The sequence below is a fragment of the Magnolia sinica genome, chromosome 13, assembly GCF_029962835.1.
Source record: "Magnolia sinica isolate HGM2019 chromosome 13, MsV1, whole genome shotgun sequence".
Classification (NCBI taxonomy): domain Eukaryota; kingdom Viridiplantae; phylum Streptophyta; class Magnoliopsida; order Magnoliales; family Magnoliaceae; genus Magnolia; species Magnolia sinica.
This window is the reverse complement of record NC_080585.1, coordinates 82,101,184-82,245,362: the sequence shown is the minus strand read 5'-3', so window position 1 is coordinate 82,245,362 and position 144,179 is coordinate 82,101,184. Positions and strand designations below refer to the sequence as shown.

At 41.3% G+C, this 144,179-nt stretch overlaps 1 protein-coding gene across 3 annotated transcripts; it reads left to right on the top strand.

Moving 5' to 3' along the window:
* Positions 1-23,705: 23,705 nt before the first annotated feature.
* On the top strand, positions 23,706-114,447 carry LOC131223920 (shewanella-like protein phosphatase 1). Of its 3 annotated transcripts, none has more exons than XM_058219500.1 (10): positions 23,706-23,864; positions 26,294-26,394; positions 33,383-33,496; positions 58,912-59,124; positions 60,629-60,764; positions 69,924-70,096; positions 70,918-71,006; positions 71,536-71,605; positions 113,204-113,313; positions 114,131-114,447. In XM_058219500.1, exons 1-9 carry the CDS (start codon positions 23,717-23,719, stop codon positions 113,288-113,290), a joined length of 1,131 nt encoding a protein of 376 aa, XP_058075483.1. In that variant the 5' UTR covers positions 23,706-23,716; the 3' UTR covers positions 113,291-113,313; positions 114,131-114,447. The 3 variants fall into 3 exon arrangements, with proteins under 3 accessions (XP_058075483.1, XP_058075484.1, XP_058075482.1); XM_058219501.1 differs by having other exon boundaries at positions 114,101-114,447; XM_058219499.1 differs by lacking the exon at positions 114,131-114,447 and having other exon boundaries at positions 113,204-113,481.
* The last annotated feature ends 29,732 nt before the right edge of the window (positions 114,448-144,179 follow it).

The window sequence follows — 144,179 nt, the reverse complement described above, 5'->3', positions numbered from 1 at the left end:
TCATATATATAACAATCACATATTCTAGATTAATAGTCATAGCAAACACAAGTCATGATTTTACTTTCATTCAAACATTTCAACAAACACATGGAATGCATTATATTTCAACATAGTTCATATATGTGTAATACATGGAAAACATCGTATCTAAGTACATAGGGCAGCAATCAAGTCAGTCATAAATCATTAACTGACATTGAAAGCCTTGAAAACCATAACCTAAACGTTTATAGTCTGCACCTTTCGTCGGTACGCCTGTTACGAACTCGGTTCGTACACAACGTCCCTATGTACAACATAAAGGCTACTTAAACATTTAAATAGGTTAACTATTTCACCGATTTCTTTATTTAGATTCCTAACATAGATTAGGGTTAGGATTTCTTATCCAAAATGAAGTTGGAATCAACGGTGTAGCGATACAAGAGAGACGATTCGGTACGTGGAGTGGTGGGAGTGAATCCCAGCAACGATCTCCTGATCTCTCACTCTTTTCTCCTCTTTTCTCTCTTCTCTCTCCTAAGGTTAGAGAAATTTGTATGGAATAAGAGAGGGGTGGGTTAAGGGCATTATATAGGCCTAGAAGTGATGTCAATGGCACAGGGCCATGGTATACTTAGGGTATAGCCAAAGGGTAGTTGTTTCGGGCCAACGGAGCTCATCTGGAGGTCCATTGCTTGGATACGATCTGGAGAAAGTTCTTTGACAATGGATCTACGCCAGGTTAAGATTTTGGTCTGATCGGATTAGTGGATCGATTGTGGAGGGCCCGTTTCACTTCAACGATCATCGTTACTCGACCAGGGCCACAAGTATATTGACATGTGCAGGAAAATTTCCCTAATCTACGGGTAAAGTTTGGTAAGAAACTGACGGTCTGAAACCTTAAATTTTGCCCGCAAGCGAACAGCCCAATTCACTTAAGTTTGGGTTCATTTTTTGAAGATATTCGCGTTTCTCACACACTTTGCTCCAGGCTCAAGTTGTGCGTTTTTGGATACTATCTGGACTTGATTCCCGTGATGGTTGTCAAGCCCGGTAAGGTGGTCTTAACCTTATAGTTTTGCAGTCATCGGACTTTTGATGCACGGTCCAGGTCTGATACGGAGTTTCAATGTGTTCCTAGGATCAACTGGGTTTAGAGACTGATCCTAGGTTTTTAGGAAATGTTAAGTTAGTGATTCTAATAGTTTTGGGTCTTACAGTTCGTATAGAAAGTGGTTCGAGTTAATTCACCAATTAATTCAGTTTAATACTTAATTAATTTTTTCTAATTTCTATAGAATTCGATCCTTAGTGATTTCTGCCTGAGGTGGTACTCAAGTCTTTATACGGATTTTTTCGAGACATTACAACAATCCCCAATGAGCATTTTGCTAGTCCTGAGCAAGGTATACAAAAAATAAGTTGAGAACTACAGGATAATTTCTATAAACTCGAGTGATTTTTATCATTGGGGCTTCCCTGATAGACCCTTGGCCCATTTGATTCATGGAACATGTGCCCCAGGCCCGATGAAGGGTTAGGCAAAGTTTGATCGCAAATGGATGCGGAGTTTTGCCGAAATGGGCCAATTTACGATCAATAGTCACCAATCCTCGATCAATGGTCAGATTTTGCGAGCGAGTGCAGGAAAATATTTCTAGCCTATGGTGCAAATTTGGGTGAAATTCGACGGCTGAAATGTTCTAATTTATTGTCCTAAGTAGTAAGGCCATTTGTTTTAAAATTCAGATTTTTGGCCAATACTAGGGAGAGTTGCATTTTAAAACTTCCGACAGGACGACACAAATCATCTATTTTCAGGCGTCGTTTGAGTCCATCGTCCGCAATGGACCACAAGCCCAGTGAGACGGGCATTACTTTATAATTTTTGGAACTAGTGGCCCACTAACGAGCGGTCTAGAGTTTGTTCGGGTAATCGGGCACTTCTGGAATAAATTGGGTAGAGAGACTTCTTAGGCACAGTGGTTGAGGCATGGATAAATTAAGTGCACGATATGGCCTATTCGAAATTAGAGAAAATGGTGATTCAGTCATAATCACTCTAAACCATCAGTTTTAGGCTAAAAGAGCAACTGGGTTGATTCGGTCCATTAATTAAGGTTCAACCCATAGCTGGCTCGGGTTTATGTAGATCTCTAATTAAGTTATGGTAGTTTGATTAGTCAGTGGCAGGTCGGTTAGATATTGGCCCTATGTGAACAGATCATGGGGCTGAACTCGATATTTAAGTGAACGGTTGGATTCATTGGTCTTCTATGGTCGATCAATCCTATTTATATGGTTCTTATTAGTACCAGCCGTGAATGAGACCATCTCGAGTGTCAAGGGTCAGTAAGTGATGACATGGCTAGTTATAAAAAAAACTTTTTTAAGGATTTTTGGTAATTCAAAATAGCAAAAATTCTGGGTGTTACAACACGTGATAGCGTTGAACTGTTCGGTGGGCCCCACAGTGATGTTTTTAAAAAGATCCACCCCGTTCATTGGATACCTGGCAAAAAACAAGTTGAAAAGGAGTGGTTTTGGTCGAGTTTTGGTGCAGTCCACTGTATCAAATTAACTTGACGTTCATCCTACGTTTTCTAACATCCACGTGTGTATGTGTGCATGGGACCAAAAGGAGCGCTTGGCTAGGATCGTGGCCACCCCCTGGACACGTTGGACGGTTCAGATTGACCATCAGAGTTGTGATGGTGGGCCACAATGCAGGGCAGTGGGACACCTATCCCCTGTTGTGCGAAGGACGTTGGGTCAGCCCAACTTTGACCGGGCTTTAGGTCCTGTGAGGCTCGACCGTACACCTACTATGCACACGCATCACAAGTGTAGGTCCCACGGTAATGTTTATGAGAAATCTGTTCCGTCCATTTGTTTTGCCACCTCATTTAAGGTGTTGAGACTAAAATTGAAGCATATTCAGATATCAGGTGGGCCCCAGATCGATGATTTATGGGCTGATTTGACAGTTAGGCCACTTCCACAGGGATCTAAGGGCTGAAATTCGACGTGTACGGTTAATTTAGGGTCCTTAGGTCAGATATAAAGTTTTGAACCAAACGGATGGTGGGAACCCTGTGATCTTGCATTCTGGATGACTTTCAAGCCCTTTTAACTTCAGTCATGTGATTTTCTTGGATTTCTGGCATACAAATTCTTCGATCTCGGTCCTCTAAGCTCCATCCCCTGCCTTGGTGATTTTTGAGCATTAAATCCATGCTTTTAATACCTTTTTTAGTCCAAGCTCCTAAATTCACCTTGCAACAAAAACACAATTAAAATAGGACGTTAAACAGTATCATGTTCGTAAAATCAAGTAATAACTGAGGTCTAATATGTAATATTTCACCCTTAATACAATCCCCAACGAGCATTTTGCTAGTCCTGAGCAAGGTATGCAAAAAATAAGTTGAAAACTATAGGATAATTTCTATAAAGTCGAGTGATTTTTGAAAAGTAGTAAAATTCCAAGATACATCAATGTTGAGCATTACCTTCTCCTAAACTCAAATGCATGATAAACTTCATAATCAAGTTCAAAGTATTAATCCATCGATTAGAACAATTCTAAACATTGAGTTCTATGGGTGTATAGTGAAACCTAAACTTATCACAATCAAGGGCTCAATTCTTTATTTTCATGATAACATTGATAATCAAAAAAGCATTCAGGATAACTATCCTAAACCGAAACTTGCCTTACAGTTTAGCTTTTTTACTCTTCCAGCTTTTAATTTTTTCCATTGATGACTTTCACACTATGTCAATCTTTTTTAAAGATCTTTAATAGGTAGTCATTTTCGACGACAACTGTTTTTTTAGCTGGGCATTTATTTATTTTTCTTTCTTTTCAATTTTTCTTATTGAATATGATGGGCAAATTCCCTAGGTTGGTTCCTTCCATGCTTAGTGATTACCATGTTAACCTTTCAATATTAAACTAAAACATTACTGTGTAAGCTAGATGTGACATGTGTAGTCCTGACTCAATCATTGTTTAAAACTTCTAATCATGGAGTAATAGTTTGAACTTAACTGTGAAATCTAACAGTCAACTGAATCCAGGAGTTGTAAATCACCAACATTACGTATCTTATACTTCTTAAATCAAGACTATCCTTCAAAATCACTCGAATTCACTAGAATTTTCAGAAAAAATTTCAAAAAAATTTCACAATTTATGCTCAAGACCAGAAAATACTAATTAGGTAACGTAATCTCCCATCCCCAACCTAAAATCTACATTGTCCTTAATGTGAAAGATATAAGCATGTAATACACATGAGACAATGAAATTGAAGGAGAAGTGATGGAAAGATAGTACCTGATGAAGGAGTTAAGAGGCTTCTTCTAAAGAGATCTCATCATGATGGTGGTTCAGCACATGACTCAATCCGATAAAAGAAAACTATCCTAACGGCATAAAGCCGACTATCCTAGAATGACATCAAGAAACTATCCTAGTCCTATGAAAGCACAGGAAAAGCTACTCAGTCATGCCACGAGGTTCCTTTTCTGGCCAATATCTTGATAAATTTCTTGTAGGTTTCTCAACAAGATCATCCAAAAGCCTTTTTTGCAATAGGCTTGGAAGCCCTGGAGTACGAATTTCCAGAGAAATTTATGGACCTTAACATAAAATTGTCGTTGAATCGCTTGAGATATCCAAAGTATATATGATTCACCTGTGACCAAAAAAGTTTCAACATTAGTACTCAATGGTGAATCTGAGACTACAGGTAGATAAAATTCAAAAAAATTATCAGGAAGTGATGTAGTTTTAACATATTCCGAAGTTCCAGACTTTGGTTCCAGTGTCAGCTCCTCCTTTTTTAATAGTAGACATTTAGGATCTGGGAAAGGAGGGGCTTCAGAATAAGGGTTCTCTCGGTCAGTGATAACTACCGAGATGTTGTCTTGCAAGGCATTCACTATGTCTCTTATCATGGCATCATTTGAATCTACAAAGTGTGCCAATCAATTATCCAAAGAGTTGTGAAATTCAGCTGAGAGTGACTCATTCTCCACATTGAAGTTTGTGATGATCTGCCCAAGGAATTCATCGTCTTTGAAAGTGGATGGATGCATACTCTCTTGCTCTTGCCCTGCACAGACAGATTGAAAATTAATAGGGGAAGCATTGATGTGAACACTTTGTTCATTGAAGCTACTCAGTAGAGGCATTGAAGCGTCAAAAGTGTACAGCTCAGATGGTGGCCTCAACTGGGTGGTTTCAACTTCCACAGTCACATTGAGCAACTCGTCTCTCTCCCGAATCATATTATCATTTAATTCAGGGGAGTGGTCCAAACATGTTTCACGAGAGTTAGATGGGTCGGTTATAAGAGGCTCATCCTCCACATTTAAATCAAGCATGTTAAATGAGTGGAGTAGATCCTTATGACCGATCACTTCGTGTATTTCTTGATCATTGACTTGGACCATACTTGAGATTGATTCCAGAGGAATTTGGGTCACACATTCATGATCGTCATCCTAATACTCATCATCGTCTAATTCAGTGTAGTACACACTTGGGATGGTATCGCTTTCCTCATATTCTATTCCTAAATTAGGTTGAGGTTCGAATAAACTAACTTCTCCCTCATTATTGAAATCATGTGTGTCATGTGAGTGAAATGTGTCATTATTATTACATTTGAAAGATACCCACGTCTCTTGATCATTCTTTTGAACTGTCATCGAGATTGACTCTTCGAAAAATTGAACCATATGCTCATTGTCATAATCCAACTCTTCACTCTCAATTTCATTATTCTCCATACTCGCATCACGTGAATTCCACTGTTGCATAAAATCTATAAGTTCTCGTAATGCTTAAGTGAGTTCCTGATTTTGTGTAGAAATTTGAAGTGAATTCTCTTGGATTGTTCCTTATTGGATCTCAGAGGTATAAGACCTAAGAGAATTATCACGATGGTGCATCATTGATTCAACTTCCCAATTTTGATATTTTCACTGATCATAAGTAGGGAGTTAGGAATGAAAAATTGGATTAGGTTGAGGCTGGGGTGAATTAGCCTCTATTAACCTATCAAGGTGTGAATCAAGCGCTTCTAGTGTTTTTCTAATTTCTGCAAAATAGCCGTGTAACTCTGATGTGAATCCTCTTTGATCGTTTTTGGTTGGATTCAAAGGTAGGAGATCCAAGAGAATAATCATTACAACATGTCATTGGTTTATCTTCCCAATTTTGATGTTTCCACTGGTTATAGTCATACGGATCATAGGTGGGAGAATGTGATGGTTGATAATAGTCCTTTTTCCCATAATTATCATCACGTAAGGACTTGTTAACCGATGGAGCATAATATTCTAGTCAGTTCTCGATGATGGTTTTAGAAAAATCTTGAGATATAGGTTGAATTCCATCATAATCATTATACATTCCTCCTTAATATCTCTTACCCATCTCAGCATATTAACGCATCCACTCTTCCATGGTGAAATCTTAACTCTGAATCTAATCCTAAAAGAAAATAAAGGAAAAATCTTATAGTAATATGGAGAGTAGGTAAAGGAGAAGTTAGAAAGAAGTTACTAGATTAGAGTTCCTATGTTAACATCCTGCAAAAGAAAATAAAAGAAATTAGTTTCTAAAAATAAAAATCCTAAAGTTAGAAAGTTCTAAAAAAAAAATTAGAAAGATGAGTTAGTTTCTAAAAAGAAGACCTAAAATTAGAAAATTACTAAAAATAAACTAGTTCTAAAAAAGGAAAGTTTCTAAACCCTAAAATTAGAAAGTAATGTTAGTTTTTAAAATTAAACGAAATCCTAGAATTAAAATTAGAAAAATAAAATCCAATCCTAAAGTTAGAAAACCCTAATCTTAATCTAATTCTAAAACCAGTTACTCAGAAAAACCTAACCGTAAGTCCCTGGTAACAGCGCTAAAAACTTGTTCACCACCCCAAGTATAGGGTCGCGATGTAGTAATAATCTTGGTAAGACCGAGGTCGAATCCATAGGGACTGAACCTTGTACGTATTCTGAAAGTAACTAGAATTAGAACTAGAATAAGATGTAATCTAAATCAGAAGGAATTAAGAGAAGAATTGTGATGTATTTAAACTAAAAGTTGTAAAATTCAAAGGTGGAAAACTAGGGTTCTAAGGATCCACTTGTAGAGATCAGGGAGATCTATACTCGATTCATAAACACAACTGGAATCAGAGTCCCATCTTCATCCAATTGGAAGATAATTTATTAAAATCCAAATCTGAACTTCCTTTGATCTAGTTTTCAATAAAAGATAGGTATGAGAATTAGAATTGATTCCATCACAAAACCATGCCCATGAGATAAAGTAAACAACAGAATTTAACTAATCCACAACCAATCTAAGGGAGTTATAAATGTTAGGAAGGATTCCATCATCCAACCATGCCCAGGAGACGATGGTGAACAACAGGGTTCCCAAATTCACAAACCCCATAATGAAAAGAACATACTTAAAGCTATCGCAGATCTACTGTAATTTAAGTCACAATAAACATTAAAAACTATGAATATTCCTTATAATCAAACTTAATTCAAAGAGAGTTCAACAACCATGAATCAAAGCAATAGAAAAGCAACCATCTTGCTACAAGCTTCACCTCTTAGGGCTAAGAGGTTTAGCTTATTATAAACATGATTCAACTAGTCTCTTAACAAGTATTAAAAGAAAAAAAAAAGACTAGGAAGAAGGAAGAAGAGGAAAAAAAAAACTCATTGGCGGCCATCCAACTCTCTCTCTCTCTCTCTCTCTCCACGTTCTCCACGTCCTCCAGATGCCTCCACGGCTGCTTGGATTGAATGCCTCCCTCTCTCTTCTCCTTACTCTTTTATAGGCAGCAGGGCAGCAAGCTGGGAGTCGGTTTAGAGTTAGACCGACTCTATTTCATAGCAGAGTTCGCATGCGCAGCAAAAACACAAATCGAGTTACGTTTGGAGCAGATTTGTGGTGCGAAATCCACCCATTCGTCGATTCTAACTCCTTGGTGGGGTCAAGACCCCCTCTTGCATCTTATGGATGGTCTAGATCATAGATCCGACCGTGATCAAGATCACACAACGGCCCACAGAGGGCCGATGAGCGGACGCACCTCCCTTACGCACGTGACTGCACTGGACCGTTTGGTGGGCCCCACTGATGTTTTTGGAAAGATCCAGCCCGTTCATTGGATTTCTAACAAAAACCAATCAGAAAGGAGTGATTTTGGTTGAGTTTTGGTGCGGTCCACTATATCAAATCAACTCATCGTTCATCTTGCATTTTTTGGCGATCCAGGTGTGTACGTGTGCATGGGACCAAAAGGAGAGCTTGGCTGGGATCGTGGCCACCCCCTGGACACGTTGGACGGTTCAAATCGACCATCAGAGTTGTGATGGAGGGCCTCAATGCATGGTAGGGGGACACCTGTCTGTGCGAAGGACGTCGGGTCAGCCCGACTTTGACTGGGCTTTGGGTCCGGTGTGGCTTAGTTGTACACCTGTTGTACACATGCACACGCATGTAGGTCCCACGGTGATGTTTATGAGAAATTCATTCCGTCCATTCATTTTGCCACCTCATTTAAGCTGTTGAGACTAAAATTGAAGCATATCTAGATATCAGGTAGGCCCTAGATCGATGATTCATGGGCCGATCTGACCGTTGAGCTACTTTCACAGGGATCCAAGGGCTGAAATTCGATGTATACAGTTAATTTAGGGTCCTCAGGCTAGATATAAAGTTTTGAGCTAAACGGACGGTGGGAACCCTGTGATCTTGCATTTTGGATGACTGTCAAGCCCTTTTAACTTCAATCACATGATTTTCTCGGATCTCTGTCGTGTAAATTCTTCGATCTCGGTCCTCTAAGCTCTGTCCCTTACCTTGGTATTTTTTAGCGTTAAATACATGCTTTTAATACCCTTTTTCAGTCCAAGCTCCTAAATTCACCTTGCAACAGAAACAAGATTAAAATAAGACGTTCAACAGTATCACGTTCGTAAAATTAGGTAATAACTGGGGTCTAATATGCAATATTTAACCCTTAACATGTGGGGGCAACCCAAGGAGGCTTCCGCCCTTACATCACCGGGTAATAACACCTGGTGACACTTTTTTTTTTCTTTCTTCCTTTATTATTATTATTATTATTTGTTTTCTACTATGTGGGGTTAGAGGTGTACACGAACCGAGCTAGCTCAGTTAGCTCGCTTGACTCGACTTGAAAAAGCTCGATTCAACTCAGTTCGAAGCTGAGTTCGAGCCGAGTCAAGCTGATTTTTTTAGCTCGAAAATGAGTTCGAGTTGAGTTCGAGCTGGCCCTAGCTCGACTCAACTCGAATCGAACCCAGCTCGAATCGAACTCAGATCGAACCAGTTCAGTGACTTGGTTACTTTGATATTGATGTTGCTCACCATGTGTTTGATGAAATGACTCAACGAAGTGTGACTGGTGGCAAGGAAGGTATGTATATGAAACCAATACCTATTTTTTCTTGATTTTTATATTGCTTAGAAGGTGTTTGATAAAATACCTATAAAACCATTGCTATTGTCTCAAATACAGTGAGATTTTGAAGGTGCAGTCCAGGTGTTTGTGAAAATGCTGCAATGGTGAACTCAGCTCGATCTTAGCTCGAACTTGGCTCGATCTAGCCCAAGCTACTGACTGAACCAAGCCGAGCTACCAGTCAGGCTCAAGGACCGAGCCGAGCCAAGTTCAAGCTGAGGTCAGCTAGTGGCCACGCTGAGTTGAGCAGAGGCCAACTCGACTCAGTTCGACTCGATGTACACCCCTGTGTGGAGTCCACTAGTGGATAATCCATTCTATCCATTATATTGGCCAGCTCTCTACGGAACAAAGGAGTCCAATGTTGGGTAGTGCCATCACCTAAACACACAACAATCGGCTTTAGAAAGTTCTAATAGTGGGACTTTGTTTACCTTATTGCGATCTACTTGAGGCTCGGATTTGCCTCATTTTTTGGCTCATGGCCTAAAATAATATGTAGAAACTGGTGGAAGGTGTGGATTAAACATATACATCAAGGTGGGGTCCACGGCTGGGACGCCCCCACCCCACATCCGCATGGCTGACGTGAGGGGTGCTCCCAGCCTCACCGTCAGTTGTGGTGTGGTCCACCTAATGGTTGGATCGGCTAGATCTTTAGGCCCACGGCTAAAATAAGCTAGTAAATGAATGGATGATGTGGATGATATAGAGATACATCATGATGGGGCCCATGAGGGAAGCCTACACGATAGCTTTGGAAGGTAAATGGTGTCAGAGACATGTCTCTGGACATTGTTGCGTCTAGGGATGACGGTGCCACTACCCCTCTCCCTCTCTTATTTTTTAAGGGTGAGGTAGGGCCCACCTAGGAAATCCACTCCATCCATTTGAATGTCCAACTCATGGTGGGGCCAAGAAGCTTTGGATCACATTCATTTTTGGTGTATTTTCACCATCCAAGTGTGCTTACACAATCAACTGGTTTAAATAAAAATTAAATATCATGGTGAGCCACACAAGGTGGTCCATGCTATGATATCGTGTGGGACATGCTCTCCAATAGTGTGGCACACTTATGGGTCCCACAACACCATGAGAATAAGAAAAGGAAGGGAAATGGATCCGGCCATCAGGGTGGCCCTTGCCACAATGGGGTCCACCACATACTTAGTACATGACCAAGGTGAGTCCCACCTTTATGGGCCCATCAAAATAGAGAAATCATAAAGAAGGGGAGGGTTTTGATCCTCCCATGCACTCACTTAGAAGGATGGACGGTTGGATCGTCTCGGATTGGCAATCAGATGACCCACCAAGCTCCCCTTCACCCCTAATCTTCTTTAATCTCACTTTTCTCTTTCACTTACTTTCTTAATCCCTCATAACCCTCTCTCAAGCTCTCTTTATAATCTCTCCTAAGCACTCTCTTTTCTCTTAATCTCTTGACTCTTTCTTTCTTTTCTTTCTTTCTCTCTTTATCTCTCCCTAATATTTCTAATATTTTTCTTTCTCTTATTCTCTCTCTACTCTTGCTAGGAAATGGTAAAAATGTGAGGGAGTTAGGGAGTTTTTGTGGTAGAGATTTTAGGATATGGAGGGAATAATGGAAAGATGGAGGGGTAAAATGGGAAGAAAAATAAGGAATGATGTCTAACTTAGGTAGGGGTATGGGTTGCATGAGAAAGGCATGTGCTTGTTTGACTAATGGAGAGAGAGTGACATGAGTGATGGATGACTTAAGTGATGGATTGATTGATTTGACAACATTAAGATTTGTGCAAGTGGGGCCCGCATGCATTGCGCGGCCTACCTCAGATTGTGCCAAAATTGTAACTTCTAATCTAAGGGTCGAAATGGGGCATGCAGCATGGTGTTGGACTCGTAACGCCTATGCGGTCGCTAAGGTATAAGTCTCGGGGTATCGCGGTACAAAAGTAGGGTAACGATCAAAACTCTTCGATCTAGTCTGTCTGGAATACACCGTTGTTTAACTAGAAGTATACGGAAGGTCTCATGAGGTTATGGGTCTTACAATGGGCGTGTGAGTAGAGAAGGGGATGCATACCCCTTTTATAAAGGAGTGGGCGTGTGAGAGGGGATGTGTTTCACATCCCACTTGGATTAAGTTTCTCCAATTTGACATTTTTTTGCGATCTTTTTTTAAATCTTAATCATCCATTGTGTCGGGGTCATTGAATAGAGCCGATATATGATTTTCTTGTTGATCCGAAATTTAGATTAGCCTATCTTAGAAATTCTCCTAGCAGGTGCTAAAACGATCTTGATCTCAATTAATGGTCCATGCCTAATGATAAGGCCCAATTTTAAAAAAATGTATAGTCAGGATAGGTAAATGATTGGGCAAAATTTGGTGGTTGATCGATGGTGGAAAAAGCCTAAATATGAGAGTTCACCTTTTGCACCAAAAGGAAGGAATTGGAGTCAAAACGGCCATCATTCTACGGTGTAGGATCGTATATCAGGGTGTAAATTTTATATGATAGCATAGTCATATGAGGCTAAAGTGTGGTCCAAATTTGAGTTGCGATTAACGGTATAAAGTGGGTCAATCGGAAGCTCCAGATTTAGAAAGAGTTGGTAAGCCTAAAATGGATAACTTCGTACCTAAGGAAAAGCCTACCAAGGTGGGATTCTCATATTTTACACTTGGTCTATATGATGAAAAATCCAAGTCATTCATATGAAGGGAAAATCCTACTATGACTACCCAAGAGCTTTCTTCACTCGATGGACATCAAAATCAATGGTTAAGGGGTTGATTTGTCAATTAGGTCACTTTTACAATGATGTAAGGGCTGAAATTTGACATGTATGGTTAATTTATGATACATAATCATGACATAAAATTTTACATCAAATGGTCATGAGAACCATGTGATCTAAAATTTAAGGGTCTAGGTTAATGACATTTTCGTAATTATTCTTGATCAGAGAGTTTTTGTGAGACCCGTATCCTAGCCCGTATCATTTTGTAGGCTTCTACGGTCCTCCCGGTCAAATTTCGGTGACCCGCGATCTGTTATTGGTGTTTGCGTATGATCCTGAGACGTGTCCCGTATATCATAGTTGGCTCGACTCGAAACTTGTACCCTAGCGACCGCGCCGTCTTCGCGGTTCTAACGCCGCGTCTCGCGCGTCGAGGAGATACTTGGGCCAGGACATGTGAGCCCGCGTTCTGTTTGAGAATTGAGAAAAAAATACCACCCGTTGCGAATCCCAAGAGAATGTCACATCAATCACTTCACTTGTCAAAATACACCGATTACTCTATCCTATCCCTAAGTACAAAAGCAAACCTTAAAAGTCAACTTTCTCCCTTACACAAGTACACTCATCCATCCCTCTCTCCCATCACTCCTCTCCCATCATCTCTTTCTCTCTCTCTCTCTCTCATTCTCTCTCTCATTTTTCCTCCCAAGCAACCCATGTCCAAGCTCCCCATGAGAGAGCTAGTGTGGCCCACCTTCCTACCTCTCATCTCCATCATTCAAAGTTCATCTCAACTGTCGGAATCGTTTCCTTGGAGCTCTAGAAACTATAGGCGGAAGAAGGAAGAGAAGATCAAAGGTGGGTGTTTTATAGGCCTAGATTTAATGCTTTGATGATGAGCCAAGTGTGGCCTACCGATTGATGGTACGAATCTCACTTTGGACCCTAGGTGTGGTCGATGGCCCACCTTGATTCTCATGATCATTCCATGATGAGGCCATTCTCCATGGACCCCATCATGATGTTTATCTCCCTTGCATAAATAGGGTCATCTAGACCTTCCATCTTGGTGGAGAAATGATCTCCACCGTTGATTTTGATCGGTGGGCCCACATGTAATGGGACCCACTTAATGTATGTTGTAAATCATGATAGGGAGAGCCCATAGTGTCGGGGTCTCTCCATCACTCAGTCTCTCTCTCTTTCTCTCTCTCGCTTTCACTTTTGTTGTGTGTGACGATGTGGTCGTGTGGCCCACCCAGATGTACCCCACTTGATGTATGTCTTTTCCAAACCATCTAAGCCATGTGGGCCCTACCCTCTGGATGATGTGAAAACACACATATTAAATTAATCCAATCAAGTGAGCCACATCCACGTGGGACCCACCTTGATGACATATCCACGTCGTCTGTTCAGCGTCCAAGGACACTGGACGTGGTTGCTGGAGCGTGAACAGTGAATGGGTGTACTCACGTGAAAAGCAAAACATAAATATCAGTTTGATTCCAAGCCCTTTGGGTGGGCCACTCATGTAGGTCCCATTTTGATGTATGAATTCAATCCACGCCGTCCATACTATTTTCTAACTCATTTTAGGCGTTGAGTCGAAAAATGAGGCTAATCCGACTATCTGGCGGGCCATAGCATAGGAAACATTATCCTTTTACCGTTGAAATCCACCTGATGTTTCTACACACCGAAACATGCCAAATATTGGGCTTGTTTGGCCTGTCTTGGGCCATAGAATCCAATGGGCAGGATGGATTCTCCTGATGTGGGCCCCACCTACGAAAAACCCCACAAAAATGAAAATAACAAAATATATATATATATATATATATATATATATATATATATATATATATATATATATATATAAATAAGAGTAGCAGCAGGCGCTGCTGCTGTTGACCGTTAGAGGACAAGTAGCATCCTGTGCTGGGCATGAAAGGAGCCAGGGACGTGGATCCTAGCCATGGGCCCCACCGTGAGGTGTGTTGGACATCAACACCTTGCATTTGGTAGGCCCCCTTATGGCAGTGGGCCACCCCAAAAATCAGCCGTATGTGGAACTCAGGTGGCCCACACAGCAGGAAACAGTTGGATTGAGCGTCTGCCATTGAAACCCTTTTTGGGTTGTCACAAAAGTTTTGGATCATTATGAAATTTGTTTTTCCTCTTCTTCTGGGTCTGCGTGACCTTATTAATAAATTAGATGGCAGATAAACGTTATGGTGGGCCCATGTGGGACCCACTGATGTAAGTGTTTTACCCACACCATCCCCACATTTGGGAGTGGGACGGCTGGTGTACCTTACTCCAGCTACATAGCTGTTGTAGTGGCGTCACCAAGTTCCATGTGTCCCACCTGTTTCATCCACGCCATCCATCTATGGGACCCACCATGATGCATGTGTTGCATCCAAGCCGTCTAACCATTTTGAAAGCTCATTTTAAGGCTTGAGACTAAAAATAAGACAAATCTAGGATCAGGTGGACCACATTACAGAAAACAGTGAGTTTGAACGTCCACCATTAAAACCCTTGGGCTATAGGGTTTGGACCAATACGATATTTGTCTTTCCTTTAGATCCAGGCCTTTGTGACCTTATGAATAGGCTGGATGGGAAATAAACCCTATGATGGGGCCCACTGGAATTTAACCGTGGAAATCATTACCCACGGTTAGATATGGTATGGTCTAGATGATCTCTTGATATGGCTCATGTTTTTGCATAATACTCTATATTGATGTCTACAAATAGATGAATTGTGCTCGGCCCATTCAACTTGGCCCATCTAATTCGGCCCACTGATTCGGCCCATGTGATTAAGCCCATCTTGATGTATTTGTGGTCATCTGTTGAGGCCCACCTTGATATATACATGAGGCCCATGTGATTAGGCCCATCTTGATGTATTTGTGGCCGTCCGTTGAGGCCCACCTTGATATATACATGAGGCCCATGTGATTAGGCCCATCTTGATGTATTTGTGGTCGTCCGTTGAGGCCCGCATTGATATATACATGAGGCCCATGTGATTAGGCCCATCTTGATGTATTTGTGGCTGTCCATTGAGGCCCACCTTGATATATATGAGGCCCATGGGTTGAGGCCCATTGAGATGTATTTGGGGCCCATGGGTTGAGGCCCATTGAAATGTATTTGGAGTCCATGGGTAGAGGCCCATTATGACATGTGAGAGGCCCACTTGATATATTTGAGGCCCATTGGTGCGGCCCGTTGATGCGGCCCACTTGATGTATATGAGACCTGATGTGATGTATTTATGGCCCATGTGCCAAGGCCCACTTTGATTCGTTTGAGACCCACTGTTGTGGTCCATTGCAATGTATATGTGGCCCATGAGTGAGGCCCATAGTGATGTGTACTAGGCCCTTGTGTGAGGCCATGGGTCCTCTTCGTGTTTGGCTCTATGTGGGCCACTCCTTGGGAGTAATGTTGGTTAAATGTCCACGTTGATGGGCAATGATGGTTTAATGTCCACATTGTGACATTCTCTTAGACCGATTTGTCGAGGCCAATTGTATAAGCCGATTCCGATTGTTGAGGCCGATTTCGATTACCAAGGCCGATTGTCGAGACTTATATGATGTATATGCGACCCGTAGTTGAGGCCCATTGTGATGTATTTGAGGCCCATGGGCAAGGCCCATTGTGATGTATTCATGGCCTATGGGCAAGGCCCATTGTGATATTATTAGGCCCATGATGCATGACCCATTTGATGTATTCGAGAACCATGTGTAGGGCCCACATGTCATGTATTTGAGGCCCATGAGTAGGGCCCACCTGTTGTGTAGATGTGGCCCTTGAGTAAGGCCAATTGTATTGTATATTAGGCCTTTGTGTAAGGTCGTGGGCCCATTATATGTTTGGCTCTATGTGGGCCATTCCTTGGGGGCAATGTTGGTTAAATGTCCACATTGTCGAGGCCGATTGTTGATACCGATTATGAGTATGTGACAGCATAGCATCATGATATATGCCCATACGCATCATCTTCATGTTTATTGTGAGATGTGATTGATCCTTGCATATGCTATAGTACAGATGGTTTATGAGACTCCCTGATAGGTGGAGTTATCCCACATGAGCACATGGTATGCGCAGGATTGATGCATGATTGGACTACATGACTCATGTATCTTGCATTATGTGATTGTGATTACTGTACGCCTTAGCGATATCAGGGTTGTGACCTCTACAGGCATGTCATGGATGGCCAGATGGGACACCAGAAATGTTTGGTTCGAGCATCTGGGCACTTTGGATGTCCGTGGGTGAAAGTCCCTAAACCTCTGAGGCCAGGAGACGCCTAGCGTCTAAATCGAGTGGATACATGAGGGGCCGAGTGACGAATACCAGTAGGCCGCGTCTCCCACTGTGTCATGGTCGATTGGGAGGGGGTGTGGCCTTATCCGCCTAAGTGAGGAGGCTATAAGCTAGGCTAAGTTTGACCAGCTCCTAAATGGGTCCGCTATCGACGAGCCGGGTAGGCATTGGTATACTACTGGCAGGCGGGTAGTAAGGTCTTTTCCACTCGCTGGGCTGCGCAGTCAGCTGGGACGGTAGATAACTTGGAGTGTACTAGACCCCGGTGATGATCCCAGAGATGTACAGTATTGATTTATGGAGTAGGAGTTGCATATTTATTTATTTATTCATTCACTATCCACTCGGGTTGGTAGTGCACAACTATTTGTTACGTGTGCCTTTGTAATGGCCAGGATTTCGGTTGGGGCGCATGACTAACCTGAGATCAGGAGTTTATCACATTGAGTTTATTTATCCAAATTTAGGTATGAGACTGGTTTGGATAGAAGTCCTTTGTAATATGCCTCATAGCCTGCGACACCACGTACTATCAACCCGACTTCACACTGCAGCTTGGTCATTTCATTCGCACCATATATTGCATATTGCATTACATCCTTGGCATATGGCATTTTTGGATTGCTATGTTCCTGCATTCATATGACCTAGATGAGGCTGATGGTAATTGTAGTTCTTTAGAATTGTATATAGTATTGTATCATCGGTATCTTATATTTGACTCATTATGTCTCCACATTGCATAACTGACGTACATTACTTTCTCAGTATATGTCATTGGTTTGTTATGTTCTTTCATCGCATATCTTGGATTAGGTTGATGCTATTTCTATAGGACTTGTCAGTACTTCTGCTTAATCTGATATTGTATGGTTCGTGGACTTACCAATATTTTTGTTTATTCTGATATTACATTCTGAGCACGCATATACTGCACACACACTTACACCACCCTCTAAGCTTTCTATAAGCTTATGCGTAATAGATGCATGCAGGTGATGTTAGGTTGCAGCAACATGGAGCTTGGGGCATGTAGCTGACTTCTGGAGCTTTGATTTTGACATATGTATTTCCTTTTCAGCATTTTATTCAAATGTTTATATTAGTGGATATGTGATGATGATGTTGCCTTTGTGATTTGGGTAAACTTGTGGTTATGCTTATTACGAGACAAATGTATATTGAAAAATCCTCCTTGTAGGATCCCAGGATCGGAATCTGGCGTATGCGCGCTGGGAGCCAAGAATGGGGTATTACGGAGGCTGTTGGCACCGGATTCGGTGATTGAGAATTTTGTGAGCCCGGTTCTTGGGTTTGGGGCGTGACAGTTTTGGAAAATCTAATAGTTCCGCATGGTTATAGACACATTTCTAAGCAATTCTTATAAAAGAACTCAAATCTAACTCATTATTAATAAAGAGTTATTCTCCAAATTAATTAAAAAAATGTACATATATCAAACAACATAATGGATGGTCAGATGAAATATTAAAAATAGTAAAACTTGATGGCTAATACTCTGATCATGTATGTAGGTGGGTGAACAGTCAATTTTATAAATGGATGAACATGGGTGGGTTTTTAAAGTGATCAAGAGGTAGAACATTTATACTGTTAGATTCAAGTAACTTATTCACACGTGTAAGTTCCTCAGACTATAGTTCTGATGGTGAGTTAAGCATATTCATAGGTAGTGAACAAGTTAAATGGATCATAGTCTCAATTTGATATATGTACGAGCGGTTGCAGATATCAAGTAGTTAGTTTACTATGATCGGGTGGTTCAAACTTAAAGTGGATGATCAAATATCTTTACCTAGCAGTGAATAGTTGACTGAACAGTTGGTTATGATTGATAAGTGGGAATACTTAGATATAAGATAATCTTGTCTTAAAAATCAACAGTCGGATGATTTGATTTATGGATGAAGATTATTCCCACAGTCAAATTCAAGTTAGAGAATAGATGTAAGGTTAGAATCAGCTAAATTGGTGGCATACGCATGTATATACTAAATTAAATTTTATGGTAACACTTGAGAACTTTCAATACTCGAGTATTAAAAAGTTCAGGGTGTTACAATCTATCCCTTTAAACAAAATTTTGTCCCCGAAATTTAATTTCTTCTACTATTTATATTGATTTATTATGTTTAAGTTTTCACTGTATTCTTCATGATGTAGATATATATGTCTAAGTGTGTGTATAATTGTCTACATGAATTCGGGACGCTACAATTTCAGGGCGTGTTTCCAGTCTGAGATCTTCTACCTGATCAACGCTTTCATCGGTCATAAGGTTGGCCGAGGCGTTTACTGGTGAAATAATTTTTAGCACTTCAGTGGTCGATGTTAGTTCATTAGCCAACCATTCATCCGCTGGGAAGCACTCATCACTGAGGTAATCTAATAAGTTAGTGCACTGTCTTCCTCCCTAGGACTTACCATCTGACTAGGTCTGCCGAGAACACTGGAACCCTGGTTTTGCAACACAGGAGACAACACTGCCCCCTAATGTGTTTCAGTCACCTGACCTTCGGACACGGGAATCCTCCAAAATGGTCTAGTTGAGTTACCTTTAGTCGAGACGGTCTCGCGGCTTCTTCTGATTTTCTTCTTATTGCGGCCCCGATGCCTTTGTTATCAACGCTTTTGAGTTCAGGTTGGCACCTCTAGTGCCGCTGGAAACTTTAGATGTGTAACCCGCTTCCATATTACTTCTCAAGTCGCTGGAGGTTTAACCATCCTTTGGCTCGATAGTTCAGCTCGTTGGTTGCAGTCTGGAGCCATCCATTGTGGTTGATGCTGGTCGTTCCCTCTGATTGGCCTAGGGGCCCTGTAATGACCTCTCCACCTCAATTCAGGAGGATGCCCGCATCTAGGAACAATTCTTTGAGCACATCAATCACATAGTTGAGAGCATTGATCGCTTCGTTGAACAGTGTTTGGCCAATTGTCATTCGAATGAAAGGGCCAACATTGCCCTCATACTAGTCGTCCTGATACCTCTCCTTGATTGTCTCGGCTGAGATCGACCCTTAACCTGAGTGATTCCTCATATTATCCATGACTATGTTGACCTCAAGGTTGGATGGGAATGGGTTCGTTTCGATCAGCATGGCTTCCCTACCTTTTTAACGAAACTTCAGCAATCTGCGGTCGATGTGATCTTGGACGATGTTCCTGAATACAATGCATTTATTAGCCAAATGAGACCGATTCCCATGCCATTTGTAACATTTAGTCTTTTGTAATTCGTCAGCTAAGGGTATCTTATGATTTATAGAAATTTTAATAAACTTCTCGGCCAATAGAATGTCAAATATTTTCTCAGCTCTCGTGATGTCAAAGTATAAATCTTTTGAGCTTTTTACGTGGTCAATGCGCATGATTCTGCTTTGACTAATGCCAAACACACCAGTGGCTTCTTAGCCACTACTTCGGCAATTGCAACCTCATAATTCAGGTCGTGGTAATATGTCCCTAATGATGAGTTCTTTTGCCTGGTTCCTTCTTGTACGAGTTCTTCATATTGAGAGACCTTCTTGGTTAGGTCATATAAATCTATGAAATATGTGCCTATGAACTTCTTATGAAGTTTATACTCAAGCCCATCTTCTGTAAATTACACAAATTCGACTTCAGTCATGACGACTTTACAATGACTCCTTGCCCGTTTGAACTGTGTGATGTAACTCTCGCATGTTTCTCTGGGCAATTGCCGAAAGCGGGCAAGATTAGCCATAATTATCTCTTTGTTTTTAAAAGAAGAACTGAGCGTGAAACTTCTCCTCCATGTCTTGCCAAGTGTGTATTGATTCTGACAATAAGTTTGAATATCATGTGAAGGCCGCTGTTGTTAGCAAATGCCCAAATAATTGCAATTTATAATAGTCATTATTCATTAATTCTCCACACTGTATAGTAAATCGGCCGATGTGTTCGATAATCGACTGACTAGGCTCGCTTGAAAATAAGGGAAAATCCCGTCGATAGTTTCTTGGCAATGGGTATTGCCGATCTATCCATTCGGGCTATGGTGTATGATATACCGGGATAATGTTGTGGCTGAGTACTTGACCAGCAACTTCTTAGACAATTTGGACAATCTGGTCGTGATCCATCTGCCGAGGTGCAAAGACCGACGGTGGGTTAAGGTCGAATCGGTTCAAATTATCATGGAATATAAGATTCTCGGGGAATTACCGAGGGTTAAATCCTCCATGTAACCCTTGATTCTGATTTTCGGGTATAAAGTTTCTGGCCTCTCCCTCCAATCACCTAGGTTCCACATGAGGCGGAATGTTTCTCATCTCCTGAACTGGGACCGGTGGTGGATTTTGTTGCGGAGGCGGCACGGATGGAAACGAAGTTGCATTGTCGATAGAACTTCCCTCGACACTGTATTACATTATTGATGACATTCGCTTGGCCATCATGGTCATCAATTGATGCATGGCCTCAGTCTAGCTGGCCATATATTGATTAATATTTTCATCTTGAATACGGAATTGCTCTTCTTGGGCCATTCCATATTCTTGTACAAGTTGAACACTCAGTTGTACACATCGAAGTACGACCGCTATCTTATCTAGAAGAATAGTTCGAGAGGTCGATGCTCCTCCCTGCTCCCCAGTACCGGGCGTTAGACAATTGTTTAGATTCTACGCCTCAGGAGCAACTGGAATCGGCGTGTCCTCGATTGGAGGTGATGCGATTGGCTTAAATAGATCGATCCTAGTAATGTAAGTACTTCTTCTATTTATAATTGGCAGTACATCGATAAATTAGAGACAAGGTTCCACCATGCGTGCCAAAAATTGCTAGTGGTCGGTTTTCAGCTGTACGTGTGCGGATGTGCTAAAATTGGAATTGCGACTCAATTCAAACCGAACAACTATGACCCCAAACGCCAAGATAGACAGACACGTAGTGTATAATTGGATCTGATTATATCAGTCGCCTATTTAGCCACTTGCTTAATGTGTAAACAAGATCAGGTGATATTCAGAGGATAGGGTTCGTCCTTTGATAATAGGTTATACCTTTGCCTTCCGTACGAAAGGACTTTTCAATATAGATAAAATGGAATAAGAAATGAATTCTTATAATCGATCACAGAAAACAATTGCAAAATAACTTTCAAGTGAAGATTTGAATTCAGCGTGTGAGTGTAGACTTAAATTATAGCTAAATTTAGTAGTTACTTGATTAACGCTACAGATTACACTACGGAATGTAAACAACAAGCTGAAAGTAAAGAATTGCATTAAGAAATGTAATTTACTTAACAATGAAAGTAAAAGATTACACCATAGAATGTAAATTGACTGATAATTGAAAGTATAATTGAAAAGTAATGTTTAGTTTAATTTGGTTAGTATGAGACGAATTCTTTTTATTGAATTAATTTGCTTTTTATAGTCTTAATCCAATTATCCGGAACCTTCCTATGTTCTTATTGTTCACTACTACATAGGTTTCCTCTACTTCTTCTTCTACCATCTATCCATAACTACTTTTTGACGGTTGCTCCTCCTTAGGTTGCTCTAGACAGTGACATGTCACTGTTTGACGTCCTTAACATTGTTACTAAGAAGTTTTTTCTAAAATTTTAAATACACTACGTGGATTTATACATAATCCACTCTAATAGGCTATTACGTGGCCCTCATGAGGAAGGATGATTATGGAATGAACAAGTGTACCACACGCAACCAACATAGCTGGCATGGGTATCGTGTGGGGAAGACGAGCGCTTACACTTCTCAATCTCCAAGTTGTACCAACGGTTCGAATGAGATCAAAGTTACATGACCCCTCTATAATGTATTTATTATATCTATATTTTTCATCTATCTAACAAGATCATTTTAGTGCATAAAAATGTATCATATCCAAAGCTCAACAGGACCACACCACAAATAGCAAATAGCAGCGGAGACAATGATTCTCACCGTTAAGAACGTTTATTTTCCATCCATTCTGTTCACGAGGTCACGAGTAAAAACAAATATCGACCTCGTAAAAATAAATATCATATTGATCCAAAACTTCCGTGACCCCAAAAAGGGTTTCAATGGTAGACGTTCAATCTCCCATTTCTTTTTTCATCGTGGTCCACCTGATCTTTGGATCAGTCTTATTTTTAGAATCAACACTTACAACGAGATCTCAAAATGGATGGACGGTTTGGATATAACACATGACCACAGAACTTGCGACGTCAACACACTAGCCAGGTCGGTGGTATGTGTTACACCAGCCAATCCGCTGCTTAACGGGCATATCTGTGGGCCTCACGTCGTTTCCAACTCCATGAACTTTCGTGCTCGGGGCCACCGGCAATCTCATCTGGTAAAGACATAAAAACGTGATGCTTGGATTACATACGGTGCTCTGTGGACCCACCATGATTAATCCACGCCGTCTATCCATTTTACCAGATAGTATTAACCATGAACTCCAAAAATGAGTAGATCCAAATCTTAGGTGCGCCACACAGCATGAAACAATGTTGATGAATGCCCACCATTAAAAACTTCTTGTGGGCTGCAACAGTTTTGGATCAAGCTGATATTTATTTTTTCCCTTCATGGAATTCCCTGTGACCTAATCCACAGGTTGGATGGAAAGTAAACATTACGGTGGGCATTAAGGTGGGGCTAAGGAAGTTTTTAACGGTGGCCACTCAATCACCACTGTTTCCTACGAGTTCACCTGAGGTTTAGATCCGTCTCATTTTTGGGCTCAAACACTGAAATGATCTAAAAAAAAATGGAGGGACAACGTTGATGCATCATGTGGGTCTCACGTAGCACCAACCAGGATAACCACGTCATTACTACTATGCCATTGTTGAGATTTTTTTATTTTTTTTGAAAGATTTTCTTTCTTATAATAACACATCAGTAATGGCATTTATGTCTAGGTACCTGTTTAATTCTTATTTAACAGCCTGCATTTTCGATTTCCAATTGAGAATAACTTTTAATGAAAGCTTAATTAAAAAGGTACCGGAATGTAAATATCAAATTAATGTGATACTATTTTGTAAAATTTCCTAAAGATATAAAAGCTGAAAGATAACTTCATGTTAATTTTTTTTCTATGGCTGTTTCAGCGTGGGTGAGTTGTGTGGCACCTCTCCCTTCTCGTAAACTCTCAAATTCATCTCTAAATTCTGTCCTTAAACCCATAACTATCATCGGAAATCCTTCCACTTTCGTATCTGCGCCTGACCGTCGTATCATTGCAGGTCAGCTCACTTCAATGCCCAATTCTTAGATTTTTTTTTTTTTTTTTTCCCTTCACCTTTTGTTACTTATGTTGTCAAAATTCCAACTGCATTTTTTCAATTTTCATGTGTTTGAATTTATGGTTTTTTGTTCTTTTCGGTTCTTGGGATGTTTCCATTCCTATTTTCAGCTTGAATTATTTCATTCTCCACTTAGGATTGCCATCAATAACGCTTATATGTTTTTTGATTTTTGATTTTTTGATTTTACTTTTTAGGCTTGAATTCCATCTGGTGCTCTTCCTTTTGTCATTTATGATTGTAATGCTCTTCTTTTTGCCATTTGTGATTTTAATGTAAAATGCTCACTCTTCTTCTTCTACTTCTTCTTCTTTCCCGATTATCTATTTCTATTTTTGCTTATTTTAGAATTAATATTTCATGAAAGTTATTGTCATAGTTCAAAAACTTGAAAACTTGACCCGACTCGATATCTATCCGGGTCGAGTCAACTCAAAGTCTCGACCAAGTCTTTACTTGATTGAAGATCGTTGAAATAGTTAAATTTTAAGTTAATACTAGTTTGATGAGAAGTCTTTAAGGGGTCGTTTGGATGGTGGTAAATCACTTACAAGGCTTATAAGGCTGTAAATGATTGACAGCCTGTCTGTTTGGCTTTAAGTTGTAAACAGTGTTTGAATAGCCTATAAATGGTTTATATCCAGTTATTGTGTATTCACACCTGAGAGAGAGAGAGCCGTTGGAGTTCTCAGATGCAATGGAGAGAGAGCGGTGCGTATCTCCCAGCCTTAAAAAAAGAGCCTTTGGAGGCTTCTTGCTGGTAAATCATTTGCTAGCAAATGAAATCCCAGCATTTGCTAGCAAATGAAAAGGGGAAAGGGTGGTAAATCATTTACTGATTTACAAGCATTTTAGGGCATCCAAACACAAGCTGTTAATGATTTACCAATAAATCATTTACAACTTGCCTCATTTACCACCATCCAAATGATCGCTAAAACTTGTTACATAGTAACATGATAAAACCAACCAGAATGCAATGCGGCTATGATGTTTGGCATGCTGGTTGCAGTCACATCTGGTCACAGAGGAGGTTGTGTGGTTGATTCCTCGTCTGCTCAATGAAACAAAAATCCCGACTAGGCTAGTGACTTAGTCAAGTCATGCTGAGTCATATGGAGTCAAGGAGTTTTCAGGCTGACTCAATGAGTCTTGTCGAGTTCCTACTGAGTCACAGTTGTCAGCGAGTTTCCAAGAGACTCAGCTTGAAATCTCATCAGTTTGAGTTGACTTGGCTGTGTTTTGAGTCGATCCACCGAGTTTTAGAATTACGGTTATTATTTTAGGAGTATTAGGATTTTGTTGGATAATATTTTGGAACATTTGCTTCCCTGCTGCCGCAGCTGAATACCTTGCCACTTCGCTTCATGCTTCACAACTGTACTTGGTGACAAACAGAGGCCGTTCGAAAGCTTGAACTGGTTTAGCAACTTTCAGCAATGCTCTTGACTTTTCTACTACCGTTCCAGAATAGCTGTACTGGTGATGTAGATAGTTATTTTCTCTAAGACCAAAGCATGCTTTAGCAAAACTTCCATGAGTTTTTATTTTCTCATTTCTCGAGGATATAACTTGATACTTGTTGCATTCGCTGTTAATGAAGCTACATATGCTACCAATCACCACAAGTAGTGAAAAACTTGACCTTTTGTTCTTCTTTGTAGTTGAATTAGATTGATTAATGAGTGGTTTGACATCCTTGCCAAATGTTAAAATATGGTCCGGTGATTAGAACTCTAGTTGCTGTGTAGAATTTCTATTGTTCCTTTCTCATGGTACATGTGGCAAACATGTCTGCTGAGTGGGACTGTTGTTTTGACAGGCCAGCATGTGAATAGGCCATAATCCCATGAAGGGAGAAGGTTAGATTTGGCTAGCCATCCAATAAGCGGCTTGCAGCAACTCATGACAACTTGATGTTCAGAATTGTCACTGTTATTTCTGGCCTATAGCGCATCCACATGGTGCTTGCTAGATTAACACTCTTGACAACCAGCTATTTTTCTGATGTGCATTGTGAGGATGGAACTGCCAACATATTAGCATTCTTATTTTACACCAACTAAAAATGATGTCTAAAAATATCATTTGATACTAATTGGATTAAAAATTGGCAATTGACAAATCTGTTGTTAAGCATACAAATTTGCTTGTGTGCAGACTAGAGATCACATGTAGTGGTCTAACCCATATTCTGATGATAATAGCCTTTTTGATGCTAATGCTTTTTAATTGGAGCTTCACCTTCTCATATCCAACTTCAATTTAGTTTTTGTTTAATGTCTAGTACATTTATTTATATTGGTTTTGAGAATTTTATGCACAAATATATTCAAATTGTGCTCATCTAATATCTTGGGAATGTTTAGTTGGTGATTTGCATGGTGATCTTGCTCAAGCAAGGTGTGCACTAGAAATGGCTGGTGTATTGAGTTCGGATGGCCAAGACTTGTGGACTGGCAAAGAAACGGTATGCCCAATTACATAATTTCAATTTGATGTGCAACCTTTCTAATATTTGTTGAAATTCAGTTGAGGGAATCAATTAGTGGGTGGGAAGGATTAGTTGCTAAACACTATTGTCTAAATTACTTATGAAACACTTAATCTCCATTCTCCGCACAGACAAAACTCATGTAGGAGATCTAGACTGTTTGTTTATTGGTTTACTATTGGATGGAACAAGGAAAAAATAAACCTGTTAGATGATCCCAACAAACAAGACTTTTGGCCATTGCAATTTTTATTTTTATTGTTTTTTTTATTTTTTAATATTTTATTTAATGACCATCCATTTGTTATCCTCAAGAATCCTTGAATCAGTAGGATCAGTTGACAGGTGTGAGTTCTACGGTGCACCAGATCCTTGATCGGCCTAGCCGATGTATACTTGCATCTTGTACGTGTCTTATGTGCATGAGGATAAGGTGCTTTATAACTAACCGGGATATAAGTGGAATTACTGGTTACCTACTCTTCCTTAGATAATTAGACTTTTTAACTTTTCTTATTCAAACTGCAAGGACATTTCTTCCATATAAATTTTATTTCTACTATCATGATTCAGCAAGATTAGCTTTTTTGATCATTAATTACAAGATTTCTAAGAAACCATGTGATCTAGTTTGCCGTAGAATTCTTGAGTGAAGGTAGCCTTAACAAGGACGAAGAAAGGGAAATTTGTGGAGACAAGAGATGTACATATTAAAGCATGCAAGATGCTGGGTGAAATCAGATTAGTTTGGCTTGTAGTTGCACGAAGCATAAAGCAAAGCGGCAACATATTTGAGTGCGACAGCGTGGAAGCGTCTATTTCAAAATGTTTTGAAGTATACATAAGGAGGTAGCAGGAATAGGAATGCCAGTCCAAACTGCTATTAAAAGTGGGAGTGACGCCTAGTTACAAGGACCGTGCAACGAAGCTTTGGTTAGCTAGTCTTTCTATAAAAAATTTACATCCAAAGAAAATGCAGATAAGTGGAGGAGAAGCATTGTGGTGCCTATTCTCATGAATGTAGGCATTAGACAAAGTTTCATCAACTATGAAGAGAGATCAAACTTATAAGTTAGTATGGAGCTTTTCAAGAGATGGTGGAGCAAATCAGAGAATTAATTTTATTTTATGAAAGGCAGAACCAATTTCTCTTCATGCCATTGAGATCAATAATCAAAGCTATTTTTCTACATAGGCAATTGATGGAGAAGTATACAGAGAAGAGGTAGAATTTACACATGGTTTTATTGACATGGAGGATGCATTCATTAGAATGCATAGGGAGGGTTATGTGGTGGGTGTTGAAAGATGTCCTATGAAGATATATATTATGGACATCAATAAAGGCAGTGTTATTACAAGAGCAAGAAAGGTTTGTGGCGAGACAGATTTATTTATGGTAGGGGGTACTCTACACAGGGTTTTAAATATTGTCCGATATGACTTGGTATCACCCAAGTCATACTGGTTTTGGTTGAAACTAGTACGATTTGGACCCCGACTATGCATAGTAAATGCGACTTGGTCCAATGTGTTTGAAATTGGAATGAGTCTTACCGAATTGGGGCGAGTTGTGTCTGAGTCGGTTTCTTGTCCAACCTTCCAATGCTGTCGTTGAGAGAAAAAAAAAGGAAGAGAACCCAAGTCATACTGGTTTCAGTTGAAACCCGTTCGATTTGGACCCCCATTATGGCATAATACATGCGACTTGGTCATGTGTGTGTGTGTGTGTGCGTGTGTGTGTGTGAGAGAGAGAGAGAGAGAGAGAGAGAGAGAGAGAGAGAGAGAGAGCATATTTTCTTTTTTTTTTTTTTTTCCATCTTTTATACTAGTTTTACCTTTTTTCTGTTTTTCCATTTTTTATACTAGTTTAAGTTGTTTTGGGCGACTTGTTCTGGTTTGGACGAGTCGTAACTGTATCTGTGACATGACTCATTTTGATACTCAGACGAGTCATATTGTTTTTGTGCCTGGCTGTTACTTTTATTATTATTGTTTTTCCAAACCTTGGTTAGAACATTTGCTTTAGTTGTGGGCAGTGTTCGAAATGTCGATATTATCGGCCGATATTATTGGTATTGCAGTCCAGCGATACAAAACCCTTCTAAAGAGACTAAAAAATTGGAAAATTTTATAGAATACTTTGTATCGATCGATATATCGATAAATATCACATAATATTGCTAAATATCGTGCGATATCAATGATACTATCACTTTTATCGGGATTTTTTTTTGTTTTTTAAAGAAATTTACTGTCCAACACATGCCGGGGCTACTATAGCCAACTCTGGGATGTTGGGACAACATCATTATCTGGAAAAAAAAATGAAAAAAAAAAAAAAGAGAAACTTTCAACAGGTAGATTTCGGTACCTGATCGGAAGTTGTGTTTGATGGGCCATTCGAATTGAAGCGTCATTTGTTGGTTAGCACAAACAAAATCTCTAAATGGGAGAGATTAGGGCGAAATCCGTCGAAATTCAGAGAAATCGTGAAATCTGGAGAAATCCTCCGCGAAATCCGGAGAAATCCTCGGCGAAATCCATAGAAATCCTCGGCCAAATGATAGTTTTGGGAGAGAGTTTAGGGTTCCGGAATCCGGAACCCTCTCTGATTCGAAAAAAAAGGGCTTGGAGCCCCTTTTACGGGAAGTGGATGGGCTAGTGTACCGTACACCACCAACTTGGATGGTGTGTTGACGACATGAAGTTCTGTGGGTCCTATCATGAGGTATATGTTATATCTAAACCGTTAGTCCATTTGGAGATCTTGTCGTAAGGCTTGAGCCGAAAAATAAGACAAATCCAAAGATCAAGTGGACCACACTGAAAAAGGTAGCGGGAGATTGAACGTCTACCATTGAAACCCTTTTGGGGGTCACATAAGTTTTGGATCAATATGCTATTTGTTTTTCCTCTTCATCCAGGTCTGTGTGACCTCATGAACAGATTGGATGGAAAATAAACGTTATGGTGGGCCCTACAAATGTTTTAACAGTGAGAATCATTGTCCTCACTGCTCTTTGTGGTGTGGTCCAATTGAGCTTTGGATATGACTCATTTTTGGGCTCATGATCTAAAATGATATCTCCAAATGGATGAACGGTGTGGATATAATAAATACAGTATTCTAGGGCACATGTAATTTTGATCTCCTTTGAATGGTTTGTACAACTTGAGCGCGAGGAGCGTCAACGCTCATCTTAGGTCGCTAGTGTGTGGTACACTAGCCAATCCACACCGTCCATCCATTTTCACAAGTCATTTTAGGTCATGAGCCCAAAAAGGAGACAAATGTAAGGCTTAAGTGTACCACACCACAGGAAACCATGGTGGCAATGATGTCCACCATTGAAGCTTATTAGGGCTCACCGTGATATTTATTTGCCATCCAATCCGTTGATGGGGACATCACGCGCACACACGCACGCACGCCGCCCCCTACGAACGTACGCAAGGAGAGGGAGGACCCCATCGTCGATCTGGATCGATGATGACGTCCAGGGAGGGCCCCTTAGCTAGAAGACGGAGTTTTGGTTCCTTGGAGTGGACCCAATAATCAAGTAAAGCCCATCATGGGATCTCGTGATCGAGGTCCACTAGTCGGATTAAGTTCATATTTTAGGTTTTATTTATTTATGTTATTTAGAATATCATGAACGCTTTAGATTTCTTTGGTTAATTTTTGTTTTGGTTTATTTCATCGGCAAGTAATAGGTTACGCATATGGCGCGAGTTTTGGGGTATAGGGTATTCCCTATAAATAGGCACCTCTTGTAGTTCTTTTGACTCATTGAAGTTTAATAAAAATTCTTAGAAGTTTTGTTTTTCTACTTCCTGAGTTTCTGAGTTGTGGAAAAATTCAAGTGGGTGCGAAGCCCTCCCTTTTCGAATGGTTAACTACTGTGGTGCGAAGCCACATCTATCCCCATCCGCACCTACCCTCTTCCATCCATATATCTCACTTTCTACAGCCATTCTCGCCTCGAATCCATCAGTTTTGTAGTGGATCTTCTCCCTACAGCCAATTTTCAGAATCTGGCGCTGCAGGAGAGCTGAAACTTTGGCAGAGCACCGCGCACAGCCCGTAGCTCGGATCGCCCTGAAACTTTGGGGGTTTGGAGCCCACCCCTGGCCGATTAGGGCCAAGGAATCGATTTCCAGGTGTGAGACCCACTCGCACGTGCGGCCAGGCTAGTGCACACGTGCGTCAGGCCTTGGCCCGCTGTCCGTTCGCGGGATTTGTCTCCCGGTTTATGTTTTCTCTTATTTCCCCCTTTTCATACCTATTTTCATAAACCCTAACCCTAAATTGCATTACCCTTAATTTATTTGCCCTGTTTTTCACCTGGGGTTCCTTGAGTTGAAATTAGTGAATCCCTTGGATTAGGGACTGATTACTGTGCATGTGTGGATGATTATTTCTTATCTTTGAGTATCATTTGGTTCATAATTTTTATTGATCTAACTCTAACATGTGTAGGCCTGGACTCGCATAGATTCCTCGTAATTGAATGTTTGGACTTTCATGTGGGATATGGAATTTGTGTAATTGTTTATGAATTAAGGTGATCTTAAGCCTAAAATCTCGCACATCATATTTGAATTTCATGTCCTGCATCATCCGTTCAGAAGGTTTGACAAACCTGGATGGGAAAACATAAATATTAGCTCGATCCAAAAATTTTGTAGCTCCAAAAAAGTTTAATGGTGGTCATTCAATGACCACTATTTTGTGTGGTGTGGTCCACCTCAGATTTGGATCTGCCTTCTTTTTTGGCCCATGCCCTAAAATGATTTGTTAAAATGAATTGATGGTGTTGGTACACCATCTTATGTCGAAGTAACCCCATGGTGAGGGTCCCATCCAAATCGTTGGTTGCTTTAATTTGACCAAACAAATTGCGTACGGGAGTAAATTTTTGGGGCCCACCTTGATGAATGTACTGCATAACAACACCGTCCATCTGTTTGGACTGCTTATTTTATGACATGGTCCCAAAAATGAAACAGATACAAGTTTCAAGTGAACCACACTATAAGAAACAGTGGTCATTGATCCCCCACCATTGAGAACTTCCTAGGGTCCACTGTGACCATCCAACCTGTTGATAAGTTCACATAGACTTGGATGAAAGGAAAAAACAAATATCAACATTAATCTAAAAAATTTTGTGGCCCACAAAATTTTTAATGGTCAATAACCATTATTTCACGTGGAGGGGTCCACATCTACCAGAAATTTGTATTTGCCTCATTTTTTAGGCCAACCCCTAAAATCAGGTTGCAAAACAAATGGATGATGTAGATATATTGTGCATGCATCGAGGTGGGCTCCTATTGTTTTCGACAGTAGCATTAATTGATTAGAGTTTGGTTCCAAGAAGTTTTCGATGGTAGCATCAATTCCATCCATTTTCACTTGCGTAGTCCACATAAGTTTGAATGAAGGGAAAAAACAATTGTCAGCTTGATCCAAAACTTTTGTGGCCACTAATGGTCATTCACCATTGTTTCTTATGGTATGGTCCCCCTGATTATTGGATTTGCTTCATTTTTTGGATAATGTCCTAAAATGACATGGAAAAACGGATGGACGGGGTGGATATTGAATACACACATCATTGATAGGTATGTTTTCTAATTTCTACTATATCTTTTGCTTTTTATTGCATTGGTTATGTTTTCATACATATCTTTATACATTTATAAATGTTATGCATCATATTTGAATATAGTTACCTTAGTTTAATCAAATAATGCATAACTTAGAACCCCATATAAAGGAAATTTATTATGTGCACTTCTTTTTTTGAGATTTTATGATTTAAAAGTGTGTATTAAGGTCTTTTTAAATAATCGCTGAAGTTACATAAAAAAAAAATTCAATCATTTTGTCAATGTTTCCCCATGTTTCCCAAAGAGTGCGATAAATTACGCGATACAAACGATATATCCCGTGTGATAACCGATACGTATTTGTATCCCAAGGTTGCGATATATTGCACGATACTAATATTTCGAACATTGGTTGTGGGTTCATACTTTGATTGCTTTTTAATTTTTAGAAGATAATAGTTGAACACCTAATTAACTTGAGTTTTAAGTGACCCAACTAGTTTTGGTGGCTGGTTTTGGTCTAAATTAGTCCAACTATTTGGTATGGTCAGGTTTTAAAACATCTGTTAAAAATGATGCCCAGGAGATAGCTCAAAGTGATTTATTCCCATACCTTGGCTCTGCAACTGTGATTCAAAATTATGGAAAGATTGAGAAGGATTTCTCCAAAAGGAATAATGCGGGGTGGATTAAGTGATATGGCCTCTAGAGTGCTATGTGATTGTCGCATGCCAGTGGAAATGGGAAAATTTTATAAGAGTTACTTATTAGACTGGTTATGCTATATAAGGCAGAGTGTTGGGTGATAAAGAGTCAACATGGGCAGAGCATGAACATTATAGAGAAGAGGATGTCGAGATGAATGTGTCGGAAGAATAGGAATGATATGATTAAGAATGAGTTCATCTGAAGCATCGAGCATCCTATGAGTACCAATAAGAGACAAAATGATGATGATCATATTTAGATGGTTTAGTCACATATATGATGTAACACAGACTAGAGATGGTGCGGATGGGAACGCTGATTAGGGTGGTAGGGCCTGAAAAGAGAATGAGAGGAAGGCCTAATAGGAAGTGGATTAAGGTGTTGGAAGTATATGGAGTCTTGTTCACTTACTCATTATAGGCCTTAGGAATAATCAGCAAAATACAATTCATAAAGCTAAAGCCAATCAGCTCAGACAAGGTTACAATTATGATGCTGATGATGGTGACAACCTTGTATGGTTTTAGTAAAGCTTGCAATTCTTTTCTTGAAATTTTCACCTGCATAATCTATCTGTTTTGTTTGTACTGATTCTAGTTGAAACAGGCTGATAGTAATATGTTTCTTGTTTGTCAAGGTATTGATTCAACTCGGAGATATTCTTGATCGAGGAGAAGATGAAATAGCTATCCTGTCTCTATTAAAGTCATTGAGTATTCAGGCAGAAGCTAATGGCGGAGCTGTCTTTCAGGTATGCTCTTACCAAAATTGGAAGCTGGATTACTGATTGTTGCTTTAAATTAGACTATGGTGGTCTATAATTAGATGCATGCACTTCTCACACACACACACACACACACACACTCTCTCTCTCTCTCTCTCTCTCTCTCCAATGTGTCTCTATTTACACACGTGCGTATATGCTCATGCACGTGTATCAATGTGTATACATGTATCTTTTATGCATGCACATGCTAAAGTTTTAAACATCTTAATATGGGGATATGGCAAAGGTTGTCAATATAAGGCCACATATTAGAGTGAAAACTTGGTTGAGGATCAAGTAAGTATGATAAATTTTAAGGAATCAATACATTTAGACTATTGAGTATTCGGATCTACTATGAACTAGTTGCATAATAATCCTTTAATCCTTTTGCTTTTCTTATGATTGTTTGTGCTTTCTTGTGGATAATGTAAAAAGTTATAGAAAATCAAAATTTGTGGGCATGAAAATTTCATAAAACAATTGGGAATGCAAAAAAAGAAAAAGAAAAAAAGAAGCATATTCCTTTGCTAAATAATTCTTTTCCCAAAATCCTTGAACTTCCGCAATTTTTTTTCTTTCTCAAAGTGTGGTTACTTACCTCACTGTTTCACATGTATCAACTTTGTAATTATTGTTATGGGAAAAACAGACCAACCTATGAGAAAAGGTTAGGTCGGAACCTTACACGCTCAACCAAGCAAATAATAAGCCCTTCCCTCTATCCAAAGAGATATAGAGGGAAGGAGAGGAAGAAGAAGCTTAGTTGCCATGGGAGTCCGCTTCCTACTCGGAGTCCATGGTCGAGGAACATGCCTGCAAGAGCACCACCTTCGTCGATTCCAAGATCTCCAGTTCGTTAGGAACGCTCCGTTCCTTTGCTCGACAATGATGACGACAACGATGAGGTCGAGCTGCGGTGCATCTCAACTGGACAAGCGACTCTGAAGCCGAGAAGGAGATGAGGTCGAGCTCGACATCTCGCCAGCAGGCCGAAAGGACCATAGACGTCAGTGGAACTTAACTGCTCGACTAAGGAGATAGGTCGGCATGACTCAGATTGGCACGGCCCAGGTCGAGATGTCCTAGGTCGGCACACTCCAGGTTGGCATACTTCAGGTCAGTGCAGTCCGCCTCCTATCAAGGTCTGTTCGCATCCACCCGAAGTCCTAGTTGAAGATCTAGGAAACCTATCGCGATAAAGATTTGCTCGAGATCTTTGGAGGAATCCGCGACACACTTGGGATCTCGAGATCTTCGCCGAGGATCTCGGGAGATTCTCCACACGTTCGGAATTCGAATCCCTCTATAATACGCACCTACTAAATATGGAAATCTCATCTACGTTACCGCCTCTCCTAAGCTATAAATAGAGACACCTCTAATGGTGAATGATACGCACAATCTTTAGCCCTAAACCGTCAATACTTAACTAAGACCCAGATTCCTTTTCTGACTTAGGCATCGGAGGGTCCCCTGCTCTAGCCAGAGTCTTCCTTGCTTGTTCCTTGTGCAGGTATGTGAGTCCAAAAAGGGCTGACCAGATTTCTGCATCAATAGTTTGGCGCTGTCTGTGGGAACGACATCGAAAACCGTTCTCATCTCATCAAAATCCAACAATGGTGAAAGGGAAGAAGAAAGCTCTGACCTCGGTTGCACCTGACCTCGCACCACCGGAACAGTCCGCTAGCCACCGAGATTCCTCTTCCCAGCTACAAGTTGAGTCCGCGCCTGTGGGGCCGATGCAACGATCCCGTAGTTGGGGAGGACAACTTGTCTCCCTCGAGCAACAAGTTGAAGTGTTGAATAATAATATGAACTCCGTGAAGCAGCTGTTGGAACAGCTACAGCCCCGTCCCACACAAGGGGCCGAACAAGTAGCAGGATCGACAGTTCAAGAGTTCCCCGAACCATCCAACATGCTTGTTGTCTCTCGCAGGAGCCGGCAACTCGGGACATCGAGGCTGACACCTTCTCACGTCTCTGGCACTACCGCGCTGGCAGCTTCCGACCTGCGTCATGAGTTGGACAGAAAGAAGCGCGACAAAGCACCTGAAGTAGTCGTTGAGGCTATGGTTGAGAGCGGTGATCCCTAGGAAGCCGAGCTCAATGACCTACGAGGTCAGATTGGCGACATATGACAGGCCTACCGCATGAACGCCCCAACCTCAGTAGAGGCAATACTGGAAGAAATCGAGCCTCCGTTCACTGCCAACATCATGCATGTGCAACTCCCACTAAGGTTCTGTATGCCTCAGATCACCCCCTACTCCAAAACCATTGACCTGGCCGAGCACTTGGAGTCCTTCAGGGCTTGGATGGAGTTGCACGGTGCATCAACCGCAGTCATGTGCTGTGCATTTTCACTAACCCTGGCAGGAGCAACTCGGAAGTGGTTTGGGGAATTGAAACCGCAATCAATCAGCTCTTTCATGTAGCTCAGCAAAGCCTTCATCACCAATTTCATTGGGGGAAGGAAAGCCTCAAACTAGCTTCCCACCTCTTCAACATAGTTCAGAAAGAAGGTGAGCTGTTGAAGGATTATATCAAGCATTTCAACCTGGAAACAATGCAGGTGCAAGCACATTCAGAAGAGATTGCTCTCACTGCCATGATGGGGGGCCTAAGAGAAGGAAGATTCTTCTTCTCACTCGACAAAAACCCCCCAACGACGATGGCCGACTTTCTCAATAGAGCACAAAAATACTCTAATGCCGAAGAGCTCTTCAACCTGCGGAAAGCTGCTCGGAACAAAGGAAGCTCGGCCAGAGATAGACGACCTAAAGAAGAATCCACCTCGGCCAACGACAGCAAGAGAAGGAAAGACAATGAATCGCCAAGGAGCCAACGCTCGAACAGACGACCTGACAGTAGGTTCAATTCATACACCCCTCTCAACACGACGCTCGAGCAGGTCCTCGTGGAGGTTCGAGACAAACGGATCCTCAAATGGCCGAACAAGATGAAATCCGATGCAGATAGGCGAGATAAGCGAAAATACTATCACTTCCACCGAGACCGAGACCACTCAACTGGTGATTGTTTCGACCTGAAGGAGGAAATTGAAGCCCTCATCTACAACAGGCACCTGTGTGAATATGTCAATAGAAGAGAAGAGCGAGCTGACCCGAAGAATGAGCAACCCATCAACAATGAACCAACCGGGGAAATTCACACAATCTTCGGCGGGCTTGTCGGGGGAGATGACTCGAACCGAGCTCGGAAAGCTCATGCCAGAAGCATCAGTCGCTCCAGCTCGAAGCATCAAGTCCTTGTCGCCAGCAGGCCCCCGAAAGAGCAGAAGGTGACACCTTACGATCTAACCTTCACCGAAGAGGACGCCCGAGGAGTTCACCATCCCCATGACGATGCGCTTGTGGTTACTATGACCATAGCTAATCGCAAAGTATTTCGGATTTTGGTGGACACTGGAAGCTCGGCCGACATCCTCTTTGCTGAAGCATTTGACAAAATAGGAGTTGGATGGCCTCAATTTCGAGCCGTCAAAACTCCCCTTCTAGGATTTGTGGGAGATAAGGTCACATCAGAGGGGTCGATCTAGCTCCCAGTCACTGCTGGAGACGGGCAGAACCGGACGATGACCATGATCGAATTCCTTTTGGTGGATTGCCCCTTCGTCTATAACGTTATTCTTGGGCGACCTTCACTCAATGCTCTTCGGGCCGTCGTGTCGACGTAGCATCTTGCAATGAAGTTTCCCACTGAGCATGGTACCGGACTGGTCAGGGGAGACCAACACGAAGCTCGGTAGTGCTATTCTATGGCACTAAGGACCCAACACTAGGCACTAGCCATCACTTCTGTCGATCCCCGAGAAGACTCAACAGAGAGAGGGTGCCCTATGGAAGACCTCATACTGGTCTCACTCGCTGACTTCGACCCGACCTAAACAGTGCAAATCGGGTTGTCCTTGACGCCACCACTGCGAGATGAAGTCATGAGCCTCCTTCGACGATATGCCGATGTATTCGCATGGTATCATCAAGACATGCTCGACATCAGCCCGAAGGTCATGGTTCATAGGTTGAATGTCAACCCTGACTATCGACCAATCCAACAGAAGCGAAGAGCGTTCGAGCCCGAGTGGTATGCCATAATCGGAGATGAAGTCGAAAAACTCCTCAAGACCGACTTCATCAAGGAAATCTACTATCCGGATTGGATAGCCAATGTCGTCTTGGTTAAAAAGTCCAATGGGAAGTGGCGAGTCCGTGTTGATTACACTGACCTGAACAAAGCCTGCCCCAAGGACAACTTTCCTTTCCTTAGGATCAACCAACTCGTCGACAACATGGCTGGACATGAACTCCTGAGCTTCATGGACGCCTACTTCGGCTACAATTAAATCACTATGCATCCTCATGACAAGTAGAAGACGACTTTCGTCACCAACAAAGAACTCTATTGCTATAAGGTCATGCCTTTTGGTTTGAAGAACGTCGGGGTACATACGAAAGGCTTGTCAACAGAATGTTTGCCCGCCAAATCGGATGCTCCATGGAAGTTTACGTTGATGACATGCTTGTTAAAATCATTAAGGTTGTGGACCACATCTCCGACCCCGAAGAAATGTTCATAATCCTGCGAGAATACCAGATGAAATTAAACCTGAGCATATGCGCCTTCGGCGTGAGCTCGGGGAAATTCCTCGGATTCTTGGTCAGTCAGAATAAACAAGGAGAACTAACGGACTGGAGCTATGATCAAAATAAAGAGTATTCAAATCAAAATTGCCCAACTGAAATTGATGCGGACACAAGTGCATTCAAGGTGTACCAATGAAGAAAGCGCCAACCACAAGTGCCGTCCTTGTGGATAGGCGAATATTGAGGAGCTGAAGACCTTTCACATGTGATTGGACATATAGAAGACCCCACTTAGGGAAGACACATGTGAAGGAAGATTGGAGAAAGAGGACCGAGCGCCCAAACTTTCCCATACTTATGTTATTTGCACGTTTTTTGACTTAGTTAGCGGTCTTTTAGTAATCTTATATCTTTATTTGCTTATCCTAGGGGTATTTTAGTAATTTTATGTCTTTATGTGCTTATTTAAGTGGGGTAAAGCCCTAAACACGAATTTCAACTATTGATGAATGAAAAGCAAACCCTTTGGTTGCCTCCTTCCTCTCTTCTCTCTAATGGTGCTTCTTCTCTCCCCTTGATCTTCTTCTTCTAATTTCTTCTTGTGCCCCTCCAACTTCCTCAAGGTAATAACTTTCTTTCTTCTATTTTTTTGTTTTGGCTAATTCCTCTTCGATCAAAATCTTGAGAACCGATCTAAACCCTAAATCCCCAAATTCTCAAATCCCTAATCTAAGAAACTTCTTGGTTCTTCGGACTAGTGATCTTCATTGATCGATTGGGTGTGACCATGCAAGATCGGGAGGTCTCATCCCTCGCCGGATCCAACCTAAGTAGTAATTGAATTCCATACTCCATGGTTGTAGTGATGGCCCGCTCCATTGCATGTTTCCTTTATGATTTTCTCAGTTATGATGATTATTGTTAGACTTTTAGATCATTTATTCCTTTTATTTCCGCTGTTTAATTATCTCCATGAGCATGCATCATAATTAGGGCTGTCCTGCGTCAAATTTGGTATCAAAGCCTAGGCTTGCATGGTTTTTGTCTAGATCGAGTTATCAAATTAGGGTTTTGATTTTTAGGTTTAACTTGGGAAAGTTTCAAGTTTAGAAAGTTTTCAATTTTCGAAACTTTCCAATTTTAGAAAGTTTCTAATCTGGAAAATTTTCAGATTTGAGTTGTTTCCTGTTTCAACTTAATTGTGTCAGTTCATGGTAGTTTTGCATTCATCGCATTCATCTTGAAAGTCATAACACCTAGTAGTCTAGTTAGGTAGAGTTTGGTTCAAGTCTTCATTGTATGCCCACGAGAAGAGGTAGAGGTTTCGGACTTCAACCTACCATGAATAATGAGCAGTTATCTGAGCAACTTGCTCAATTGATACAAAAGATAACCGCCCTAGAAGCGAGTCAAAGGCGTGAGTTTGCCCGCCTTGAGAACCAAATTACCACCACCATGACTAAGGTGGAGCAACTAGAGGCGTCCCAAAAGGAAAACCCCGCTGTAGGGGAAGATGCGCACTCCCAAGTGGAAGGAATCATTGAAGAACGTGCTGCCACACGTGGTGGTAGTGAGGATAGAGATCGTGGTAACAGTCGTGGTGTGGTGCGAGAGGCACGAACCACATGTGGTCATCAAGACCGTTATGATCCAGATGAGCGTGCGATGAAGAGTGTGAGAGTTGAGGCCCCGAGTTTTGATGGACGCTTGGATCCCAAGGCATTCCTTGACTGGGTGGGTTGACATGGACCACTACTTTGAGTGGTATGGCATGTCGAAAAACCGTCAAATGCGGTTTGCTAAGATGAAGCTTGTGGGTCAAGTCAAGCTCTTCTGGACCAACATCGAGCGTAGGATAGAGAGAGTTGGTAGAGCCCCTATCACACATTGGTATGAGATGAAAGAGAAGTTGAAGGAGAAGTACCTTCCTCTCTCATACCGTCAGAAGCTCCTTGACCAATGGCAATCCTTACGCCAAGGGTCAATGTCTGCCGCTGACTACATCGCTAAATTTGAAGAGTATGTGATGCGATGTGATATCTGAGAAGACCCTCTAGTAACGCTCTCGCGTTTTAAGACGGGCCTTTGTGCGGATCTTCAGCGCGAGCTTATCACTCGGCCCTTAACGGACTTCGATGAAGCATATCAAGTCGTGCAGGAGTTAGAGCAGTATCTGAAGGCTCCTGCCGTTCGTCGTTTTGAGTCCCGAGACTCCAATACTAGATCTAGTTCCCAAGGAACTAGACCTAATATTGGTAATCAACCTAGGGCACAGGCGACCATTCCGCCTAGGCCTAGGGAGGACAAGGGCAAAGGGGTTCTTGGTGCCGGTCCTAGTAACATGAGCCAAGTGAGGTGCTATGAGTGTGGCAACCTTGGCCACATGTCTAATCAGTGTCCTACGAAGAGCCGTGGGAGAGCCTTAGTTATAGGCGAATCCCACGAGGGTGGAGATGACCAGGGTGATTATGAAGTTGAAGAGTATCACCCTGAAGGAGGACTTACTGATGAAGAAGTGGATGGAGAAGCAACGCTTGTAGTAGTCAGGCGTGTGTTAGCTCAGTCTAGAAGTAGTGCTGACTGGCGTCGAAGCACTATCTTCTACACTATTGCCAAGTGTGGTGAAAAGAATTGTAAGGTGATAGTGGACAGTGGAAGTTGTCAGAATGTGATTTCCACTAGTACCTTAGATCGCTTAAAACTGAAATCCACACCTCATCCAGACCCGTATAAAGTTTCTTGGGTTGACAAGACATCCCTACCTGTCACCCAGCAATGTCTAGTCCCCATCGAGTTTGGGTCATACAAAGAGTCCCTGTGGTGTGATGTTTTACCTATGGATGTGAGGCATGTTATCCTCGGTAGACCGTGGCTATTCGATAATGATGTCACGATCTTTGGCCGTTCGAATGCGTGTACTTTTATGTATAATGGTAAAAAGATCAAACTTAATCCCATGCCACCTGAGAATACACTAGGAAAGAAGAAGGATGAGAAGGCAAGTGAGCCTAGAGAAATGGGGAAATCCAAACCTAAGTCTTTACATATAATCAACGCAAGAGAGTTTGAAAAAGAGGCTAAGGAGGATTCTATGGTGTATGCCCTTGTGGCTAGAGAAATTACACCTGAGGTTCCATCAGAGTTGCCCTGTGAGGTGACCTCGGTCCTGAAGGAATACAGTGATGTATTTCTGAAGACTTACCGAATGAGTTGCCACCTATGAGGGACATACGACATGCCATTGATCTTGTCCCGGGTCTACTCTACCGAACCTTCCTCACCACAGGATGAACCCTGCAGCGCATGCGAGTTGAAGAAGCAAGTTGATGAGCTTATGCAAAAGGGTTTCATCCAAGAGAGTATGAGCCCGTGTGCCGTACTGCATTGTTGACGCCAAAGAAAGACGGCACGTGGCGCATGTGTGTGGATAGCCGTGCCATAAACAAAATTACTGTCAAGTATAGGTTCCCTATACCTAGACTTGATGATATGCTTGACATGATGGCCAGGTCCACTATATTCTCTAAGATAGACCTCAAGAGTGGTTATCACCAAATTCGTATACGCCCAGGAGATGAGTGGAAGACGGCGTTTAAGACGAAAGATGGGTTGTATGAGTGGTTGGTCATGCCCTTCGGCTTGACTAACGCACCCAGTACTTTCATGCGGGTGATGACCCAAGCTTTGAGGCCGTTCATGGAAAAATTCCTAGTGGTGTACTTTGACGATATTCTTATTTATAGTACCACTAAGGAATCACACCTTGAACATTTAAAGAAGGTCTGTAGTGTCCTTAGGAAGGAAAAGTTGTACGCTAATCTTAAGAAATGTGCATTCATGTCTACCCAAGTTGTGTTCTTAGGATTTATAGTGTCATCTGAAGGGATGCAAGCAGACCCTGAAAAAGTCAGGGCCATAGTTGAGTAGCCAGAACAAAGGAACATTCATGAGGTGCGAAGTTTTCACGGCCTAGCAACTTTTTATCGTCGGTTCATTAGGGGTTTTAGCACGATCATGGCTCCCATTATCGAGTGCATGAAAAAGGGAGAGTTCGTGTGGTCTAAAGCAGGCGTCAAGTATTTTAAAGAATTTAAGGGCAAGATTGTGGAAGCTCTGTCATGCGTCTACCTGACTTTTCTACAATCTTTGTAGTAGCGTGCGATGCGTCTGGTGTCGGTATAGGAGTGTTGAGTCAAGAAGGACACCCAATGGCCTATTTCAGTGAGAAGCTGAATGAGGCAAAACAAAAATACTCCACTTACGACAAAGAATTTTATGCGGTAGTGCAATCCCTGAGACATTGGCGACACTACCTCCTACCGCAAGAATTCGTTTTGTTTTCTGACCATGAGGCTTTGAGATATTTGCATTCTCAGAAGAAACTCAACCCAAGGCATGCCAAGTGGGTAGCGTTTCTTCAGGAATATTCGTTTGTTTTGAAACACAAGGTCGGGGTTGAAAACAAACCAGCGGATGCCCTTAGTAGGAGAGTGGCGTTGCTCAACTCTTTGAGTGTAGAGGTAGTCGGATTTGAGCAACTGAAAGATAAATACCCTATATGTCCTGATTTTGGGGGTACTTACACGTCGCTCTCTAGTGACCAGCATATTATGGGTGGATATGTTCTTAAAGATGGCTTTCTTTTCAAGGGAGACAGACTTTGTATTCCCCGTATGTCCCTTCGTGAATTCCTCATCTGGGAGCTTCATTCAGGAGGGATAGCTGGCCATTTTGGTCGTGATAAGACCATTGCCCTCGTGGAAGATCGTTTCTATTGGCCAAGCCTCAAGCGAGACGTAGCCAAAGTTTTAGGGCAGTGTCGAACATGTCAACTGGCAAAGCAAAGAAAGCAAAATACTGGGTTGTACACGCCATTGCCAGTGCCACATACTCCGTGGCAGGACATTAGTATGGACTTCGTGCTCGGGCTTCCCAAGACTATAAAAAAGCACGATTTCGTTTTTGTCGTTGTGGACCGTTTTTCTAAAATGGCGCATTTCCTCCCATGTTCGAAGGCTTCAGATGCGTCTCATGTTGCTCGTCTTTTTTTGATGGTGTGGTGCGTCTCCATGGGTTACCTAAAACCATAGTGTCGATCGTGATGTTCGATTTACTAGCTATTTTTGGAAGACACCGTGGCACATTATGGGAACTCGTTTGCAATTTTCTTGCTTACCACCCACAAACAGATGGTCAAACTGAAGTGGTAAACCGTAGCCTTGGAAATCTTTTACGTTGACTAGTGGGTGAACATGTTAAGACTTGGGACCTAATTTTACCAACTGTTGAACTTGCTTATAATGGGTCAGTTAATAGATCTACAGGGTTGAGTCCTTTTGAAATTGTAAGTGGTTATAAACCTAGAATGCCCATAGATCTCTTACATATGTCTGTTACCCAAAGGTTTTTTGAGTCAGCCGATGCATTCGCACGCCATATTCATGATTTGCATACACATATTAGACAGCGGTTAAATAAGAGCAATGATGATTATAAAGTTTCAGCTGATTCTCATCGTAGAGTGCAAGAATTTCAAGAAGGAGACTATGTAATGGTGCGAATAAGGCCAGAGCGATTCTCTCAAGGATCTGCAAAGAAATTACAAGCGCGTAGTGCTGGACCATTCAAGATATTACAAAAGGTTGGGTCCAACGCGTATCGGGTTGACCTTCCATCTGAAATGAGCATTAATCCAACTTTTAATGTGGAAGATCTAGTCCGTGCCCATACTCCCATTGTTGATACATCATCCCTTTTATGGCCTTTTTCTGAGTTTGCTACCCAACCCCTTCCACCCCCTCCTCCACCCATTACCCATAAAGAAGCAATTGAGGAAATCTTGGATGACGAGATAGTATCCACGAGAGATGGGGGTTTCCAACGGTATCTTGTCAAGTGGAAGAACAAACCATCGTCTAAATCTACGTGGCTGTCGGGCGACGCATTGCAGGGTATTGATCCAGATCTACTTGAGCGTTACAAAAGTTTCAACTCGTCGGGGTCGAGTTTTCTCACCCGAGGGGAATTGATTGCGGACACAGGTGCATTCAAGGTGTACCCACGAAGAAAGCGCCAACCACAAGTGCCGTCCTTGTGGATAGGCGAATATTGAGGAGTTGAAGACCTTTCACATGTGATTGGACATATAGAAGACCCCACTTAGGAAGACACATGTGAAGGAAGATTGGAGAAAGAGGACCGAGCGCCCAAACTTTCCCATACTTATGTTATTTGCACGTTTTTGACTTAGTTAGCGGTCTTTTAGTGATCTTATATCTTTATTTGCTTATCCTAGGGTATTTTAGTAATTTTATGTCTTTATGTGCTTATTTAAGTGGGGTAAAGCCCTAAACACGAATTTCAACTATTGATGAATGAAAAGCAAACCCTTTGGTTGCCTCCTTCCTCTCTTCTCTCTAATGGTGCTTCTTCTCTCCCCTTGATCTTCTTCTTCTAATTTCTTCTTGTGCCCCTCCAACTTCCTCAAGGTAATAACTTTCTTTCTTCTATTTTTTTTGTTTTGGCTAATTCCTCTTCGATCAAAATCTTGAGAACCGATCTAAACCCTAAATCCCCAAATTCTCAAATCCCTAATCCGAGAAACTTCTTGGTTCTTCGGACTAGTGATCTTCATTGATCGATTGGGTGTGACCATGCAAGATCGGGAGGTCTCATCCCTCGCCGGATCCAACCTAAGTAGTAATTGAATTCCATACTCCATGGTTGTAGTGATGGCCCGCTCCATTGCATGTTTCCTTTATGATTTTCTCAGTTATGATGATTATTGTTAGACTTTTAGATCATTTATTCCTTTTATTTCCGCTGTTTAATTATCTCCATGAGCATGCATCATAATTAGGGCTGTCCTGCGTCAAAGAATAGCCGCCCTGAACCGTTTCATATCTCGAGCTACAGACAAATGTCTCCCATTTTTTAAGCAATTAAAGGGAAGCAAAAGACGGAGTGGACGGAAGAGTGCGAGCTCGCCTTTCAACAACTCAAGCAGTACCTAGGATCGCCACCATTGCTCTTTAAACTCGAGCAAGGAGAACCATTACTGCTGTACCTGACAGTTTCAAAAGTGACAGTTAGCTCGATCCTCATCAGAGAGTAAGAAGGGAAACGGCTACCAGTATATTACGTCAGCAAGGCCCTGGTCCCTGCTGAGACCAGATATCCAGACATAAAAAAGCTGGCGCTAGTGCTTGTCATCTCGTCAAAACGCTTACGGCCGTACTTCCAAGCCCATACCATCATCGTCCCGACCAACCAACCTCTCCGCCAAGTACTCCAGAAACCTGAAGTGTTAGGGAGACTTACAAAATGGGCAATCGAGCTCAGCGAGTTCGACATCAAGTATCAACCCCAGACAATGATCAAAGGCCAAGCAGTGGCCGACTTCATTGCCGAGCTCATACCCAAGCACGACCTGGATCCAGTCAAGCTAGGATCTAGCCCTAACATCCAGCCCAAGCAGGCTGAACATCAAACGACCGACCCGGATCAGCTGACATGGACGCTTTACGTTGATGGTTCATCCAATTCCAAAGGCAGCGGGGCCGGTATAGTCCTGGAGGCTCCTAATCAAACATGCACACAATATGCCTTAAGATTTGGATTTCAAGCATCAAACAATGTAGCGAAATATGAAGCGGTATTGGTCGGGCTCAGGTCGGCAGCAGGCGATGTTGTTAAATAGCATATGCGATTGTGTGCGATTGCATATGCCTGTGCGCATATGCGATCGCACAATCGCATATGCGGTCAGACACTTTTTTAAATACATTTTTCATTAAAAAAAAAAACAGAAAAATAGGGATAAATTAAGAAAAAAATGAATAAATTATTATATGTCATTGGCCCTTGAAATACATTTAATTTAAGTAAAATAAAACCAATTACATAATGAATTAAATATTAAGTCATCATTAATCAACAATTCTACATTCTACAATATAGTTAACTAACATTTAACAAATATAAAATATCAATATTCAACATTTAACACTACATATACATCAACAATCAACATTAATACAATCTTTCAAAAAAAAAAAAACAATCAACATCAACACACTTAGTAAGCAAAATGAAGAAGTTATTTATTATTCATCTAATCATATAGTATATACATTGATCTATTTGCCATTGTGGCATATCACCACCAGGTCCACCGCCACCATCATCATTACCATCATTTGAGTCACCTTCTTCCACATACACTTCTTCTTCTTCCGTTTCTTTATCATCTGTATGTATTAATACTTCATTAACATCCAATGGTGGATGATCTTCAGCTTGATCATCATTATCACCATCTCCTTCTTCCATCTCCTCAATCTCTTCAATGGGTTGACGGCTATTACTCACCCCCCGGCTCCCCCCCATCCTTCGCCTTTGAGTGGTACTACCTTCACCAGGTGTCGATTCGTATGCGGCATCTTGTACCCATGTTAGGTCCTCTCCAGTAAATACCGGGTCCTTCGTCTCTATGAGTCACTCATTATCTGCATCCAACTCATCTAAGCAGATAGGGTCAAAGAAACTGGGCTTTCACTTCCTAGTTTGGAATCGTTCTCGCAATTTTTGATTGTATTGAACGAAAACCAAGTTGTTGAGCTTTTTTTGCTCAAGACGATTCCTTTTCTTGGTATGAATCTGCAAGAAAGAAAGTGCATTTGGCATTAGCTATTTAGGTAATTAATTTAGCTTAGGCCTTACACTAAAAAATTGAAGTTTACAATTACTAAACAGTCTAAACTTACTGCCTCAAACGTGCTCCAATTGCGCTCGCAACCACTGGCAGAACACATGAGTCCAAGAATCCTCATAGCCAGCTTCTTTAGAGCTGGATCCTTTTTGTTTAGGTCCACTCCATAGGCAGCCCACCAGTCAGCTGAGAAAAACAGTTTAAGTAGGTTAGACTTTGGAGACTGTAGAAAAACTATTTGTAAGACACTAAGACTGACAGTTTAGTAGTACTTACTAGGTAATTTCATTGTTCGATGCCTTATTATGATATCCCTTGAGAATATCCTCTCACTTTTTGTGTAGAAGTCCAGCAAAGTTGAGATCTTGTCCTGTTCTCCTCTATCTGGAATCATTCTTTCCAAGACATAAATAAATCCAACCATATGCATAGTTAGTGCTTCTGCTAGATCAGCAGAAATGAATAAACATGCTAGGTTAAGGATGTAAGCAACCGAATACAATGGAGATGACATTTGGCTGCCCCATCTTCTATCTATAATATCTAAAATTGGCTTGTAATCATCGTCTCTATAGTTAAAATGGTCCATGATCTTATTTTTCGCCCTCTCCATCGCATCATATATATAGCCCATTGCAGGCTTCTCATCCTCGTCTACCAATCGCAACATAGTGACTAAGGGCTCGGATGCTTTTAGCACCTTTATCACTTGTGTTCAAAAACTTTAAGAAAGGATTGTTTGTTGAACCTGTTTCCCGTTAGCATTCTTTGACCAAGGTCCACTTGTAAAATCGGCTGACACTACAAAGCTTCTAAGTTCTGATTTCTTTGCATGTAATCTTTGTAGTGTTAAAAAGGCTGTAGTGAAACAGGTGACTGCTGGACGTAGCAAGTTACCCACAATGTGTTTTCTCATTCGACTAAGAAGAAGGGCATGTTTGAACATAAAGACCGTGATTCTTTTAGCCCTTGCAATCACATTTATAAATAATCTACCTATATCTTATATCTTCTAACATAAGATCAACACAATAGGCCGCACAGGGGGTCCAAAATAAACATCGCCTCTTCTCCATAAGAAGACGACCGGCCATTACATACGAGGCTGTGATGTCTGTAATTACTTGTATAACATATTCTTTACCTATTTCTTCAACTACATTATCTAGTAAGCTAAACAAATATTCTCCTGTGTGTGAATGGCCCAATGCATCCACGGACTTCAAGAACATTGTCCTAACTGGATAATTTACCAAAAAGTCAATGAGAGACCAACCGGATCTATCGGTCCATCCATCGGCCATTAGTGAACACCCATATATTTTTTACGATTCCTTATATTCAGTTATGAAGGATTGTGTATATTCAACTTCAGTTTTTAGGCATTGTCTCCCTCATTTCATGATATGAAGGAGGTTTAAGCCCAGGTCCAAATTGACCTATAGCCTCAACCATTACTTTGAAGCTTCTCGATTTAACGGTGTTGAAAGCAATGCCGGTTTGGTAAAACCACTTAGCAATATATTGAATAGTGGTTTTCCTGTCTTTTTGTTTATACTGGTTCTCTAAAGTTGTTTGAGCCGGCCCTTTCCCTCTACCCTTTTGGTCGATCACATTCTCGGGGTGTGGTCTACACCATCTATCCATGGGCCCATGCCGTCGGGCTTTTTTCAAGACCGTTGGTTGTATTAGTGGTCTAGACCGGCCTGTCGAAGTAGGGGGAGTGGGACTAGCTTCATCTACATTAATTACATTTATATCTTCATATGCATCTTGTTCCAAATATTCCTCCTGACGTAGGGCACTATCTCATCTCTTTCTTGACTGTTTTTCCATATACTCCATGATCTCCCTTCGGATTTCTGGAGTAATTTTGTCGCATACTTTTGCATTTGACCCCGGTAAATGTGCAAGGTGTTGCTTGTGCCTTGCAATGCCACCGGAACTCACATACCCATAAACTCACATACTATGTGAGTCTTTTCTGTAACACCGGTAGTGCCCATACTTCCAACCCGGGTCATTCGACTTGGCTTTCAAAGAGGAAGATTGGGAAGAAGACATTATGTCGGTGGTGTGTGTATTATTGATTGCTAGTAGCCTTAATGTAGAGGCATTTTCACACTGGGCTTGAGTGGGGTCACCTATGGGATGGAGGGGCACACTCGGGGTGGGTGACCCATGCGAGGATTTGGGGCCCACGGGGGAGGTCTCGTGTTCGAGATTCCTTACCAGGGGTGATTAATGCGCATTTCACACCGGGCTCGAGTGTGTTAGCCCGTGGGATGCGGGGACACTCGGGGTGGGCAGCTCATGTGATTTGGGGCCCACGAAGGGGGTTCGGCCGAGGTCCTAACCCATGAGATGTAGGGCCTGGGCTATGAGATAAAAGGATTAATTCACCATACTCTAATAGTTCGAGCTTTTAGAGCAAGTGGTTAATTGTCCTGCATCGAAGTGGTTAATTCACCATACTCTGATACCATTTCGATGCAAGACAATTAACCACTTGCTCTAAAAGCTCGAACTGCTAGAGTATGGCGAATTAATCCCTTTATCTTATAGCTCAGGCCCCACATCTCTTGGGTTTAGGATCTCGGCCGAACCCCCTTTGTGATCCCCAAATCACATGGGCCACCCACCTCGAGTGTGTCCCTGCATCCCACGGGCTACCCCACTCGAGCCTGGTGTGAAATACGCATTAATCACCCCTGGTGAGGAGTGTTGAACACGAGACCTCCCCCGTGGGCCCCAAATCACATCGGTCACCCACCCCGAGTGTGCCCCTGCATCCCACAGGCAACCTCACTCGAGCCCAGTGTGAAAATGCCCCTGCATTAATCACCCCCGGTGAGGAGTCTCGAATACGAGACCTCACGCTCTGTTATCAATTTGATGCAGGACAATTAACCACTTGCTCTAAAAGCTCGAACTGTTAGAGTATGGCGAATTAATCCCTTTATCCCATAGCCCAGGCCCCACATCTCATGGGTTTAGGACCTCGGCCGAACCCCCTTCGTGATCCCCAAATCACATGGGCCGCCCACCCTGAGTGTATCCCCGCATCCCACGGGCTACCCCACTCGAGCCCGATGTGAAATACGCATTAATCACCCCTGGTGAGGAGTCTTGAACATGAGACTTCCCCCGTGGGCCCCAAATCACATGAGTCACCCACCCCGAGTGTGCCCCTGCATCCCGCATGCAACCCCACTCGAGCCCAGTGTGAAAATGCCCTTGCATTAATACAGTTTGAGCTTTTAGAGCAAGTGGTTAATTGTCCTGCATCAAATTGATATCAGAGCGGGAGGTCTCGTGTTCGAGATTCCTCACTGGGGGTGATTAATACAGGGGCATTTTCACACTGGGCTTGAGTGGGGTTGCCTGTGGGATGCAGGGGCACACTCGGGGTGGGTGACCCATGCAAGGATTTGGGGCCCACGGGGGAGGTCTCGTGTTCGAGACTCCTTACCAGGGGTGATTAATGCGCATTTCACATCGGGCTCAAGTTGGGTAGCCTGTGGGATGCGGGGACACACTCGAGGTAGGCGGCTCATGTGATTTGGGGCTCACAAAGGGGGTTCGGCCGAGGTCCTAACCCATGAGATGTGGGGCCTGAGCTATGAGATAAAAGGATTAATTCACCATACTCTAATAGTTCGAGCTTTTAGAGCAAGTGGTTAATTGTCCTGCATCAGCCTAGTACTAAAAAGTAACTAGAAACTAGAAAGTAAACTAAAAAGTAAATACTAAAGTAAAGTAAGAGACTAAGGTCTATGAGTAAAGAGACTAAAGAGATGGGACTTGGGAGAGAGAGAGAGAGAGAGAGAGAGAGAGAGAGAGAGAGAGAGAGAGAGAGAGAGAGAGAGAGAGAGAGAGAGAGATTTACACACAAACAAAATTACAAATTTACAATTACAAATTTAAAAGAGGTTCTAAATTCTTCAATCTTCACTTCTTGTCTAAGTTGTCTTCTCTTCACCTTTGCCTTGAGTCCTTGACCCTTGACTTGAGTCTTGATCTTGATTCTACTTCTAGAATTATGTAGAATGTAATCTTCTAAGTTGTGTTGTTGTAAGTTGTAACTTCAAACTTGTAAGTTGTAAGTTGTAACTTATAAGTTGTAACAAAGTAACAAACAAACTAAAAAAAATAAAAATAATAAAAGTTGTTAGAAACCTAGAAATTGGATATAATGAAACTCTAAGAGAAAATGAGATAGAAAGAGAGATAGAAAGAGATAGTGGTGGGTGTGTTGTGTGAATATTTAGAAACTAGAAAGAGAGTTCAATTCAATGGATGGAGAGCTTGGTTGTCTTGTGGATGTAGTAATGTCTCTTGAATCTTGATTCTTGAATGTGGATGTATGTTCCCTTGATTGAAACTTCAATCTCAATCTTGATTCTTGAAAGAAATATGAATGGAGGAGTGGAGCTTAAGGCTTGGAATTGTGTAAGAGAGAGTGTAAGAGAGCAAAATAGAGATAAAGAGAGTTTGAACTTTGTGCATGTAGGAGTGCTTAGAATCCCTTTTTATAGAGAAAAAATCAGGATGAAAAAAATAAAATAAAATTCCAACGGTCAGAAAATGGTCAGATTTCTGACCATTGGCTAATATGCGATCACATATTATGGCACATTTGGCATATGCTCGCATATGTGCAGTGATCGCATATGCCACTGTCGCATATGGCATATGCGATTAATGCACATATGTGCGCACATATGCGATCGCACATGACAACACTGGCAGCAGCCATGGGAGCCTAGCACTTGGAAATTTGCAGTGACTCATAGCTCGTTGTCAACCAGATAGCTAGTGAATACCAAGCCATAAAACAACGAATGAAAGCCCATTTGCAAAGAGCTCGAGAGCTGATTAGCAAATTCCCGAGGTGCAATATTAGCCTGATCCCCAGAGCAGAAAACTCTAAAGCAGACATGTTGGCAAAGCTAGCCTCGGCAGCCGAGGATGATATTCCAATACCAATCCCGATCGAGTTTTTAACCAAATCGAGCATCGGCGAACCTGACCCAGGTATGTTTCTCCCGATAGATTTAGAGCCGACTTGGATGGACCCGATAATCGACTACCTCAAGGAGAGAAAACAGCCCGAAAGCCGTCTAGAGGCGCACAGGCTTCAAGTGAGAGCAACTTGCTATACCATGATCGGGGACATTCTGTACAAAACAGGATTCTCCCTCCCCTACCTCAGATGTCTCTGACCTCGGGAAGCAGAATACGTCTTAAAAGAAATTCATGAAGGCATTTGTGAAAACCATTCCAGCGACTGGGCCCTCACCCACAAAGTCATCTGACAAGGGTACTTTTGGCCAACCATCCAAGCGGACACCCATCAATATACTCGGAAATGTGACAAGTGTCAGCGATTCGCGACGATAACTCGACAGCCTCCTGAGCAATTAACTCCTATGACCGGGCCATGGCCGTTCGCCCAATGGGGAATCGACATCATCGGTCCCTTACCAATTGGCAAAGGGCAGACTAAATTTGTGGTCGTCGCAGTCGACTATTTCACCAAGTGGGCCGAGGCTGAGTCCCTGACCAAGATCACCGAGTAGAAAATTACGGACTTCGTCTGGAAGAATATCATATGCCGGTATGGAATCCCCCACACGATCATTTCAGACAACGAGAAACAGTTCGACAACAAGCAATTCTGAGGTATGTGCGAAAATCTTGGAATCCGGAATGTCTACTCATCACCCCGACACCCGCAGGCTAATGGACAGGTCGAAGTAGTCAATAAGATCATCAAGAACCATCTTCGAACGAAGCTTGAAAAGGCCAAAGGATCATGGGCAGAGTAGCTCCCCCACGTCCTCTAGGTGTATCGGACTACTGCCCGAACGGCCACATGAAAAACCCCTCCCTGACCTTCGGTGCTAAGGCCGTTATCCCAGTTGAGATCGGACTCCCGACTGCTCGGACTCACTTCTACGACGAACAACTGAACGCCGAGCAGATGACACTGGATCTTGACCTTATCGAAGAAAGAAGGGAGCAAGCTCAGCTCAAGGTCGCAGTTCAGTAGTAGCAGGTCGGCCGTTTCTACAATTATAGAGTGAAGATAAGAAGATTCCGGGCTGGAGATCTGGTCCTCCGAAGAACCTTCTAGAACACCAAGGAACCCGGCTCAGGAACCTTGGGACCGAATTGGGAAGGACCCTATGTGGTAACAAGCACGAGCCGACCAGGATCATATCAACTTGAGGACCTGGAAGGTCGGCTCCTGTCACATCCGTGGAATGTCGAGCATCTTAAAATCTACTACACATAAGGGACGACTTGTCCTGAGCGCAAAAATCTACTTTCTTGTTGTGTATAGTCTACAATACTAGAACCATTGCAATAAAAATCCCAAGGTCAGGACTAGTTCGCTCCCTACTTCCATGTTTACAAACGACCCATCTACTAGAAATCTACTAAGGGCTTCCTACAATACAAAGGAAGAACAACCCTCATTGACGTGCCGATCCTTCAAGAAGAGGTCGGGCCATGAACTATCACCACTACTTGGGCCGCACAATTTGCGGTAAGAACTATACTCTTAAAATACAGAAGTATCTGATCTACGGAAGTGCTCGACCAAGAATCATAGATTCATAAAAAAACGACTAAGGGCTTAACCTTGACATAAAACACCGACATACCCATCCCAAGCCTACCGATCCACTCAAAACGATCAGTGCAATGAACAAAAGAGTATCTTTCCATTAAAATAATTTGGAGGGGTACATTGCAAAAAAAAAAAAAAAAAGAAGCCACAAATCTACAAAAGGGAGAGGAAGGAGTCACAATGATGCGGGGGGCTGCTTAGAGGGTGAGTCCTTTGGAGGCGCCCCAGAATCAGAGTCAACCTCCTCAAAGGCCAAGAGGTCAAGCTCGGGATGCGCCCTTTGATGTCCTCAAGGCACTTTTGTACTCGGCGCCACATAGGGCGTCCCTTTCCTCCGTATACTCCTTGGAGGACTTAAAACTCCTCCACAACCGTTGCCCGAGCCGAAGAGACAGCTGCCTGGGCCTCCTTGATGTTCACATTAAAGGAGCGCTTCAGCCCAATCAGGTCCTACTTCCACCATGCTCCTCTCTCCAAGGTGTTGGCAAGGAGATTCTTCGATGCCTCCAGCTCGGCCGCCGAACCCTCTACCTGAGATTTCAGGGCAGTGTTCTGAGAGCGCAACTGATTGACCTCATCACGTAGCCGCCCAGCTTTGGCGCGGGACTGCTCGGCCTCAATGCGAAGTTGTTCGACCTCGGCCCCCTTTTGCATTAATGCCACCTCCGCTTCTTTACATTCCGCCTGAAGGCGCAACATCTCGTGGCGCACGTTAAGCAAGGAGGGGGCGTACAACAAAAAATTGTAACATTAGACCAAAGAAAAAAGGAAAGGAAGTAAGGCTATCTCAAGTAAGGTAAGCCTACCTTGAAGAAAAGCCTCGCCACCTGGCCTAGAACTCTATCCGGCGGCATATCCATCGAACTCGTAAAATCGGCATCAGAGACGTGCCCATCCACCCAAGGCAAAAGTCCCTCTAACGTGGCATGAGTCGACTTAAGAGGCCTTTGCCCTTCTCCGGCGTGGCCACTGGATGGAATCTCCATTTGAGGTGAGGGAAGTTCAGTTGCCATCTCCGCGACCACCCGGGCCCCAGCAGCTTGAGCTTCGGCAAGCGAAGCCAACCCAACGACCTCCTCGGCCACCTTGAAAACAGTGGCAGCAGGAGCCGAGGTCGGCACGTCATCCACGACCTCTCGGACCGCAGAGGATGGAGGTCCGACCTTCCCCTTGCTTTTGGAGGTTGGCTTTTTCTTCTTCTGGGCAATCTTGGCAGGAGGAGCCTTGCGCTTCGAAGGCCTTGCCTCTGGCATGTCTGTACAACAAAAATGGTTAGCCAAAAATCCACGAAGTATGCCAAATCCTGAGCAACCTACTGAAAAAGCTATACCTGTCAAAGCTAGATCAAGACCTGATTTGAGCAGAAGCTCGGGCGTGATGAGCTCCCTCTAAGATCTCAACTCGGCATCCACCGACCTAGCTCCAGCAATCCAGCAAGAGCTTCTACACCCAACACAGTGGGGTGCTTGGGGACAATTGCCAGAAAAGAATGCAAGTCAGAATGGAGATGACGACCGAGCAAAACACAAAAAAGAAAGGAAGATCTAAGTCCAGATGTACCGACCTGGCACAATGAAGGAGGTCGAAACCCACGAACGTAGCTCGGATATCCTTGGCGCCTCCCACTCCCCCGACGCCCAGAACCACTTGTTCTTCCAATTCTTATTTGAGGTCGGGACGTCCGTGATTATGGCCTTGCCGAATCCCTGCTAGGAGGAGAAATAATACCAACCATCATGAAGAAGGTTAGATTTTCCCTGGTATAGGTGGAGAAACTCATCCACGGTCAGCTTGGGCTGGTCAAGCTTGGACTAGAGGATGAACGACCCCACCAATGCCATCCAAGCGTTTGGGATCAGCTACCTGAGGGCTAACGCCAAGTGCGCAAGTACTCACCTCACTATCCTCTAGAGGGAAAGCCTAAGGCCGCACTGGAGGGCGACCTGGAAGATGGCCACCTTGCCCTCAAGGGGTTCGTTAGGAAGCTCACCCGGTAAGGTAGTTCGGAGTACCACAGAGTTTGGAATGTGGTATCCCGACCTTATCCTCACTAGGTCCGCCTCCGTCATCACGGATTCAACTGGCCCTTTTTCTTCCACCTCCGACAAGGATTCGCTAGCCTTCTCCGCTGTCGGGAAAGTCCCCTCTGCCTCCTCTGGTTGCTCCGCCGGGGACCGTTCAATGACCCGCGACGCATGGGACACATGAAAGTCCCTGTCGCTCATTGTCATCAACGGTGATGGTGGGTTCGACATGAGGCAAAGGTTGTCTACCCCACCATCACGACCGGGGGTCCCCTCCCATGGACTTGAGGTTTCCAGCATGGTTGTGGGCCCAAATAACGCTGGAAAACCCTGGAGAAAAGAAGAAAAAAGAGGAGAAGGGCAAGAGTACGATAACGGAACTCACCGGGGAAGGTCTCTAGAAGATTGCCGGAGTTCATGTTGAGAATCGTCTAAGTGCAGGAAATTGGGCGAACGGGCAGAGTAACAACGTGTAGTGAGCCCTGCTCGATTAGGGTTTCCCCCCTTTTTATAGCGAAGACAACTGTCCAACATTAACTATCGCATTCATTACGGCTGCCAGGACGACTCCTTGACACTTGCACCCGCACACGTGGAGCCTCGTCATTTGCCGTACGACTCCATGACCAAAGCGTGCGCCACGCGTCGTCACCCCACTGGTCGGACACCGAAAAGGCTCTCTAACGACACATGTGACATTGAGCCGTGAGCATACCGTCTTGGGTACCACGTGTCATGACTGTAGAGATGCTTCGAATCCTATGCATGCCGCCTAAAATCGACATTAATGAGGAACCGACTCAACACCCCGGATAACACCGATCCGACCTGCTTCTCAAGCCTGCTTCGCAAACTTGAAAGTGGGGGGGGGGGGGGGGGGGCTTACTGTTATGGGAAAAATGGACTGACCTATGAGAAAAGGTCATGTCGGAACCTAACACGCCCAACCAACCAAATAATAAGCCCTTCCGTTCTCCTCTATCCAAAGAAATAGAGAGGGAAGTAGAGGAATAAGAAGCTCAGTCGCCATGGGAGTCCGCTTCCTACTTAGAGTCCGTGGCCGAGGAACATGCCCGCAAGAGCACCACCTCCGTCGATTCCAAGATCTCCAGAGTCCATCAGGAATGCTCCATTCCTTTGCTCGACAATGAAAACGACAACGATGAGGTCGAGCTGCAGTGCATCTCAACCGGACAAGCGACTCCGAAGCCGAGGAGATGAGGTCGAGCTCGACGTCCCGCCAGTAGGCCGAAAGGACCACAGACCTCAGTGGAACTCAACAGCTCGACTAAGGAGATAGGTCGGCGTGACTTAGGTCGGCACAGCCCAGGTCGGCACACTTCAGGTCAGTGTAGTCCGCCTCCTATCAAGATCTGTTTGCATCCGCCCGAAATCCTAATCGAAGATCTAGGGAACCTATCACGATAAAGATCCGCCCGAGATCTTTGGAGGTATCCACGACAAACTTGGGATCCTGAGATCTTCGCCGAGGATCTTGGGAGATTCTCCACACGTTCAGAATCCGAATCCCTCTACAATAAGCACCTACTAAATAGGGAGATCTCCTTTACGTTACCGCCTCTCCTAAGCTATAAATAGAGACACCTCTAATGGTGAACGGTACGCACAATCTTTAGCCCTAAACCCTTAATACTTAACTAAGACCAAGATTCCTTTACTAACTTAGGCATCGGAGGGTCCCATGCTCTAGCCAGGGTCTTCCTTGCCTGTTCCTTGTGCAGGTACGTGGGTCCAAAAAGGGCTGACCAGATTTCTGCATCAACAATTATCATTTTATGTTGTTTTATCCAATGTTTTAAATATCAACGATATCGACCGATATATCCCACGATATATCTTGTATCCCACCTGTGCGATATGAAATGCATAGGTAGTGTCAATATATCCCACATGTTTGATTCAGTGAGCATTTTCAATTTTCAATCACTTTTTTTTTTTTTTTTTGTCGAAATTATGTTAAATGAGTGCCAAATGGTTATAAATCCATTTGTTCTTCATGTTTTGCATGAAAAATCATGGAGTTGAGCTTTAATTTCAATATCCATTAGTGCTTCATGTTCTCCTTTTTTTTTTTTTTTTCGAAAATCTCCTTCAACTAGTTGTCAATTGAGATTAATTTCAAAGTATTTAGGAGTACTTAATGAAATGATCATCACATACATTCTAATTTTGAAATTTGAGTGTAGGTAGCCCGTCCGATTTGGGGAAATTTGGGAAAATTTCGAAATTTCTCCAAATTTTCTCAAATTGCTTGCAATGTTGCACTCCAAACATGAAATCAAGCATATATGAGGGTTGATCTACTGGATTTTGTTAAGTCCTTGTCAATTTTCAGAAAATAAAAATCATTTTTAATTTAAATTTAATAAAAAAAAAATTTATTATTTTTTTTCAAAATTTACCTTTAACCAGCTGTCAATTGAGACTAATTTCAAAGTATTTAGGAAATATTCGATGAAATGGTCATCGCATACACTCTATGTTATGCATTCAATTTGAATATAGTTGCATTAGTTCAGTTAGACAACACATAACTTAGGACCCTATACATAGGGAACCTATTATGTGCACTTCTTTTTTGATATGTTATGATTTAAAAGTGTGTATTAAGGTATTTTCTAACAATCCCTAAAGTTTCATTGAAAAATTCAACCATTTTCCCAATGAGTCCCCATGTATTCCAAAAAGTGCGATAAATTACCCGATACAAACGATATATCCCATTCGATAACCGATATGTATCTATATCTCAAGGATGCGATGCGTAACATGATACCGATATTTCTAACAATGGTTTTATCATTGCTGTTCTCTCATGCCATCATTTCTGGTCTGGTTTTGCAAACTATTCAATGTTTGCATCATCTCGAAGTATGAATTTCTGATCTTTTCACCAGCTGTTTACACTAGAATTCGGTAATCTCCCAAACTTTTTTTTTTTTTTTTGAATAAATTTTTATCTTTTCGGGTTTAGAACTCACTGAAACTTTGTAAGTCTAAGTGAACTCAGTCTAACTTGTCTGGAACATGTATATTTCCCTGATAGAATCTTGATTGAGAGTCCATGAATGCAAGCGTTGAATTTGATCCTTTAATGAACTCTTCTGTATTTTGTGAAAATGGTTACTCTTCTGTATTTTGTGAAAATGGTTATCTTTGTATCATTCAATAGGATTTTCTTGATGCATACTAGAGAGATGCCATTGGACCTTGTGCACAGATAAGTATCATCACAGCATATTGGTTATTTCACACTCTGAATGCTTATTTATTAAGATTATTTGTGGATTAATTTTAGGCAGGTTAGTTGCTTCTTATGTGTGTATGTGCTTAACATTCTGTGATTACATACAATTCGAGTGTCCTTATTGATCTAGAGTTATTTTATGTTTTATTAGCTAAATGGAAATCATGAGACCATGAATGTAGAAGGTGATTTTAGATACGTTGATCTTGGGGCACTTGAAGAATGTATAGATTTCATGGAGTACTTGAATGAGTTCGATGATGATTGGGAGAAAGCTTTCATTGGTTGGATTAATGTGTCTGAAAGGTGGAAAGAAGAACGGAGGATGTCCCAAAGTCATTGGGGTCCTTGGAAGCTGATGAAGGTATCAAACTACTTGGTTCCGGTGCATTTCCTATTTGTTTATTCCTAGAGACTGTCTCAAGATCTCCCTTCATTTATATTAATTTTAAAAGTTTTTTGAGACCTTACTATGGAATTTGTAGTCTAAATTGATTGAAGGATTAAGATGGTTTCCATCAGATTAGAAGTTATTAAGAATTACTTGATCCTCAATCCAAGGATGCATATAATATCGGGTATTAGTCTATACAAGTAGGGTACATGGTTTGGTCTGGACGTTTATGGGCTCCATAGTGGATGGGAATGCCCCAGAAATATTTTAGATCGGAAGATCAAATTCCGAACCCTTTATATATATATATATATGTGTGTGTGTGTGTGTGCATGTGTCTAGATATTTGTCTGGGTGCGTGCTCGCATTTGCGTGCATGTATTCTTGAGGGCCAGGTATTTGGTCTTGTGCATTTGCCAAATCCATTGAATGGATGTCATCATGGATTCTCAACCAAACAAATCCATGTATTCTTGAGGGCCAGGTAAAAAGTCTTCCTTCATTGCTACCATCCATTTGCTTCCACATGTGCCAATGTGCATGTGTGAGATCTGGACTGTTCATCAGGTGGGTCACCCAATGAATCTGCCATTGCCCGAAACCGAGCTGGTCCAACCATCAGGTGGTCAGTGGTCACATGTGTAGGTAGGCGGTGGACAGTTGCTCCCTCTCTAATTGTCCATTTTCTTTGTACCAATATGAACTGCTTGATTATTAGATTGGCCTGATTTCGGGCAGATACATAAATAGTGTGGCCCACCGGATGGACTTGATGTCAAAGACCATTTACCAGAGGAATGGAATAACGTGATTTGATTGCACTAATCAATTGTTTTTGTAAAGTTTTCCTTGGGAAAGTTATTGGCAAATAGCAGGAATGTATTGTAGAGATGTCATTTTCATGGATTTGCATCTTGATTACCACACAAAAAGTTTCAGGATCCAGTAAATCCAAATTCCAGGCAAATACATGTCATTGGCAAGTTCATGGACTTGCCAAATTCATATGCCAAATTCATATTTCCATATGCTCGATCCCAAACAGGTCCTGTTTATTTGTATTTACTGACTGAAATGTTACATTCTTCCACCTTACGAAAAATTTTGGGCATCCGCACAATTATGGCTTATATGATCAATGGTCTGGATCATCAGACCATGGACCCAACTCTACAGACTAGGCAAATCGTCATTGTCATCATCATCATCATCATCTAAGCCTTATACCAACTAATTGGGACATGAATCCTTTTCTGCGATTCCACTCTATCAAGGGCCATAGCTTCAGCTACAGGCAAGGTACATATTGATGTTAATCATGTCCCGATGCATCAGGCAATAATAACTTGTATTTTAATAGCCGGAATAGTGTAATTTAAAAAACCATATATATAGTTGGAATAGTGTACTTAAAAAAATTATATTCACATATATTTATAATTATTCTGACAATTTTGTTCCAATATTAGGACAGAGGCAAAAGGGGGTAATTGCAAGATCATCCCTTTTAAGGCCAGGGGGCTTGTTGGCATGCGAATTGGCACATCATGCTGTTGTTCTTAAAGTTGATGATTGGGTGTTCTGTCATGGTGGTCTTCTTCCTCATCATGGTAATGGTGTCTAATTGATTAGTCATTGACATTGATGGCTATTGGAAATAACATGGAAATATGTAAAATTAATTTTCTCATGATTGTTTGAACTCTTAGGGATTCTTTTCCACTTCAAAGCCCGCCCCCAAGCTGCCCCCCCCCCTGCAACCAAATAAAATAAATAAATAAAATAAAATATATATATTTTTTTTTTAAAGAGAGATTAGTTATCTTACCTTTTCAACGTTTTAATGGTATGTAATATCCGAAGGGCTATTTGACCATTTCCTTCTTGCTGTACATAATTTTGACCCATGGTTTTATGGAATACAAATTTACTTCACATTTGGTTGGGTTTATTCTCTTTGGTATCAATGAAACAAGTTGAAAGTTTTCCTTGAAATTCAGCTTAGTGATTTTTATAAAGAAAGGACTAATATTTATTGATAATGATTGAGTTTTCTGATTCATCTTCCTTATGTTATACACAAGACATTTTTTTTAATCACTGAGGAATTAGAGGTTTCAAAATTACTTGGATGAAGCTCTATTACAACCTCTTAGCCAAAAGCTCGTTTACAGCTTCTTAGCCAAAAGCCACCTTCAAGGGCAGTAACTAGTGGTGATTTTTCTTATTGCTCAATTTGGGCAACGAGAGAATGAACCCGCTTCCCTTTTGTTTTAGTTGAAGAGGTATTTCAATAGCACATCCATGGTTTTGCAACTCCCAACTAGTGATGATTAAATTGGATAGAACTTCTCTTTCCTCTCTCTTTTTGAAGAAGTTGCAGTTGGCTTTTAGTCTTATTCATGAAATCTTTAATTTTCTCTACTTGAACATAAGCTTCATATGAAAGATTTGTGTTTATAATGATTTCCTTAATTTTAGTTACTTTTTATGAATCAAAGGGCCAAAATTTTTGATTATATTCTTATTTCAGTGGACTTCTTGGTGGTGTGCTTCTCCATGCTTTGGAGTATCAACCCATATACTTGTCAACAAGTCAATTGCTAGGGCCAGTTTCAATCAGTTCCAATCCATGTATTGATAGACATTCCTCATCTTTTCCTTGATTTGTGGGACTAGAGATGGTGAAGGCACAGATTGTTGGCTCACCTCCCAAATGACCTTTGTGCCTTTCTCATTCTTGTGCGCCATGATGTTTGTTGCAGACCGTGATGCCAAATATCTCCACAACCTTATCAACCAAACCCACACCGCTCATACATGGAGTAACTGAGAAAATTTCTGGTAGTCTAGGACTCATGCATACTAATGGCGTCGAGCGTTAATGACGAAGGCATTAGGGCACTAATGGCTGATCTAAACAAAATAAATAAGATGGGACATTGTGGGGGCAACCATATAGGCACCTGTGTGGAGTTTCCCATGTGAATTCCCTGGCATATAGATAAGGGTACATTCACCATCTCAAACCACTCGATTTAGTCATCTTTATTTTGGTCTTTTCCTCTTGAATAAGAACTGTCTAATCTCCTTAAGCCAGTGAGGTTGAATGGAAGTTTTTTGTTTAACACAACTCTGGATAGGGTACCTTGCCTTGTTCACCCAGAGTTTTTGATTGGTTACTGCCCAACAAGTCATTTGTATCCCACACACTTTGTATCTTCCTTTGTACATCCAAACTCAAAGGAAGCCTTTACCTTTGTGACCTCTTGACCTATTAAAATTTAGCTTGGATCAAGGTGTTCCATATTCGTTACGATATGCCCGTAAAGGCCGATACGTATAGGTAACGACCATGACCGTTACACGATATGGGGGTGAAAAGGGGCAGTTAGTTTTTTGATACCATATCAGCCGTTATGGTAGCTGTAAAGGCCGTTACAGGGCATAACTACCGTTACTCCCATAACGGTTGAAAAATGATCACTTTTTTTTTCTATTTAAATTCAATTTTCTCCTCTTTTTCACTTTTCTCATTCCAAAAACTCTCCTATATCATTTTACAACAGATTTCGACCACTCTTACTATATTTTTTAAGATTAAAATTGTGGATTGAAGTTATTTGAGTGAATAGAATCTACGAGGGCCTTAAAAAAAAATAATTTGAAAAAGTAGTATTTATGCTTTTTTCTGATTTCTAGTTCTAATGCTTGATTGTAATGTGTAAACATTAGAGACATAATCATATCAAACAATTCACTTGACTGCCCGATACAACACTTACCAAAGAGTGGACGGTTACACTACCGTAAACATGTTCAAAACAAAAATAAAAATAAAAATGCATATTTGAAATATTTACATTATTCTTAATTTTCTAGATAATTTTTCAGAATTTTTCATGCAAATGAAAATTTTCAATCATTACGGAGGTCGTAACGGTCGTTACGCCCTCATATTGGCCATTATGGCCGATACCCGTATAGGTAATGGTGGTAACTGTTATGGTCACCCTTATCAATACGGAATACCTTGGCTTGGATAGTGTAAATAGGATTTGTCACCGCTTGTGAAGAACCATGAAAGAATGTCTAAAAAATTCTGAAAATATCATGACAAATCTTCTAAAATCAAGATCGACCAAACCCCTAAATTTTTAGCTTAAATGGGGTCCATGTGTCCATACAACGCCGACGTCAGCCATACGACTGCTGACGTCAACAAGGTGACGTGTCGCCTCTCAACTTGGTGTATGCGGAATGCCTAGATCTATTCTTTGATACCAAGTAGAAGATGATTTGATGATTATAGTGTGGAGAAAAGAGGAGAAGAGTGAGAGAGAAGAAGAAGAAAGAGGAGAGTTTGGGGAAATGTTGTGGGTAAGCCAACATGCCCTAACACACAATGTTTTATTAGAATAGAGCATATAGTACACCACAGGAGAAGAAGAAAGTGTGCACATGCACTTACATTAAAAGAGCCACTAACCACACACTAACCACACACACTATACACTGACACTCTCTAGAGAACATACCTTTGGGCAGGGTTTGCAATATAATATATTTGCACTTATGTAGTCTAGCCCCTTTGGCACCAAGCATAAGCATGCAACGTTCTTGGCACTCTCCATCCCCGCCACTTGAGTGAAAGGAAAGTGCGAACTCTAGCATGCCCGGTGGGACCCTAATGCCTACTCTTGGTGTTTGTGCATGGACACTAGCTCTATAAACTTAATATTGAGTCATAACCTATCTCTAAGCCAATGAGGACCCTTGTGTAGTTCTTTAGGAACTTCCCAATTCCTTGAGGTAGTCAAAAGCGATACACTAACAACTTTGCTAATTACTTGATTTGATTACACAACAACATCCACCATCTCTCTTTATGAGTAGATCAATCATTCTCCTATTGACACACCCTATTCCGCGGAGTCGGATGCTGACAAATATGCTTTTGTTCGATCTAATTGTAGTGAGCTAGCCCCATGGTTAGATGTTGGAGGTGCAAAACAGAGATGCTCATTCTACTACCCCGATTGAGCGGCTGATAGAAAGCCCTACTTAGCTGAAATAAATGAGGAAGCTGTGTTCCATGAAGAACTTGCCTGGATGAGAACATTTTAGGAAGGTATGTGGGGAAGCATTGAGGCCTTATTTGCGATTACTGCTGATCTTAACTAGTGAAGCATGAAAGCGGCTGGAATGTTGTGAGAGAAATGGCCCGATAAGCCCTCTTGATGGTACTCAATCACTGCAGCGGGAGTACCCATTTGGAACTATCTTTTGACTTCGTGATGCAAGACGCATGCATGTGGCTAAATAATTAAGCGAGATCAATCAACAACTTAATCTAAATATCAAAATTCACAAACTACGCTAAATCATCAAATATATCAACAATCAAGCATGTAACTATGAGAGGTTTAGGCTACATATATCAAACTACGCAATGCATGACCATGAAATACTAAAAGATGGGATCATATGGATGTAGGAACATCCAAGTAGCATAGGAATTAGTTTAATTTCAAAAAGGGATAGCTAATACTACCTAGGGTTTGCTCAATTAGGGTTTAGGCCAACCTAAGGTTCATGGGATTTGGGGAAAAGTGAAGTTAAGGCTTAGGTTGCTTAATTGGTAAAGGGATTTGAGGCATCGGGTCTTAATACAAGGGAATTGGAAATTTGGATGGTTGGAAGTTTGGAATTTAGGGCCAATTAGGGAACTTGAGAATCTAGGGTTTAGGTGATTTAGGGAAACTTGGATATTTAGGGATTTAGGGTTTAGGTTAGGATTAATGAATGGGATTCAAGGGGTTTTTGATGTGGAAGCAAGAAGGAATCAAAGGGACGAAGGGTGGGCCATATGACCAGCTATAGGGGTTCACACATGTGGTCGTACGATCACATGTGTGGGTTATTTTGGCTAGGGTTTGGCATTTCAAGGGTTGGGTTTATATGGGAGGATGTAAAGAGAGGAAGGGATTTTGGAAAAAAGGGGGAAGTAGAAAAGATGAAAACTTAAAAGAAATATCTTTTTGTTGGAGAAAAGGGAAGACTATGGAAGGCAAGTGGAAGCCTTGCATCTCCGTCGAATAGGAATGGCCTCTCACTAATCCTATTCTTCAAATCACATGGAGAACCCTTCAAATAACATGAAGAAAAAAGAGAAACTTTAAAGTTTTTGAGAAGCAATAGCATGGAGAGCTCTACAACCCCCCATTCTTTTATAGTCTTAGAAATTTGTTCGTACAAAAAGACGCTCTCAGAAAAGATTTCTTAAAAAACCCCATAATATCTACAATATGTCATTTAATGCATAAAACAAAATAAAACCGCAAAATAAACTAAATCCTAATAAAGTAATAAATAAAAACTAAGACACCCAAGTCCTAAAGTATCCAGGATCGAAGGTGGGTAACACAGCTAGATACGCACGATCCAACGGTTTGATCGACGCGTGCACTCGATCTAACGGTCTAGAACTCCACAATACGCAACCTACGTGCATCTTCCCAGCGTGAGGTCTTCAAAGATACACAAACCATGTACATGAGGTCTTCTATGATGGTTAGGGATGCGATTTGGACCCCTTGGACCCCATGTAACACTCGTCTAGCCACAAAGAAGGCTGCGTCGCTATCCTCCTTCGTTGGTACACTCTGAATGGTCAAATGTCCTCATCAACTCTCCCCGGCTGAGAAGATTTCGCCTCTGGTGAAATAAAATTGCGATGCTTCTGTAGAATATCCGGGTCAAGTTGCTGAAGATTTGCATTTGTGATTTACATGTCGGAAGCACGCTTATTTCTCCACTTGACAAGGAATTTCTGGAATCCTCTGTGACGGGTGGAGACCACTTGTTTATCCGATGTCTTCAATTTTCTTGCTTCTAGCAGGTAAAGAAGGTATGGGTAGCAAGGGTTGGGACGATGGATCGGGTAAAGGCCACGGATTAGGGAATAGGTCAGGATAACTACTATCAGGGTTTGTGTGGGTCTCAATACGGGCTACAAGGTGATGTAGTAGAACCCTTATACTATACTAGTTCTTCCACATTGAAAGTAAAACTAATTCTCATGGTAGGTGGAAGGTCTACTACATACGCATTAATACCCAATTTCTTTAGTATTTTGTATGGTCTTGCACTACGTACTTGCAATTTCTTAACAGCTCATTGTGGAAACTATTCAGGCTTATATGAACCATCACATATGCTCTTTGAAATTCTTGAAATCTGCGATGAGAATCAGCAAGTACTTTATACTTCTCATTACTTAGGTTATTTTGCTTTATGATCTCACCATGCAAGTCATGAATGTGGTGTGCAAATGCATGTGTAGACTCTGAGGGCCTGTGGGACACTGACATGGGTATGTGATCTATAGGCTTCCTAGGTTTATATCCATGCACAACCTCAAATGAACTCATGTTTATTAACCTATTGACGAAACTGTTATATGCTAACTCAGCTATAGGTAAAACGGTATCCCAAGTCTTGATGTGATCTCTCACAAGGCATCTAAGCAGATTTCCAAGACTCCTATTTACGACCTAAGTTTGTCTGTCTGTCTGGGGATGATAGGTTTACGAGAATTGAAGCCTCGTCCCCATCATGTGCCACGGTGTCTTCCAAAAATAGTTCATAAAGTGCACATCACTGTCAAACACTATGGTCTTAGGTAGACCATGTAAGCGTACCACCTCCCAAAAAAAAGTTTTGCAATATTGGAGGTGTCTAGTGTTTTAGAGCACGGAATGAAGTGGGTCATCTTGGAAAAACGATCAATTACAACAAAGATGGAATCATGTTTCTTGATAGTCTTTGATAAGCCTAACATGAAATCTATGCTGATATCTTGCCACGGAGTATGTGGCACTGGCAAAGGCGTATACAATCCCTTATTTTGCCTCTTTTGCTTTGCCAGTTGACAAGTCCTGCACTGCCCAATGATCTTGGCTACGTCTCGCTTGATAATCGGCCAGTAGAATCGATCTTCCACAAGGGCAATGGTTTTGTCCCTCCCAAAAATGACCAGCTACTCCTCCAGCATGAAGCTCCCAAACTAGAAAATCGCGGAGGGACGTACGGGGGATGCAGAGTTTGTCACCCTTAAATAGGAAGTCATCCATGATGACAAACCAGCGATCGTCTCTCAACTGACCATCCCTAGTGACACATAACTCTCCAAAATCTAGGCACACATGATACTCTCCCTTTAGTTAATCAAACCCAGCCACTTCAACACTCATACTCTAAAGTAGCACCACTTGACGACTATGAGCATTGGTTGGTTTATTCTCGATCCTCGGCCTTGTGTTTGAGAACGGAAGTGTATTCCTGAAGAAATTGAACCCATTTAGCATGCCTAGGGTTTAGTTTCTCTTGGGAATTGAGGTAACGCAAAACCTCATGATTAGAGAATAAGACTAATTCTTATGGTAACAAATAATGACGCTAATGGCGTAAGGATTGAACAACCACATATAACTCTTTGTCATAAGTGAAATACCGTTGTTTAGCTTTATTTAGTTTCTCACTAAAATAAGCTATTGGATATCCTTCTTGGCTTAGTACTGCACCTATATCAACACTCGGCGCATCACACGCAACTTCAAAGACTTTGGATAGGTACGGATCATCCCAGATAAACTTGCGCACCTCGGTGTAGAACTTCTTATTATCTTGCGCAGTCCAATGAATTGGCATGATACATGTAGCAAGATAATTTGCAATGTCAGCGAACCAAGGTAATTGAGAGATTTTAAAAAGTTGTTTGTCAGGGAACATGTGATTAATCGATGTCGTCTCAATGGAATCCGATAAGACAAGTCGTGAGAGATGGTCAACCACTACATTCTCTGCTCTTTTCTTGCCTCTTATTTCAATGTCAAATTCTTGGAGTAGAAGGATCCATCTTAACAAGCGAGGCTTAGCATCCTTTTTAGAAAGAAGTTACTTCAGTGCCACATGATTGGTATATATGATAATTTTAAATCCTATCAAGTAGGACCTAAACTTGTCCAAAGAAAATACTAGGGCTAGGAGTTCCTTCTCCGTAGTGGAATAGTTTACTTGGGCAGAATTTAGAGTTCTACTTGCATAGTATATCACGTGGGGCTTCTTCTCCTTTCTCTGGCCTAATCAACAAGGGATGTGATTCTAATGATCCGACTCCAGATACAAAAGAGTTTTTGTCTTCCATAGGGGCCTGGCAACACACAGCAGGACCACAACAGCTACACTAGAGCTCACACGAGAATGCACTTCAGATTTGCACAAATTTGGATTCCAGAAAAGTACCCTATGTCCAAAAAGAAGGTTTTATGCCCCAATGAAAGAACAAGAAGCAGCTCCACACACAAAACTAGATCTGAATCAGGCAAGGAAGCCAACCAATGCACTAGATCACTAGTTCAGACATACACCGAGAGATTTGGTGTATAACTACAGGCCCTAGGCCCCAAAAATGGTACAACCAGACTCCATTTTGGCTCCATGTTCTCTCAAATACTCCCAAGATGAAGGAAAAACTCCATGGATCATAAGGGACCATGAATCCGACCCCCACTATGGAGAAAAATTAAGGAAACATCTACCGATTTGAGAGGAATCATGAAAACATCGCAATTTGAGGATTTTCTGTCGAATGAGAAAATCGGTCCAAACATACTTCAAATGGCCTCCAAAAATTCTGCAAAAATCACCATAAATCTCCTAAAATCGAGCTGCTTCAAACGATGTTCTTCACATTGAAAGATGACTCATACAGATTGTACAGTGCTGACAATATCTGTACGGTTGCTGACGTTAGTAGGCTCCGATGGCGCCGATCAACTTGTAGTAAGGGAAGAAGGAAAAGAGGGGGGGGGGGGGCGTTTGTGTGGTGGTGTTTGTGTTAGGGCTTCAAGCTCTATCACAAACATACTCCATAGTAGTATACAACACTATTACACATATATATCAAAAAAAGAAAAGCATTCTCAATAGACTCATCCTGATCTGGACTAACTTGTCCTAAGTCATGATGGGTTGGAGATGAGTACCAGTGGTCTGATCCATCCTGGCTCTTACTAAAATTGATACAAGTTGGGCAATACTAAGTTGTATCTAATAATACTAGTCCATTAAAAGGACCTAGCTCGTAACATGTATTGGCACAAATAATCATCATCATCTAAGCCTTATCCAAGATACTTTGGATTGGCTTGGTATTGGCAAATGATACATATAAGTTCTGAAGTTATCAAGATTGATACCCTGTCTTAGATGCATTAGTAGTTTGACATCATGTGCTAGCAGATAATACTAGCTCTATGATATAAGTTATAGTTAATATTTTTGACATCTTCATTTTCGTATTTGAATGTTATAACTTGATATTTTTGACATCTTCATTTTTGTATTTGAATGTTTAGTAGTAAAGTATATCAGTCTCACTAAAAAAAGATTATGTTGAACTCTTTCATGCTTATTGAATTCCTTTGGGTCGTAAATACTTTTAGCCTGCGAGCTTTCCTTACTGCGAGGGGTAGGTTTTTTCTTTCCAGAACAACCAAAAACTACTTCCAAATGATGAATATTTCATGAGCATCTGCCTTCTAGTTTCTAGTATATAAAATGTAGCACTGGAGTAAGTTGAATGAAAAAGACCACCTTATGGATTTTGTTATTGTTTGTTTCTTGATTAAGGTTCTTGTTACCTATAGAGAATTTTCCTATGATTTCCTTTTCACTGCCTGATTAAAGTGCTGTTACTTACACAGTTGCATATGGCATAGAGAGGATGAACAGGGAAGTGTCCAATTGGATGCGGGGGTTCAGTGAGAATAGCAATAGTCCTGAAATTCCTTTCACAGCTACTAGAGGTTATGATAGTGTTGTTTGGAATCGCTTGTATTCAAGAGATACTGTTGATATGGACTATCGGCGTTGCCAGGTGAGTACTTCTGCCGCTGCTTAAGAAAGGATTGAGAGGCTCTATTTATTTGGTTGTTCAAATGTTAAAGTTTTTACATTATTACTCCAGGGATTCGTTCCTGAATAATCTGTCCTCTAATCTAACCCAAGCATAGCGCATTTCCGCAGATTGCATTGCTTCATTATGATACATTATCATGACATTTAATTAGATGGGCCCAACCATGGGTGGACCACTATCCACAGATTTCATGGACTGGATGACCATATCCATTTGAATAAACTTGGACAAATGGCATTATGATACATTATCTGAACCATTCAACAGATGGGCCCACCATGGGTGGACCACTGTTCTCAGGTTGGTATGGAGTGGCCAATCTTATCCAGATGACTTTGGACCTTTCCCATTCCATGCTGACTGTTGTCAATGTCCTATATTTTCAGTTTGTAAGTCATCATTACAAGATTGAGGTCATCCACACAGTCCTGTTCCATGCTGACTGTTGTCAATGTCCTATATTTTCAGTTTGTAAGTCATCAGTACAAGATTGAGGTCATCCACACTGTAATATTTTTTCAATTTTGGCTGATTGAAGGAGGGTATCCTTTGAACAGTCAGGATCATGGCCAGTGTGCCACGTGTCCAATTTCTGGGGATGCTTAATTGCTCAAATGAGTTCTGGTCCCTTCAGTGCTCTGGTAGATAACCTCAAAAGTAAATGACAGGGATCTAAGGACCTTCTATGCTTTTTAGCAGTTGATAGTTCAAATGCTGAACTTATTATGTTACCACACTCTAGGGCACCCTGACCTGAATGCATATCCTATTCTCATCAGATATGTTCCATTCTTGAAGAGACACTAGAAGCAGTAGGTGCCAAGGGGATGGTAGTTGGCCACACTCCTCAACCTGAAGGTATAAATTGGTAGGTCTACCTTCTTGTTTTGTGGAATTTTTCCTTTTGGAAACTACTGATATTAGCTGCGGGTTTTGTTCCTTTTTCTTAGATTTTGTTTAAAGAGGTACTATATGATGCTCAATTGAAACAGAAGGGGTTCTTTTGTTAGATACAGTAGAGTAACAGGCAGGTTCCACATTTCTCCAACATAAGCAATTGATCTGGTGGGCCTTGCTAATGATAGGCCGCACCCTAATGTCTCCTCTATTTGAGGTTACCAGCCATCCAATGAAAATGGTAATACAACCGGTACCCTTCATTCTAGCAGGGTCTAGGGTCCTCCAATTGGGATATACTTTGGGTATCTCCAATCCATCATGGGGCCCACTATATGAATGTTTGGAATGCCATAGGTGGACCATTTGCATTTGGAGTTTATCAGGCTGAGCAATTGTTTATTGAGCATTTAACATCTATTGATTTTAAGTTTTAACCATTGTACGTAGCCTTTGCATTTGTAATCCAGACTAACTTGGTTTTGGGTATTGTGCTGTAGCAAATGTAACCATGGCATATGGCGAATTGATGTTGGAATGTCCAGTGGTGTCCTGAATTCAAGACCAGAGGTACATTATATTTCATTTGAACCTACCTTAAGTATGCCATCTTGGACGTATTTATTATACTTTTGGGTGTGTAGAAGCAGTGTTTACCATATCGGTATTGCATTACGTATTGCACCCTTGGGATATGGGTATGTATCAGTTATCGCATGGGATTATATTGATCATATTGGGGAATTTATCTCACCTTTTAGGAAACATGGGGAAAAATTGGGAAATTGATCAAATTTTTCAATGAATCTTCAGGGATTGTTAAAAAGGACATTAATATACACTTTTAAATCATAATATCACAAAAAAAAAAAAAAAAAAAAAAAAAAAAAAAACACCACTGCCCATAATAGGTTTCCTTTGTATAGGGTCCTAAGCTGTACATTGTTTGACTAGACTGATGTAAATATATTCAAGGTTTATATAAGTTATAAATGTAAGAAGACGTATGAAAACACAAGCAATACATTCAGAAGCTGATGCGGGAGTGTGTTGGTGTGATTCCAAGGATTCACCATATCTCCATGCTGGGGTGGGGTCTATGAGATGCAGAATGGCCATGAGGTGGGCCCATGTGGGACCGCGTGAAGTGGGGGTTGCCCATGGGGAGGTCTTGTCTGAGTTTGCTTGGGAGAGCCTACATATAGGGATAAATCGGTCATTCCCATTAGCTTTGGAGTTTTTGGTGCGTTGGCTGGTTGTCTGCTATCAAAGTGGTATCAGAGTGGGAGCCCAGTGTTCGAGTCTCCTCACCAGCGTGGGTGGATGATGCGGGAGCATGTTGGTGTGATTCCAATGATGCATCATATCTCCACATTAGGGTGGGGTGGCCCACGAGGTGGGATCTGTGAGATGTAGAATGGTCACGAGGTGGGGTCCACTGTGGGACCATGCGATTTGGGGATCCGTGCGAAGTGGGGGTTGCCCACAGGGAGGTCTCGCTTGGGAGAGCCTGCATACAGGGATAAACCGGTCTTTCCCCATTAGCTATGGAGCTTTTGTCACAGTCCGTGGCTTATATGGATCTAAGGTAGGCACCATGGTGTGCCATAAAAGCCGTTACATGAAGGTAACAGTTGCAATCGTTACATGTTATGAGGTCGTAACAATCGTTATGGAAAAAATGACTAGTAAGCACCGTTAAGCCCCCTGTAAAGGCCGTAATAGCCCTGTAATGGCCTGTTTTGGGGTAGATACAGTTTTTTGGATTTTTTTTTTTCAATGTTATGGAGAAGATATAAGTATTTTGAGATTTTTTTTTTTCAATTAAAAAAGAGACTGTAACGGCCATTACGGCCCGTATCATAAAGATAACAGTGGTGGCCATTATGGCCACCGTTACTGTTACGGAATACCTTGGTGGGCACTGATGTAGTTCCTGAGTGTCCTTATGGTTGCCCATATCCCTGTCCTCATGCGAAAGTAAACTCCTGACTGTAGTCGAAAAATGATGTGCCATAACTGCTTGAGTCGCTTGCCGCATATCCACCAGGTTGTATCCATATCCATATTCTGGGACAGAACTAGAGCTACCCTCCTATGTTTGTGATCCATATCCATACTATGGCATAGAACTCGAGCTATCCTCCTGTCTTTGTGATCCATATCCATACTGTAGCATAAAACTCGAGCTACCCTCCCTCATTCGTGATCTAGATTTAGAGCCACCCGCTTGCCACCAATGCGCGTCCCTCGTGGATATTGCCAGTAACTCTAATTCCGTTAGCTTTTAGGTCTGCTTCTTCTTTAGTAGCTTCTTACACGTGTATGCTTTATTAATGACAGGCAGGGGCATGGTTCTTTTGGACGAGAACGATGGTTAATGTCCTGGGTGGCATGATCAAAATCCATTTCCCCAGTGAATGGGCTAAGAGGCCTCTGAAATTGACTCCCAGGATTAGTTTCATTGTCGCCATCATCATCTTCAGACCCACCACCCGCATCACTCTCTGTCTCGCTCTCGATGTTGGATAAGTTTCTTTGCCAAATGTCCCGCGTGATAGTGACTGTTGCGGCCTACCCTCAGGTCTCATTGTCAATGGGTCAAAAGCTTTGTTAGGAGATCTAGCCAGCTCCATATGAGAGTCAACATTAATCCTCCCACATGCAGCTTTGGTCGCCCATCGGAAGTGTCTAAGTTGACCTTACCCACTCATATAGTGGGTCTTCCATATACTTGTTAGCTTTAGCATATGAGTGTTGATTGATGGTCATCGACTCTAATGGGTCCTCTATATCCTCATTGATGGATGGGAGACGAGTTCCAAATGGGGCCTGCCGGGCTATTTTGAAGACCCCACATGCATTGGACGTGCATCAAGAAGACTTCACTTTGGGATGATGCATGTGGGCTGCTTAGGAGACCATTTTAGTCATAGGATTTCTATTTTGTATCGATTCGACCGTTGGATCTTGTTGATCAGGCCATCGAGCTACTAGATCTTCCTGATATGGCCCCCTGGATTCTGATCTTGCTTTCTTTATGATTTTTTGCTTAGTTTTAGGATTTATTTGATGTTGAGATTGATAATAATTGTTTTAGTTTTCTTATTTTGGATGATGGGCCACTTCACTTACGTGAGTGGCATAGTTGTAATTATGCTGAATTTTTAATTATAAAACCATTATGCTGAATTTTAATTATAAAACCACCGGGGGGGGGTAGTTCCAATCCTAGTGGTGTTATTGAGAAGAAAGAAAAAAAGAGAAGCTCTCTTGTGTGAATGAATTTTCCTACTTGTGTTTTAGGGTTTATGAGAAACCCTCCATTCCAATTGAATTGTGGAAGGGTAGAAGCTTATTTGGTGGTGGAATCCCCAAGGTACATCCATCATTTTTCTCTTATTCGAAAGGTATTCTTCTTCTTACATCCTTCCTCTCTCTTATTCGAAAGGTATTCTTCTTCTTCTTCTTCTCTTGTCTTCCTCTTTTCCTTTCCATTACAACATTCCAAAACCCAAATCATTTGAATCCTTAAAAACCTAATTCCTAAATTTCCATCCTTGAATCCAGAACCCTAATCAAATCTGATTTTTTACTTTTATTTTTATTTTTGTGAAACTTTTCTCAAACCAGAATTTTGCTTGCATCATTATCTATCCACGTGGTTGTTTTACTACCCACGCTAGATTGGAAGTCCCTACTTCCAAGTGGGACACTCTTGAACTATTTTATATTTTCATGTACTATGTATGTGAAAACCTAAGATCTTCATGTTATAAATTTGATTTTCTGAATATATTACGAGGATATGCTTGAGTTTATATGTTGATTGCTGAAATTAATGTGTAATTGATCTCCCATCTTGCATCCTAGGATAGTTTCCATCATCCTGCATCAAATAGGTATTAGAGCAGGAGGTCTTGTGTTTGAGAATCCTCATTGGGGATGATTAATGGAAGGGTATTTTCACACCGGGCTCGAGTGGGGTGGCCTGTGGGATGCAGGGGCACACTTGTGGTGGGTGGCCTACAGAACCCATGGATTTTGGAGGGGTTCGGCCGAGGACCTAACCGATGGATTTGGGGCCTGGGCTATGAGATAAAGGGATTAATTCACCATGCTGTATCAGTTCGAGCTTTTAGAGCAAGTGGTTAATTGTACTGCATCAAATTTGGTATCAGAGCCTAGGTCTAGCGTAGGATAGGTGTTCGACAAAATTCCCATACCCATAGTAGAGCATACAAGTGACATATAGCTTGCTGAATTTTCTGCTTCGGTGTTTTCAAAGTCCTATATTGCTAGAATTTTCAGGTTTAGTGACTTTAAGACACCTAGTTGCTGAATTTTCAGTTTTAGCCCTATTAGAATCATTCTAGAGTTGTCCATAGGGTTTAAGGTATATAGGGTCATCATACATAAAGTACATGTGCATCATATAGTGTCACATTAGACATCATCAAATCTGATTTTCGCATCGCATTCATCATATAGTACACACTCATCTAGGTTGTCTCTCATTAGGGTCATTTAGTGTATGCAAATGTGAATAGGTCGTGGTTTTGGTCTATTCCTCACCATGAATCTAGATCAGATTGCCGAGGCTCTCGAAAGGATTAACTGTCGTTTGACGGCCATTGAGCTGCACAATAAGACCACTGCCGCGCATTTGATTGCCAGCAACTAGTGTATCATGAGGTTAGAGGCTACCTCTCACGGTACTCCCGTCATCGAGGAAGACCACCAGTCTCAGGCAGGAGAGCCAACATATGAAGACCTAGTTGAGCAGGGTCCAGTTCCAGTAGAACCCATTAGGGGTTGTAATAGGAACTTTGGTCAGGGAGTAGGTCATGTAGGACCGCGTGCTCATACGCCTCGTAAAGAGTCACGGGATCGTTACGACCTTGAGGATAGGGTTATGAAGAGCCTCAAAGTCGATGCTCTCAATTTTGATGGTCACTTGAACTCGAAGCATTTCCTTGACTGGCTAGCTGACATGGACCACTTCTTCGAGTGGTATGATATGTCAGATTGTTGTCGAGCGAAGTTCGCAAAGATGAAGTTGATGGGTCAAGCCAAGTTGTTCTAGACCAATACAGAACAGAAGGCAGAGCGGTGTGGAGATGAACCCATTACATCATGGGTTGAGATGAAAGAACTTCTTAAATAAAAATGTCCTGCTTTCCTACTGTGATCGTCTTTTAGACTAGTGGCAGTCCTTGAGGCAAGGGTTGATGTTTGTATTGGATTACATCAAGAGATTCAATGAGTACATGATGCGACGTGATGTTGATGAGTCCCCTGCTGTGACCCTGTCTTGTTTTAGGATAGGCCTGTGCCCTGAGATTAGACGTGAGCTCATCCCTCATGATGTTGGTACTACCTTAGGGTAGAGGAGCTTGGCAATACCTAGTGCAACTGACCATGAGGCGGTTTGGGTCTCGTGATTCCAATGGCCAGGTTGCTCCTCAGGGAGCCAACCTAACCTTGGGAGCCAACCAAAGCACCAACTGGTGCTCCCACCTATAACAGAGATGTTAAAGGTAGGGATCTAGTCATCACTAGTTCGAAGGGAAGTGAGCACATACAGTGTTTCCATTGCAATGGTTATGGTCACATTGCAAAGGAATGTCCAAACAAAGAAAGAGGTAAAGCTCTTATGATAAATAAGGTAGATGAGGATGACAAGGACAATTGCGACGTTGAGGAGCATGAGTCTGATATTGGTGCTAGTGATGAGGAGTTTGATGATTAAGAGACCCACACTCTCGTAGTAGTTAGATGTGCCCAATGTTTAAGTTATCGGCGAAAAGTCGATAATATCGACAATAATATCGGTATCGCCAGCGTTACGACATCGAAAACTCCTTTTTTCGTTTCTGTGCCAGTTATTGGCGAATTATCGGGGATTTTTTTGAGTTTTCGCGATAATCAGTTTTTTTTTTTTTTTCATTTCTTTCTAGATTATCGACGAAATATCGGGCGATATTATCGGAATATCGACTGTGACCACCAACCACACAACCTATCACGAGAAAACTGTAGCTAACTACCTCTTTTCTCTGATAAATAGATAAAAATCAGAAGAAAAATCAGAATATCGGGGTTGAAATTGCGTACATACGTAAAAATTAGTGGAATTTTTTTTTTTTAGAGTAATTTTCGTACCTAGTTAGTCGGAAGTCGGAACAGGAACTTCTCGATCGATAGAGCCGGTACGCGTACGCCAAAGGTAAGAAAAATCTCACCATCTCCCTCTTCTGTTTCAATTGAAAGCTCCATGTCGCAATTTCGGCGAAAATTCAGGGATTTGAGCGAGATTTACTCTCGATTTGGGAATGATTTAGGGATTTGAAATCTCCCGCAAAACCCCTCTTTCTCGTGCAAGAATTGCTTTGGCATGTGAGAATCCCTCTAGCGCTGCCCCTCTTTCTCGAGTCCTTTGAGGGAAATCGGATCGCGTACTGAGTTACTCAGTACGCTCTTATCATACTGAGTAAACTCAGTTGGGCCCACCTAGAATGTATGTGGTCTATCTACACCGTCCATCTGTTTTTCCATCTAATTTAAGGGGTTGAGCCCAAAATTGAAGCATATCCAAAGATCAAGTGGATCATACCATAGGAAATGGTGGGGATAATGATTTCAACCGTTGAAACCTTTGTAGGCCCCACAGTGATGTTGATTTGTCATCCAACCTGTTCATAAGATCATATAGACATGGATTAAGGGAAAATACAACTATAAGATTGATCCAAAACTTTTGTGGCCCCCAAGAATTTTGGTAGACGTTCAATTCAGCTGTTTCCTGCAGTGTGGTCCATTTGAACGTTCTACATGTTTCATTTTTAGGGTCAAGCCCTAAAATTATCTAGTAAAATTGATGGAAGGAGCGGATCAGATACATAAATCAAGGTGGACCTCACAGAGTTTACTCATTATGCAATCCGCTTCCCTTTTGTGGAGTGTAGCGAATATGGTGAGATCTTAGACTCACCGGAAGAGGATTGGCTAGTGTTCCACTCACCAGTGTGTTGACGTCACCAAGTTCTGTGGGTCCCATCATGAGGTATGAGTTACATCTAAACCGTCCTTCCACTTGGTGAGCTCGTCGTAAGTCTTGATCCAAAAAATAAGACAGATCCAAAAATCAAGTGGACCACACTGTAATAAGCAGTGGAGGATTGAACGCTTGGCATTGAAACCCTTTTGGGGGTCATATAAATTTTGGATCAGTATTATATTTGTTTTTTTCTCTTAATCCAGGTCTGTATGACCTTATGAACAGATTGGATGGAAATTAAACGTTAAGGTGGGCCCTACGAATGTTTTAACGGTGAGAATCATTGTTCCCACTACCATTTGTAGTGTGGTCCACTTGAACCTTGGAAATTACTAATTTTTGGGATCAAGATTTAAAATGATCTTGCCAAATGTATGAACGGTGTAGATATGATAAATACATCATTATGGGGGCACATGTAGATGTAACTTTGATCTCCTGTACAACACGGAGAGCACTCGTCTTCGGACGACACATACCTACACGGCTCCACCAGCTTGGTTGCGGGAAGTTCCTGCACTGGAAACCTAGGTGGGGCCACTATGATGTTTTTGAGAAATCCACCCCGCCCGCACGTTTTGTAAGATCATTTTAGAACATGGGACTAAAAATGAGTCGGATCCAATACTCAGGCGGGCTGAAAAGGTGAGGATTGAACGTCCACAGTTGAAATATTCATGGGGCCATAGAAGTTTTGAATCAGGGAAATATTTGTTTTCTTAGTTCATACCAGTAGGAATGACGTTATGAATGGTATGGATGGCATTTAAACATTACTGTCGACCCCAGAGAGGTTTCAATGGTAGGAATTTCCCCACCACCTTTTCTTTTAGTGAGCCCACTTGAGTCTTTGATCATGCTCACTTTTGATATCAAGTCCTAAACTGAGCTTAAAAAATGGATGGATGGGTAGATTTCTCACAAACATCACGGTGGGCCCCACCTAAGTTTGCAGCACAGGAAATCCACGCTAGATTGCTAGTGTGCGGTACACTAGCCAATCCGCTTTTGGACTCACCTAAGTCGGTGTGAAATCGGATTGCGTACTGTGCGTTGGTATGCCCTTATTGTACCGAGTAAACTCTATTGGGCCCACCACCGTGAATGTATGTGGTTTATCCACGCTGTCCATCCATTTTTCCAACTCATTTAAGGGGTTGAGACCAAAATTGAAGCATATCCAAAGCTCAAGTGGACCATACAACAAGAAACCATGGGAATAATGATTTCCACCATTGAAACCTTTCTAGGCCCCACAGTGATGTTTATTTGTCATCAGACCTGTTCATAAGACCATATAAACATGGATGAAGATAAAACACAAAAAATTAGCTTGATGCAAAACTTTTGTGGCCCCTAAGAATTTTTCAATGGTATACGTTCAATTCACACTGTTTCCTGTGATGTGGTCCAGTTGAGCCTTGGATATGATTCATTTTTTAAATGAAGCCTTAAAATTATCTGATAAAATGAATGGACGGAGTAGATAAAATAAATAAATCACGGTGGGCCCCGCAAAGTTTACGGTGGCCCTACGAAGTTTTTAATGGTGGACGTTCAATCACCACTTTTCTTGTGGTGTGGTCCACTTGGATGAAGCTGATATTTATGTTTTCCCTTCATTCATATCTTTTTAACCTTATGAACGGGTTGGATGACATTTAAACATCACTGTGGGCCCTAGGAACGTTTCAATGGGGGGCATCATTAACCCAACTGTTTCCTATGGTGTGGTCCACGTAAGCTTTAACAATCTAATCTGTCCTTCATTATGGAGTGATATGAAATTTGTTTCATTGTATCTGTATATAGTATCGATCGGGAGCAAAATGTCATCTGGATTGTGAAAAGGAGCAAGGGACATTGGGTGGAAACACGGATAACCAGTGGAGGGGAATAAATATGGAGCCATATGCAACTACTGTGGCCAAGTGATACGGAGTGGGGGAGTGTCTAGGTTGAAGGAACATTTGGCAGGGGGATACAAGAATGTGAAAGACTGTCCAAGTGTAACAAAGTCGGTGAGAGAGGAGATGAGAAGAGTGTTGGCTGAAGCGAAGTCACACAAGCCGCAACAGAAGGATTGGGAGACGGATCTGAGGGAAGAGCTACGAGGCACTGGACAGGGCCTAGGTGCCATCGACGAGCAAGATGATGAAGACGAGGGGATCGCATGTCCCGATGACTGTGTTGCGGCTCAAGATAGGAAGGAGTTCAGACAAGTGATTCGTGAGTCTCGGGCATCAAAGTGGGAGGGGGAGCAAAAAAGACGATTTGATGAGAGTAGGCCGTCATTTGGGACGTCCCGACATGAGGCTGGTGGGAGTAGCAGATGATTTGAGGGAGGAAATATGGGTGGTGGTGGTTCTGGCGGGCATGGCTTACAATGCACACAAAGTGCTCATGTCACAGATGCACCCATTGCAGGCGTTAATCAAAAGAGATTAAAAAATGTGGAACAAGGGGCTCGGGGAAAAAGTGAGGGGCGCTATATCTAGGTGGTTCATCTTGAGCCATGTACCAGTAAATGTAACAGCCAGTTCTCACTTAAAAAATATGATTGAAGTGCAGCGTGCGGGGCCTGACGTGAAGCCTCTGATGCCACAGGAGATTCTTGGTGTCTACCTCGATCGCGAGGAGATACAGGCTTGGGTACGTGGACTCAAGTCGAACTGGAAGCAGTACGGGGTGACGATCATGTGTGATGGGTGGATGAGACCCACGAAATTGTCCATTATCAATTTCATGGTGTACCGTAGAGGGTAGCCTGTTTTCCTCAAATCCATTGATGCATTAGCCAACATAAAAGATCACAAATACGTATATGACCTCCTAAAAGGAGTGATTAAAGATGTTGGGTCCCAGAATGTTGTCTAAGTTGTGACGGACAATGGCAATGTGTTCGTTAAGGCGGGGAAGAAATTGATGAGGAGGTACAATCTCTATTGGACCTCGTGTGCTGCACACTGCATTGATTTAATGCTCGAGGGGATAGGCCAGAGGGATTCTGTCAGGAGGACCATCCAGGATGTGAGGAGAGTGACAAACTTTATATACAATCACTCATGGTTATTGCTGCAATTCGTGAGTGTTGTGGAGGGGACATCGTTAGACCAGGCGCGACACGGTTCACCACGAACTTCATTGCACTCGACAACTTATACAAGCACCGCGCGGGTCTCAGGAATTTGTTCAGATCTGAGAGATACTTAGAGTGGAATCAGAGGAAGACTGAGGGTGCAAAGAACGTTTCGAAGATGGTGCTTTCTGATTCCTTATGGGATAGAGTTCACAACGTCGTTTCTATCCTGCATCCGATCTACAAGGTTCTAGGAGCCGTAGATAATGAGATGTGGCCTTCAATGGGGTCAATGTATGAGCTTATGAGAATTATGAGAGGGGATAATGACTGCAATCCCCAATTCGTATAAGTAGGTGATCAATATCATTGATGAAAGATGGACCGGGACTCTCGAGTAACCACTCCCCTAAGATGGTAAGTTTGTTACATTTACCTATCTTTTTTATCACTTGCACTTGCACTTTAAGCATCACTTCTATTTGCATGTTAATGCAACTGAGTAACTAATATTTGGGTTTTAGCATACTACCTGAATCCCAAATTCCATCATAAACGTCGGCTCCATGAGAATAATGATTTGACGATGGCCGTACATGAGGTGTTCGGACGATTATTCCCAAAATCGACAGAGCAAGCAGAATTCGGTAACCAGGTAATGCAATTTAAGCAGATTTCGCCAATGGTAATTGATAAAATAAATTTTCTTCCTTAATGCCCCTAGAAATATGGGTGATTAAAAATAATGACTCGTGAATCTGTGTTTACAGTTGTTGTGGTTTAAGGATGATAGGGGTACATTCTCATCCGCACTAGCAAAAGCATCAACATAAACAATGTTGCCGTGTGACTATGGTAATATAATTAGGTAATTGCATTTTTCGTTTAAACTTTAAACTAAAACAAGCTCCTCATGGATATATAGGTGAGTGGTGAGCGATGTATGGAGTGGACACTCCCGCACTGTAGTTATTGACAGTCTGTGTTCTCGCACAGATTATATCCTCTTCACCGTGTGAGAGGAATTGGAGCACATGATCACTTATACACACCAACAAGAGGAACAAGCTGGCATATGAGAAGTTGTAGAAGCTCGTTTACTTCCACTACAATATGAAGTTAAGAGAGGCAGTTGCGGGTAGATCGAGACATGGAGGAAAATCTGGACTCACTTGACCTGTTGTCTATAGGTACCATGGCACAGATAGGTGATGATGATGAGGATCCACTTTATGAGTGGGGTCAAATCAGCTGATTTAGATGATGTAGAGGGAGGCCCTGCTCCACAGGCAGCCGAGGGAGCAGCGTCTCTTGGTATCGATGTCGATCAGGTAGTAAGTCAACAAAAGGCAGATACAGACTCCTTTGATCCTTTGGTGAGGAGTTCGGCACATTTCGATGAGGGTGAGGAAGCACCTTCACTGCCCCCTCCCCATCATCAAGTCGTAGTGAGTGATGATGATGAGACATAACCCCCACTCGACACTGGTCGTGGGGACGACGACGATGACGACAACGGTGATGAGGGAGGGGACGGAGGCACCGACACTAATATAGGTGGTACTAGTGGGGGTGGGGGGTACACGATGGCTCAAAGCCAACAATCCATTAGCTAGTTCACTGAGGAGCAGAGCTTTGACCATGCCACTCAGGACAAGGACCATGGATCTCGTTCACCATTCAGGGTGAGAGCATCAAAGCCCACATATAAGTTCGAGCGTCGTTCAAAGAAGAAAGTCAGACGCACCGCTGCTGATGCTCTTACATGCAGCTTGTCATCTATGGACATAAATTCATATCAAGGGAGCTCCACCTCCGTCCCACCTTATGCTCATGGGGGATATCACAGGTATGGCCATGACAGCTCTGACATTCAGTCACACTCATCTACCCATGGGTACAGGCATCCGGAAGATAGTTCTTTGAGTAATGACCCTTTGATAGGAGGATATTTGGGGTACTCGTATGACTGGCAGCAATACTATCAAGGAGTCGGGGTTGGACTTGATCTATTCCATTAGCACCCTACTTAGCAAATATCGTTGATGTGTGTCACGCAATACCCACGTCTAGGCGTACTCAAACAATTCAGGGAGGACAACTATCAGAGGTACATAAGAGAGTTCCTCAATTAGTACGAGTAGAGTATGACCTGGGAGTAGTACTGTCAATATGTTGGGCAACAGTACCACTCTCAACTGCCACAAAATCTAGACAATGATTACGAGCTACCTCGTCACTCTATGTGGGGATGAAATATGGCCAGAAATGTGTACTTTTTTTTAAAAATCCATTTACTTTTGCATGTCTTAATTATTATAAGCTTGCATTTGTATTATATAAACTGATTTTTGGTTACTATTTGAGTGATTTCTTACGACAACGCATGCCTTTTGGCCCTCATTAAATGGAAACTTATTATTTAATGCATTCTTTTTGCAATTTTTTTCATTCTTGAATTTGTAAATATGTGTATTTAGGCATGTCCTGAAGTTTCACTAAAAAAATCCACCATTTTCTCCATGTTTCCCCCCTTTTCCCTACCAAGGTATCCCGTATCAGTATCGGTTGGCGTAATGGTGCCCTCCGATACCGATATGGATACGGGGGCGTAATGGCGATACGGGGGTGTAACGGCCTGTAACGGTGCAACTTTTTATTTTTATTTTTTTTGCTAAAAAAATATGAAAAAATATGGATTAAATTTGGAATATTCTAAGCATTCCAAATATGCATTCATTTATAAATTGGAACATGTTTATGGTGGTGTAACGGTCCACTCTTTGGTGAGAAGTTGTATCGGACTGTCTGATGAATTTATGAACCAGACAACCTGGATTTGATTGCAAAACTCATGCCTGTGGCGAAAATAGTGCGTAAATAGAAAAAAAATATAAATATATCTATATATATATATATATATATATATATATATATATATATATATATATATATATATATAATGACATCAAGAATCTGTAAAATACACATTAACATGTTCTATTATGATTAACACATCATATTCTATCATTAAAACAGCAAAACATTCAATAAAAAATGATTTTTCAAATTTTCAAAAAAAGGGCCAAAAATAGTGCGTAAATAGAAAAAATTAAAAAAATATATAAAACGACATCAAGAATCTGTAAAATGCACATTAACATGTTCTACTATGATTAACACATCATAGTCTATCATTAAAATAGCAACACATTCAATAAAAAAATGATTTTTCGAATTTTCAAAAAAAGGGCCGAAAATAATACCTAAATATAATTTTTTTTTTAAAAAAATATATAAAATGAGATCAAGAATCTGTAAAATGCACATTAACATGTTCTAATATGATTAACACATCATATTCTACCATTAAAACAGTAAAACATTCAATAAAAAAGTATAAATACCTATTTTTGAGGAATTTCTGGAAAATGGCCCACGGAGCTTCGAATCAATAAAATCCTTAATAGAAGTTGTTTTTGTCTGAAATATCAAGCTAAGATTGGTTGAAAATAGTAATAGAATGATTTAGGAAGAGTTTGGAAGAAAGAAGTTTAAAAAAAAGTGGAAAAACGGACCTTAAAAAGCCAAAAAAAAGTGACCGTTTTCTAACCGTTATGCCCTGGCCGTTACTGTGCAGTAACGGCCGTTACGCCGGCCGTTACGGCTACAAAATCGGTGGGGTGGCCGTTACGGCCCCGTATCGCGTAACGACCACGGCCGTTACCGATACGGGACACCCTATTCCCTACATTTCCTCTTATTGATGATATTATTGGCGATAACGATATTATATTTTTATCTTCGGCCAACGAAACTTGTAGCAATACTAACAACTCGAACACTGGATGCACCTTTACCCAAACTAAAGAAAACGATGATTGGCGTGGGAACACGATCTTTTACACTTATACCAAATGTGGAGAAAAGAATTGTGAAGTGATCGTGGACAGTGGCAGTTGTGCCAACGTGGTCTCTACTAGCACCGTGAGTTGACTAGGCTTAAAAGCCGAGTCTCAACTTCGACCCTACAGAGTGTCGTGGGTTGATGAGTCCTCCATTCCGGTCTCACAACAATGTTGTATCCCCATCCAGTTTGAGTTGTATAAGGATTCGTTGTGGTGCAATGTGGTTCCCATAAATGCCAGGCACATCATCTTGGGTAGGCCCTGGTTATTTGACTTGGATGTTACAGTATTTGGTCGCTCGAATACTTGTACATTCATGTTTGAGGGCAAGAAAATGAGATTGAGTCCTCTTCCACCCAAGAGCATACCGAGAAAGAACGAGATCACCAAGAAGGGTGATCCTGAAACTTCGAGGAAGCCCAAACCTAAGTCTCCTCATATCATTAATGCAAAAGAATTTGAAAGAGTGACTAGGGAGGATTTAGAGGTGTATGCCCTTGTGACTAGAGAGGCTTCACCCCAAGTTGGTGTAGAGTTGCCTAGTGAGGTGATTTTGGTGATGGATGAGTTTAGTGATGTCTTTTCTGACGACCTCCCAGATGAACTTCCACCTATGAGGGACATCCAGCATGCCATTGATCTTGTCTCTAGGTCGACTCTCCAAAACCTTCCTCATTATAGAATGAACCCCACAAAGCCTATAGATCTCATACCCATGTCTGTTTCACATAAGCCATCTGAGTCCGCAGACACATTTGCACGGCATATTCATGATTTGCATAGTGAGATTAAGAGGTGCATTAATGCTAATAATCAACATTATAAAATCTCTGCAGATTCACATCGTAGGTTTAAGGAGTTTCAGGTGGTTGACTACGTCATGGTCCGCATTAAGCCTGAACGATTCCCACAGTGAACCATGAGGATATTGCATACCCGTAGTGCAGGTCCATATAAAATTTCGACAAGTGGGCCCTAATGCGTATGTGGTGGATCTTCCATCTGACATGGGCATTAGTGTAACATTCAACGTGGAGGACCTTGTGCCTTGTGACGAACCCACACATTTATCTTCTAGCCCTCCTGCAAACCTTTCTCCTATCCCAGATGATGGTGTAGCTCAACCTGTCCCTTGCTCATGGCCTTTATTAGGCTTTACTTCCCACTCATTGCCTTCTCTTTCATCATTACCAGGTTGGAAATAAGAGATCGAGGATGTTCTTGTAAACCGAGAGGAGCTGAAAGCTTTTATGTATTTGAGACAACCCAAAGGGGTTGAATATATAGAGATTACAGCATCTATACAAGGAAAGAAATAAAATCAGAATCATCTACCTATAGAAACCAACTATATAAGGTATCCTAGCTATACAAGGCATATTTCAGTCTATCTAACATCCCCCCTCAAACTAATGCGGGTCATCGACAAGTAATAGTTTGTCAACGAGAAATGAGTGACGTGCAGAAGTTAGGGACTTGGTGAGAATGTCTGCAATCTGATCATGGGATGCAACATGTGGTAGAGAAATGAGCTCAGACTGAAATTTCTCACGGATAAAGTGACAGTCAACTTCAATATGCTTCGTCCGTTCATGAAAAACCGGGTTAGAGGCAATCTGAATGGCACTGAGATTATTAACATGGAGTGGAGTAGGATTCTGCACAGGAATGCCCAAGTCGGAAAGAAGTCCATGTAACCAAACAAGCTCACTACACGCAGCAGACATCGCCCGATACTCGGCTTTTGTGCTTGATTTGAAAACAGTGGCCTGCTTCTTACACTTCCAAGAGATGAGAGAAGTGCCGAGAAAAACACAGTAGCCAGTGGTAGATCTTCGTGTGAGAGCGCAACCAGCCCAATCAGCATCCGAATAAGCACGAAGGTCCAGAGTCGCCGTGGAGGAGAAGAACAGTGATCGATCTAGAGTTCCACGTAGGTACCGTATGATGCGTAACACCGCAGTCATATGAAGAGTCCGAGGAGCAGAAACAAACTGACTGATGACTTGGACAGCGTAGGCAATATCAGGGCGAGTCATAGTTAAGTAAACCAGACTCCCAACCAAACGGCGGTATAAGTCGGGCTGCGCAAGGAGATCACCATCGTTACGGCCATAGAACGTTAAGTTCTAAGGGAGTCTGAACTGTCTTCTGATCCGTCAATGATGTCAAGGCGAGAAGATCCTTGGTATATTTACGCTGGCTGACCAGGATCCCACGTTTAGAACGTGAAATTTCAAGCCCAAGAAAGTATGTGAGGTGGCCGAGGTCTTTCATCTTGAAGGAGGATTGCAGAACTTCCTTTAAAGCTGAGATGCCAGTAGCATCGCTACCAGTCAGGAGGAGGTCGTCAACATAGACCAGAACAATGACAATTCCGTGAGCAGTGATGCGCAAAAATAAGGATGGGTCATGACTACTTTGAGTAAAGCCAGCACTCATAACAACATCGTGAAAGCGTTGGAACCATGCCCGAGGTGCCTATTTGAGGTCGTACAGGGCTTTCTTTAGGCGACATACCTTATTGTCAGGGATTAAAGAGCCAGGAGGAGGTTTCAAATATACGGTTTCTTGGAGATCTCCATGAAGAAAGACATTTTTCACATCCATCTGAGCGAGTGGCCATGAGCGAACAGAAGATATAGCCAGAAGAGTACGAACAGTTTTCATCTTGGCCACGGGAGCGAAAGTCTCATCATAATCAATTCCGTATTCCTGTTTGTATCCCTGAGCGACAAGTCGAGCCTTGTATCGATCCAATGATCCATCAGACTTGAGCTTGACAGAATAAATCCATTTGCTACCAATTAGTTGTTGGTCAGCAGGTCGAGTGACAATGTCCCACGTATGATTATCATCCAATGCGGCAAGTTCTTCTGCCATAGCCTTCTTCCAACAATCATGAGTGGCTGCCTGAGAATATGAAGTAGGAATAGAAACGGTATCCAGAGTAGCATTCATGGCAGACATAGAGCATATCAACCGATCAGGCGCTCGATGTTCACGAGCGGAATGACGTATCGAGGTAAGTTCAGGATCTACAACAGGTACAGTAGGTTCGGGTTGAGTAATAGGTGGTGGATCTGTATGTGGTAGACGTGAGTATACCTGCAACAGACGAGGGAGAGCACTTGAGGCAAACGGAATTTCTGGAAAGGCAGTTAGACCAGGAGAGTTTAGAGTGTGCGGAGGAGGAAGAGATGAATGAAAAGCAATGTGTTCAAGAAAAACAACATGTCGTGAAACCCGAACACGACGAGAAACCGGATCATAACATCGAAAACCCTTCTGAGTTTCCCCAAATCCCAAGTACATACATTTGATTGATTTTGGAGATAGTTTGTTACGTTCACGTGAAGCCAGGTGAACATAACAGATACAACCAAAAGCACGAAATGTGGAATATGCAGGAGGTAAGCCGGTGAGAACAGCGTAGGGAGATTTACTGTTCAGAACTTTGGTTGGCATTCGGTTAATCAAGTAGACGGAATGTAACATTGGTTCCGCCCAAAAAGAACGAGGAACACTCATAGCTGTCATCAGGGTATTGGCAGTTTCAACAATATGACGATTTTTTCTTTCAGCCATCCCGTTCTGTTGTGCAGTATCAGAACAGGTGGTTTGATGAATAATCCCATGCCCTTGAAGAAATGTACGAAAATCAGTTGAGAGATATTCCCCCCCTGAGTCAGAGCGGAGAGTTTGAACTAAAACCCGAAATTGAGTCTCCACCATAGAGTGAAATAACTTGAATTTTTCAAAAACCTGTGACTTCGATTGCAGAAAGTAAATCCAAGTGTAACGTGTGAAATCATCAATGAATATAACATAGTATCGTAACCCAGAGAGAGACATAATTGGTGAAGGACCCTAGACATCCGTATGCACAAGTTCAAACATAGAAGATGATTTTGTAGTACTTAGGGAAAATGGAACACACTTACTTTTTGAAAGACAACAGGAAGAAAAAGAATAATCCAAATCATTTTTATTAAGAGAAATATTCCCTAACATGCCAGACGAAATTAACTGAAGTAACCGATCGGAATGTGGATGACCCAGGCGAAAGTGCAATAATTTTCACAATTTATTTGCCAAAGAAATATCTGATGAAGGAGAAAAGAAACAACGAGCCGGAGTGACAGATGGATCAAAATCCAGCACGTACAGACGACCATGCTGCCTACCCCTCCCAAGTACCTTCCTTGTCGCCAGATCCTGCACAAAACAACAGTTGGGAAGAAATATAACTAAGCAGTTATTGGATGTGAGTTGACCAACTGAAATTAAATTGGAGGAGAGGTTAAGGACATGAAACACATCACGAAGGGTGAACTGGCGATGAGCAGAAGGAGAGAAAGTCAATGATCCAACAGACTGAATAGGTAGTCTAGTGCCATCCACAGTAGAAATAGCCTGATTGCCGGTGTAGGGACAAATGTCATGAAGATGGGATACAGCATCGGTCATATGATTGGAAGCACCCGAATCGAAGAACCATGTAGAAGATGGGGATATACCTGACATACCGGCCGCAGAAAGGGCCTGAACGATTTGATGGAGCATCGCAGGAGTTAGCGGAGATGAAAGACCTTCAGTAGAAACAGTAGATGTAGAATCACTAACAGTCGGCTCGTAAGAAATAGTGGCAGCAGTAGCAGAAAGAGCACGACCACGGCCACGACCGCGACCACCACGTCCACGGCTGGAAGAAGATGCATATGCACGTGTACGGCAGTCTTGAATACCATGACCAGTTCGTTGACAATAAGCGCACCATTCTTTGCATTGAGCGACAACATGACCCACCTTGTTGCAGCCGCGACAAGTTAAAGGAGAGGAGCCACGTGTTGGTGTAGTGGTGGACACAGCAAGCACCATATCAGATGATCCCGGAGTCGAGGAAGTGATAGAACTTTCAGTTGTTGTTCCTCAGCCAATAGATCATTAATAACCGAATTCAATGAAGGAGTAGGGCTACGGTTCAAGAGAGCAGCCCGACAATGCTCGAATTCCGGACGCAATTTCATAAGAAATTCGCGAACTTGCGCACTCTCGCGTATAGTTTGAAAATTCCGAAAGTCATTAGGAAATATTGGATCCATCAAGGCCATTTCAGTCCAAATTGTGACAATTTTAGAATAAAATGATTGAATACTATCGTCACCCTGAGTAAGGTTAACGAGATCCTGTTCCAGACGATATGACCGGGCCTCATTACTTTGTTGATAAATTGTTTGAAGATGCTCCCACATTGCCTTAGCCGTGCGATGAGATGTGAGGCCAACAACAATGGACCGATCGATCGAATCGAGAATCCAGGTAATAATCCGTCCATTGTTCATTTCCCAATCAGCCAATTTATCGGCATCCGTGGAAGTGGGAATAGTAATAGATCCATCAATTAGTCCCCACAAACCACAACCCTTGAGGAAGTTCTGAAAATGGATGGCCAATAGCGAATAGTTGGTACCATCAAAACTACACCTTGGGGCCTCTGTACGTGATGAGTTCTTGTCCATTGATTGGAATTAATATAAAGCACGCAAAGAGTTGCAGCAGAAGAATGTTTTAGGTGTACCGTACAGCAGGAGATACCCAAGGGGTAGCAGTATCTGGATTTGGCGGAATAGGAACAGCAACAGGAGCTCTGGATCTGGAAAATATAGATCTGGATCTGGCGAAATCGCAACTGCAATAGTGGATCTGGAGCTGGATAAGCGAGATCTGGTGACGCAGCAGCAATAGCAACAGATCTGGATGGGAGCAACAACAACAAATTTTCAACAGATCTGGATGGGAGCAACAGATCTGGATGGGGTTGCTGGAACTCAAAGAGAACAAGCAATAGAGGTGACCGGTTGACGCTGGACGAGCAGAGGGGTGATCGGACGAGAAGCGGTGGTCGGACGAGCAGGGGGTGGTCGGATCTTCAACAGGGGACGGTCGGACGAGCAGGGGGTGGTCGGATCTGCAACAGGGGGCGGTCGGACGAGCAAGGAGTGGTCAGATCTGCAACAGGGGGTGGTCGGATGAGCAGAGGGTAGTCGAATCTGCAACAGGGGGCGCGGGACGAGCAACAGAGGGCGCTGGACGAGCAGAGGGATGGTCGGACGACGCAGCAAGGGTGGCCGGACGACGCAGGGGTGGTCGGATCTGACTGGTGGTGCCGGATTTGGATTAGTGAAGCTCTGATACCATGTAAACCGAGAGGAGCTGAAAGCTTTTGTGTATTTGAGACAACCCAAAGAGGTTGAATATATAGAGATTACAGCATCTATACAAGGAAAGAAATAAAATCAGAATCATCTACCTGTGAAAACCAACTATATAAGGTATGCTAGCTATACAAGGCATATTTCAGTCTATCTAACAGTTTTGGACCACCGAGCAGTCTCTACTCGCCATGGAGGATATCAGAAATACCTCGTGAAGTGGAAGAATAGGCCGGAGTCAAACAACACTTGGATTACAGAGGTAAAGTTCCAGTGCATTGATCCTAACCTCCTCGAGCGTTATCACAGCTTTATTTCGCTGGTGACCAATTCTTCTCAGCCGGGAAGAATTGATGGGGATAACAGAGGATCTACTTGGGTGTATCAGAGACAGAGACGACCACCCACATTAGCGTAACTTTCTATGTGGATGGGAGACTAGTTCCAGATGGGGCCCGCCGGGCCATTTTGAAGACCCCACATGCATTGGACGTGCATCAGGAAGACCCCACTTTGGGATGATGCATGTGGGTTGCTTAGGAAACCATTTTAGTCATATGATTTCTATTTCGTGTTGATCCGACCGTTGGATCTTGTCGATCAGGTCATCGGGCCACCAAATCTTCCTGATCTGGGCCCCTTAGACTTTGATCTTTCCTTTATGTTTCTTCTTTTTTTTTTTTTTTTGTTATTTTTAGGATTTATTTGATGGTTGAGATTGATAATAAATGTTTTAGTTTTCTTATTTTGGATGATGAGTTACTTCACTTAAGTGAGTAGCATAGTTGTAATCATGCTGAATTTTTAATTCCGAATTTTTATTTATGAAACCACATTTGGGGGGTCTCTTGCGTGAATGAATTTTCCTACTTGTGTTTTAGGGTTTGTGAGAAACCCTCCATTCCAATTGAATTGTGGAAGGGTAGAAGTTTTTTTTGGTGGTGGAATCCCCAAGGTACATCCATCTTCTTTCTCTTATTCAAAAGGTATTCTTCTTCTTACATCCTTCATCTCTCTTCTTCGAAAGGTATTCTTCTTCTCTTGTCTTCCTCTTTTCCTTTCCATTACAACTTTCTAAACCATAGATCCTTTGAATCCCTAAAAACCCAATTCCTAAATTTTCATCCCTGAATCCAGAACCTTAATCAAATCTAAATTTTTATTTTTATTTTTGTGAAACTTTTCTCAAAACAGAAATTTTCTTGCATCATTATCTATCCACGTGGTTGTTGCACTACCCGCACCAGATTGGAAGTCCCTACTTCCAAGTGGGTCACTCTTGAACTATTATATATTTTCATGCACCGCATATGTGAAAACCTAGGATCTTTATGTTATAAATATGAATTTCTGAGTCTATTATAAGGATATGCTAGATTTTATATGTTGATTGTTGAAATTAACGTGTAATTGATCTCGCATCTTTCATCCTAGGATAGTTTCCATCATCCTGCATCAGTTGCTCAATTCTCTAAGTTACTCTCTTCCCACTTCGATTCCAATCCGCATATGACCTAGAGCTGAAAAGCTTTCATAGCCCCTGCATGTATTTTTGGAGGCTATTTAGGACGATATAATTTGTGACAAACTGCATCGCCCCGGGCCGCACTATATCATCACCACACCTCGTGCCCATCTCGAATAATAACTAGGTGTGGTTGTATATAAAGGTTCTGATGCACCGTGTGTCAATTATAACAACCTTCACTGAAGGTTGCCTCAACGTGAGATCTATCCAATGGGTTGCGCAAAGGGTCTAGTACGCACTCCGCCCTCACAAATGCACTCCATTATTTGTAACAAACTGCACAATGTTCTTCCACCCAACGTATTTCATGACATCGTGATGAGCCCATGGATGTAATCTACTTTTTTTTTTTTTACTTTACTGTTGGCATCTATGAACTTTTAAGAATACCTCCGTCCCCTGCAGTAGATTATAAAATTTATAGCCACATCCTCGTTGATCCGGTCCAACCGTCACATGTTACGGTACAACCATACATCTGTCATGACTGAGGATATTGCTGCACATAACGTTCATCTAAATATTTCCCATTATCTCACATGGTGGCACCACACCCTCAACCCCACACTGAACTTATCATATTCTTGAAGTGCAGGCTCTTTGCATCATTCGCAGGGATGTGATCACAAATAAAAAACTTTGCTATGAACTTCCCCATCTTCTTCCTCACATTCCCTCCACTATACATTTCTTTTAGTTTCTTCTGTGTACCACCCACCTTTCTGTATATCCACAGATCTGAAGGTAGCTTGGGTACTTGTATGCTATTACTACAACTCATGGCCCATATCCCTCCCCTCTTACTACCCCCTCCACCCCACTAGAACTCTCCCCTACTCCACTCCCCCTGCCTTAGTCCCCCCTGCTCCACTCCTCGACCATGCTCGTGCATAGACCCCTTAAATTTGGGCCTACTTGCCTCCCACTGCCTCTATCGATTCATGTCCCACTGATCCCGTAAGGACTCTTCAACTGCACGTTTGTAATCAAGATCCTCTTCATCCAGATCCATCACATCCTCACCTGCTTATGGTGCCTGCCCTAACTCCTCCCTAATCTCCCTCTCCCATGCAATACGTTTGTCTCTTATCTTTACATTTTTTTCAACAAATCTTTTATTTGTATTCTCACATCCTTTGGACACTTAGGGCAGTCTACAATATTTTGATACCCTCTCGCTAAATGTTCTTTCAAGCGGGTTACCCCTACACTCTTGGACACGTGACCACATAAATTTCAAGCACTCCTGAATCGATTGTTGGGAAGACCAGTCCAATACCTCCATCCAATATTAGGGTGTCTTCCTTTTCCTCCTGACATGTGATACCTGCAAAAGAATATTGTGCTAGCAAAGGTAGTGACACCCATAATTTTTATCATTTATTAATTATTTTAAAAATAAATTTATAATTATATTAAAAAAAATCATCAACCATCCTTAAATGCTGTTAATTGATTGCTGATACAAAAGAAATTTTGGAAATTTTATTTTTAAATAAAAAATATTTCTTTTTAGAAAAATCACCAAAACTACACGAATCAGTAGATCAGGCCTCATACATGTTTAACTTCGTGTTTGGACAGTAAGATTGCAACTAGTATGAAAGAAATTGCAAAAAATTTGAATCTTTTCAAAATTCTCCTAAATCAGACCACTTATCCTCAAATCTCGAAATTAGAGTGTATGTGATAATGATTTCATCAAACACCCCCGCATATTCTGGAATTGGGCCCAATTTACTGCTGATATAAGTGGAATTTTGAAAAAAAAAAACTTTAATTAAAAAATATATATTTTTTTTCAAAAATCATCAAATCTACATGAATCAATAGATCAGACCTCATACCTGTTTGGACGGTCCCACTGTTACCATTACATAAAGGTTATTATGGCCATTACGTAACTGTTTTTAACACCATAGTGTCAGCCTCATTGGAATAACAATCCCTTTAATATTAATTATTAAGCAGATATACAATATACCATAGACTACAAAACAGTGCACAGATAGATGAATACAAAAATGCATAAATTTCTGAACTTTCTGCTCAAGTTGCAGCATGAATGTTAATCATGCCCATCTTGGAACAAGTCTGTTGAAAATGATGACGACCAATTCCTTCATTTTAGCAATTAGCAAGTTGATCTTCAGACATTTTTATAAGAAGTGAACCTCTCTAGTGGAAACACTCTCGAAAAAAAATGATAATCAACTTCAATGTGCTTCATACGCTCATGATATATTGGGTTGGAAAGATTTCAATTGCGGCTAAATTATCACAATGTAGTGTCGTTAGAAGATGAACATGGACAACCACCTCTGCAAGTAAGGATTTCAACCTAAGTAGCTCATAAACACTATGAGCTGTAGCGAGATACTCGGCTTCAACATTGGAACGTGCAACAATAGGTTGCTTGTTTTATTTTTTCACGTAACAAGCTTGCCCTCAACAAATATACAATAACTTGTAGCAGAAGATTGACCCCTTCAATTGTCACGGCCCAAACCCAATTTCCAACGCTCATTCACCATAAACCGAATCCAGTGCTGACAACTTCCGTGGTACCCCGATATCGATTCCTAGCTTGCGCCAAGTTCCTAAAACGGAATCCCACAAGGAGGATTTTCAAGGTAATTTTTTTCCTGAAGGGACGCATAATCATGAATGTACCATAAACCAAAACATCATCACATTCATCCACTATAAAAGGATTTGAGTACAATACTGGAAAGGGAAATATAATACATATATAAAAACTCCAAAATGTCAGGCATGTGCTCTTGCCTCACTACTACTGTTGTCTAGCATAACCTGCACGTGAACAATGTGCGTAAGCTTACTACGAAGCTTAGAGAGTGCGTGCACAATAGATATGACAAGTATAACAATATCAGAGTATGCAGAAATGATGGAGAGCTATGCTGCCAAGTCCATGAATGCTAACGGTCATACCAAGGTTATACAAAGTAAAAGGCCCATTAAGCCAATGTCATATACAACAATGCAATACAGAAACGCATGATTAATGAACAAATCGTAGTGTGTAGTATTGTATGCCGATAGGGGCCTCGCAACCAAGGTTACAACACATGCTAGTCCCATACCTAACATGTAATGTAATTCCAGGATGATAGACTCTTGATCCCGAATAGTCCCACACCCATTGGGGACCAGGCCCACGATTGTATAACATTGAATTATATTTACGCATCTACAATCTCGAGTGCTACATGAATGTATGATTACCATATGTCACATGCCAATCCAAATGGCTAATCCACATCTCATAACAGTTCACAATTCGATCATCACTAGGGTCTAGTAAACTTCTGACACTGGTTGTCACCCATCGTGCACAAGACCAAGCGATTGCAAGAGACCTCACTATCCGCCTCGTCGGTGTTATACGAAAACCCACCCGGCTCATCAATAATGAACCCATTTCACGAGCTGGTCAGACTCAACCTAGCATATAGCCCTCTTCACCCATGCGGGTAAGGTCAAACCCCCTTCCAATCGACCCCAACATAGTGGGAGATGCAGCCTACCAGTATCTAGCCATCGTGCGCTCATAAATCCACTCGGTCTAGACATTGGAGCTTCTTATTGATACCACATGGTTTATGGACTTTCACCCAGGGACACCTATGATGCCTTGTAACCTCAATAGTTTTCGGTGTCCTTACTCATATACGACAGCCACATCCCGGCTGCAGGACTACTTCTATGGTGTCGCTAGGGAGTTGATGCAACGTCCCATACATAATGCGTCAGGCATGAATCACACTTTAAGTCATGCATCAAGTCATATGATGATCATGCGGGTGACCGTCTCCTATGGGTCCCCTAAGTATATCAAGCCGAAAGGCGTATGCTATGATCAATCGGAATCCATTAAAGGCATACAAATGATGCGCGTGGGCATATGAATGAGCATGGGATGCCTTATACTAAGCATATTATTAGTGTTGACCTTATTAGGGACGGGTATAATAGTGTGTTACCTATCTTGGCACACACACATATTCCCATTCATGTATACAATGTAGGTTGCACAATATATGTGATCATCAACCTTAAACAGCTAAAGGTAAAGAGCGTGGACCCTAATGGTGGTCCAAGTAGAAATTTAAATATCCATGTGGCATGACCCACTTAAGACTTGTATCAGCCCCATACTTGGGCCTATGCGCATAAAAAGTGCAGTTTAGATAAAACGTATACGTCACGGTGGATTCCAGTGACCAATGGCCATGTTTTGAAGCAAGCTAACATTTGTGATTTCCTTTTATACAGGTCTCTTTGACCTTTTCAACAGGTTTGGATGCAAAGCAAATTACATGGTGGCTCCAGGAAGCTTCCAACAATGGACAATCATTCACCGTTGTTTCTTAGAGTGGGGTTCACTGGAGCCTTAGATCTGCCCTGGATTTGGGGTTTGGTCACGTCCAGACCTGGGTGAGCTTGTCACCAGGTAGGATGATAATCAATCATCATGGTAGAGCCCTTGGAAAGTTTCAACGGTTGACATCATTGTCCCCACTGTTTCCTATGATGTGATCCACCAGAGATCTGGTTTTGGCTGATTTTCAAATCCTAGCCCTAAAATAATATGGAAAAACAGATGGGCGGTGTGGATACATCAAAGTGGGCACTAAATGTGCGGCCTACTGAAATTTTGGATTAAACTAGCATTTGTGTTTTCCCCGTGGAAGTGATGGACGTCCCTGCATGGCAAGAAAGTGAGATTTTAACGGCGGTCATTACTTTCACCATTGTTCCCTATAGTGTGGCCCACTTATGATCAGGTTCCGCCTTAAATTTGGGTCGTAGCCCTAAAATGATCTGGCATAATAGATAAACGGTATGGATTTAACAAAAACCTCAAGGTGAGTCCCATAAGTGGACCAATCGTTGTTTCTGTTTTCTCCTGCATGACATTATATGTTGGGTGGCAATAAATGCTAAGTTCAATGGTGATATTCAACCCTACGATTTTCTATAGCGTGACCCACCTGTAATATGGATTTATCTCATCTTTAGACCCCCATCCTAAAATAATGACAGAAAGAATGGATGGCATGGATTAATCACATGCCTCAAGGTGGATCTACGAGTGAAAAACTTCACTCACCCTGTTGACGTAGACAACCTCTCTTCATGCAGTGTCTTTGACACTGACTACCTATTTTATTTTTATTTTTGTAAATACATAAGTGTGGTCCACATGTGTGATCTACTCCGTCCATGAGGTTGGCTAGCTCATGGTGGCCCTACTGAAGTTTGGAAATCCATCAAAACCAAAGAAAAAGAGAAATGGAGATAGAAAAGAAAACAAGGAATTTCGGCCATCGAATGGGCTTTCGCCACTATGGGACCCATATATACGAATCGTACACACATCAAGGTGGACCACACGTTGGCCACGCTGGGTAGCGTGGACAGGTGGGTCTCATCTTTTTATCAAAGTGGAAAGATGACATGGATATCAACAAATACGTCAAGATGGAGTTGATTCGATGGGCCCAGCATCAAGACAATGGGTAAACGACCCGTTCACTCACCTCAACGGTTGATTTGGAGACGAGGTGTATACGAACGGTTGGGATCGCCTCTCCTTCTTGCTAACCTCATCTAATCTCTCATTCAACTCTATCTTTTCTTTCTCTGTATTCTTTCATGTAGGAGTGACGGTGACATGGATGAGAGCGGGTTATATAGGTGAGGATGGCATGGCCATTATCGAAAGGAGGGGCAAGAAGACGTGGGAGAGTCATGGCTCGGTATGGGTTGAGGCGTAAATGCGTTTGATTTTTTATTTTTTATTTTTTATTATTATTTTTTTTTTAATTTGAAAGTGACGTTTTACTATTTTAGATATTTATACTAAGTGGGCCCCACGTCACGTGTGCACACATGTACGATGCATGCCATGTGTTGATTCTGATGGGGCGCACATCTTTCGATTTGGCCGTCAAAATGGGGGCGTGCTTCGTGGCATTGGAATCACAATGTCAATGTGGTCGTTTGCGTATAGATCTCGCATCATTAAGGTATTAAAACAGAGCATCTGATGGGAAGTCGTTGATCCGATCCATTCTAAGGTAGGCCGGCACCAGAAGTTAAGCGTATGGAAGGTTAATCGGGGTACAGGTGTCACATTAATTATTTATGAGACCCATGCGAATACACATCATCTCATTCCATTTGAGAATTAGTTCGATTGATGTCTATCTATATATGCCTCAACATTGAGGTGGACGCTTGGAATAGAGAATACCTCTATCAGGAGACCCTTAGCGGATCAGCTGCGACCCCGACCTCACCCATTGCGGACCTTACCATGGGGCCCATATTAATGAATTTATTCGATGCCCATGTTGTCCATCCTTTTTTCCAGACCATTTTATGGCATGAGCCCAAAAATGAAGATCTAATTCTCAGGTTGACCATACTATAGGAAATAGTGGTGATTGAACATTAATGGGCCTCATAAGTTTTCGATCAAGCTGATATTTGTTTTTCTCCTTCATCCAGGTTTACGATGGGCCCTAGGAAGTTTTTAATGGTAGGGAATTCAATCACCACTGTTTCTTATGGTGTGGTCCACCAGAGAATTGGATCTCCTTCATTTTTGGGCTTTTGCGATAAAATGATCTAGAAAAAATGGGTGGATGGCATGGATGTAGAATACATACATCAAGGTGGGCCCCATGCTAAGGGCCACATCGTCTTGGGTGAGGCCGAGGCTGCCCCTAATCCACTCCCCCCTTTTAATTATCTTAGGATCTGAAAAACAACATCAAGTTGACTAGAACCAATGACTTAAATATCGATATTATCGGTTGATATATTGGCCGATAATATCGATATCACATTTGGTCGATATGTTATACATAGGGAGTTACTAAATTTCCTTGCATCACACAATATTGCAACATATTGCTGATATATTGCGATGTATCGATACATTGGGACATTTTGCCCAAACCTTTCATCAAATTCTCCCATATTGTTGAAACATCGCTAAGTTGTGATACACTTGATATGTATCAAGTATCAACGATATATTGTGATACATTCCTTTCTGGAAATTAAAAATTAAAAAATAAATAAATAAAATAAATAAAATTGTGAAAAAGCGTTACAAACCCATTTTCTTTTTTGTAATGTATGATTGATGAATCATATGAACTCATTTTGGGTATAATTGCATCACTTTTGTTAAACAACTCAAAATTTATGACCCTATACAAAGGAAACTTGTCATGCATACCTTTTTGTGATCTTTTTAAGTTCTGAGTGTGTCATCACATCTCTTTCAACATATCTTGAAGTTTTATGAAAACTTCTATCATTTCCCAATGTTTCCCACAAACAATGATACATTCCTTGATACATGTAATATTTCTCATGCGCTACCAATATGTTTCCATATCCCAAGATGCGATAGTGTATCGATACCGATATTTAAACCACAGAGTAGAACAATGAGCATGCACGAATTGACTAACTACACTAACTGCATATGAGAGCTGGCATGTATTACACACATGGATATGAATATCCATATTGTATTGGTCCGATACAAAAAATCTGACCTGAATCGGCCCATATTGCCCGTATCGGCACCAGTAAGAGGCCGATACGGGCCAATACACCCATAAAAGCCTGATTTAAAATTTTTTTTTTCAAAAAAAAAAAATTTCTCATGTCTCCTCTTCTTTTTTCATTTAAATCATGCAAGAAGCTTAAAAATTCATTTTAGGCTAGGTCTAGACTTATTTTGGGATCAAACTAAAGGATTCAAATGGGATTTGACAAATCAAAGAGAACTGGACTATTTTGCGAAAATCGAAAAGAAGGGTAAACCTTCACTTTGTTTTTTATATTTTCATCTTCTTTTTGTTCTATTCCAATGTAATGGGCCCTAGTTCTCCAAATCATGCTTGATTTGTGTTCAATTAAGGCCCATTTAGTTGACCTTCAACAAGTCAAATTTACAAACAACATTCTCATAAAAGAATGGTCCGATGCACCATCCGATACATGGTCAAAACACAAAAAAAAAAAAATTTAATTAAATTAAATTTTTTTTAAAAAAATGATAGATTATTGGATATCTCATTTTTTCCTATTTGATACATGGTCCGATACACCATCCGATACATGGTCAAATTTATAGAAAACATTCTTGTATCTTGTCTGTCATAGCCATTCCTAAGTCTGTCCATGAGGCATTGTCAGATGAAAATTGGAAAAGAGATATGGATGAAGAGATGGAAACCATGTACTCCAAGGACACCTGGATGCTAACTAATCTTCCATTAGGTAAGTCTTCAACAAAAGTCAAGTTCTTGCTTGATGGATCAATTGATCGTTACAAAGCCAAATTGGTCGCTAAAGGGAATGCATAGATTTACAGAGTTGATTATCTCGATATGTTTTCACTAATGGCTAAACTTATTTTGGTTCAGGCTCTTTCATCAATAGCAACAAATCATGATTGGCCTCCTTTTCAGTTAGATTGAAAAATAAAGCATAAAAAATAAAAAATAAAAAATTCTTGCATGAAAATTTATACGAGGAAGTCTACATAGAGCAACTTCTTGGGTATGTTACTGAAGGGGAGTTGTCTAGGGTATGTTACGTAGGGGGAGTCATCTAAAGTATGCAAGTTGAACAAATCTATATATGGGCTGAAGCAATCACGGGTATGGTTTGAGCAGTTTAGTAGTGTGGTTGTATCGTTTTGATTAAAAGGAAGTAAGGTAGATCACTTAGTTATCTCAGGGCATTCTACCTAGTGACTAGTGATCACGAGTCTTCTTTGATATTTTCTGGCATGATCTATGTTAAAGAAAATAGGTTTTCGACTTGTTGAAAGCGACAATTATGGTAGGTGCCAAACTGATTGATACACCAATGGAACCTTACTTCAAGCTTGAACTTGGTGAAGGAGAGCAGGTAGAAGACCCTAGTATATACAAGAGACTTGTTGGCAAGCTTATTTATTTGGCCATCATTAGGCCAAATATCGCATTCCAAGTGAGTGTGGTGAACCAATTCATGCAAAGTTTGAGGATATCACATCTACCAACAATGATGAAAATCCTTAGGTATTTGAAATGTTCACCTGAGAAGGGTATTTTATACAAGACTCATGGCCATCTCTAGGTAACTGGTTATTCAGATGCAGATTATGCAGGGTCAAGATGTGATAAAAGGTCGATTGTGGGTTACTGCACATTTGTAGGTGGTAATGTAATTACTTGGAAAAGCAAGAAATGGAATGTGGTTGCAAGATCAAGTGTTGAAGTTGAATACAATGCAATGGCGCTTACAAATTGTGAACTTGTATAGTTAAAGCATCTTCTCGAAGAATTAGGATTCAGAGTTCAGGTTCCAATGTATTTATTCTACGTCAATTAAGTTATGATGCATAGTGCCAATAATCCAATGTTTCATGAGAGAACGAAATGTATAGCGATTGATTGTCATTTCATTCAGGACAATCAATCTCTTCTTTGCTTCTTTTCTTCTATTTTTCTCTTTTCTATACCAGCTTACTGTTACCATTTATGTATTAAGTTCAAACATAAACAATATATAATTCAAACTTCGAAGGGAATGCCAAAATCTTGTCCCACTTTATAATGGCAAAATTTTCTTTATTATTGAGATTGATTCTTATGAGCTATATATATTAATAAGATCGTAAACAATTGAATTTAGTACCGTCCTTGTTAATCACTTGTAAATTAATTATTGAATTCGCTCTAATTGATTGGTTCAATGTCATTCTAGTGTGGTTTAGAAGGCATTACCACATGCAAAAATCCAAACCTAGGTTCCGTTTGTGGCCCTACGAGCATTTGTTCATGCACATTAACAAGTTCTATGAGTAAATAGAATTTAATGATATCTTTAGGTAGTGTTTTAGGGATATTTTTCTACATAACTTTGCACCTAGTTTTGGGGAGTGTTAGTTGGATTTAGGTGTTAAATGGATGCCACAAGTGGCTGTTAGATACAACGTAGCCTATAATAAGCATGAGCATGCTTGCAAATCTTGGAGGTTTGGGAATCTCCATCAATATCCATCTATTTAGAATAATTATTATTAGGGGCCGTTCGGATTGCGGCCATTCAAAATCCCAAGAATCCCAATCTCCACTTTAAGTGTGGTTTTTCCATTTGAGTGCTATTGTACATTGGAATACTTGGATACTCAATTGCCCAATAGGCATCTTAGTACCCCAAAAATGGGGAAACACAATTTCAAAAAAGAAAAAGTACTAGGATTTTTGGATTTCCAATTGTTTTGCACATGGAGATTTCCTGGCATCGAAAACTCGAGATTTGTGAGAAGTTCTACCCACCTCCACCGCCGATAGGCCAGATCTTCGGAACGAGGTTGTCATATGAGGGAAAAGGATAAGGGAAGATCAATGATAGCGGCAACCAGTGTTCAAAATATCGGTATTGCTTTACGTATCTCATCCTTGTTATACAGATATGTATTAGTTATTGTACTGGATTTGTCGTCTGTATCGGGTAATTAATCGTACTTTTTGGGGAACATGAGGAAACATTGGGAAAATGGTTGAATTTTTCAATGAAACTTCAAGAATTGTTAAAAAAGACCTTAATACACACTTTTTAATCATAACATCTCAAAAGAAGTGCACATAATAGGTTTCCTTCGTATAGGGTCCTAAGTTATGCGCCGTCTGACTGAACTAATGCAATTATATTCAAATTGAACGCATAACATTTAGAGTGTATGTGATGATCATTTCATCAAACTCTCCTAAATAGTTTGAAATTTGTCTCAATTGACAATTGGTTGAAGGGAAATTTCAAAAAATAAAAATAAAAAATTCAATAATTTATTATTATTTTTAATTAAAACATGATTTTTATTTTTCAAAAATTGACAAGGACATAACAAATCAATAGATCAACCCTTATACATGCTTGATTTCATGTTTGGGGTGCAACATTGTAAGCAATTTGGGAGAAATTGGGGAAATTTCGAATTTTCCCCAATTTTCCCCAAATCGGACTACCTACACTCAAATTTCAAAATTAGAGTTTATGTGATGATCATTTCATCAAATACTCCTAAATACTTTGAAATTAGTCTCAATTGATAGCCGGTTAAAGAGGGAAAAATCATGGAGAACATGAAGAACCAATGGATTTATAACCATTTGACACTGATTTAACATAATTTCAACAAAAAAAAGGGATTGCAAATTGAAAATGCTCACCGAATCGAACATGCGGGATATATCGGCACTACCTGTGTGTTTCGTATCGCACAAGTGGGATACAAGATATATCATAAGGATATATCAACTGATATTGTCGATATTTAAAACATTGGCGACAACGACTGCTATGAAGGGGATCGTGACAAGGACAGTTGGATTATCGTTACAAGGAAGAAGAGGAGAAAAGGCAAAGGTTGCACACTTCTTGGTTTTCCGACGATATTTGTAGATAAGTGCCCCCCCCCCAAAAAAAAAAGAAGAAGAAGAAAAAGAAAAAAAGAAAAAGAAAAAAAAGGAAGTAATCCAACTTGCTTCGACAGTTTCAGAGCAATGACAAAGTAATGGAGGTCATCATTCCCTTGGACAAACTATGGAAAGTTCCTTGGGGATTTTCTTTCGTTCGAATGCAATCAGAAGAAGAACTTCAAAGAGCGGTCAAGGAAGTCTTTGGGCAACATTTCAACAGGTGATAGATCATCGCACAGAGAGCTCATTTTGGGCCAAGTAGATCGACGGGCCTCTCCAAATAGAAGGAGAAGACCCTTGGAAGAGAACTCACCTCTTGGGGGAGTAGGGGACCTGAAAGATTCAATATCTCATCATCATAAATCTTACAGGCTAGCGAAAGAAGGTGATATCAGGGAGACGAGGCCGATATACAGAGGGAAACCTAGATCGATGTGGATACCAAAATCCTACTTAGAGGCAACAACAGGAAAGCATAAGAACACTCAAGATATGGCGGAAGTTTCCAGCAATCCCGCTATTCCGATGGGGCTTCTATGATTTGGGCATGGAGGGAACAATATGGGAATGTTCGGTGGTCAGAGTCAAGCCAGAAGTCTTAAAGTGGACATAGTCCCATTTCTCCCATTCTCTCCTAATCATTGCAAGAAAAGAAGCTTCCCTTCTCAAAGTTCAATCATGGTCCAAGATTTGCTGCAAGATCAAGCTTGATGATTGCATCCTCAAACCTCTTGGAGACATCAAACTATGGGTCTCAGTCACTCCAAATGCCGACATCAACCAAGTGGTAGCTGCGGGATCACTATTCAATGATGGCCCAATCTTGAAGATTCACAGATGGAACGTCAACTGGAGCTCTGGGTAGAAGAGGTTCCCATCTCTGGTATCATGCTTGGGAGAGGTTCTGGCAATCGATCAGGACACTATCAACGGCGTTGAAGTTAGTGCGGCAAGGATCTACATAAAAGACAAAACACCTAGAAAGACCCACAGTCGATAGATCTCCGAGTTGGTGAGGATAGTTTCAGTAGGGGTGATGAGACGAACCCACTGGGGGACTCCTTGTAGGTGGGGAGAAGTTTGGAAGGAAAGAGTTCCGCCAGTTCAAGCCTGGATCCAGCTCTCAAATCGGAGGAGAGGAAGATGGGGTACCTATTCAGTGCTCCCGTGGATCTCAGGAACGAGCAGATGCCGGAGGGAGGCGGTTTGTAGTCACATGTGGTGTGATTGGATCAAATCTCGCCCCCGAACGAGGAGAATCGGGTTGTTAGAGAAGAGGTTCAGGAGGCTCGGGAGGTGGTTCGAGAGCCGTGTCAGGCTCGGTTGGAAGCAAACGTCCGAGAACCAAGTATTTCGAGGCTTGGTGGAGCCTTGGTGCCGAACCTCCACCCTGTCTGAACACGTTAAATCGAGGGTTTCAGACCCCATCTCAACCGTTCGATCGAAGATCGGGACTTAGATGCGATACACCTAGTTTGAGACACGTGCCAAGTTCCCCCTCATTTTCCACACACTTCTAGTTTGAGACACGTGCCAAGTCCCCCTATAAATATCAATTCTTCACTTGTGTGCCAAGAGTATGCATGTGTCCATTATATAAACATTGATGCGGCACTCTCGCCAACCATATCACACGCATCGCTTCCTCCAAATCAAATTATGAGTCAATTTTGCAGTAGAGACCCGTCATATGAGGACAATAGGGAACGATCAACTCCCATCTTGTCTTGCCCTCATCAGTAGATCGCCATCTCTGTCAGGATCTTCAAAGGAAGTTGGCACTCTCGGTTATTCCCCTTTCTCGAAAGAAGGTTTTAACCCCCAACCAGTAGTAATGATGGCATTAGAGATATGCGACAATCAGCCTAAAAAGGGAGAATCCCCTAGGGAGGTTAATTCGGAAGTCTTTGCTGATGCACTGGACGTCACCCCGCTTCAAGCAGCCAGGGACATCCCTGCACAAGTTCGAATCTCCACCACTTCATTTTGTCTTGTTGAGTCTTGTCCGATCCTGGGCTCCAACACAATGTTAGACGTGGATAGGGAATGGTACAAAGACATGCTCAGAAGAGTAGGAAGATCCATTAGCCTAACATTTGGTGCAGAAGATGATGATGTCCAAGCTTTTATGAAATTTGTCGAAGATCATAGCAAATGCAGGTTGAGAGTGCAGTCTAGACAGAAATCCAGGCCAAAACTTCCGGAAGGGTATAGGGAACTTTTTAGCCTTGGAATCTCGGTTAATTATGATTCTAACAGCATCACTGACGAGGGCCATAACGGCAGGGGACCAAAAACATTTCATCTATGAAAATTCTTTGCTGGAACATAAGGGGTTTGGGGAACTATGACAAGCGCAATGAGATCAAAGATGTATGTAAGAAATTCAAAATTCAAATTCTAGCTTTGTAGGAGACCAAGCTAGAAGGATTGATGACAACACTCTTCAATCCCTACGGGGCATAAAAAATGCAGGATGAGTTGCTCTCAATGCGAAACGATCGGCAAGTGGTATTCTGGTAGCATGGAGCAAAGATTTTTGGGAGTTAGAAGGGCACTAGATTGGATCTTTCTCAGTTTCTGTGATCTTCAGGGACAAAGCATCCCAATTCTGATGGTCATTTTTTGTGGTTTACGGTCCATGAATTCCAGTTGAAAGAAACCTCTTATGGGAGGAACTGAATCAAGTCAGATTGACGTATAAACCTTCACTAGTGCGTAGGGGAAGACTTCAACGTCGTCAGGTTTCTTCACAAGAAGTCACCTGCTAGTCAAGTGACCAGATGTATGAAAGGATTCGAGGAATGGGTGAGCCACCACGAAATGATCGACATTCCTGGGGGGGGGGTGGTTTGAATGGGAGAGAGAGTCTTGTGCTGGCTAGGTTGGATAGATTCTTGATATCACTTTAGTGGGCATATAAGTGTCCTTTGGCATTACTTAAAGCACTCCCTAGAACCACATCGGACCATCTCCTGATCCTTCTTGTACTTAAGGAAGACAACTGGGGTCCCAAGCCTTTCCGCTTTGAGCTTGCGTGGATGGAAGTAGAAAATTTCACGAATCTTCTTGAAGAATGGTGGTTTTCATTCTGTGTTTGGGTCAGCTGTGAGTAAATTATTCCAGAAACTCAAATTACTTAAATATAAACTGCTGATTTGGAAGAAAGAGGTTTTCAACAAAAGATCAGAGAATATCGACAACATCATCAGGGAGATTCATTATCTGGACATGAAAGAAGAGTCAAAAGCACTATCTGTCGAGGAGTTTAACAAACGATTATCCCTCTCTGTTGAACACTCCAAGTTTTTGAAGGAGGAAGAAATTATTTAGGGGCAAAGATCACAAGTGGTGTGGCTCAAGGAAGGCAATAGCAACACTTCGTTCTTCCACGGTCTAGCTAGTGCTTAGGCAAGAAATAATCACATCAACAACATCTCAGTAAATGGAGAAAGAGTAGAAGATCAGGAACCAATTTGTAAAGCCATATTCGATTTCTACTCTAAATTGCTATCCAAGGAAGAGCGATCACGTCCTACATTAAACAACCTTCAATTTCTCAAGATCACTGATATGGACAAGGAGTCCTTTGAGAGTTTGATCGCAGAATAGGAAATCAAGGAAGCGACTAACTCATTGGAGACCGACAAGGCACCAGGTCCCGATAGGTTTCCTATTCATTCCTTCCAAGCTTTTTGGGACTTGGTTAAGAAAGATGTGGTCGATTTCATCCGAGAATTCCACACCAAAGGCCATCTTCCTGAAGGCATGGGGGCAACTTTCATAGTTCTTATCCCGAAAAAAGAAGGCATGGAATCCTTATGTGACTATAGGCCTATCAGTCTCATTGGGAGTCCCTACAAAATATTGGCCAAAGTGTTGTCTACCAGATTTAGGAAGGTCCTTCCCTCTGTCATATCGGACAACCAGAGGGAGCCTTTGTTGCTGACAGGCAAATCTTGGATCGTATACTTCTGGCAACAAATGCATTGATTCAAGATACAAGGAAAAGAAAACAAGAGTGGTATGCAAACTCGACATTGAAAAGGCGTATGACCACGTGGATTGGGACTTCATGAAATATATGTTGAGGACTGGTTGTGGTGACAGATGGATTAATTGGATGGAGGGATGTGTGTCTTCTGCTTCCTTTTCAGTGTTGGTTAATGGATCTCCAAAGGATTTCTTCAAGGCTTCGAGGGGCCTTAGGCAAGGTGATCCACTATCTCCTTTCCTGTTCATAGTTGTAGCAGAAGCACTAAGTGAAATGATATCGAAAGGTCAGCAGCTGGAACTAATATCGGGCTTTCATAGCTCGATCTCATAGTTTTTGTAGAAGCTTTAAGTCGCAGACGACACCCTTCTATTTTGAAAGGCAGATCAGGGAAAGATAGACAATTTGCGAAAAGTTCTAGGCTGTTTTGAAGAGGTATTCGGGCTGGAAATCAATTCGCACAAAAGTGAGATGTTTGGGATAGGGCTTTCCAAAGAAGAAGTAACAACTTTTGCATCAATTTTCGGATGCGGTGCGGGATCTTTCCCCTCTTCTTATTTAGGTCTTCCTCTATGCTTGGGGAAACCTCTTAAACATTTGTGGAGCAAGGTGATTGAGAGATTTGAATGGAAATTATCAAGATGGATAGGAAAGCATCTATCATTAACCTGGCACATTACTCTCATTAAATCAGCCTTTCTAAATCCCTCTATATTTCATGTCTCTTTTCTGTTGCCCGAAATCAGTATTATAGAAACTTGAAAAACCGAGGGATTTCTTATGACCAGGGTTGGAGGAAAATCATAAATTTCATCTCCTGAATTGGAGCGAGGTTTCCTTACCTTTAGCCGAAGGTGGTGCGGGGTCAAAGAAGGAAGGCTTTGGAGAGACTTTTTAGCCCATAGGTATGGGCTGAAAGAAAGAGGTTGGGAGACTAAGAAGTCATCTCTCTATCGTTCTTCAGCAGTATGGAAAGCCATTCTTGCAGTGTCCCCCTCAATTATAGCCACATCAGCCTACTCCCTAGGAATCGGTGATCACATAAGGTTTTAGGAGGATACGTGGTGCGGGTCTAGACCTCTACAGAAGGATTTCCCTTCATTAGCTGCTTTATCCTTACATAAGGATATTACGGTAGATCGCTGCTACTCTTTCAACCGAAGGGGAGCATGGTGCCCCCCATGTAGAAGGGGACTATCGGATTCGGAGTGTAATGAGTTTGCAGGTCTGCCACAACGTCTTCAGCATTTGTTCCCCGTCCAGGTTCGATCGATTCCTTGGTGTGGTTGGCCTCCGATTCTTTTTCGGTAATATTTTTTTTTACAATATGATCCAGCCCCCTCAAATTTCTTCTGAAAACATCCCTCCCTCTGAATTTTAGTTCTATGGGGCTCCCCCCAAGGTTTCCTCCTTCACATGGCTTGCGGGAAAGAAGCAGATCTTGAAGTTAGATAATCTTCAAAAGAGGGGTATGATACTGCCGAACATTTGTCTTCTATGTATGAGAAGTGCGGAATCCATATATCATCTTCTAATCCACTGCCCATTCGTTAGTTAGCTTTGGAACCATATCTTCAGGTTATTTGAGATCAATTGGTCCATGCCCCAATCAGTTCTGCAACTCATTTGGGCTTGGCATGGGGTTCTTATGGCGAAAGAAAGGTTAGTTGTGTGGTGGCTGCTCCTTATGGCTGATATGTGGAATCTTTGGTCCGAACGCAATGCTCGGTGTTTTGATAACAAGCGCAAATCTCTATACCAGTTCATGAGGAGGGTGAAAAGGGACGTAGTCAAATGGGCTATTGGGCGTCTTTAGGAAGATCTGAATGTAGTCTGTTCTCTGATGGAAGTGTAATCTTTTTTTTTGGGGGGGTATTCTTTTTCTTGACATTGTCAAGCTGTTTTCAATAAAATTTATTCATAATCCCTCCAAAAAAAAAAAAAAAAGACCTCTCTTAAGAAGGATGTCAACAAAGAAGGGAAAAAGATGTGATCTTTGGGATCATTTGATCAAGGTTATGTTTTGTTTTGTTTTTTGTTTTTTTATTTTTTCGAGGGATGGGCAATGAAAGATGAGACCTGCATGATAGAGGATTTAAATCAAAGATGGCACCCTTTGTGGTATGGTCAATATGCACCTTTCATTAACTACCCCTTGGTTGGACAACTAGAATCACTTGAACAAAGTGATTTTGACAGGGACGGAGAATCAAATATGGGACCCAAATGATGGATAGTGTAGATTAATGATTGGATTATATATAGTATGATCAATATGGACAATCCATTTCCCTTGGCATTTATTGGATGGTTAGGATCATCTGACCAAAGTGATTTTTTATAGGGATAGGTAATTAGGAGTGGGACCCAGATGATGGATGGTCTAGATCCATGATCAGAACATTTGTAGTATGATCAGTATGGGCTGCCCATTTTCCTAGGCATCGATTGGTAGATTAGGATCATCTAACCAAAGTGAGTTTTGAGAGGGATGGGGAATCAAGGGTGGGGCCTTCATGATGAATGGTTTAGATTAATGATCGCACTGTTTATAGCATGATCAAAATGGACAATCCATTTCCCTAGACATTAAATGGACATCAAAGATCCTTTGGCAAAAGCATGGTTTTAAGACTTATTGAGTCGGGTGAGACTTATTAGATGAGTATACATGGATCCTAAAGGAGCTGATCCGGTTTGAGACCATGTTCTGGGAGAAATTCCCTGTTGGATTCTGCTCCATTAATCCATGGATGAGGTTCTAGTCAAATCAGAAGATCAGCCAATGAACAACCCTATAAAAGAGACAGAAGGACTAACACATATGGGTGACTCGATGTCAGAGAAACAGGCGGTGCTATGATCATAGTGGCAAATTCCATGGAGATCGATAACTTGGTGCCATCTCAACTCCAATCAAGGAGCACATACTAAAAGCCAACTGTGATGAAGGGGCCATGATTGGCACCTAGAAATGGAGGACCACTAATAAGCGAAAAGGAGATGATGCGTATTTCAATGCTGTATTATGCACAAGCTGCTTATCAGGCACTTGGGTTTCCACCACAAATTGCAAGTGAAGACATAGAAGACGTGCTACAAACAAGGATCTTTACAGGAGTCAAGACCATCGATTTGAACTTGAGGAGGGGTTTTTTCAAAGCAGAGGAGAACTGATGCAATCAAATGTCGGTTGATCTAAGATTTGAACAATCAAACCATTCAAATTGTCTTGATTGATGAACTGGGTCAAATCAACAGTTGATGATCAATTGAATGGGATGAATGGTCAACTTGCACTATCGGGCCCATGGAATCAATTGTATAGTAATCGATTTCATAAGATTTATTTATTTAATTAGTCTTTTAGATGAGATTGAATCAAGATTTAGTTGATAGAGTTCTCTTTTGTATTTTCGTCACTTTCTTGGTAGGCCACTTTTGGAGTACCAAACAATTTCCAAATGATATAAAATTGGTCCCATTTTATAGTCTCTTGAGTCAGCTTTTAAATGAGCCCAAGATCATGAAATTCCAAGGCTGTTTGAGTAAGTTGTTGGCCATTTTATGGACTCGCATGATAGTGATGACATTCAGGGGCATTTTAGTCATTTTCTGTTATTAGTGCTTCTCTGTTTGGTTTAATTCAATATGAGGCTCATTATGCATTATATGATTATGATGATGAAATAGAAGTACTTTGGTATTGGTGTTTCTTTGATTTGGTAGAGGATTTAGAGAGGGGGTTTTCATGATCTCTAGTATCAACTAGAGGCTTGTTATGGTTTTTCCCTACAATCTTGTTTACTTTACTTTAATCCTTTTCAACCCCTTTGGGGTTTGTATCACAAGTGAATTGTCTAATTGTGGCCTATGGACTATTCACACCTTACACAGCCGTGGGAAAGTATGCACGGACATTTTCTGGTAGTGCTATGTACCTGGTATTTGATACACATTAATTCCTATTACTTGTTAGCCCAGCCCATATACATCTTGGCTGAAGTGGTTAAACTATTTCAATGCCCTAGCTCAAAATTTGGTTGGTGTGCTCATCATGTGGGCCACATTGTAGAAATCAAATGGACAGCTAAGCCAAGTTTCTTTTATCTGTCCTGATGGATGGCTCACATCTTGCAAATGTATGCCAACATGTCAGGAAGGAAAACTTCCTGGGAAAATATTCCTATTTTCCTTGCAACTACACTTTGAAAGGACTTCTGTCCCTGGTATTCTAAGTTATAACTTTAAGACTGGAGGTGGCAATGACTGCTTGCAAATGGGGGCCTTAAAAGTTATCACAGACTCTCATTCCCTTGCTATTTCTGATAGTGCCAATTCCTAATAGGCACAAACTGTTATGTAACTCAACAATAGCCCTTTTTTTAATCTCAACAATAGCTTACTGTAGCCTCTTTTTTTTAAAGCTCAATGATAGCTTAAAATCTCTCCCTCCCTCATGGTCGACCAGTCCAGATTTTCAATATGATGGGCCATACAATGGATGAGGGATGCCCCAAATATTTTCCCAGATTGAATATCCTTATCCTTGATCAGTGACATTTTTCTTGCTGATCCTTTGCTGTATTTTCTTTCCCCTCTTAACACTTTCGTTATAGGCCACATCAAACATCCAGGACTTTTTCAATCTGGGAGATTTTGGGGGCAGCCTCATCGACAGTAGGGTCCATCAGATTAATGGTCTTTACCATTGGATCATGGGCTGCATATGTAGGGATAATGAGATCAGCAAACTGTGCATATGCTGAGGCTCAGCACCCTATAATTCCTCATTTTTTTTCTGGAACATACTTCGGCCCTTGGAGCTAAAAGTAACTTTGTACTTGAATGGCTAGGTTCTTGAAATTGTAGACAATGAAGTCAGAGTCATAAAGAACAAAAGAGATGCCCTTGGTGGGGTGGATGTTTTGGACTGCATATGAAACAAGTATACAACTGATATAAGGTATGTAGATGTTCTCTCATTGGTTATTTACATGTTTTCTATTGATTGAATTTCTCTATCAAAAGTATCTGTGAGGAATTACAGAAGACACCGAGAACTCTTGTGTGAACATGCTTATTGTTGATGATGTTAATAGACTGAGAAATGATCATTGCACATGTTTTTGCATACGAGTTTCCATCGTGACGCATGAAAGATGTATAGATGATATGGATCATTTAACCAAGTTTGTGTCATATGTTGATCATGGACCAAAAACCTGGTCCATTGGAAAATTCTAATGGCTAAATTCAAGTATAAAGACCATCACTTATTTTGGTTCGTGTCTGATGGAGCCATTAGGATTGTCTATAGGCCTGATTGGTCAATAAATGGTGTGGCCTACCAGATCAGTGGTCTGGATCTCATACACATCTGCCCTTATTGTTGATGATGTTAATAGATTGAGGAATGATAATTCCACATGTTTTTGCATACGAGTTTCCATCGTGACGCATGACAGATGTCTAGATGATATGGATCATTTAACCAAGTTTGTGTCATATGTTGATCATGGACGTCCATTGGAAAATTCTAATGGCTCAATTCGAGTATAAAGACCATCACTTATTTTGGTTCATGTCTGATTGAGCCATTAGGATTGTCTGAAAGGCCTGATTGGTCAATAAATGGTGTGGCCAACTAGATCAGTGGTCTGGATCTCGTACACATCTGCCACATACACCCATGGAAACTTGTGTGCAACTAAGATTCCTCTCTAATAAATTCATGGCTCAATTTTAAGCAGCCCCTGTTTCCATATATTGTGGTCCACTAGATGAGCTGAAGGGTGTGATTGTTGGGCTAGAGCATCTATACATTGGAGGCCTCCTAATGGATGGCGTGGATTTTGCAAATGTTTGTCACGTTGAGACATGTGGGTGCATGTACAAGGGTTGGAATATGCACATGGCATTATCAAACCTCTGTATTTTTGAATTTTCTGTTATGTTGTTTTCTGATTGAATCAAGAGACTGAGTTTGGCTGTGTTGAATTACCCGTTTTATACTTCTGTACTTCCAAAGAACCTGACATATTGTACACAGTGAATGTGAGTTAGAAATTCAGTGTGGGCTACTTGAAAACTCCTCCAATATCTAGCTTGCTACTTGTGACTGGAGAGAGAGAGAGAGAGAGAGAGAGAGAGAGAGAGAGAGAGAGAGAGAGAGAGAGAGATCAACCTAGTTTGTTAAGAAACCAGTCCAGTCCTTAGAAATGATATATCAGGGTTATAACTCAGTTTTATTTATTATTGGGATTTACTCTTGGGGCCATGCCTGCAACTTACCCAGATGAAGTAAAAGACTATTATATATAAAAAAGTATAGGTTAGAAATGAATAAGTAAAACAGAGAATTGAAGTAAGAGAAAGGGTAGATTCATTGTAAATACAAACTCTGCAAAAGGAGCATTGCATGTGGTGATCCCCGCAGTAATGATCCTTGTTCTCATCTTCTGATGGACAACGATGGATGTAAGAAGGTATCTGAGGTTCATAGGTGTAATTCTATTGTTGGGGATGTGAATTGGATAGTGTCCCTTGATCTGTGGCTTTGTGGTTTCTTTGGGGATGGGAGACCTTCCAGGGGGGAAGATTGAGAAGATTTTTCCCAAAGGATCCTAAAAGAGTCTTGTGGGCATATTTACCACGAACTGATAGGGATCTAGGTTGGTGATGGGTGGCCATGGATAGTTGGGGTAAATGAACTGCCAATGTCAAGCCTAGAGGTTTAGTTCTAATACAAGTTAGCATGCGTGAGTTTTATAAGGACTGTCTGCGAGGGGTGAAAATATCATTTTGTGGGGTTGTGTTTGTATCTTAATGGAAGGTTCCCATTGCTTAAACTTTGACATGGATTCGAGCATATTGTAACCTGCTGAAATTATCATTTAGATAGATGGCATTAGGATACTTAATTCTAAAATCTGGAGTTTAGAAAACTTTTCAGTGTCTTTCAAAATTTGTCAACAAGGCATACAATACCAACAACCTCCCACTTTCCCTAAAGCCAATCATGCTTAAGATGCTCACTCAAGCAAACACACGTTATCTAGACTCCATCCAACAGCAAGATAACTGAGATCACACCAATTCTCTCCTATGGAAGTCTGCATCATTCTCCCATGCTGATAAACAGTCTATGTGAAAAGTTGTAACACTGTTACTGAATTTTCACATCCATGCAATCGCACTATTGCTGTTACAAAGTGTAAAGGTGATAAAACCAATCAATAGGCAAACCAAAATTCATCAATGAACCTCTTGATCAAAACAATGCAAAAAACCATGCATCCATATCACCATAGGTATGTAAAGCACAAAACATGCTGCTACATAACAATGTCACTAAGGAGAAAGTTAATCCGTTATCCAAACATCAAATGACAACATACATCATCCACATACGCACAATGTCATCCATGAAGCAAAAGAACCAAGAAGCTTGTCTAACACGACCTTTCTCATGCCAGTGATCCAAAAACATACTTGTTATGGAATGACTTTCTTTCTCCCACTGCATAGAGCATGCTAGGTCTCATCCATAATAGAATACACATCTCTATAATCTTCCTTCCAAAATGGTTACAAGGAACCTTTAATTATCATTTACAACATAGAATATATTACCAATTATGATTATTGGATCATGCCACAAAGGCAACCATCTCTTTTTGTGTAGATGAGACCATATGATGGTATCATTTGAGAGGTCTCAAAACCATCAATTTTCAAGGAGGTAAATAGCTATGCGATTGCAACTGCCTCCATCACACAGAGTGAAACATATCCATGCTCTCCTGAAGATACGAGGCAAATACAACATATAGACTAATTATGTAGTACATATCCAAAAGGAGTCATGATGGCGTACGCAAAGTTTCATTTTATAAGCATGTAAAAGAAGCACAAAGATATTAAGCAAAGCAATGCCATCCAGTGATCCATCAGAGTGTGTCATGAAAGAATGATGGGATGTTGAAGTTTTTTTTTTTTTTTTCTTTTAAATCATCTAAGATGCCATGCACACTAATTAACACCCTCTCGTATTGCACAAAAGATTCTCAAATTCTAGAAAAGAGCTCTGTCTAAGACAAAGCATCATTATTTCATTTAACAACTCCAAACAACAAAAAGACATCCAGGACTACAAATCGTAATGATCCAGGGATACCTGTCTATAAAGATTGGTAGTAAATGAAATCCTCCCTAAACATGATCCTTAAAATCATTATTTTCATCAATCATTGATACCTTTCATTTTGCACATGTCATAAGACAGCAGAGTCTTTGAGAAACCTTGAGGTTTTTACAAAGGTATCTATGAAAGAAATCATGATTAGAAGATTCATAGTTTTTATTGACACATTACCAAGCTGATTAACAATACAATCCTATGTTGGGATACCAGCCCATAAGGTCGATAGGGAAGGATTCAATCACCACTCTCAATCTCACTAAATGAATAACTTAAACACGCAATTGAGCAAACCAAGCACTTGTTGTAAAGATCCATGGAAGACTAGAAGAGAATGAAGGATTAATAAACCAATAATCCAAAATCAACCATTTCATCACATGAATGGTTAACTGCCGAGTTTAAATGAAAACCATCTAAAAAAAAATAAAAATTAAAAAGAAACTTGTAAGACCCGAGGCATCGAAATCTGGTTCGTACACTGGATAGCCATTGGCTATAGGTCCATTAGCCCCGAGAATGTTTTGACTTGATCATAATATTGTTCTATTATTGACCCGCAAGCTATATTTCAACCCGATGTCCGAATTTTAAGATACGGACTTAAAATTAAACAATCTGAGAAATGACACCTATATCCTTATTTTATTTTGTGGAGCCCCACCATCGAGTTTTCAAAATCCGTTAGGTCCGAGAGTCTAACCGTTGTGACCATAGTCAAGTTACAGAGTTACTGGCAAAAACAACATGTTAATAGGACACCCGCATTGTAAGTTATGAATAGATATGCACATGTATATTTTGATAAAATACCACAAATGACCTTGATGTTTTTAAAATCTTTAAAATACTTTAGTTCAACTTACTTAAATAACATTGTTATATTGCTACCATAAGCTTAAACTTCTCAAAATCATCACAAAACATCCCATAACCCTCCTTTTTAGACAAAAGCCAATTTAAACCCATTTTCAAGTCCATAAATATGAAAACCCTCTTGCAACATCCCATTTCCAGCACTCTCTTTCTTGTTGAGTGTGAAGTTGAGAAGAAGAAGAAGAGGAGGAGGAAATAGAAGCTGAGGTTGAGAGTCAATACTTTGATAGTTACAAGTGAGTGCATTGATTAGGAGCACGCATATATGTGCGTTGGGTTTCCTTGAAAACCCTAATACTGGATTTTCATTTAGGGTTAGGCGATTGCTGAATTTTCTGCTTTAGGGTTAGGTTATTACTAGATTTTCTAATTTAGGGTTAGGTGATTGTTGAATTTTTATTTAGGGTTAGGTGATTGCTGAATTTTCTACTTTAGGGTTAGGTGATTGCTGAATTTTCTGCTTTAGGGTTAGGTGATTACTTAATTTTCTGCTTTAGGATTAGGTAATTTCTGAATTTTCTAATTTAGGGTTAGGTTATTACTGGATTTTCTAATTTAGGATTAGGTGATTGCTGGATTTTCTAAAGGTTATTGCTGGATTTTTCTGATTTAGTGAGATTATTAATGGAAGGTTGGATGATAGAGATGAGTTAGTTTTGTTTAAATTCATACGTATTGCCATCAGTTTCTAGCTGTCCCTTACAAAATCCGCCCATTACCTGTTTGACAAAATGTTTAAAAGTATCTTTCCTCCTTTTAATGTAGTTAATTCTTGAGAAAAAAGCATGCTTGTGGCATGAAGTCTTATAGCGGAATGAATCCCGGATTGGATTTAGATTAGCTAAGTCATGTACATATCATATGCATGGTTCATCGTTGTTGTATCCTTGTATGATTGAGAGTGAATAATTCATATCATGATATGGTGATCATAGTGAGTTGTGTTGCGACAGACGATGTGTCTATGATTAGTATGTGAGCCGTTTAGATACAGGATGCATTACATGAGACCCCTATGAGAAACTTAAAATTCATGAGGAGACCACATGAGAAAGGTCATCCTTTGCTTGTCTTGAAAAATATGATCTATTGTGCTTGTGTGTGAACTCATGCATATATGCATACGGTGATTGTAAATGCGATGAAACATACTTTGTTATGACTTGAGTTAGACACCACACCGAAAATATGAAATTCAACAGGACATGATTAGAGGGTCCGTGGGTGAAAGTCCCTAAACCCTGATTGGTACCATTGGGAGCAACCAATGCTTACACCAGGTGAAAGAACAAAGCGTTGGAATGCCGAAATACCAAAGTAGGCAGCGACTCCCACCAACGCATGTCGATTGGTTGAGAGGTTTGACCTGACCTGCTTATGGGCAAGCAAAGATAGGTTGTGTGTGACGAGCTCATAAATTATCCGCTATTGTTTTGTCAGGCGACTTATGATTTCTCACTGTTAAGCAGATAGTGAGGTTCAACACAAGTGGGTTAGACTAGTTCGGCCCGTAAACTACGTAGTCCCACCTCTGTAGTTGACCACGGTGGAAAAGTCTATACAAGTGGGTAGCAATCATATGCGAGTCTCACCTCTGTTTCAGACTTTGGTGATCCAATTGGGAAATGTGAAAAATTGTGGAAACGTTGAAAGAGTATGTATGTTACAAATGGGTAGAAGTCCCGCCTCTGTATATAAAAATGATTTGGAACATAAAAAGTGGCATAATGCATTGTATCTTTATTTTATTGTTATTGATCCAGAAAGCCTGTGCATTCCTGTGCATTATATGAGCATGACATGAAACATGCATTTTCACTGCACACACGCACTCACTGGGCTTAGTAGCTCAAGCTTTCCTTTCTATTTTTTTTTTACAGGTGAGAGTTGGGAGCTGCAGGAGTAGAGGCTACAGACTCCAATTGTCCTTTTTATTTTGTACATATCAGTGTATATATTTTTTTTGTAATATCCTGAATATGTACATCAGGTATAGTAAATATGACATGGTTTATGTTTTGGTTTTGCCTTAATGTGCTCAGTTGTACACAGTAATATATGTTGAATATGATGAAATTTTGAGAAATGATACGTGTTTGTTGTCTTTACTTTCAGAAATCCTTCTTGTGGAGCCCCGCTTATGGGACTTAGTATGTGATAGTTGGAAGTCCTAAAATCGGAGTTCAACGGAGGTTGTCAACTAAAATTTGGTGTATAGTAATCATGGATTACCAACACTAGATTTAGGGTCATGACAGAAAATGATATCTGAGCATGATCTGGAAAATATCTACATAAATCATATAATGCATTTACTATATGTTGTTGTGTTAAAGTTGTTAGGTTCATGCTTTGCGAAGTAGAGGAGTTATATAGTTATTTACTATTGTGTATATTGTATAGGTTTACTTGTTCTTTTTAGGCTAATTCAGTGTTTTATCTATAGGATGCCACCTAGAAAGAATCCTGTTCAGACTCCTCCAGTGCAACCCAAGTCTAAGTCAAAATCTACATCAAAGTTTGTTCATACTCCTCCAGTGCAACCCAAGTCTAAGTTAAAATCTACATCAAAATCTATTCCAGATCCAGTTATACATGTTCCTGCAACACAACTTCAACAACTGTTGCAGACTATGTCAACTATAACGGCTAATCAAAAACAGCGATCTAGTTATACTCCAGAGACATCAACGCAGAAGCGGGCCAATGCTCTTTTTTTCATGGAGTTTAGACATCTAGATCCACCTTATTTTTTTGGTAAGCCAAATCCTATGGCAGCCGAGTTATAGAAGTCAGAAATAGAGAAACTTTTTCAAGTTATGGGTTGTACTTCCAAGCAATGTATTACCTTAGCAACTTATCAATTGCAAGGAGAGGCAGAATAATGGTGGAAGTCAGTTGTTCATTCAGTAGATCCAAAATTTGTGTGGACATGGGAAGCATTTAAAGACCAGTCGATCATAAGTTTTTCCCCGTAGTTGTTCATCGTCAGAAAGGACATGAATTTGATTCTTTGGTTCAGGGTGAGATGTCTGTTGCTAACTATAAGGCTCGTTTTATTGAATTATCTCGTTTTACTCCACATTTAGTAGTCAATGATGATTTGAAAGCAAAGGAAATTTGAGGATGGTTTGCGTCCTAGTTAGCGATCTCGCGTTGGAGGGTTTGAGTTGTCGACTCTTGAGGGAGTAGTAGCGAAGGCACAAATTTTTGAGTCTGATTAGAACCAACAACAAAGTACGCATCCATCTACTTCTAATCAACAAAGGAAGATGAGATTTATTTCAGAGAGTGGTAGTAGTTTTCATCCCTTTTCATCCCTAAAGAGGCTTACAGTTAGATATGATAATGCTACCAGACCTGATGTAAGACCCCCAGTATCACCATCTGTTCCTCAACGACAGTTTTTAGCCAAACCTGATGTCAGATCCCTAGTATCACCGTCTGTTCCTCAGCGACAGTTTTTCGAAGCCTGTTATAATTGTGGTGGTGTAGGGCACCGTAAAAAGGATTGCCCCAATCCGCAAAAACAGCAGCCATATCAACCACCTAAACATCAACAACCCTAGCAGTAAAGGCCATCATATAAGACACAGTATAGGCCCCAACAACAACAGTCTCAACAGCAGTCACAACAGCAGCAAGGTAGACAACCCTTACCCCTTCAGACACAATCTCGTGTTTATACAATCCAGAAGAGAGATTCTCAAACTAAGGGAGGAGTCATAGAAGGTATACTTGTAGTATCATCCCTTTTTTCACGTGTTCTTTTTTATTCTGGCACATCATATTCATTTATAGCAGATAGTTTTTGTCAGTCGTTGGAATTGCCGAGAACATCGATGACCAAGGGATTAGAGCTCTTGACTCCTTTAGGGAAAAGAATGGTGTTGAGTTCTATATGCCAGGACTGTCATGTTTACATAGTAGAGTATGCACTTCCAATCGATTGTTATGTTTTGGAGTTGTTAGAGTATGGTGTGATTTTGGGAATGGACTGGTTATCTAAGTACCATGCAGTGTTGGACTGTACAACTAAGACAGTCACCTTTTCTATACCTGACCAACCTCGATTTTAATTTGTGGCTGATCCTAAAGATAAGTTTATAAAGACTTTGATGTCCCGTATTCATAAAGAGTCCAAAGGTGTATGTATTAAACAGTTGCTGGTAGTATGTGATTTTTCAGATATTTTTCAAAAAATTCCAAGTTTGCCACCCGTTAGACGTACAGAGTTTCGAATAGATCTTATCCTTGGCACTGCCCTTATATCCAGAGCCCTTTATCGTATGGCATCGTTAGAGTTACATGAGTTGCAAATACAGATAGATGAATTACGTCATTTGGAGTTTATTCGCCCGAGCACTTCACCTTGGGGAGCGCCTGTGCTTTTTGTAAAGAAAAAGGATGGTTCTTTACGGTTGTGTGTCGATTATAAAAGACTTAATAAGGTTACGATTAGAAACAAGTATCCGCTCACAAGAATAGATTATTTATTCGATCAGTTGAGCGGTGCGCAGTATTTCTCGAAGATAGATTTACGGTCTGGGTATCATCAGATTAGGGTTCGGGAGGAGGATATCCCGAAGACAGCTTTTGTGATTCGTTATGGATTGAATTTCAGGTCATGTCATTTGGTCTGACTAATGCACCTGCAGTATTTATGCAATTGATGAATGAGGTATTCCGTCCTTATTTGGACTAGTTTATTGTTGTTTTTATTGATGATATTTTAATATATTCAAAGATAAAGGAAGATCATGAATGTCACTTAGAGATGACGTTGCAAACCCTTCGTGCCCCAGCTATATGCTAAACTGAAAAAATGTGAGTTTTGGCAGGAAGAAGTGAAATTTTTGGGGCACACAGTTTCGAAGAATGGAGTTTCAGTTGATCCAGCTAAGGTTGAAGTAGTTTTACAATGGAAACATCCGAAGAATGCATATGAGATTCGGAGTTTCTTAGGTCTAGTAGGGTATTACAAACATTTTGTTAAAGGATTTTCTTGTATAGCTTCCCCACTGACTTGATTAACTCAAAAGGATGCAATGTTTGTTTGGAGTGGAGCCTGTGAGCGGGCATTCACGGAACTAAAAACTCGTCTTACGACGGCACCGATTCTCACTCTTCCATCTAGCAGTGAGAGATTCATTGTTTATACAGATGTCTTGCTTATAGGTTTGGGGTGTGTCCTAATGCAACAGGTCAAGGTAGTAGCATATGCATCTCATCAAGTTAGGCCTCATGAGCAAAATTATCCCGCACATGACCTAGAGTTAGCAGCGGTAGTTTTTGCCCTCAAAGTATAGAGGCATTACTTGTATGGGGTTAGATTCGAACTCTTTTCGGATCATAAGAGCCTGAAATACCTCTTTTCTCAAGCCGAGTTGAATATGAGGCAAAGACGTTGGATGGAATTGATGAAAGACTATGATTTTGATCTTCAGTACCACCCAGGAAAAGCTAATGTGGTGGCGGATGCTTTAAGTCGTCAGCCACAGGCCCAAGTGGCACAATTGATGATGCGAGAGTGGAAAATGGTAGAAGATATAGCTGAATTTGATTTTGAGATGACTCTACAGTCCTCAGTTGTACAATTAGCAAACTTGACGATTCAGCCCTCTTTAATATCCCAAGTAATAGAAGCCCAATAGTTTGATCAATGGGCGTTGTTTTGTAAAGATGTGATAATAGGAAAAAGTCAACCGGAGTGGCAGATAGGTTTGGATGGTGGACTTTAGTTTCAGGGCAGATTATATGTTCCAGATATCTCAGAATTGAAGAAGGCCCTTAGGATGAGGCACATCGCACTCAGTTTACTATCCACCCATGATCTACGAAGATGAATAAGGACATGAAAAGGCAATTTTGGTGGACTGGAATGAAACGTGAAGTTGCTAGGCATGTGTCAGAGTGTGATGTTTGCAAATGAGTAAAGGCAGAGCACCAAAAGCCTGCAGGGAAATTGCAACCTTTGGACATACAAGTATGGAAGTGGGAACATGTAACTATGGATTTCATTGTGGGTTTACCAAGAACCTTACGTCGACATGATGTTATATGGGTTATTATAGACCGTTTGACAAAGACATCCCACTTTCTTCCTATTTGTATTTCTTGGTCTAAAGATTGGCTCACAACTTTGTTTATAAACGAAATTGTTAGATTACATGGTATACCTATTTCGATTGTATCTGACCCAGATCCGAGGTTTACATCAAAGTTTTGGAAGAGTTTTCAAAAAGCAATGGGGACGACTTTAAGATTTAGCACAACATATCATCCACAAACAGATGGGCAGTCCGAAAGAGTTAACCAAATTCTCGAGAACATGCTCAGATCATGTGCCTTGGATTTCTCTGGTAGTTGGGACAATCACTTGCCGTTAGTAGAATTTGCGTATAATAATAGTTTTTAGGCTACTATTGGCATGACATCCTATGAGGCGTTATATGGTAGACCTTGTAGGTCAATAAGTTGTTGGACTGAGATTGGTGAGCGATGTCTTTTAGGTCCTGATGTTGTCCGGAAAACGTCTGAAAAGATTGATCTTATTCGACAACGTATGCTTACAGCTCAAAGTCGGCAGAAGAGTTTTGCAGATCGCCGGCGTAGACCCTTAGAGTTTATCGAGAGAGACCGTGTATATCTCCGAGTTTCACCTGTGAAAGGTGTAGTACGATTTGGTGTTAAAGGAAAGTTAGCCCCAAGGTTTATACGACCCTTTGATATTGTTGAAGGAGTTGGCACTATAGCTTATCGTCTCGCTTTGCCACCCCAATTATCTGGAGTTCATAACGTTTTTCACGTTTCGATGCTCCATAAATGTGATCCGAAGATAATAACACCTGTTATTGATTGACAATCCTTAGCAATTCGGGAAAATGCATCCTACATCGAGCAGCCAATTTGTATCGTGGATAGAAAGGAACAAGTTCTTCGTACTAAAGTCATTCCCTTAGTTAAAGTCCAATGGGGTTATCATTCTGTAGAAGAAGCAACTTGGGAACGGGAAGTAGATATACGCAATCGTTACCCTCATCTATTTGATTCCTAGGTACGTATAAGTATGATATGGTTATTGTTGTTTTAACTGAATATGTTTTGAAATTTCGAGGATGAAATTTTTTTAGAAGGGGAGAGTTGTAAGACCCGAGGCTCCGAAATCTGGTTCGTACATTGGATAGCCATTGGCTGTAGGTCCATTGGCCCCGAGAATGTTTTGACTTGATCATAATGTTGTTCTATTATCGAGTCGCAAGCTGTATTTCAACTCGATGTCCAAATTTTAAGATACGGATTTAAAATTAAACAATCTGAGAAATGACACTTATGTCCTTATTTTATCTGGCAGAGCCCCACCATCAAGTTTTCAAAATCCGTTAGGTCCGAGAGCCTAACCATTGTGACCGTAATCAAGTTATGGAGTTACTGGCGAAAAAGGCATGTCAATATGACACCCAGATTGTAAGTTATGAATAGATATGCACATGTATATTTTGATAAAATACCTCAAATGACCTTGATGTTTTTAAAATCCTTGAAATACTTTAGTTCAACTTACTTAAATAACATTGTTATATTACTACCACAAGCTTAAACTTCTCAAAATGATCACAAAACATCCCATAACCCTCCTTTTTAGACAAAAGCCAATTTAAACCCATTTTCAAGTCCATAAATATGAAAACCCTCTTGCAACATCTCATTTCCAGTACTCTCTTTCTTGTTGAGTGTGAAGTTGAGAAGAAGAAGAAGAAGAAGAGAAAATAGAAGCTAAGGTTGAGAGTCAATCCTCTGATAGTTACAGGTGAGTGCATCGATTAGGAGCACGTATATATGTGCATTGGTTTTCCTTGAAAACCTTATTGTTGGATTTTCATTTAGCGTTAGGCGATTGCTGAATTTTCTGCCTTAGGGTTAGATTATTAATAGATTTTCTGATTTAGGGTTAAGTGATTGCTGGATTTTCATTTAAGGTTAGGTGATTGCTGAATTTTCTACTTTAAGGTTAGGTGATTGCTGAATTTTTTGCTTTAGGGTTAGGTTATTGCTGGATTTTCTGATTTAGGGTTAGGTGATTGCTGGATTTTCATTTAGGGTTAGGTTATTGCTGAATTTTCTAAAGGTTATTGCTGGATTTTTCTGATTTAGTTAGTGAGATTATTAATGGAAGGTTGGATGATAGAGATGAGTTAGTTTTGTTTAAATTCATACGTATTGTCATCAGTTTCTCGCTATCCCTTACAAAGTCCGCCCATTACCTGCTTGACAAAACATTTAAAAGAATTATCTTTCCTCCTTTTAATGTAGTTAATTCTTGATATATAAAAAAAAAAAGAAGCATGCTTGTGGCATGAAGTATTATAGCGAAATGAATTCCGGATTGGATTTAGATTGACCAAGTCGTGTGCATATCATATGCATTGTTCATAGTTGTTGTATCATTGTATGATTGAGAGTGAATGGTTCATATCATGGTATGGTGATTATAGTGAGTTGTGTTGCGACAGACGATGTGTCTATGATTAGTATGTGAACCGTCTAGATACAGGATGCATTACACGAGACCCCTATGAGAAACTTAAAATTCATGAGGAGACCACATGAGTAAGGTCATCCTTTGCTTGTCTTAAAAAACATGATTCTCGTGTGTGGACTCATGCATACATGCATACGGTGATTTTAAATGCGATGAAACATACTTTGTTATGACTTGAGTTGGACATCACACCAAAAATATGAAATTCAATAGGACATAATTAGAGGGTCCGTGGGTGAAAATCCCTAAACCCCAATTGGTACCATTGGGAGCAACTAATGCCTAAATCGGGTGGAAGAACGGAGCGCTAGAATGCCGAAATACCAAAGTAGGCAGCGACTCCCACCGACGCGTGTCGATTGGTTGAGAGGTTTGACCTGACCTGCTTATGGGTAAGCAAAAATAGGTTGTGTGTGACGAACTCGTAAATTATCTGCTATCGTTTTGCTAGGCGACTTATGACTTCTCGTTGTTAGGCAGATAGTGAGGTTCAACACAAGTGGGTTAGACTAGTTCGACCCGTAAACTACGTAGTCCCACCTCTGTAGTTGACCACGGTGGAAAAGTCTATACAAGTGGGTAGCAATCATATGCGAGTCCCACCTCTGTTTCAGACTTTGGTGATCCAATTAGGAAATGTGGAAAGTTGTGGAAACGTTGAAAGTGTATGTATGTTACAAGTGGGTAGAAGTCCCACCTCTATATATAAAAATGATTTGGAACATAAAAAGTGGCATAATGCATTGTATCTTTCCTGTGCATTATATGAGCATAACATGAAACATGCATTTTCACTGCACACACGCACTCACTGGGCTTAATAGCTCAAGCTTTCCTTTCTATTTTTTTTTTCAAGTGAGAGTAGGGAGCTGCATGAGTAGAGCCTATAGACTCCAGTTGTCCTTTTTGTTTTGTACATATCAGTGTATATATTTTTTTGTAATACCCTGAATATGTACATCAGGTATAGTAAATATGACATGATTTATATTTTGGTTTTGCCTTGATGTGCTCAGTTGTACACAGTAATATATGTTGAATATGATGAAATTTTGAGAAATGATACATGTTTTTCGTCTTTACTTTCAGAAATCCTCCTTCTGGAGCCTCGCTTATGGGACTTAGTATGTGATAATTAGAAGTCCCAAAATCGGAGTTCTACGGAGGCTGTCAACCAAAATTTGGTGTATAGTAATCATGGATTACCAACACTAGATTTAGGGTCATGGAAAAACTTCTTTCAGAAGCTAGGTCAATGACATTTAAAGCTAGGTAAGACCCGACTTGATCCAGATCCAACTCGACCCAAACCGAATGCCAGAATCGAGTTCAGATCGAGTAGACCCAGCTGATCCGAATCCCAACTGAGTCGAGTTCGAGTTACATAGTAACCCGACCTGACTTGAACTGAAACTCAATCTGGTCGGACCAGAATCGATTCCGTCAGACCAGAATCGATCTGAAACCCGACTCAATCCGGAATCGGGAATTATAAATATCATTTTTTTACTTTCATTTTCACTCCTCTACCCTAACACTACCCGCGCCGCCCCGAACCTAATCGGAACCTGAATGAAACCCTAACCCAGGCCAGCTAGCAACCCAACACCAGATTGAAACCCCTTCACCCATCCGGCAGCTCCAGGTAGTTTTAATTTTTAATTTTATTATCTTTATTTTTTTTATGGTCCACCCCGGCTCACTGGGGATCGTCCGAGGAGGCTCGGGTGCGATGCAGCCAAGCTCACTGGTGACCCACCCTGGCTCGAGACCTCGGGTGCAGCGTCCCGACAAGCTGGTGGTTCGATTGAGCTCGATGGTGCTCCGCCCTAGCTCGGGACCTCGAGTGTAGCGTCTCGCTAGGCTGGTGGTCTAGCCAAGCTCGCTGGTGCTCTGCCCTGGCTTAGGTGTAGTGCCAGTCTGGTGGTCCGACCAAGCTCATTAGTGGTCCAGCCAAGCTAACCCTAACCCTAAACCTAAACCCTAAACCCAAACCCTAAACCCTAAACCCTAACCCAAACCCTAAACCCTAAACCTAACCCTAACCCTAACATTAACCCTAACCTTAAACCCTAAACCCCTAACCCTAACTCTAACCCAAACCATAAACCCTAAACCCCAAACCTAACCCTAACCCTAACCCTAAACCCTAAACCCTAAACCCTAACCATAACCCTAACACGAAACCCTAAACCTAACCCAAACCCTAAACCCAACCCTAAACCTAAACCCTAAACCCTTAACCCTAACACTAACACTAACCCTAAACCCTAAACTCTTAACCCTAACCCTAACACCAACCCTAAACCCTAAACCCTTAACCCTTAACCCTAACCCTAACAATAACCCTAAACCCTAAATCCCTAACCCCAAACCCAAACCCTAAACCTTAACCCTTAACCCTTAACTCTTAACCCTTAACCCTAACCCTTTACCCTAATCCTAACACTAAACCCTAAACCCTAAACCTTACACTAACCCTAAACCCTAAACCCTAAACCCTTAACCCTAAGTCCCTAACCCTAAACCCTAAACCTAATCCCTAAACCTTAAATCCTAGTAGTTAATTTTTTGGAATTATCATTTACATTGCTTTTTGCTTAGCTTCTTAGTTCTTAATTGTGCATTAGATAATCAACTTAATATGTTTGTATTATATTGCTTTTTTACTTATCTTATTTTGGTGTATTATATAGTTAGCTTAATGTGTATTACATTGCTTTTTTGGCTTAGCTTATTATTGTAACTTGTGAGTTAGATAATTAGTTATCCATTTGAGGATTTCTATGTGGCTATACATAGATAGTGTGTTTTTGGTGGCATAGAAATCGTTCAAATTATCCCATTTTGGATAGTTCAAGGTTATGTGGTGTGACACCCTGGTTCTCAAAACCCGAGGATAGTCGCTCCTCATTAAGAACCCGACTATTACAAAATGGTTGGACGGCTTGGATGCAACACATGCATCATGGTGGGTCCCATAGGGATAGACAGCATGGATAAAGCATATACCTCATGATGGGGATCCACATTGATGAAAGGTGTGGATATACTACATACATCAGTGGGTCCCACGTGGGGCCCACCATAATGTTAATTTTCCATCCAATCTGTTAATAAGGTCATACGAACTTGGATAAGAAAAAAAAACAAATTTCATATATGATCCAAAACTTCTGTGACAACCCCAAAAAGGGTGTCAATGGGAGACGTTCAATCCTCACTGTTCCCTGCGATGTGGGCCACCTGAGCATTGAGTACGACTGATTTTTGGGGAACCTACTGTCCCAAAGGGGACCTACCAAATGCACAGAGTGGATGCTCTACACACATCATGATGGGGCCCATGGCTGGGACCCAACGGTCCCTAGCCATTCATCCACGGCATAGTAGTGCAGGATGTTGCTGACAGCAGCAGCGCCTGTTGCTGCATCCATATAATTTTTTTTTAATTTGTGTTTTTCTGCGGTTTTCCCTAGGTGGGGCCCGCATCAGGTGGATCCACTCCACCCATTGGATTGTACGGATCATGATCGACCAAATGAGTCCAATATGCGATGTGTTTTGATCATCAAAGTGGGCCCTCGCAGCCTTGAACGGTAGAAATCACAGTTTTCTATGGTATGGCCCACTTGATTATCGGATTGGCCTCATTTTTCGACTCAACGCCTAAAATGAAATGGGAAATGGAATGGACGGCGTGGATTGGACCCATACATCAAGGTGGGGCCTGTATGAGCGGCCCACCCAAAGACTATATATATATATATTTAAAGGGGAGAGGGGTCCAGCGTCCAGACTCTGGACGTTTGGACGGATGACGGCGTGGATTATAGAATGCATGCATCTATGTGGGCCCATCTCCACACATGCAACACATATGGAATGGTCCCACTCCCTGCTGCTGGATGAACGGATGAGACACGCACATCGTGGTGGGGGTCCATGACCACGTCCAAGTAGCTGGACGGTCTGGATGAAACATATACCTTATGGTGGGGCTCCACCAAATGGATGAAATGCATGCACCATTGGTGGATCCACACGTGTGGTCCACCATAGCTTTGGATAAAGCTGATATTTGTGTTTTCCTTTCAACCAGGCCTGTCCAGACGGACAGCCAAGTGGGCCGTCATGACAGTCAGTAAGGCGGGCCCCATGGGTGGCCGGTATAGATAAAATACATACATCATGATGGATCACAAGATGGGAAAGAGAGATAGAGAGAGAGAGAGAGAGAGAGAAAGAAAGATGAGAGAGGCAGCGATGGAGGGGCCTCGCCACTATGGGCCCCTCAAGATTACAACACATACATCATAATGGGTCCCACCTATAAGTGGGCCCTCAAATACAAATCGACGGTAAATCACCCACCTATTGGCCTCCTTCTTGCTCCCTTAGGCTTGTATGCTCCTTGCCTTCAACTTTGATGGAGGTTGATGGTGATTGGAAGGTTGAGATAGGAGGTGAGAAGGTGGGAAAGTGGGCCACACTTGTTATTGTGGAAGGGAGCTTGGAAAGGCTTGGACGTGTAAAATTTTAGGTTGCTTGGGAGTGAAGATAGGGAATGAGAGAGAGAGAGAGAAGTGATGGGTAAAAAGGGATGGGATGAGGTGTGATGGGTGATGGGTGGAGTGATGGGGTTGTAAGAAAGTGATGGGTGGAGAGAGAGAGAGAGAGAGTTGACTTTGGAAATGGGAAGGGATGGGTTGTTGTACTTGGGGTATGGCTTGTACTTGACTTGACTTGATTAATTGATTGATGGGACATGTTGTAGAGATTTTCTCAAAATTCGTTACGCACGGCGTTTCTTCGAAATGAACGCGGACCCACATCTCCTAGCCTGGGTATCAGTTCGGTGCGTGAGTCGCGGCGTTAGAACCGCGGCGACGGCGCGGTCACTAAGGTGCAAATTTCAGGTCGAGCCGACTTCGATATGAAGGACTCGACTTAGGTTAGCGCGCAAACATTGGATACAGGTCGAGGGTTGTCGGAATTCGACCGGGAGGACGGCGGAAGCCTACAAAACAGTGCGGACTAGGATACGGGTCTTAAACCCTTTGCGCGATCCCGCGCAATCAACATGGTTTGCGCGGGTTCACGTAAACACTATAAATTTTCTCATTTTCATCATTTTCTTTTCATACTTCTTCTTCTAGTCTCCTCTTTCTGATTTATTCTTGATCCTTAATTTTATGCCTCAACAGATGCCCCCTTGATCATTTCTTTGTTTTTTTGGAGTAAAGAAGTAGGATCGATCTCCTCCATTTTTCCTTGTTTCCAGCCGTTTATGCGCACCTGCCAAAGGACAATCGGGTCCATAATTGGGTCTCTTCCCTCTATAAATACCAGAACCATCCCTTTCATTCTTTACTTCCCTTTTTATTGCTAAAACTCTACGTAATTGAAGACTCCCCGAGCAACTGCACTCTTTTGCGTGCACCCACACAATAAACACTCTGTCTACGCGCAAAAAATTCATTTAACGGAACTCTGTGCAACTAACTCCATTTGTGCGCACTCGCGTAAAGGACCCTTTGCTTCAAAACAATCTCTAAGTTCAAAACCCTATACTTTGAATCTTTCAAACACTGCATTCTTCAAGAAATCCTTCGAGTCCAATACTTATCTTCTTTAGTTTACCATGGCTCATACCAAGAGAACTTTTCGCCTTGTTGAATCACCCACTGCGCAACCTTGTCACCAAGATTTACCCAACCCATCTTCTTCACACACCCCTGAACCATCTCCATCCCCAGATCAACAGTAGAGAAAATGCATGAAGACCACCAGCAAGCGCCCTGCATACATCAAAGAACTTGTCCTCCCTACTTTCGATTTCACTGATCGGATTGCCACATTATCCTCTCCCATTCATAGTGCAGTATCGATGGGTGAAATTGGACGGCCTCCCAGACATGGCCATGATTTTGATTAGGAAGAATGGTTGAAATCAATGACCCATCTGCCAACCATTAGCCAAAGACCGCCTGACAGAGAAGAAACTCCCCCTCCATCCAGATCAAAGAAACCTTGCCGGAATAAGGCTAAGGAGTTTCAAGAGAAAGTAAAAGAACACAACAAGAAGAGACTTCAAAATTCTTGGGAGATGGTCCGAGTTATTGAGGGTATCATGAAGTTTGATAACCCTCATAGGCAAGGTATGATCGTCCTTCCGCTAAACCTCCATCGTCATCAATCCATTCTTAACTGTGAGCCTTCAGATCAAATGAGCGGCAAAAAACTAATGTACAAGGAGTCTTGGGTATTGAAAGAGCCTCGCATTCTGGAAGGAACTCTGTTGGCAAGGAAACCAAGGCAACAAATTGGCGAAGTCCATTCAATGATCTTCCTCGCTCCTTCTCATGACCCCCATACCCTATTTCCCACTCATTTCTATGAGACGGTCCAACAACGCTTCAGCGACTGCGAATCGATCTGGGGTCAAGAAGAGTTTAGAACCAGAGGTCTTCTAACTTCCCGCGCTTATTACTCAGACTGGGCAATGGTGATCTTGGCAAAGCATTCCAAGACATTGATCAAGCTCGACATGTACAATGCGATAGAAATCACTTCCCAATACTTCTACAAAGAGACTTCCATTTTGAAAGGCTTCCTCAATTACTGGTGCCCTACAACCAATTCCTTCCACCTTCCAGCAGAAGAGATGAGTATCACACTCTGGGATCTCCACCCGGATTACAGGCCTTCCACTAACGGGGAAATTCTATGACGAATTTGTCCCAACCAATGAAGAATTAACATTTATCTCTTCGCCTGGCCGAGTGCCCTCAATCTCGGAAATGACCATGGAACTTTTCAGAGAAATGTCCAAGTTCCCAAACATCCATAAGATCTCTCCCTTGCAATGGCTCGCACATTTCACCAGAGCCTTCCAGTGAGTTTCCTCTTCATAAACCAATCACTCCTCATCGTGTTTAGGCTTTTTATACTTCTCACCATCTGTTCTATTTTTTCTTTTTTTTTTTCTTTTTACAAGTTCAGTGATTGTCATTCCCAAGAATTGATGGATCTTCGCGAAAAGATAAAAGACGGCACGGAATATAGTCTTTTTGGAGAGATTTTAGCATTTTTGGACTACTGGCTGAGTGTAGTAGTACTTCCCAGCTTGAAATGGGCGGATGCTATGGTGGAAGGCCAAAAACACTCCCTAACTCCTTCTGTCTTGTGTTCCATTTACAAAGCCCTCAGAGAGGTAGCGACTCATGTGAAAAGTCCCGCTATCGGAGCCTCTTCCACAAACACCCCATGGCACTACATTACTGGCTGAATGGGTATCTACTTTCGCTGGACCTTCGAAGCCCCGGAGAAAGCGTACATTCACCCCGCGCAGATTCCTCTATGGTTCTTTCGGAAGAGAATTGTGGCTAAAAGGTCATACGACTGGGTAGTTAACAAAATCTTGGACACCGACGCAATCGACTTTTGCCAATTCTGCCTGTACCGATATACAAAAGATACGGATATGGTGGACACCAAATCACTCTCTCTGGGAGAAAGAGCGTTTTATCTCTCTATTCGATCTTGCAGTCTTCCATTGAGAGAAGGGGTAGAATTCTGGAGGGAACCTTACTATTCAAGCCGATTCGCCTGTCAATTTGGCTTTGATCAAGCCATCCCGGAGGATTGTGGGCTGGTGACAAGAAGGATGCGCAGCTACAGTACCGACCCATATAATTGGGAAATGGTGTGGAAATAGTTGTTAGGCGGCCGCGTCAGATCTACTTTCATGATTCCAGGCAGCAACCGTACAATCCGTGCTTCATACGGATATATGAGGTGATGGGTTCATCAGCCATACCTGGTTAATAAGTGCTTACCGGTAACTCATCCCATATGGATTTATCCCCCAAAACTCAAGGGTCGCAAGTTTGAAGAAGGAATCGGCTTTATACCGGAGAGGAATCATGTGCCTTTCCCTGATTAGCTTTGTAGAAAAATATCTCTGGAAGAACCAATCGGTGAAAGAAGACCTGCCAATACTCTGGAGGGGTGGATAGCCCATGGAATTGTTATGAACTTCGAAAAAGTCCCTCAAGATCGTTCTAACAGAGTAGTTGAAGACATTACGGAAGTTCCTTCTCCAGTTCAAGAGAATATTGCTATAACTCAAGATGATCCAATTCCTTCTCCCACTCAACCTGCTCGTCCTAGTTCATCCTCTCCAATGACTAGATCCTGAGCGCGCTCTCAAGCATCCCCTTCTCCCCATCAAGAAGGAATTGTTCCCTCAACCTCTCCAACACCAGTTGACAAACACCCTCAACCAGAAAGTAATAGAATTTCCCCTTCGAAAGGGAAATAAGTTGTAATTGAGGACATAGAAGAAGAATTAGAGGAAGAGAATTCACCTTCGTCATCTGACAGTACTGCTTTCGTCGAATATGACACTGAGGAAGATGATAAAGGGGCTGGCGAAGATGATGATTTTGAAGAAGGATAAGTTAATATTGATGATAAGGATGACACCATTATCGAAGGTGTTTCTACTGGCGAAGAACATCCTTCAACAATTCCTCAAAATATTGAAGTCAATGCTCATCCTGATGCTGATATTCCTGCAAAAATTCCAACGATAATAGAAGAGGAAGATGAACCCTTAGATTACGGGGAGTATGGGTACTCGCGAAGTAAGAGATTTCTTACAATTTTCATTAACATTTAATCTTTTGCTTAAAGTTATTATTTTTCATCGTTATCATTATTTTCTTTATTTTAGGTACTCATGCTGTCGGTGTTAGAATGGGCGATATTCCTGCTGAAGACCTTCCTCTTGCTGCACAATCGATCTTAGCAAGAATTCTTTTATCTCCCTTTGTCGCACCAAGGGTCATAGCTCCGGAATTATTTTCCTGACAGAACCAATGGACCTAGCAACTCCCACAACCATTGATTCTAGCACTGAGGCTAGATCCCCCTCATTTTCCGATATGATGGGACCTGGTCCTTCTTTTATCAGAGAGGCACAACCCCCTACTGCTCATACTCTTGCAGAAGGTATATTCATCCTCTTCTTTACCTGTACTTCTGTATCCTTTACTTTCATAACTTTTGTTATGACTTCCTTCTTTTATTATTTTACAGGAAATCCTCCTCAAAGTGGCATGGCCAGCTCTGGTTCAGTAGCCACAATATCTGATTTATTATCTTTTGAGAAAGTCCCTGCATACAAGCTGACATCAATGAGAAACTCCATGTCAACAACTGTTCACATGTTTAAAGATCCTGATCAATGGTTGGATCTAAACATTGCTATAGAAGTCTTGGACAGCGCCGCGAAGATGGCCAAAATCAATGTTTCTCTTTTGGTTGACTCTCTCTTAATATTCCATGATTTGGTGACTACCCTAAAATCTGTAGAGAATGTAGTGATCACTCCAGAGATTTTGGATTATGGGAGACAACTGGCGTCTTCTAAGGAGAAGGCCTCTCACATTATTTTTGTGATTTCCAAATATGATCAAGAGCGACTATCCCTTCAAGAACAGTTGAAAGCTTCCACCGATAATAGGATGGCTATTCAGAATCAAATTGCTCTTCTGAATAAGGAAATTCTGCAATTAGAGATGAAAGATTGGGAAGAAGAACTGAATATAAAGAAGATCCAGGAGAAGATACAGGCCAACATTCATTCTGCTGATTCTGAGAAGTCTGAGTCGATCAAGAATGAAGAGATAATTGCCTCTTTAGAGAGGAAGTTAGCTGATATTCTAGATCATGCGAAAATTATTCTTAAAGCTAAATTGAAACACATTGTATCTCAGGTTCAGCTAAAAGAAGATTTACAAAAATATCTAGCGGCATTAGGCATGGCAGAAGAATTATAAAAGACTTTGTTTTGTTTCCCCTTTCTTTTTTCCTTTTTTTTTATGATATGTAATTTCTCTTAATTTTCAAGATATATATATATATATATATATATGTGTGTGTGTGTGTGTGTGTGTGTGTGTGTGTGTGTGTGTGCATTGCAATGTTTTGAGATAATTGTTTCTTTGAAAGTCTCTTAATCACAATTTACTTTAAGCACATGTGCACATATACTTTTGCAATTATTTAACACAATGTTATATTTAAACAAAATCTCGAAGTAAATGATTATCATAATTGTTAGTATGGGATTTCCTATATGACATTTGTTTTGATAGGCAACTAAATTTAAGTTTTAGTTAGATTGCCACGCAGTTTAAGCTCTTGAGTAGTGGAGCAACCACAGTTTTTTAGACTCATGAGTAGTTGGAGTCGGGTCTCACGTAAATGGTCTCTGTAACTCTCATGAGTTCACTAGACTTATTACAGCCGGGGAGTTCACAAACCGCGATCCATCAGAGAGGCCCAGTGAAGCTACGGGGGCCGTGCACTCGGTGGGGTTTATATACAAGGTTGGCCACAGTAACTCTCTAAAGTTCACAGAGCGTGCAAGGCTACCTTGGGGTACCAAATTCAAGGCTGCCAGTCCAGCAATGAGTAGGCTAAAAACCCATCCTCATGAGTTACTACTGAAATCAAGCCAGTTATCTGGGGGGTCGTACGCATAGTTGGCCTATCTATGGATAATGGCCAAAGAGCGCACACTGCAGCCCGTTTTTTCTTCATCTGCAAGGTCGGACCCATTCACGGGAGGGCACTTTCTTCCTTCCCCGTGACGCTGTCGAAAACTATACAGACGACATTGGTCTCACACGTGACTGGCTGTTGTGGATTTTTGGCCGCTTAGGGCTTTTAGTTGTTGGCTCCATCCGTTGCCCGCATAGGTATGCATGTGATGGCCTATACGGGCTTTTTAGGGCCACTGGCTTCTCACTGCTGCCCGACTAATATATATATATATATATATATATGTATGTATATATGTATGTATGTATGTATATATATATATATATATATATATATATATATATATATATATATATATATATATATATATATTGCCGATGATGGTAGGTCTTATGTGTAGTTGGCCGTATAAATTTGGCTTAGGCTACCTTAAATGATAAGTTGTCATCGCTGTTGTAAAATTTATGTGTGGTTGACCATATAGGCTTATCCCACTACCATGAATGGTGAATCAATAATTGATACATCGCCAGCATTGATGATGTTTTGACAGCGTTCATGTTATGTTTAAAATAGTATATCAGCTTGACAATAGTGTATCGGCTTGGCGATGATAACAATTTCAATAAGGTGACTTTGTATAAACGATTAATGACGACAACGATAGTTGTTAATTTTGGCGATCATCATCGACACTTGGCAATAGTTTGCTTTTGACGGTAATCATCGATACATAGTCTTGATATGCTTAAGATTCATCTTTTATTCATTCGTATGAAGAAGAATATGTGGCTTCACTTATTCTTGCCCCCCTTTTGATATAGAGGCATTGTTCTGATAATCTTCTGGATCAAAACTGCATCCATCTTCAAGGGAGATAATTTTTGATGAAGCGAACATTGACTGGTATACTAATACCCCATCTATCTTGATCCACAACTTTGTATGCTCCATTGGAATATACCTCGGTTATTATGTATGGCCCATCCCATTTAGGCTCAAACTTGCCCCTTGTCCTGCGGGTGACCACTATCAGTCTCTTCAGCATAAATACCATGTCACCTTTCTTGAAAGAGCGATGCTTGACCCTTTTGTCTAAGGCGGCAGAGATTCTTGCTTGATATAGTTACAATCGCTACTGGGCTGCCAATCATTTTTCATCGAGTAAATCCAATTCTGCTAGCCTTATTCTTGCATTTTCATCATCTGTAATTAACTGATGCACTGCTACTCTGAGTGACGTGACTTGTATTTTGATTGGGATGACGGCCTCTACACCATAAACCAATGAATACAGCGTAGCTTTCGTTGTCGTTCGACGAGTAGTCCTGTAAGCCTACACAGCCTCTTGTAACTTTTCATCCCAGTCATGCTTATTTCCAGTCATTATCTTCTTCAGTATTTCCATAATCATCTTGTTAAATGCCTCTGCTAATCCATTGGCCGGTGGATAGTCAGGTGCTGAGAATGAGTGGTGAATACTGAATTTTTTACACAACTTTTCCATGCCTCTATTCTTGAAAGGAGTACCATTGTCGGTAACGATTCTCTTAGGGATGTCGTGACGATATATTATCGCATGTCGGATGAAGTTGACAACATCCTTTTCTCTGACATTTCGCAATGCAATCACTTCCGTCCATTTAGAAAAATAAGTTTTTGCTTCCAATATATATTACTTTCCTTTATATGAAGGTGGATTTATAAGACCAATAACATTGAGTCCCCAGGCGGCAAAAGGCCAAGATGTTACTGTCTGATGAAGATCTTCGGGGGGCATATGTATGACATCCCCATGGATCTGACATTCGTGGCATTGTTTCGCATACTCTATAGCATCCTTGAACATTGTGGGTCAGTAATATCCCATTTAATGCACCCAATGGAATAAATTTCGGTCGGCTTAATGTACTCCACATTCTCCGAAGTGAGCCTCTCGCAACATTTAACTTGCTTCCTGTCTATCCAGACAACGCAACAACATTTCATTATAAGACCTTCTATATAATACTTCGCTACACATGATGAATCTGCTTGATCTTTGCTTGATTTGTTGTATTTGTGCTGAATCTTCCTGCAGAATATCATATTTAAGATAGTCTACAAAAGGCTGGCACCAGTTGTCTGTTGTCACCTCCAGACATGATATAGGAAGTGCTTCAACAACTTCATTGATTATCTTTAATGATGGCAAGAACCTTCTTTCTTTTATTATTACCTGAAGAGGACTTCGATTCAGACAGGATAAAGCCGCCGCCAGGCTAGCTAAAGCATCTGCCCTTGCATTTTCATATTGTGGCACATGCTTGATTTCGACGTGATAGAATTGCTCTCGTAACTGTTATGCTCTCCGACAATACGGCAAGAGCTCTTGCTTCCTTATTTTGAACTCAGTCGTCAGTTGATTTATAATCAACTTAGAATCTCCAAAAATCAGCAGTGTTTTTACTTCATTTCCTGAGCTATTTTCATCCCGATGATGAGAGCCTTATATTCAGCTTAATTATTGGTGCATGTAGTACCCAATGTGAAAGAATAAGGTTATAGGTCGCCCTGAGGAGTAATGAATATTACCCCTGCACCTATTCCTGATGCTCGAGAAGCGCCATCGAAGTACATTTGCCACAGGTTTGGCAATTTAATTAGCATAACTTGTTCATCAGGAAAGTCGTCACTGACAGTCTCACCGTCTGCCACGGAATGAGCTGCCAAAAAGTCTGCCACTGCTTGCCCCTTAACTGCTTCGCCAGCTCATAAGTGATCATATACTCTGAAAGTAACAGCATCCATTTGGCCAATCTTCCTGATAGCATCGGCCTTGTCATTAAGAACTTTATAGGATCTGCTCGCGATATTAAAACTATATCATGGGAGAGGCAATAATGTCTTAGTTTCTGTACTACAAATATCAGTGCCAAGCATGCTTTCTCGATCAAAGAATAATTGCATTCTGTGCCTATTAGAGTTTGACTTAGATAATAAAGCATTATTTCTTTCCCATGTTCATTTACCTGTGCTAATAAGGCCCCTAACGAATTTTCAGCTGCAGATATATATAAAATGAGCGGTTTACCCTTCACAAGAGCTGCTAACACTAGAGGCTGGTTCAGTAGTTCTTTTATCGAATCAAACGTATTCTGACAGAACTTGTCCCACACAAACTCTATTCCTTTCTTCATTAGGTGAGAAAATGGCTGACACTTCCCTGCCAAGTTTGAAATAAAACAACGAATGTATGCCAATTTTCCATGCAGGTTTTTCAATTCTTTCAACGTTTTTAGATGCGGCATATCTTGGATAGCCTTGACTTTCCCTAGATCGATCTCGATCCCCCTATCCCTAATGATGAAGCCGAGGAATTTTCCTGATGATACCTCAAAAGCGCATTTAACCGGATTCATCTTCAGCTGCTTCTTTCTGAGTCAGTGGAAGACTGAGGACAGATACTCACGATGTTCTTCATGGTCATTTAATCTGACTACCAAATCATCCACATAACATTCAACATGTTTATACATCATGTCTTGAAAAATATTCTGCATTGCCCTTTAATATGTTGTTCTAGCATTCTTGAGACCGAACGGCACGACTTCATAGCAATAAATTCCCAACAAAGTTCTGAACATTATTGCTTCTTCATCTTTATGAGCCATTCTTATTTGGTTATAACCGACATAGACATCCATGAAGGACATGACAACATATTTCGTCATACTGTCGATTAGCAACTCAGTTATCGGCAATGGAAAATCATCTTTCGGGCAAACCTCATTTAAATTCTTGAAATCAACACATACCCTGATCTGTCCACTTTTCTTCTTTACCGGGACGACATTCGATATTCACTTAGGATATTTCACCTCCCTGAGGAACCTGACTTTTATCAGTTTATTTATTTTTTCTTCTATCAGAGGAGTTAGGTCTGTATGGTATCGCCTTTGCACTTGCTTAATCAGCCTCTTATCTTTAGAAATATTTAGTCGATGCATTGCTACTGAAGATTCTAGGCCCGGCATTTCTACGTATGTCCAAGCAAATACATCCTTATTCTCTTTCAAAAGTTTGATATATTGATCGGCTTCCTATCCGAGGAGGCTGGCGCTTATGAATGTATTCCGTGGCTCTTCTTTCGTCCCCAAATTTATTTCTCGCAAACTGTCAATTATTGGTTGCCCCTCGTCTTCCATCTGCTTCAGAGTTGTCTCAGGATGTTTGATTATTTTAGAATCTCTTTCCTTTATCGAGTCAACCATAACCATATTCATTGAAGCCTCTGCCCCCAATCCTTGAAATTTCTCTCGCTTTTTTTGATTGACCCAGATTGGAATTTGAATTCCTTTCCCATAATTTAAGCCAGTCAGCTCTTCATAATCAAAACCCATGTTCTTCATAATTCTCTTGGTAGTTGGACTGTACTTCTTGAGATCTTCAGATGTCAATTTTCCATAATCTGTGTTATTATATGCCCTCTCTTCTGTCTTCACTTCCGAGGGGGCGTAAAATTCGATCGGCTCTGGGTACCTCATGCTGGACTTGACATGAAATCTCTTCAGAATAGCTGATAATGGTTTATTCCTTTCAGCATGCAATAGCGGCACTGTGTAGTTTGACTGTAAGATTTCTAGTTGTTCAGGTGATAATAGTGTTAACGGCAGTTGTCCCGGTTGTCTCAGATGTTTTGGTATAAAATAAAATTTCTTTCTTGCTTTCACTGTCCCAGATGATTCTGTCTTTATAGTTTCCTCTCTTATCACCTGCATATGGGCATTTTCTGGGGCTTTATTTTCATCATTCTCTTTTTCTTCCTTTCTGGCAAACCCATCATAATAACTAGCATCAGCAAAGAAGGCTTCTGCTTTTGTGTACAGCCTTGCATCATTACTTTGTATTGTACCCCTTTTTTGTAGTATTTGAAACACTGGTGAAGGGTGGATGGTATAATGCCATAATGATGCATCCATGGTCTTCCCAATAGAAGGTTATATGTCGTCACTGCATTGATGACATGACAGACAACATCTGTAGTTAACTCTCCTATTTCCAGTGTTACCGTAATTTTACCCAGCGCGCATTACCCATCTTGATTAAAGACCTGTATCATCATTCAACTAGGGCATAAATTAGAGTGACGGTATCATAGTTCATTCAGTATTGTTAATGGTAATAGATTCACTGCAGACTCATTATCTATCATTATTCACTTTACCTGTTTACCGCGAATATGACCCACTTTCATCACTGGTCTATTATGCCCCGTATCGCAGGTTAAATCATCGACGGAGAAGGAGACTACTGGCATACAATCCTCCTGCTTTTTGCACTCTACGTTTTCCATTTCTATAAGCAATGTTTCTCTAACATCATGGTCAGATAGGGCCTGAATCAAGCTTTCTCGAAAATCTTCTGATAATTTTAATGTATCATACACACTTAATCGAGCTGGTATACCTTTCAAATGACTTATCACACATAAGTCACTTTCTCTATTTCATTCCTCTCTTCTTTCTTATCATTACTAGGATGATTCTTGGTAACCTCTGCTTTTATTGGTTCAACTTTCTGTCTCGAGGGACTCATCACCCTCCTTCTTGATCGCAATGTGATTACTGCAGCTTTGCTCATAATGTTATGATGTTCTTTCCCTGTTCTTTCATGAATATCTTCTCGGACAATTAATACATTCACTATTACTTTTGCATATCTATCTTTTTCTTTTCTGATTATTATCTCACATCTCTTTATTATTCTTTATATTATGCATTTTAGTGTGAAACTATGTTCTGTTAGGTGTCCTACCAAACGATGATAATGACAGAAGTCTCTTTCTCTTGTTTTTCCTGCTTCTTCAAGGCGTTTGGATGGAGGTAATTCTATCATATCAGCCTTCAACAATTGGTTCATCATAGGAACTATGTCTTCTTTTTCGAATGCAAACCCCTCATGAGAGTTAAGCGACCTAGGCCTTTTATCACCAAATCTGCCTCTAGGACGATTTGACTCTTCTTTCCACTCGGTCTTCTTTCCTCTCATTTCCCTTGTATCCTGATTTCTCTTTTCATGTTGGACAGCATTTGCAATCAACCTATTGGATCCTCTTCTAGCCATTTCATAGTGAAATTTCGGCATTTTCCTGATCATCAATTCCAAAGCATGAGCTTTTTTGGATAGATCACGGAAAGTCTTGATATTGGCATTGGTGAGACGAAATGCGATTCTTGTCTCTATAGAGTTCAAGCACATCTTCGCCTGCTCTTTTTCTTCCGGCAATTGTTTACAAGAAGCTCCTAATGTCTTCCACCTATCTATGAATTTCTCTATGGGTTCCCCTTCTCTCTGTCGTATTGAGGCTAATTCTGTGATACTGACATCACGTTCTGACAAAAAGAAGTTTGACATGAAGGCATTTTGCATCTATTCCCAAGTCCGCATTGATCCTGGTGCCAAACTGGAGTATCATCAAAATGCCTTACCTGTCAAAGAGGAACCGAACAACCGAAGGCAGTATTGCAGCACTGTAGCGAAGTTTCCCATGCTAGTAATGAAATGCATCAGATGTTCTTCTAGCAATCCATCTCTGTTAAACTTCTGAAAATCAAGCTGTTTGAAATTAACTGGAAAAGGAACTCTTCTACCTCTCTCAGATACGACGTTTGATATCTGAATCGGCCAACATTCTCACATTCTCTTTCTATTCTTATGGCTTCTTCGACTACTTGTTGTACTTCCTCTTAAGTTATCGCTCTTGCTACGGGAGCAGACCTGAGTGATCCTGCCTTTGGTGGTTGGGAGCCTTCGGGTTGTTGCTCTCATCTATTCATGGTACCCATTATTGGGGGAGCTGCCATCTGGGCCACATTGCGCGTGAGAGTTGCTAAAGCTTCCCGGAGATTTCTGCATTCTTCCATTAGCATTCTCTGCGTTTGTGCCATCTGAGTCATACGGTCCTCTATGGTTGGTAGGGGTCCTTGACTTGTTTCGGCCATACACATGGTGGCCTCTCCATTCCCCAATGAAGCTGTGGTTAGGGTAGAATGGGAATATATCGATGCAATGAGGCTTACAAAAAAGAGGAGTTTCATTCGATTTTCCTGTACTTCCATAACAGTCGGTTGATTGGAGTGATGTGGGAGTTGGTGAGCTTGTCAGTAGTGACTTACACTTCTGTTCTTTTGTCCATTGAATCCTTACAGCAGGCAGGGCTAGGAAATCATGCAATATCAATGGAGGAACAGTTTTACCCGGGTATATGGCTGGAGAAGTAAGCTCAGGGTTCTTTCTAGTTACGTTTCGTGTTACTGGCCCTCTAGCTCTTCGTGGAGACGAATTCACCCTCGCGATTACTGCATTTCGGGCCCTCATTCTTCGAGATGCTACGACAATCTAGTCGTTATCACTGTCTTGTGCTGGTGGTGAAGCAGATATAACTCCAGCCATAACTTGGGGTTTGTCATTCTTGCTTGTAGAAGATTGGGCCTTACGACCTGAAAGCTGATTTGTTGCATATTTCACTATGAATCTGATCGCAGTGAAATAGAAATTCACCTTCTTTGTTTGGTTTACCATTGATCGTAACTCGCGGTTTTGTCTCTTACCTTTGGACAAGATATGAAATCGCAATTAGTATTCGAATGATAAA

Bases quoted from the DNA above. Each gene is read 5' to 3' on its own strand.
- LOC131223920 (XM_058219500.1), top strand. From the start codon at position 23,717: ATGGCTGTTTCAGCGTGGGTGAGTTGTGTGGCACCTCTCCCTTCTCGT. The intron at 23,865-26,293 runs GTCAGCTCACTT...GGGAATGTTTAG, and splicing joins TGACCGTCGTATCATTGCAG to TTGGTGATTTGCATGGTGAT. The intron at 60,765-69,923 runs GTAATGGTGTCT...TTACTTACACAG, and splicing joins TGGTCTTCTTCCTCATCATG to TTGCATATGGCATAGAGAGG.